Source organism: Hyperoodon ampullatus, assembly GCF_949752795.1.
Source record: "Hyperoodon ampullatus genome assembly, chromosome: 3".
Lineage (NCBI taxonomy): Eukaryota > Metazoa > Chordata > Mammalia > Artiodactyla > Ziphiidae > Hyperoodon > Hyperoodon ampullatus.
The window spans coordinates 25,707,343-25,851,521 of NC_136916.1; the positions used below are offsets into that span (position 1 = coordinate 25,707,343).

Sequence of the window (144,179 nt, forward strand, 5' to 3'; positions counted from 1 at the left end):
AAATATGTGGTTTGCAAATATTTTCTCCCAGTCTGGAGTGGACATTCCTGACCTTAGGGAAAAGCATTCAGTCTTTCACTGTTAGGTATAATGTTAGCTGTAGGCTTTTGCAGATGCTGTTGATCAAGTTGAAGAAGTTCTTCTCTACTCCTTTTTCTCTGATAGTTTTAAAATTATAAATGAGTGTTGAATTTTGTCAATTTTCTTTCTGTATCAATTAATATGATGTGAATTTTCTTCTTTTGCCTATTAATATGGTGAATTGCACCAATGAATTTTTTTAAAATTTAATTTAATTAATTATTTTATATGCACCAATGGATTTTGAACATTGAACCAGTCTTGTATTTCTGGAATAAACCCCACTTGGTAACAGTGTATAATTCTTTTTATATATTGTTGAATTCTATTTGCTGCTATTTTAAAATGGTTTTTTTTTTTTTTTGCATCTGTAGTCATTGAGGATATTGGTCTATAGTTTCCTCTTTTTTTGTACACTGCTTTTGGTGTTAGGGTAATGCTGGTTCCATAAAATGAATTGGGAAATGTTCCTTCTCTTATTTCCTGTAAGAGATTGTATAGATCTTCTGGATGTGGGGATTTATTTTTTGGGGAGTTTTAAAATTACAAATTCAATTTCTTTGATAGTTATAGGGCTATTCAATAGGGCTGTTCAAATTATCTATTTCATTTTGGGTAAGTTGTTGTAGTTTGTGTTTTTCAAGGAATTGGTCCATTTCCTCCAATTGTCAAATTTATGGGGGTAGAATTGTTTGTAGCATTCCATCAATATCTTTTTGATGTCTCTAGGATCTGTGGTGGTATTTTATTTTGTTCCTATTTGTAATTTGTGTCTTCTCTTTTTTTCTTTGTCAGTGGTCTTGCTAGAGGTTTGTCAATTTTATTGATCTTACCAAAAAACTAGCCCTTTGTTTTGTTGATTTTCTCTATTTTTCTGTTTTTAATTTAATTGATTTTGGCTTTTCTCTTTGTTATTTCCTATTTCTGCTTTCCTTGGATTTATGTTGCTCTTCTCTTTCTAGGTTCTTGAGGTGGGAGCTTAGGTTATTAATTTGAGTTTTTCCTCTTTTCTAATATATTCATTTAGTCCTACAAATTTTCCTTGCAGTGCTGCTTTAGCAGTGTCCCACAAATTTCAAAGTATTGTGTTTTCATTTTCATCCAGTTCAATGCATTTCTTTAAAATTTACTTTGAGACTTCCTTTTTGACCCATGGATTGTTTAGATGTGTATTTAGTGATCTGAGGTTTTCCTATTATCTTTTTGTTATTGATTTCTTTTTGTTATTTGATTCCATATGGTTGGATAACATATTCTGTAAGATTTTTCTGATTATGTTGAGATTTGTCTTCTGACACAGAATATGATCTATCTTGGTATCTATATCTTGGACTATAAGAAAATGCTCATGGATGTACTGTTACATAAAAAATATAAATTATAAAATGTATGCACAGTGTCATCCCAGTTTTATTTTTTAAATATACACATATTTACATGAGAAAAATCCTGGAAGGCTATACACCAAATGTTGACTGCTCTTTATTTTCTTCCTTATCTTCTTCTGAATTAAAGTTTAAAAAAATCTCACTTTTATGATCAGAAACTTTTTTTTTTTTTAATAAAAAGAGCAGTGGCTTGTGTGTAGGATATAGGTTCAAAAAACTGGGCTATCATTTACTTAACATAGCAGTCCAGCCATCTCAGTTATTCTTACTGAGCTACATTTTCAGCATCTATAAAATGGGAATAATAATATCCAAGTTGTATTAAATAAGCCAGAGCCAACATTTGTTAAAGCCCTTGGCAAATGCTAAGAACTGTGTACATGTTACAGTGATGTTCTTCTCCTCATGAGGGAGCTGGGCTTTTTAATCTCTTGGGTCACTACAATGATTTTCTTTTAAGCATCCGTAATTCTCTCACTGAAGAGCAAATAGAAGGACAATGGCGTTAAAAGGAGTTTGAAGTGTACTGTGCCCGTGGGTAAGGTTCTGCTAAAACTGCTCTTCTTCAGGTATTTCTGGAAGCTTTTGCATATAATTGGGATTATTAGGTAACTAATTTGGATTTTTTTGGAAAGTTCCAATTTGTTCTTTGAGTGTAAGAGTACTTACCGCACCATGTAATTTCATTTCCGGTGAGGAAGATATGGATATTAAATCCAAAGACTCACCCGAAGGGGGAAGACAAATCCCCAGATGTTGGGCTTCCCTGGTGGCTCAGTGGTTGAGAGTCTGCCTGCCGATGCAGGGGACACGGGTTCGTGCCCCGGTCCGAGAAGTTCCCACATGCCGCGGAGCGGCCGGGCCCGTGAGCCATGGCCGCTGAGCCTGCGTGTCCGGAGCCTGTGCTCCGCAACGGGAGGGGCCACAGCAGTGAGTGGACCGCGTACCGCAAAAAAAAAAAAAAAAAAAAAAAAAATCCCCGGATGTCTGCCATACACCTTCCTCGGGGATCTTCCCTTCCCTTTTGGGTCTGTAATCCCCAAAGCAGGTGGTTGTAATCAAAGTTCCCAAGAATCAGGATATCAGTTGGATTTTATAACCCAATTTCCTAGTGGCCGGAAGGGAGTGGAACCTGCAGGTGAGTCAGGGAGGCACCGAGAGCTCTGGTGGTGAATGGGTTCCCTCCACTATCACTTAATTTAAAGGTCCTTCTCCTCGCCTCTCTGTGACTCCCAATCCCCCACTGAGCTGGCTCCCAGGGGACCTGCTGCCCTGTCTCTCACTGTCTCCTTGGGAACCTCCAGTCCTGAGGCTTAGGCTGGGTTCTCCCCTCCCTGACCTGCACCCGTATGGTCAGCATTGTACATTTTATTACTTAGATGACTATTTATAGGTGATAGTTTCGTGTCCATAGACCCTGGACAGTACATTTCTTGAGGACCGGGACTTTGTTTTGCTCTTTATGGCTCATAGAGGGTGTTCTAGTAGAACCTGTTAGTGGAGTGATGAACAACATATAGGTATAGGTTTCCGTAGAAAGTCAGACAAAAACAGAATTAGAGGGAATTAGAGAAAAAACAGAGTTAAGAGGGATTGCCAACTAACTGACATGCTCTTCTCCATCATGTCTGAGACAGAGGACATCCCAAGAAACCCTTCCCTCTAGGGCAGTGCCTGCAAACACAGGGGAGAGGGGTCCTGGACCAGCTCCTGCAGTTCCTGGACTTGCTCCCATCCTGCAGCCTGAAGGGAAAGGCTGCTCAGGGCTTTCAGGCCACAGGAAGGAAAAACAGACTGCAATAAGGCTGTGTCCTGAGAGCAAGTTCTTAAACAACTACTGAATAGAGGGGAAAAATATGTCAGGATGAAGTGGAGGTTGGTTGTATTTGGAAAGAAGTGGAAGCTCCAGGGAAAGATGGGGGTGGGCGGGAGAGTCCAGAGTGGGATGTGAAGACCAGAGACAGAAGTAATTGAGGGAAAGCTTAGAGTAAAAGGAAGGAGGGATGGAGGGGGCAGATCTTAAAGTAGAGAGATGCTGGTGACAGCAGGGGAGAGGAGGAGAGAGAAAGAGATGGAGGAGAGAAGACAGGGCAATACAGGTCTAAAAGAGGGAAGAACGGAAAGAAAACGATGAGAAGGCTTCCAAAGAGAGTTAAACACATCGAGAATCAGAAACAGAAAACCGACAGCGGGAGAGGTCCGGCAGAGAGAAGCCCACACATCGGGGGATGGGGTGTGTGGGGGGGCATGGAGGGAGAAAGGAAGTTAGATCTAAAAAACAGGGCACAGGATTGGCATCACCACATCTTTCTTGGCATTTAGGAAGAGCCTGATTTAAATGTTTGCGACTCTTGGACACAGACCCGAGGTGACCTACGGGGCGGAGAATCTCGACCACCGAGATGACTTCTCGGAACATGTAGACATTCCCCCAGACCTGCACTGACCTTGGGGAAAAGTAGACTCAAGCTTCTGCTTCCGGACCCTCGTAGGGCGACTCCCTCCACAGCCCGGGAGTGTTCCTGCAAGGTGCTCCCGTGGCCGTGTGTTTGCAGACAATTTGTAGGTGCGGTCGGTCACAGCTGCCCTCATTTTCCTCCCTGATTTAGGCAGGCTGCAGTCACTCCGTGTACAGTCACGTTATCCACACACATTCTGGTAGAGAAACGGCCTCGGGGATGCTTCTCCCACCACCGGCCTGTGGTCTCAGTGCCACGCGAAGACCCAATGATACCAGGGCATGGGAGGACGGGGTAGAGAAGAGAAATGAGGCTCGACATTTATGGAGCTTGAGGCTGGGCTGGGGAAAATTCTTGCAATCATCAGATGTAACACAGTAAGGGATGGACTTGGTTCCTCTCAAGGCCTAATCAACACTGAGGCTTTCATGTGTTGGGAATACACATGATGATGTAGCTTGGGCAGTTGTGATGCACCCCACATCTCTTGGGTGACTCGGGATCTCCGGTCCTGGAGATGTTTCAGTTCTGCAACCCACCTGTTGGTGCTTTCACTAAACAGTAGCTACCTGAAGGCAGGTGTTTCTCATCTCCAGTAAACAGCCTAGTGCCTGGCAGGGAGCAGACAGTCAACAAATAATTGTAAGATTTATAAATGAATGAATGAAACTCACGTTGGAATCAGTATCTGATAGTTCCTTCTCCAAGCACCATGAATGAAGCTTTGTCTGCACAACAGCAGAGACCAGATGAAGATGTGATCCCAGATGAAGGAAATGTCCTTTTCCTCACCTACCACCTCCCTTCCAGCAGGTCAACGAAGGTTAGAATTGAGAATGTTGGTGGGGCCAGATTCCAGCATCCAATTTCCTTCGCCTTGTTGAAGTCCCCATGTTCTAGGTTAAAGAAATCTTGTTTTTAGCCAGTTCTTTGGAGTTTCCTGACGTCTCTGCATTTTTTTTTAAACAGAGCGCTTGCCTGTTGCAAAACCTCTTTGCCTGTTTTTGTTCCCTTTCAGTGGAAACCTCTCTTTGGCGCCAGAACTAAAGTTTCCTCACAGGTTTTGGGTTACAAAGAGTCCTCCTCCAGCCCCGGAGCATCTCCGCTGGGAACACTGTATTATTTTTTGAAATTGTGACTGTGCAGAATCTGAGACTTAGATGAGGCCACAAAGCCTCCGGATCCAAGAACTGAAAATTTACTTGCAAAATTACGTAGAGGACTTTGGACCCAGATTTTTGTTTGGAGAGCCTGGTTCTTGGAAATGCAGCTGGTATCCCTTGGGATATCTTAAAAAAGCTTTCCTGCATAACTTCAGGCGTTTACTTACCAACCACCTATGCAAAGCCTGCGATAGGGGCTTCGTGGAATACAGAGACTCCCCCCACGTAGCCCGTGCTCCTGCACAGGTAAATTTTCTCCTTTGGTGTTCTCTGTAGGCCTCTCAAGATCTGTGCCATTGCGAAACTCTTTTTCACCCCTGATCAGAATCTTCCCTGTGGATGTTTAAGACCATTTCCTGTGGCTCAGTTCTTCCTGGAGAAGAAGACTGTTTTTTGGCCACGCTGCACGGTTTGTGGGATATTACTTCCCCTACCGGAGATCGAACCCGGGCCTGCAGTGGAAGCGCAGAGTCCTAACCACTGGACCGCCAGGGAATTCCCAGAAGACCATCTCTTTACCAGCTTCTGCCTAATCCCTCTCTTTCTGAGCTGAAAGACCTTAATCCAGTCCCTCTGGAGTATTTTCTTTCCCTCCTTTAGTGGTGCCGATGGTGATGGGGGAGGGGTCCGTGGGGAGAATTTACAATCTCAGCCCAGGCTGACGACACACTCTGGGCTGTTAGCACCTGTTTTCCAACCAGATCTGTCACCTTGGCTGCGATGGCTCAGGGAGAAGTTCTGGGGCTTCCAGCCCGCTATGGAAGGGGTACTGAGGATGGGGCCTGAGCTGGCCCGGCTGGAGACCTCCCCTGCGGGGGCAAGGAAGTGGGGTCATTTGGGATCTGGGCCCTCTCCAGTCCACGGGGATTGATATCTTTAGGGTGGTCATTTCCCCCAGTCAGGGTGTAATCAGTACCAGCAGCGTTTTCTGGAGAAAGAAGCTCCCCCAAAAGAAAAATCCGAAGTTGTGTCAACGGGCTGGGTGGAAACAAACACCAGCCCCTCATCAGAGACCTTGCTTTGTCTTCAGTGTGGGAGGATGGAGGGGTCTGAGTGGAAAAAGAGTCTGGGAATAGCAGCCGCTCTGCTCGCTGGTGGGCATCGGCCTCAACTGGCAGGACCGCACGCCTGGGGGCAAATGCTCTGCCATCCTCACTGTGGTCCAGGGCAAAGAACCCAGGGACGCACCTCCCCTCTGAAACCCTCTCCTCTGCTTCCGCCACTCTGCTGGCTCCTGGCACCTCTTCCATCCGACCACGCTTCCGTCTCCGTGGGCACCTGGTCCCCCCATGTTGCAGCCCTGCCCTAGGAGTGAAGGATAGCGTGGAGAGCAGGACTGGACACGTGGTTCAGGGGGCCCAGTGCAAAATGAAAATGTGGCCCCTGATTCTTAATAATTGAAAAATCGGTAGGAATTTCTGAGAAGGGTGGCGACAGCATAGCATCGAACTAAGCTCGGGGCTCTTCTGAGTGTGGGCTCTGAGCGATGCCTTGAGAGCTTGGATTCTGTCTCCAGCCCGTTTCTCCCTGCACTCCATCCTCTCCCAGCTGCCTCGCTGATTCCTGCGGCTTCCTAGGGGGAACCGATGGCCCCCAGACCTTCCACCCAGCCTGGCCCCAAACTCATGCTTCTGGAATGAGTTTGGAAGGCCCATTACCTGAAAATCAACAAAACCGAAAAAACAAAGAAGAGTTCATTATCTTGTCCCTTCTCCCGTGTCCTCCAGCCGTCAAAATAAAACGGAAATCCTTGTCTCTCTCAGTTCTCACTTTCAGACAAGGATTATGCCATCAGCCCAGTTGCCCGAGTTCTTCTGGCCTCTTCCTTTCCTGAATCCCACCAAGCTCTGTCTAGTTATCTTCTTACCCCATTTCCCTCTTCCTGCCATTCACTCCCTGTGGCCACTGCCTTGTATCACACCCTGTCCTCTCTCGCTTGGGCTGTCACCCAGGTTTCATGACTTGCTTCTGTTTACTCCACCTCTAATCTTCATCTTCGAATGGCCGCCAGCATGTTTTCTCCCCCAAATCAATCCCCTGCATAAAAGTAACCCTTGCCTCCCCACTGCCTGCGGTGTGAAGACCACACCCCTGAGAAGGGTGGGAAGGTCTTCATCGCCTCACCATCCTGCCTCCCCACAGTGAGCTCCAGTGTCTCTGGTTGGGACACACTTGGTGTCCCCATCCATCCATCCATCCTTCCATTCATCCATCCTTCCATCCTTGCATCCATCCTTCCACCCATTCATCCATCCATCCTTGCACCCATCCATCCATCTATCCATCCATCCTTCCTTCCTTCCTTCCTTCCATCCATCCATCCATGCACTTGTTTTGAACAATGACCCTCTGCCAGTTCTCTGTGAGGCATTCAGAGATGAAGTTGATGAACTCAAAGAGGTGACAGCTCCGTGGGGAGATCACAGATCATGACAATATCACGGGGTAAGTGTGGAGGTCACAGGTCTGCAGCGAGTGTCACAGAGGACAGAGCGAAGGGATCTGACCCAACCTGGAGGGGTTGGAAAGTCAGCCTTCCTGGAGGATTGAACAGGATTAGAAGGATGGACAGGAGGTGGTCGCTCCTTTGTGCCTCTGTGCCTTCTCCCATGCTGTACACTCAGCCTGGGAAGAGCAAATCCAGGCCTGCCTACCCCCCCACCCCATCATACTGCCTGGCTGCTTTCAGGACTCAGCTGGCGAGTCATCTGTGTGTAGTCCTCCCCCACCCCTCCACTGGCTGGACAGCCGAGGCATTTCCTCCTCCACACATCCACTTTCTCCTCCACCCCCCGGCACTGTCTTGTAACCACTTCTTTACTGATCTTCCCTCCATTTGTGGTGAGGTCCTGAGTCTTAATCATCTTTGTGTCCCCCGAAGTCCAGCACGTACACACACGCACACACACGCTCAACAATATTTGTCGGATGAGCAGCATATGACTTGCGCGGAAGTCTGGTTTGACCACGAGCTTCATTCTTAGAGGTGCCGTATTCCGCACAGGGAGATGCGGCCCCACCGCCACTGGCATTGGTCACACCTGGCTAGGGCCCGGTGACACATCGACAAGAGAGACTTTGAAACGCTAAAGCATGTCAAGAGGTGAGGCGGCCTGAACGTGTGTCACATAAGAAACTCTGGAGGGAATTAGAGCTACTTTGCAGAGGAGAGAGTGTAGGGCAGGACCTGATGGTCTCTATAGTTGTTTGAAGAACTGACACAGAGAGAAGGCGTCCGTCATGTTTTCTGGGGCTGTGGAATCTACCCACGATGTAGGTAGAAGGAAGAAAGACACATTTCAGACCCACATAAGGAAACACTTTCTAAGGATAAGAATTATCCAACTGTTGGCCAATTGACCTTGAACTCTCTAATGGACACTTTCAAGGGATGCAAACCAGCCATCTCTCTGGGGCGCTGTCATATTTAGGCCTTTCATCCTGGGTAGGAAATCAGGCCAGATAACTCCTAAGGCGGTGTACAGACCAAGATTCTTCAAGTCTAAAATTTTATCTCTACCTCAGGCTCCGTGGTAAGAATGTCACATTGCATTCAGTGGGGGGGATGGAGAGAATGCGCCCTCAGGTTTTGAAGCACTGTGCATTGTCATGCCGACTCCAGTGACTGTTTTACTTCTCAGAGGCGCTGAGGTTGGGAGAGGTGAGTCTGCAGGACCAGAGTCTGGGAAGTGGCAACAGAGTGCATCAGAAGGTGTTTTTCCACGTGGCAAGATCTCCTTTCTCCTTGGATTCTCTCAGAGTCTAGTGTGTATGACTCATGAAATCAGAGCTGGACCAGGAGAAAACCAGTTCGGGGACTCAGACTAAGACAAGAATCTGTGAATACCCCTAACCCCGCCTTATACAGGGAGTATTATGCACTTGCTGGGCAGCTGTAACCAAGCACCACAAGCTGTGGGGCTTAAACAACAGAAATTATTCTCTCCCAGTCCTGGAGGCTGGAGGTCCAACATCAAGGAGTCAGCAGGGCTGGTTCCTCCTGAGGCTGCTCTCCTGGGTACGTAGACAGCCGTCTTCTCCCTGTGTCCTCACGTGATCATCCAACTGTGTCCAAATTTACCCATCTTGGGAATTCCCTGGTAGTCCAGTGGTCAGGACTCTGCACTCTCGCTGCCCTGGCCCGGGTTCAGTCCCTGGTCAGGGAACTGAGATCCCACAAGCCATGTGGCATGGTCAAAATAATAATAATAATGAAATAAATAAAAACTGAAAAAACCCTCCACAAATTTCCCCTTCTTAGAAGGACGTCAGTAATAGTGGGTTGGGACCCAACCTAATGGCCTCACTCTAACTTGACTGCCTCCATAATGACTCCATCCCCAAATGAGGTCACACCCTGAGGTTCTGGGGGTCAAGACTCCAACATATGAATTTTGGGGGACATAATTCAACCCACGAGGACATGAGTCTCTTATGATTGCCCATCATCACCCCACGATGTGAGTCTGGGGGGAGGCAGTGTTCTCTCACAACAGAAGCTTGAGGCCCAGACATTTCCAAGCTCCTCTCTCCAGTGACAAAGGCCTGGGCCCAGCTTCGGCCAGAGGGATGCCTGCTCAGCACTGCGAACTGATTGGCATCTACTGTCACAAAGACGTGGGAGGGCGGGGGGCCACGCGGTGAGGACCCCATGCAGGGCCCAGGGCTGTGGGAGGCTTGACAACACTCCCTCTGCAGCCATCCAGGCGCTGGCACAGCGGCTCTCATGGCTCCCTCAACACCGGCTGATGTCTGTCTTCTCTCTGCGTCCTGGCTGCCCACACCCTGCCCAGCAGCTGTTCCCACTTGCAGGCCTTTCCCATCGACGTGCCTTTTGCAGCTCTGCTGGAGCCTCAAGACTTCTGCAAGGTCAGGCTGCCGTCAGTCTCAGGCTGCTTGCTCCGAGAAGCTTCTCTGTGATGGTGGGAAGGATGATGGCTCTGGAGCTGGTCAAACCCAGGTTCAAACCCTGATTTACTAGATGCGTGATTTGGGGGAAGCTATTTAGACTCTTGAGGCCTCAATCTTCTCTAAAATGGGATCATTAAAGCAGCTGCCACACTTGCTTGTTTTGAGGATTTAAGGAGCTGAAAATGCAATGCCTGGTGAGCAGTTCACACGGTCCGGTCCCGGCATGGAAGCCTGCCCTCAGTGAGACCTGAACATCTATCCTGGGAGCCCTCCAAACCAGCCTGCAGGGCACATGATGGACGAGAGATGGGCCAGCTCTGTGTCCAGGGAGATGAGCTTTACCCACGGGCTGGCAGCGTTGCACGAAGTCCATTTCCCCATGGCGGGTGGGGGAGGGAGGGGCCCCTCCACCAATGCTCAGCTATCCCAGGCCCGCAGGGCAGCACCAGCTGACCAGCCAGGACAGCCTGGGCCCACCTGATGCTAGACTCCAGATGCCACCCCTCCTTCTGTACCGAGGGCCTGGCTCCTTCCCCTCCCTGGAGATTCTGAGGCCATTAGAAAGGTGGGAAGACTGGAGAAGGTGCTTAGGGGACAGTGTGAGATTTCTTCACTGACTGTCTCCACGGGTACTGTCTCCCCGGGCATGGAAACCCGCCATCCTTTCCAGGTCAATCCAAGCGCGTCTCCCAGGACTAGCCCCATGACGTTTCCATTCCCCACACTTGGCGGAAGGTGCCCCAGCCTGCCAGCCCCTGGCACCTGATCAGAGGGCCAGGGGAGGCCTTTAACCGGTTGCTTCCCCTCTGGGTGGGGGGACGGGGTGTCCAGGCACCTGTCTGAGAACCCGGTTGCTATAGAAACAACCACCCAAAAAGCAGGATGGTGGGGAGGTTGGCAGGTGAGTTGGGCCCAGACCGTTTTCAGAGACAGGTTTTTTTTTTGCTTTGTTTTTTGGTGGAGAAACACATCTTGTATTCCTCATTCATATTCATCGTGGGCAGTCTCCACCCAACACGTGAGTTTTAATTTTAAATTTCTCCAGGGGAACAACGGAGTCATTTTTAGCTGGCTGGCTCGGGGAGCCTTTGAGCGGCCCCTGGAATCCGCAGGAGCCTGCAGGGCTGAGCTGTGTTTGATTTAAAATTGGAAACAGGAGGCAGAAGAGTGGCTTTATATAGCCTGGGAGGTCCAGGAGCCCTGCACTGATTTATGACAGGCCTGCCGAAAGCACATGGAAGTCGAGGTAATATTTATAAATTCCTTCCCCAAGGATGGATGGAATGTTCTGAGCTGCAGTCAGAAAGCACCTTTTTGGGGGATGAAGGGAGGTTAATTCCAGTTATTCGCGGACTGAAAGGAAAAGGGAACTTGAACATGGAGGGGCTGCTCCAAGTCTGTTCCGGAAACGCGGGCTGCTCTGCAGGCCTGGACTCCTCGCTCAGGTCCTCAGGGCCCCTCTCCCATCCTCCTCCCTCCGCCCCGCCCCGTCCTACTCAATGAGGCCAAGGACCTACACCTGGCAATTGTGGTGACTGCACTTTACCAACAAAACGTCTATCTAGGTGTCTGGGGACAGCACAAGTCCTGGCGCTGAGGGGAGGGAGAAGGAAAAGAAGATGGAGCGGGGTGGGGGGGTAGAGAGAGAGGAGGCTGAAGACAGACGCGGGTGTGGCCCAGGAGCCCGAGTCCCTGGCCGAGGCCCCAGTGTGACGGGACACCCGGAGTGGGAGTGGCCGGTGCCTGGCATGGAGGTGGGCACTGTGAAGGGTTTGCCTGGCTGCCAGCCACCGTAAAGAACTTGCACCCACTGCAGTTTGGACACACCGACCAAGGCAGGGGACCCCCAGATTCAGAGAGCGCCACCCTCTGTGTGCCCCTTGGGCTGGCACCCCTGTCCCTAACCTAGCAGTTTGGGAGAGCGGCCAGCCATGTGGCCGAGCTGGCTGATGGCCTTGCTTGAATGAGAAAGGACAACAGAAAACATTAAAAAAAATTGTGTCAGGAAAGTAAAACCCAGGGGGTCACATTCAGCTCTGTGGTCCCCTCAGCCTTGACGCCCGATTCCCACCTGCACACAGAAGGGAGGCCCGTGTATCACTAACCTGTGTGTGCCAGACCCCCATGGGGTGCACTCGCCCCAGTGCTCAGGGTCACGAGAGCCAAGCTGGAAACAGCAGGCGGTGGTCTGAGGGGCTCTGCTGTCTCTGGGGACGGGGGAGAAACTGTCATCTTGGTTCCAGTCTGCCCAGACCCCTCATCCGCAGCCTGGTTTCTGGGTGTCACCGGCACACCCACGGGAGGGATACGAGGTCTTTCCAACACCAGCTGCGTTCCTGCCCTGGCCCCAGGGGTTCTCACGACAGGTTCTAAAGCCGGTTAAATGCAGGCAAGGTGGTTCCCATGTGATGCCAGGAGGCCGGACAGAGACGCAGGAAGACACCTCACCCCTTCCAGCTTAAGTGCTGGCAGGCACACAGGTCCCCATACTTCAGGGCACCCACCAGGACAGAGGGGATTGAGTGCCAGCTCCCCAGCCAGGCCCACACTGGCAACTGCAGACCCGTGGACACTGTGCAGGGAGACCTGGAACCCCCCCTTCCTTGCCTCTGCTTCTTTCCCTCCCGCAGCACTGAGCACACGTCCCATGAAAGACACAAGGTCCCTGGGGATGACGTTGGTGCTTCTTTTGGCAGATGGGACCAGGATGCACATCTGAGCCTCTGAGGTGACAACGGGCTTGGCTCTCTGCTCATGGCACCGGGGCAGCCACGTCCATGGCACCTAGACATTCCGTCCACTCTTACGGGCTTGCTCCCAAGCCTGCACCTGCAGGAGTTCAGCCACCCCTGACTGTTGAGCTATGGGAGGATGAGCCCAAAGGGGTGAGCCTGCAAGGCCCCGCGGTCAGAGCACCGGTTTGTCTTCCCACATGAAGGGGGCTCTGCAGCTGCCCCAAGGAGGCCGGTTTCCAAACGAGACCCTGGCTCTTCCCTTGGACTGTTCCAACGGGTGGAAATACAGAGTGTTGGTGCTGGAAGGATGATAGCCATAGTAGCTGTCATTTATTAAGCACCTACTGCATACCTGGCATGTTAAGATGATTTCTGATCCTCACAAGTGCTGGAGGAGGCGTGATTCTCATCATCAGGTCACGGTAGAGGCCACGGAGCTCTAGGGAGGCTGTGAGTGAGATCAGGGGCACAGACCTGCATCCAACTCCAGCTGTGGGACAGGCTGCTTTCTTAAGCTCTCGGTGTCTCCGCTTCCTCATCTGTAGACGGGGAAGCTGCAAAGGGTGGCCCCCCGTAGGGTGGTAGTGAGTCACTGCACAGGCAGTGTGCTCACAGCAGGGCCCGGCGCCCAGGAAGGGCTGCCAGAGTGTCAGCTGTCACCACGGGGAGGACGAGTGATTTGGGCCCAGTCGGCAGGGCAGCAATAACTACAATCCCAGTCTGTCCGGCCCCAGAGCCTGTGCTCTTCCCTTTACATATGAGGAAACGTGCATGGTGGGGAGGGTGTCAGGAAAGAGGACTTGTCAAGATGGGCCAGCCGCTCTGTGACTGTCCCAGGGCTGGCAGCCCTCTCTGATGACGCCAGGTGTAGTGTCCACCCCACGAAAACACTGAAATAATCTCCGACAAGCCCCTTCGGCCTTTGGGTTATCTGATGCCACCTCTGGGAGCCAGGGTTTAATGCGGGAAGCACTGTCTCTTGCTTTGGCACCACACGGGCCCTCTCCAGCCCTCACTCTCTTCAAACCGCACTTCCCAACAACTTGATCATGAATGTAAGAAATCCACGAACACAGACCAGTGTTCCTTCCCCACCATAATCGACTCAGATCTTAGAAGCTCTACGTGGAATTGTAACCACCCTTTGCTGCCAACTTCTCCATTTTCTTTGAAATAAATATTCAAGATTTACCTGGCCTAGACTCCTCTCTGTTCGCTACGCCCATCAATACAAGATTTCACCGCACTTCCAAAAAAGCACAAAAAGAGAGATTCCTGCCTCTTTTAAACCCTGGACTTCACAAGGATCATTTCCGTTGGAACCAGAGAAAAACAGATGCTTTCTTTATTCCCCTGTGGCCTCTTTCTCCCTTTCAAATTTCCCTCCAAGAGGCGAATACGAACGTGTTACAACTGACTCCCAGCTTTAAGAGACGAATCACCTCACCGCGGTTTGGCACAGAGACGGAAGGGAACAAGAGAGCGCGGGGAAGTGGGGGGCGGGGAAAGGAGGTGGTGTTTCTCAGGAGGCCAGACCCTGGCTGTCAGCCTCCAAGAGCACCCCTCGCCCCAGGGCCCTGGTCCACAGCGGATGGAGGTGCCGGGTGCGCTTTAGGGATCCCACGAGGAGGGCTCCCGGAGGGCACACTGCACCCTCCCTGGGGCATGAGCGGCCAGTGAGGCTGTGACCGTCCTCCTACCCTGGTCGGTGCACAGGGACGTCCCTGAGCTTCTGCTCCCGAGGGATGGAACATTTGGGGCTTGCTGGGCTTGGGGGCGGCCTGTGTCATCCTGCAAGGAGAAGGTGGGGAGGTAGGCAGGAACGAGGAGAGGAAAGGGGGACAGACAGCTGGATCAGGTCAACCGGCGGAGGAGCAGTGCCCGGAGGGGCCGGGGGAACGGAGGCAGGTCCTCCGGCGCCACGCGCGGAGCCCGGACACCCTGGGTGGGGGTGGGGGTGGGGCTGCGGCCGCCCTTGGAGACCAGCAAGCGCAGGAACTCCTCGTAGCGCACCAGCTCGTCCCTGTCCACGTCCGCCGCCCGGATCATCTCGTCCACTTCCTGGTCGCTCGGCTTCTCGCCCAGCCGGGTCCTCACGTGCCACAGCTCGGCCGCTCCCATCAGGCCGTTGCCGTCCTTGTCGAAGATGCAGAAGGCCTCCCGGATCTGGTCCTTGGCGTCCCTGCCCTTCACCTTCCGGGCCATTAGGCCCAGGAACTCGGGGAAGCCCACGGTGCTGCTGCCGTCGCGGTCCAGCTCGCCCACCAGGTCCCAGAGCTCGGCTTCAGTGGGGTTCTGGCCCGGAGACCACAGGACGGTGCCCAGCTCCCGCGTGCTGATGGCGCCATCCCCGCCCTCATCGAACGGGGAGAAGGCCTCCTTGAACTCGGCCACCTGCTCCTCGGTCAGCTGCTCGGCCCTGGCCGTTGCGGGGAGGCGGTCCTGCACACGGACGTGGCTGGGCGCCGGGAGGTGGCCGGGTGCGGGGCCGGCGGCTGGCGTTCTGGCCCCGGCTTGACTTGCTGGCGCTGAAGAAGGAGCCGGGATGTCCCTCACCGTGCACGCTCCCCGCCCTGCGGTTGCCTAAAGTCCGGGTCCTGTTGGAACAGGAGTCCAGGCCCAGGCAGCGGGCCGGCCGGCTAGTTGCACTGACGCCAGCAGCTCTAGGAAAGGCCGGGCCCTCCTCCCCACTGCCCAGAGCCCCCGGGATCAGTGGGGACACCTCCAGAGAGGCTGGTAGACAGCCTCTAGAGAGATGAGTTCTGGGTTTGCCTACCGAATCCCACCCCCGCAGTCTTCACACCCTCCACTCAGTAAAACCACTGGCTCTGAGCTCTTTCCTGCCTGCAGCTGAGGGTTTTGGCAGGAGAAAGAACAGACGCTGTCTTTGCCTGAAAGGAACTCCTTTTCCTTTTCTTTGGTTTCCAAAGTCTGAAAACCTTAGGGTTCCCAAGAGGGTTTTCAGAGGAGGAGAAAAGACAAATATTTTTTCTTCAGATAGAAGCAGGCTGTCCCCAGATCCTCCAGAGGCTCATATGTATTCCAACCACAACACAGCTAGTTAGCGAGGAAACTAACAGAAACAAGCAAGATAATGAGATACTTTCAATAAATGCTATCAAGGAGATAAAGGGTGGTGATGGAGAGCAGGTGGGGATGTTACTTCTGCAGCGATGGTTGTGGAAGTCTTCTCTGCAGAGGTGGCACCCAGGGGTGACCTGAGGGGGAGAAGGGGCCTTCCAGGCGGAGGCCCACAGGTTCCAGGTCCAAAGGTGGGAGAGGCTCGGTGTGGCCAAGGGACAGAAAAGAGGCCAGTGCAGCTGCAGCCCAGGGTGAAGGGGAGAAAGCAGGAGATGAAGGGAAGACGAGCGAGGTTTGTCAGAGGCGAGAGGAATTCACATTTATCCTCCAATCCAGGGGAACCCCTGCACATTTTAGCAAGGCCACGTCTGAAAGCCTGAGCTTCTGGTTTCGGGAATGGGAATGGACAGAGCTGAAGAAAGGGGTGTGTTTAAGAGGAGGTTCTCGAGCAGGTGAAGTGGGATGCCCACCAGGCACACATGCTCGGAGCTCGACTCCCAGGAAGCCTGGGGAAGGACCAGCCACAGAGTGAGAAGAGGTGGCTTTGCCGGTGGGAATCCATGCACATCCAAAGTGGTGAGACCCAGAGGAGCCAATGAAGGACTGAAGGAGAAGAACAAGGCCAGATGCTGCCCGACTTCGAAACTTACTGTCGAGCTGCAGTGATCCAGACAGTGGGGTGCTGGCTGGAGAGCAGACAAGTAGGTCAGTGTAACAGAATAGGGAACCTAGAGAGGAACCCTTATCAAGAGAGTCACCTGAGCTTTGACAATGGAGCAAAGACGGTCTCTTCAACAAATGGTGCTGGAACAACTGGATGTCCACCTGCAAAAAAAAAAAAAGGAATCTGGGCACAGACCTTACACCCATCACAGGTAACTAAATGGACCATAGACCTAAATGTAAACACAAAACTAGAAAACTCCTAAAAGATAACGTAGGGAAAAATCTGGATGACCTTGGGTTTGGTGATGATACAAACCCAAGGTTTGTAGTTTGAGTTTGGGTTGGGTTTAGATGATGATCTGTGAAAGAAAGAAATGACAAACTGAATGCTTTAGTCCGAATGTGTCTCCCCTCAAATTCATATGCTGGGGGTACATATTCATGAAATGCTGCAAGGGCAGGAGCAGGAGAACCACTGGACAAAGGCCTGCAGCTGACAGCGCCCTGGGGAACCAAGGGCCAGCATCACGATGAAACTTGTGCCTGACACTGTCCCGCTGATGGACTGCATCCTGCCTCACCTACGAAGGGTAAGTGGACAACAGGTATCTGCAAGTTTCTGGGTCATGGCCTGTGTTCTTCAAAAAGACACGTTGAAAGGGAGCTCAGTAAGGGTTTTAAACAGAGTTGCTCATGACTCACAAGGCACAGGGCTGTGACAACTAAATTGCTGCAACTCGCTGGTTAGGAAACTATGACAGAGGGAATGTTTTTAATTTGCTGGGCTTCTGTATTCTCCCCCTGCGGCCTCTCAGTGCACTGATTTCTTTCCCTACAGCATATACTTGTGGTCTTAGGACCCATTTAAACATTTCAAAATTACTGGGGATTCTAAAGAGCTTTTTAAAATGTCTGTCAATATTTACTGGGTTTGAAATTAAAACTAATAAAATTTAAAAATATTTAAATATATTTTTATGTATTTATAACTTTTAAAAAACAAAAAACCCATTACATGTCAACACAAATAACGTAGTTTTATAAAAAAATTAATTATACTGTATGAAAAATAAGAGTGGTACCTAAAAACATAATTTTGCAAATCTCTTTAACGCCTGGATTTATAAAAGCATGTCTGCTTCTGCACTTGAGCTGTGGGAAGATGTTTTGGTTTGAAGTGCATGATAATTCAGCTTCACACAGCTATGCACAGCTGGCAAAGGAGAGAGCATTTAATGACTCTTTCAGGTAACTGTGGTTATTCTTCTTTGATACCATATCAAAATTTGACAGGCGGTAGCTTCTTAAAGGTTGGTTATAGTGTGAACTCTGAAACCGTGCCAACGAACTTTTCATCCTGTTACATTAAAATCCATTGCTCACTCCTGTGCTTTGAATGGATCTTTTACCCATGCATGATTCTGTGATGCTATGCATTGGTCATTTGGAAAATACTGATTTACTAAGTTCTGCAGATCTTCTGAATGTTGAATCATTGTATGTATAATTTAAAAAAAAATCACATTCATTAATATTACCACCAATCCCATTAGAAAAGTCTTTAAGTATTGGGAAGTCTCAAGCTCACAGTGGCAAATACAAAATCTAGAAAGTTCTAATTTTCATTTGGATGCTGAAATTTTATTATTGCAACAAATACTGTCAGTTATTTTCCTTGAAGTGCCAGGCTCACTTCATCGCTTTTTGAGAAAATGCCAAATACCAAGTCTGAGTAACCAGTTTGTCTATCAGCTGTTTTTTCCCCAAAACTGGCATTCCATGAAAAAAGCTTACCTTGTGACTTAAGTATGCACACAAGTGCTTTTCTTACAACAAATCATACTAGACTACTCAGCAGAGTATTAAGGTTGTGCATGCAAGGGTTGAAATAATAATTTTACTACTTCTGCAAGAACGTTCTTAAATGAAGCTGGCTTTTTAAAAACTTGAGACCATGTGGTGGTGAAGACTATAATGACTGCTGGTTCAGGAGCCTTGATTCTTGCTAAGGGGCTCGTGATTTCACCCACCAGTGCTCTGAGCTCAGTGCAAAAAGCTGACACGGTGCAAGTGGCAAATCGTGTCTGGTATTACGAGAATAGTTGTGACCACCCAGGCTTCCTGAAAGGGTGTTGGGGACACCCTCCCCTCAAGTGGATCCATGGAACACACTTGGAGGACCACAGTGGTAGAGTTGAGAATCAGGAGTGAACCCGGTGTAGAATTGCCTGGGTTGGAGGTGAGAAGCACCGAGGATGCTGGGATCCTGGTGGGGACAGCAGGGTTGGCCTTAGAGAATATAGTGTTAATAAGGACCTCAACAGACCCACAACGAGGGGACGGCCTGCTGCAGCTATTTCCTTAGAAGAGCAGATGACCCTAGGTGTTGCCTTCCCCACTGAACTGGTGCTACCATAGCTTTTGTTAAACAGAATTTGTGCCTCTCCTGCTGGGTGCTATAGAGAAAGATATAGATTGGGATGCCTAGTCTTTCCAACCAGCTCCATTCCTGAGCCCTCCTAGAATGGGTGTGGCCGCGGGCCTCTCTCTCTCCTTCTCTCTCTCCCTCTTTTTCTCCCACCCCCCAGTTCCATACAGCCAGTCACCAGCCCTAACATTTACTTATCTACTTCCTTTCCCCCCAGTAAAATGCAAAAACCTTGTCTTAGTGTTATCAGGTTGCTATAACAACATGCCACCCCCTGCGGGGCTTGTTAACAACAGAAACTTATTGCTCACAGTCCTGGAGGCAGGAAGTCTGAGGCCCCGGGGGGGCAGCCTGGCGGTGGGGAGGGCCCTCTTCCAGGTTGCAGACTTCTTGTGTCCTCCATCACTGGATGGAAAGGACCTGGGCTCTCTCTGGACTCTCTTTAAGGTCACTAATCCCATTGATGGAGGATCCTCCCTCCAGAACTCATCACCTCCCAAAGGCCCCGCTGACTAATACCATCACCTGGGGGTTAGGATTTCCACATATGAATTTGGCGGGGGCACAAACACTCAGAGCATAGTACACCTTTCCAGTGGAATATTTATGGGTCAGCTGCCTGTTCATTGGGCAGTTACTCTGTGGCAAGCGTGTATCAGGCACTTTCATTCCTATTGTCTCGTGTCTCCACGTTACAGATGAAGGATGTGAGAACTAGCAAATGCGTGAAGGTCAGATGACCAGCAGGCTGAAAACTCAGGAACTAGACCTTCCAAATCCTACAGCTCCCCGCCTGTGGCTGTTTTCTTCGCAGTTCTCCCCAACTCAGTCTTAGACCTTCTTACTCGGCACCTGGAAAACCCACTCGGGAGGCGGGGGACTCACACGCAGTAGGTATCCTCCTTTGTGGGAAATGTTGGGACACGCCTGCTGGTGCAGAGCCCTCCTGCCAAGCTCCTTGGGGATCCAGCTGCCAACTGAGCCCCTGCATTTGATGTTTGGAAAGACCCTCAAAGTTAACATGACAAAGTGGAGCCGTTGGTCCTTATCTGAACCTCCTTCCCCTCAATCTCCCCATCTCTTAAAAAAAAACCCATCCGGTTGTTCAGAACCAACCCCAGAGCCACATCTAATTCCTCCCTTTCTCTCACACCTCATACCTCATCTTTCAGCTTCACCTCGATACATCCTCTGCGCCAGGCCGCATCATCTCCAGGCAGGACCACGGCCCCAGCCTCGTAATGGGTCTCCCTTTTTATGGTATTCTTCAGTGATGTCATTTTCTGCTGAAACACTATAATGGGCTTTCTTTGGGTTTCAGTAGAATCCAAACTCCCTACGGTGGCCCTCTTGGCCACATCACCACAACACTCTGCTCCAAGCACACTGGCCTACTTTCTGCTCCTTGAACGCTCCCATCCTGATTTCCACCTTGGTATCTTTGCACGAGCTGCTCCATCTGCCTGGACACTCTGTCCCCGACCTTCAAGTGGCCGCTCCTTCTTGTCACTTCAGTCAAAAGTCAAATACCGTTTCATTGCCAAGCCTTCCCCAACCACCCACTTCTAATTAACCACCCTCCTCCACCTCATCCCTCCTGTCTTATTCTTCTCCTTTATTTTCTTCAGAACTTTTACTTCTACATTGATCTTGTCTGTGGACCTGCTTCCTTTCAGTTTCTTCCCATGTAATTTTCACAAGAGGCAAGGCTGCTTCTGATTTCTTCCCCTGCCAAGCCCTCTGCGGTAGGATGGCCCCCGCGCCCAGGAGATATTTGCTGAATGAACAGAGTACAGGAGGGTCAGCCTTGCCTCTACCTGCAGGAGGATTGGACCCGTGTCTCTCTTCAAGCCCTTCCCTGTGGTTCAAACCCCATGGGGTGCCTCAAATGCTCTTGCCCGGGTGCCCACTTTATCCACCGTGTGGTCTGTCATCTCCCCTTACTGTTCGCAGGTTTGCCGAGTGGCTCTGTGGGGATGGGTGACCTCTGTGTTGACCCCTGGGAGCAGCTGCTGATGCTTTACCCTCTGTACCTCCACCTGTGGCTTCTCCCCAGTTTCACACCCCTGCACCGATGCTAGAAAGGTGCACCCCGCCCCCATGCACACAGTTGTGCTGTCTGGGCCTCAGGAGGATGGACTTACCTCCCAACTCCCTGTAAGCCGTCTGCTACCTGGCACTTTTGTCTGACTTGCTCTTTATTATGGGATGCCGGCCCGGCTCCTTAGAGAGGCCCGAGCACAGGCAGGGTGATGAGGCCTGGCAGATCCAGTGGAAAGCGGACTTCTCTCCTCAAAGCCGAATGTCCGACTGGAGTGAATCTAGAGGGACCAGGCGGAGGGAGGGCTCAGGACAGAGGTGGGAAAGGGCCCTGGGAAGCAGAGCGTGGCCCAAGGACCTGGGGTAGGGCCTCCACCTTCTCCCCTGTGGCTTTAGGGACAATCTGGAAACTCCCAATAGCTCCTTGGGGTCTCCCCGATTCCAACCCACTCTTCCCAGAGTGAGTGCAGGGCTATCCCTCGTCTCAGGCTGTCTTTGGGGTGTTTGGTCTCAGCAGCTAAAGTTCCTACCTCTGACTTTCCATCCCTAAATCTCCCAGAAATGATGAGACACGCCTGGGTTTGCAGAGAGCATGCAGCTTGCATTGCTGTTCTGGGATCTTTGCAGTTCACAGTCTAAGAAGCAACAAGACTGACAAAGACAAACACGGGACATGGTGATGAGACACCGACAGCCGAGTTCAGGCTCACGTGGGGACAGCGGTGGCCTCTGTACCGCGCACGTAGTCTTGACCAGCTCCTCTCCTGCTTCTTACTTTCCAAGGCCGGGAGGGGCTGGTGACGCTTTGCTCTACTTTCCGACTTAGATTGACCACGGGAAAAGCAACACTTTCTTAGTCACGCTCGTTGCCAGGAGAGGGTCTTCTCAGCTGGGGGGATGGGGGGGCTCTTTGTGTGGGAACCAGGGGTCCTGGGCCATTCTTTCTCACCTCCCACCGAAGGCCATTCCAGCCTCAGAGCCTGAGCCAGCTCTGGGAATGACGCTTGCTCACTCTTGGTCTTGTGTGAATCATCAAGATTCCTCCAGGCCTGTCCCGGGCTGGGCTGCAGTTTCAGTTCAGGGAGGAGACCATTGATCTGGATCGGAGCTGTGCATCATTGAACTGAAGTCTGACAAATAACCAGGTACGTCATCTTCCAGGGCACAGGCACTGCCTTGTGCCTCCTGCTCAGGGATCATACGCTGCCGGGTGGTTTGCGTTTATGATTCGAGGCCTCCCCTGCGGAATGAAGTCCACCAAGTGTGGAGGCAGCCAGAGGCCTGGATTGTTCTGAACGTTTCCTGGGCCTTCCTGGGTTGGCGGGTCCTCCTGGCAGGTCCTCCTGGCAGGTCCTGCTGCTTTCTCCAGGCGTCTGGTCTTCAAGTCAGCCTCCAGGGTACCCCCCAGGGCCCCACCTGCCTTTAATCCTTCCACCTGCACCCTCAGTGTCTCTGGGGGCCTCATCGTGCTTTCATGCCCAAGGCGGCACAGGGACATAAAGTGGCCTGTGTTTAACTGCTGAGAGCCACTTTGATTCACTCAGGATTAAACCATCACCCAAAACCAAAGCACATCAGTGCTAAATCTCACAGTAAAAGTAGCCGAACAAGTCAAAGTCTGCTTTCCTGGGAAAAGGACGATGTTTTGTGACTCCTGAGGGCTCAGTAATTTTTCCCAAGTAGCTCGTCCTACAGTCACTCACTGCCTGCCCTGTCCGTGGGCAGGGGAAGGGGTTCCGGCCTGGCCTTGGGGCAGAGGCCAGAGGAGAGCAGGCTGAAGGGGCCAGGGCTCACGTGTATGACCCACCCGCCTTTCAAACTTGTATCTGATGTTTTGAAAAAAATTGACAAACCAAAACTATTACAGGGACTGATGTTGCTGAGGCGCTAGAACTCCGTGCTGCAAATCTTTTGATATCAAGACGCACTTGGTAAGTGGTTAAGGAGGCCCATCTGTTCCTCTAAGTCCCCATCGCCACTGGGTGGGGTGGGTGGGTGGTGGTGGTGCTAATTACATTGAGGAGAACAAGCTGCTCTCCCCCGAGGGGTCTGGGACTCACTAAGAGGCCGGAGAGGTGTTGGTTCCAAGTTCCAAGCCTTTGAAGTTTACGGTGGTGATGAAAACTTCTGTGTTTAATACAGGAAGATGCGTGTGCGTGCGTGCGTGCGTGCGTGAGGACATGCACAAGGCTCAAGCCTTCGTGTGTGAACGTGTGTACCTAATGGTGAGCCCGTGAGGTGTGGAGGAGCAGGAGGCTTGGGGCGTGAGCTGGGCACCTGGACAAGCCATCAGAAGGAGCAAAGTGGCTTGGAAAAGCACAGTTCCAGCTCCCTTTGAGGTCATTCATCCAGTGGATTTGAACTTGGTCTTGGAGACCCTTGGACTCTGCAGAGGTCCTTCCAGAGACACCAAGGAAGCAGGAGAAGGTGAAGTGGAGCAACTCGATTTCCTTCCTTTCCCCACCGCCAAGCAGGAAAGTCTGCTTTTAACCGCTTCATCTGTGTTGGCCAAATTGCGGCTCTCTGGTTCATGGTCCTCACTTGTAAACTGGGCGCAGCGTGGCCCAGGGCACTGTGCATCAATGCATGGAAGGTTCAGGAGGGTAGCTGGAACAGTAAGAGCGCAATGAATATTAACGATTATCTGTCATACGAATAAGATTTCATTTGCAACGTGGCTCGACTGCTAATGAAATTCTGAAAGCTACCACCCAGTGCAACACCCTCATTTTCCAGACGTTGTAACCCATCAAATGTGAGCGGTTACCCAGGTCTGTACTACTGCTTAGTGAGGGACAAAAATGGGCCTTGCAGTAGGATCTCCTGGCTCCAAGACAGGTCCTCTTTGTGCTGCCCAGGACGGCTGTCCTTGGGGAATGGACCCGAGGGCATTTGCAGCTGCAGAGGGAATCTCTCTCCAGCCCCAGTCTCCCTGGAGGAAGGGAGAGTGTCTGGTCACTGCAGGCTCTCGAGGTCCAGCTTGGCTCCGGCACATCTGTTGAATGGATGACAAAGTCTCTGACCAAGGTCACACGCCTGGGTGGAGGCTGTGCTGGGATAGAACTCAGGTCTCCCGGGACGAGTGACCGACCGGAATTGGGTGAAGGTGGGGGTGCGGCGGCGGGCTTGGTGCCACACGTGGCCTGTGTGATGGGGAGGATGGGGCGAGAGGGCTTATGATGCTGTGTCATCAACTGTGTGGTCCCAGCATCCCAGGGAGAACCAAGGTCCAGTCCTGGCTCTGAGAGCCACCAACAGAAAGCCCTCCATACGCCCGCCTGGGGACGTTGAGACAGGAGGGGTGAGCTCAGTGCAGGGTCTGTCTGGGGACTTGACATCCCACCCCCAATACCCCCTCCATCCTCCATTTCCTCACCCAGACCCCAGGCTTTGTACCTGATCTGAGTTCTTGGGAGAGAAGGGACTAAAAGCTGGAATCGCTATTTTCGCTAGTGGGGCGCTAGCAGAACCAACATTTGTGTGGTCTCTGTAACCAATTGGATGCAGGAGAGACGGGCCTCCCGGCACCTGGGAAAGCTGGCTGCTCGGTGGTCAGCTCTGGAGAGCATCCCAGGGCCTGGGCAGCCCCTGACCCCTAGACCTGACGGGGTGAAAGCCAAGGCAGCCTTTTGGAGGGAAGCCTCGGGAGAGAAGACCCTGGGCGGGCACTGTTTTCATTCCAGAAAGGACATGGACGATGCATGATACGTGACGTGCTGGGGAAGGGGAGGGTGCTCTGGGTTGTGGGGGGAGCTCTTCATGGTGGCCAGTAAGAGAAAGGGCCCCCCAGGCTGCGCCCCAATCCACCCAACACCTTACTAAAAATGAAACAGGGGATTCCAAAACTGTGGCTTCTAGATACAAATAAAGTCCACTTGGAGGAAGGAATTGCGGATGCATCTCAGGGGAAAGTGGTGTAGCTTGAGGAAACAAACAAAAAACTGTGAACCCAATATTTAGAACTGGTTTAGAGCACTTTTCACTGTAAATGATAACAGCTTGGAATATACTCCAAGGGAAATGGGCCAGTATAAATGACAGGCTCTACTAACAAGAAAAAAAGAGAGAATCACATAACAGCACACACCTGCCTTTTCTGATCCTGCTGTGCTGTGGAATCAAGCAGGAGAGTCAAGCCAGGATCTGGGGGAGGGCGTGGAGAGCAGGACAAGAACTCCTGCCAGAACAGAACAGAAGGATGTTAAAATTATAATAAAACGGAGGATCAAGGAAGGAGAAAAAGCTCCACTCTCTTTTCAAGATGCCAGAAAGTGGTCAGGCATGCTTTTAAAAAGTGAAGAAAGCTCTTAAAGGAGAGTTAAAGGCTAGAGATCGTCAAAAAACCTGCATTGTTTCCACCTGTTCAGCAAGCACAGCCATTACTAACATGGATGAAGAAATTGGAATAAAATTAGGGGAAAAACCTCAAGTTCAAAGAAATCTGCGTAGCCAGAGACGAGGGTCTCAAGATAGAGAGGAGGTCAAGCTAGAATCAGAGGGCAGCTTGTCACACAATGTTCCGGAAGATAGGAGAACAATGGTAGACTTAATGAATACTGACGGCTGCCCGTGATGCTGAAAGGATATTGCAAAATGATGGCATTCTCGGTAAAACTGTTTCCAAGGACTTCACAGAGATGTCCTGAGAACCGCCTGTGTACCAAATCCACTGACCCAGTTAGCTAATTTAAAATGTAAAACTGACTCAAATCAGGTAACCAGCATCAGCTGGGCTGTGCCGCCCAGCCAGGTACTTGGTGAGAAGCAGAGAGCGGGGGTTGAAACACATCGCCTTCAGGCTCATCTGTGGTCCTACCATCCATCCACAGCCCCCGCCCTTCTGCCAGAGCAAAGCCAGGTCCCTGAGCAGAGCTGTGCCTGTGCTTTGCCACAGTTCATGCAGTCAGGTGTTGATGGAGTGGTCGAGCCTGGCTGCCAGCTCTCACCAGGGCTCCAAGGGCTGCAGGGGCAGGGCCTGGCTGTCCTCAGCGGCTGGCTGGCGTGTGAAGGTCGGTTATCAGAAGCTGAGCTGTGCTGTGATGCGGGACAGAAAGGGTTGGGCTCTGCAGTCGGGCGAACCCAGATGCAAATTCCCGGCTCGTCCATGAACCTGTTTTGTGACTTGTCTGAGCCTCAGTTGCTTCATCTGGAACATAGGAATAAACAGTGAGGACAAGATGAGATCACCCTTTAGAGCCCTTTGCATGACACCTGGCACACAGGAGCTCAGGTGTGAATATAAATGTCATCCTCTCCCCCAGATAAATGGGGCAGAGGCATGGGCGTGGCTCTACCGGGTTAGGCAATGAGGTGTTGACAGGCGGGGATGGATGTCCAAGGAAAGGGTAAAGCTGGTGGCAACTGACATCACTGAACACAGATGCAAAAGGTCCTCATCAACCCATCACCGAGGGTGGCAGGAGTACCAGGGGCCGTGTTGTATCGTGCACAGGGCTCTTCCTCACTGTCGACCAATTAAAGCTGATACGAGGCTCCAGAGCAGGAAAGAGCAATTTCCCAAAAGAAAGAAACAGTATGAGAAACACATTGTTTCTAGGAAACTTGGTTGGCTGGACAGGATTGTGGGAGGGAGACCACAGCTATGGTGGCACAGAAAGGGCTCCTAGGGTCTTATGATGAGGGAGGACGGAAAGGAGACACACCAGCTGTGGAGCTAAGACAAAAGCCTCAGGGCCAGCGGAAGACAAGCACTTCTTAGAATGTAAAAGAGTTACGAGAGGAGGTGGGTGTAGGAGCGAATCCCATCAGAGAAAAAAGAAGGGTGAGATTCGAGTTAGGGGTGAGAGGTAAAGGGCGTCTGGATTGGTGAGACCGTGAACCACAGCGGTTGGGAAAATTGCAATGATGGATAATCATTGCAAATATGTAGATGGTTTTAATAATTAAACATCTGTCCAAGAAGAGACCTGGAAATGTATCTGTGGCTTATATACAGGCTTTGGAAGCAAGATGCTCAAGGGACCCAGGACGGTGGTGCTCAGACGCAGGATAACAATAAGGGCGGGTGAGCCTGGGAACCATGAGACGGCTGGTGGGAAACAGGACCCGACATCTACCACAGGGGAGGCGAAGTTACCTGCCCCAGGCTTGTGGGGAGCCAGCCCTGTACCCACAGCTTCCCAGGTCCAAAGCCCGTGATCAACCACCTGCTTTGTGGCCTCGGTGGGAGCACTGTGTTCAGGGTGTGGGCCCAGCAGGGCTCCTGGGAGGGCAGCCCGATCACCCGCCGTCTCTACTGCCCCTGAAGAAGGGCGCGGAGCCAGGGGTGGTCTTGCGGGATGACAGCGACTCCCACGCGGTGCCCTCTCTCGCTTCCCGGGGTGGATCTCCCTGGACAAGGGCAGGGCAGGGCCGTCCCCAGGGAAACTGGCACAGGGGGAGGGACAGGCAGGTCCCTGCAAGTCGGGGGAGGCAGAGGAGCCTCCAAGATCTGTCCTGCTGTTTCCTCGGTGTTTCACCCACAAAACCCAAACAGCAGTGGACGTGCTGGCGTGTGTTCCCGGGTCAGGGCCCTGGGAAGCTGAAGCCACCCGCCCTCGCGCTGGCTCTAGAGGCCTGCACACACTCATGCACACACGTGACTCTCACACAGACACACGGCTACTGCGCATGAAGTCTCTCCCGCCCCAAGGGCTCACCCAGCCGCCTTGGAGGGTGTCACCCGTCCTGTCACAGCTGCAGGGGACTCAACATCCTCCAGGAAGGGGATGCCCCTCCTCCTGCAGGGTCCCCACGACCCGAGCTCTTGATCTAAACTCTGCTATGCAGAGCAGTGGGAAGAGATGAAACAGGTAAGACCGTGGGTCCAAGGAGTTTCCTAAACAGGTTTCTGTGCTTAGGGCTGACTTAGTAAACCCACGAGCCAGGCCAAGTTCACAGCTTCAGCCACCCGATTCTACATCCTCCTACCCCCTGGCATCTTCAGGGGCTGCCTACTCCAGCCCAGTGCTTTCCAGGCTTCCCGCAGCTCCCAGGCAGGACCCCTCTGGGATTGTAAATGAAGGGTCCCCTCCTTCCTGGTGTCTCTGTAGAGAACCCTGGTCTTAATAGAACGGAATCAGAGAAACTGGGGAGCTAGAGGAGGAGTATTCTGCAGGGACACAAAGCCTTCCCCTCAGCTCTGAAATCACACTTTGAACATTCAGTTAATAAACAAGTCTCAGCACCACCTGTGCACCAGGCTCTGCATGCAACCGGCTCCCCGCTTTCCCGAAGCTAAAAGGCAGGCAGCCGCATCCCCGCCTAAGGATCTGCCAGCCACGCCGGGCTGGAGAGTGATGACGCCCGCAGTGCCATTCTGGGAGAATCCCACTCAATTCTACCACCATCTGCCCTCCACCAGCCCCGCCCCATGGGATGAGAGCTGGCCAGCAGCCCCGAGAGAGGACAGGAACGCTGGACACAGCCCTCCCACTCCTCCAGGGCCTGCCACGTCCACTGAGGGAGGCTCCTCTCCCCTTCCCACCCCTGTCTCTACAACTGGGGAAGCCCTCTTGAGCCCCCCTCCCCAGCTTGGCCAGGGTCCCTGTAAGAGTCACATGGGCAAAAACCTCTGGGGTGCCGTGGCTGGCCATCGGGAGTGGGTGAGGCCAGGGTGCCTGCCACCTCTCCTGGGAAGACCGGCCCCTCCAGTTCCTGCATTTCTCATCTGTGGCCGGCTGTCCCTCCCTAGGAGGAGGATTTCACCCCAGGACGTGGGGTGGGGAGGGAGTCTTCCTGTTCCCTTTGCTCGGATTTTCAGAAAAGGACGGGGTTCCCATCCCATGGCAAGGCTGCCGCTGGAGCTCTGTCCTCAGACCGACACAGCCTCAGTCCCGCCGCTTGTCCCAGCTCCGACGTGAGCCCCTTGGGCGGGTTGGCAGCAAGCTCAGAAGGAAGCTCCGTAGAAGGTGCGAGAGACATGGCTGAGCAGCTGTCTAAAGAGCAGGTGGCCGAGTGCATGGAGGCCTTCGACAGATTCGACAAGGACAAAGACGGTGCCATCGACACCCAGGAGCTGAGCGCCGTAACGCAGGAGCTGGGCCTGGACCCGTCGGAGGCCGCGCTGAAGGGCTTCATCGCCAGGGTGGATGCGGACGGGGATGGTGCCATGTGCCCCCAGGAATTCCTGGCAGTGATAGCCAAGGGGGTTCAGGCCCGGGCCAGAGCGGATGACCTGAGAACAGCCTTCCACGCCTTCGACCTGGATGGCGATGGCCACATCAGCATCGATGAGCTCAAGCAGGCCATGACCCGGCTGGAGGTGTCCCAGGAGGAGCTGGACGTCCTGATGCAAGTAGCTGACGTGGACCAGGACGGGCAGGTGAGCTACGAGGAGTTCGTGTGCGTCCTCAGCCCGAAGTGAGGCCTCCCGACCGCCGCCCCCTCTTGCCTGACGCCGTGCCTGCTGCAGGGTCCGGCCCAGCTTCCGAGGCGGGGACGCTGAGGGACAGTCTAGGTGGTGGGTGGGAGGGGCCTCCCGTGGGGACCCCTGGCTTCTCCTAGGCCTGGGGTCTGCTCTCTGCCCGGCGAGACCTCGTGCACTCGTGCAATGGGGGTGCTCCCTACCTCGCAGGGCTGTGGTGAGGACCCCAAAGGGATGTGGTGATTGGAATAAAAGGGATCTGAGCTCCGAGGTGGTGACGCTGCGCTTGAACGGAGGGGGGGGCGGTGTCCAAGGGCCCCAGACGGTGGGGTTCTGTTGAGCCTCTCCCTCTTTCACTTGGCCCTAGTGGGGGACACGGCCAGTAGACCTCCCTCTGATGCCCGTGGACGAGGAGGCTGGCGAGCGCCACGGGGTGGGAGGGGGACGGAGGGGGACGGAGGGGGACAGAGGGGACCCGAGGGTCTTCCTGAGCTTCTGGTCAGGACCTGAGGCCAGAGCCTGGACCAAGGGCTGGGACATACCTGCACCACAAACGAAGTTTATCATTCTTTGCATGTAGCCAACTATTCTTCAGGCTCGAGTTGAAAGAAAAAAGTGCGTGCGTGTGTTGTGTGTGAGCACGTGCACGCACACGTGTGCTCGTCCTGCCTTTGAGACATGGGATCTTCTACAGTAAAGGTGGCAGCCCCGGAGGACCGGCCCTGCCCCAGCTGAAGGAGGGCAGGACAGTCGGGAATGGGAAGGACAGAGGTGCTGTGATGGGTAAAGGGCAGGGGCTGCACTGGGGGGCGTTTCCCAGTCAGATCTGAGGAGGACCCGGCTCAGGGGAAGGGGCCCCCCAGACCCCTTGGCTGCAGCCTCTCAGGGCCTTTCTGTGGTGGGGGGCTCTGAAGTGGCTCCCAGGCTGGGGAGCGCCCATAGAGGAGCTGGGGGGAGTCCAGACATGGAGATGGGAGACGAGGGTCTGCCTGCAGCACCCACCCCCACACGTCAAGCTGAGGTGCCATTTGAACTTGGGTTTCTGTGCTGTTGCTGTGTGTTTTTTAAAAACTATCTTAGCCGGGGAATTCCCTGGCAGTCCAGTGGTTAGGACTCTGCGCTTTCATTGCCCAGGGTGTGGGTTTGATACCTGGTCGGGGAACTAAGATCCTTCAAGCCATGCAGCACGGCCAAAAGAAAAACAACAACAACAAAACACAACCCCCCAAAAAAACAGCAACAAAAACTATCCTAGCCAGAGCCAAGGCAAAGGTTCTCAGCGCAGGGTGGGGAGAGGCAGAACCCGCTTACCTGAGGAGTTATTGCAAAGTACCTGCCCGGCCCTGTACCGCCCGCCTCATTCCGGCACGTGGGCGGGTGAGTGACAGCACTGTCCCAGTGCAGTGGGAGCGGGATCAGGCCACCCAGGTGCAGCTATGGTATCGATGAAGTTGTTCCATTTGGGGACATTTTCAGTGGGTCACTCAGTCTCCCGTGACCACACAGAGGGCTGCTGTGTCCATCCTAGCCCTGACTCAGGGTCTGGCTGAAGTCGTTTCCTCAGGCCTGGGTTGGAGGGTGGGAAGACAGAGAAGAAAGGCAGGAGGCTCCTGTCCCTGAGGGTTCCGAGGTGGGGGAGGGACTGTAGCATCTGGAGGAGATAAGATGGGAGACAAGAAGTGGGGCACAGAGCGGGGGAGGACGGCAGCAGCAGGCACCCATCCTGGATGGGGGTGGTTCCCCCGGGTGGTTCCCCGCCCCCAAGAAAGTCCCCATCCTCTTAGGGACGCAGGTCATAGAAGTTAGTTTCTAAATGAGAGGTTCCTAAATGCCAGGCTGGTCCAAGAGGAAGTGTTCCAGGCTCTGTGTGGAAACGAGAAAAATAAAGACGTTTTGACGAACCTAATGTATTCAGTTTTTTAAATTCTGAGAATATGCTCTTTCTATAGTTTCTGTGTTAAATGTCCTTTCTTTCATGAAGCGACTATGATGGTAGGTGATAATTTTGTGAGTTTTCTTTTTTCTTTTATGTACTTCCTCTGCAGTGTGGGAAATTCCACAAGTGCCCAACATTGAATTTTGACATCTTACTGTCCCATGAGGCCCAAAGTTCTGAGGACAATGGCTCAAGTCTGTGGAGTATAAAACTGGTTTTCTTTCCTTAAAAACACTATTCAGTAAACTCCAAGTTTAGGACTAGTGCTTCCACTGAAGGAGGAGGAGGAGGAGGGATCCGGGAGGCTCTCGATCAATGCCTCAAGGTTTTGTTTCCTAGGCTGCCTGGTTCTAGGATGCTAATACAGGGATGCTATTTTATTCTCCATATTCTCGTGTGTGTAAAATATGTTCTACTGAGAACAATGCAACCAGTTCATGGACGGTTAGAACTTAAAGAGGGAAGGAGAGAGGTAAAGCCACCAGCAGCCCAGAGAAGTGGGGGTCAGGCTGGGGTGAGAGGCGGGACCCCTGAGGCTCATCCCTGCCGAGCTGTTGCTGAAAAGGGTTCAATGGGGCCACAAGGCAGGAAGAAAGCAGCAGAAATACCTCTTCATCTATTGCCTGGGGAACAGAACGGGAATCTGGGGGTCTGGGAGAGAAAGTGACTTAATTTCAGGCCTCGGATGAGAGAAGGACCTTGATGGACCGCAGGGCTCCACCTGCACAGCTGCTTTCCAGGGGGCGTCCCGGTGGGCCCACCCTTGGAGGGAGGAGCCCTGGGGAGGGGTCTGGTGGGGACCAGGGCTTCACCGTCTTCTTAAATCTGCCGGCCTGTGTTTTAGTGACTTTCTCTTTACACCTGACACTGCAGGGGACAGAAAAAGAGCTTCACATTGGCTCCAGGTGGCCTGGATGACCTTGGTGGTGGTGGTAGGGGGGTGCCAGGTTACCCAGCCTCTAGTCCTGAAGCTTCCCTGCCGAGAGGATAAGGAGAGCAAACTAGAAGCCTCCCAGGAGCCAGTGCGGCTCGAGGCCACATCAGGAAACCGGGGGCTCTGAAAGCCACCTCTCTGAAAATCCATTTGCTGAGACTAGTTCTGCAAATGGTCCGCTTGCTGGTATTTCCCAATTTCCCAAAAAATTATTTCTAAAGACACTTCATAGGATTACAGAGATTCACATTGGATAAGATGTTCTTAGCCTTTGCTGAATATTTCTCTGAAGTTTTGATTAGTTTGATATTTTAGTTTTTAGTTGGATTGTGGCTTGGAAATTGTTTGAGTTGCTGTCAGTTCACCTAAACATTGAACGATAACCTGACAGAGATGAACAGTCTTTTTTTTTTTTTTTTTTTTTTTTGGTTGGGGGGAGGATCTGATTTTGGGGAAGGGGAACCAATTCATTTCAAGATGGAATAGTTAAACCCTTGGAATCAGAGATGTGTGTAAGGATTATAGATGGGGTGGGTTTCTCTCCTCTAATAGATTTTCAACACAGACTGCTGCTTTGTCACTTCTTTCAATTCACAGATTTGTTAACTGGCTCCATCAAAGGGATATTTTTTGCATGGGTTTTAAGTATTTGGTAAATATACCAAAGTGCCTGGAATGTGAATCACACACAAAACTGACATTTGGCTGAGCAGAACTGAACTGATACATTTACGGGAACTGGTTGGGGTGAAACCACTTTGGTGAAAACAAAACTAATCTCAACTAAAGCAAAAATTCCTCCAAATCCTTCCAGGCATTAATTTTAATGAATTATGCTACCTCCGGTCAAAACAGATGTTTCAAATTCTATATACTAAATAATACATTTTCTTCACTGAATTGCCCCTGTATCTTCTAAATCTTAATTTATATCTATTCCTGACAGGCCTTCTGAGGCCCATATCAAATGCCTCCTCCTCCAGGAAGCCCTCCCGAACAGGACCTAGCATGTTGTGGATCCTTAACATATACCCTTGGAGTGAATGACTAAACATCTCCCTCATAGTATGAGTCTCTCAAGGTGCATCTCGTATTGTAATTCCTTGTGAACAAGGCCAAGTCTCCTTCCTCAGGACCCCACATAACACAGTAAAACTCATCAACATTTACCCTACATTGTAAACCCATTGAGCTCAGGGTGTGTGGGTTTCTGGATTGGGGTTGGTTTAGCACAAACCCTCCCACCATCTGCACTAGATGCCAGGAGACCTGGCGGGCTCCCTCCCACATGAGGCATGACCTCTGCAGGGAGGAGGTGGCTCCCGTGCTGCCGATGGGGTGAAAAGAAATCTCTACAACTTCACACTCGACGGGAAGATGTGTGACTGGAGAGAGAGGGCACCTTATGCCCCGGCTTCTAAGAACCATGAAGACAGTCTGCATAGGATCATAACATCCCAGCTGTTCTGTATTTGGGTTCTCCAGAGAAACAGAGCCACAGAACTGGTAGGGTCTGTAGAGACACAAGGAGATTTGTTATAGGAATCAGCTCATGCATTACGGAGGAGGCGGAGAAGCCCCAGGACCTGCCTGCTGTGGGTGGAGACCCAGGAGACCTGGGGACGTAGTTCAGTCCAAACCAAAGCCTGAACCTCGGGAGCTGACAGGGTAAATCCTGATCTTAGTCTGAAGGCTCAAACCAGACCCATGTCCGAGGGCAGGAGAAGGTGGATGTCTCAGCTCAAACCAGGGAGTGAACTTGCCCTTCCTCTCCCTTTTTGTTCTGTTTGGGACCCTCAGTGGATTGGATGATGCCTACCCACAATGGGGAGAGAAATCTGCTGAAGCCGGTCACATGCTCACGGCTGCTGGACACACCCTCACACACACACCCATTAACACTGTTTCCCCAGCTCTCTGGGCATCCTTTAGCCCAGCGAAGATGACACATTAAAGTCAACCATCACAAAGTTCTTTCCCTCTCGGTGTAGGAGGGAAATAGATTCCAGGGCAGGTAACTGGTAGGACAGACAACGATTTAGATGTCAGGCCACTTGTACCAGTTGATAAGATTTCAGATCAATGCTTCTCTCTTCACAGTACCCCAAACCCCCCCAAAAAAGTTTTAAGAGTATGTTCTCAATAGATACAGGCTATGCCCTAGATTCTCAGGAACAATCTAGATAAATTATCCAGCCCCATTTTCTGTGAACCTGTTCGGGTTCTCAGTTCCGGGGTCATGAATACGGCTGCCCTACCCCTCCCCTTCACCAGGACTCTGCTGGGTGGTCACGCTCCAGAGGGAGCAGACCACGCCTGGGAAACCAGGGCCTGCCTCCCCGCCCCCCTGCCCCGGCATTGCCCAGCACAGGTGACCTCACCTGCCCCTCCTGTGCTCTGCTCTGGCATTACCACAACCTGGGAAAGGGCCCGAGTGCCTCTGCAAGTTCTGTCTTGCTCACCTGACACTGTTTGCTATCTCGGGCGCTTGGGTCTCTTTCCCACTCAGATGACCCCGCCCTAGCGCGCCGGCACGGGCTTCCTGCGTCACCTCTGCCGTTCCAGCCGGAGCCTTCGCTATAAGCTGTGATTCTCGCTCCTGGTTGCCAACTAAAGCACTGGAGAGCTTTTGAGAAAGGCCACGTGTGGGCCTCCCCCTCCATGTTGCTCTCACCCTCTCCTTGGTCCAGGGGTCCCAGGCTAAGCCACCTGCTTCATGCTCCCAGGTGCTTGTGTGGCCAAGGTTGAGAAGCCAAGAAGAGCACGAAGCCCTTAACCTGCCCCGAAGCCATGGTTCTGCCCAGTGCCCCAGGCCTGAGCCTCCTCTGGCCCGCTGGGCAGCGGGCGCAGTGCTGGGGGGCAGAGCGGGGCGGCAAGCACAGGCTCTGCAGCCCACACTGGGAGGCTGCTGTCACCCAAATCCAGTTTGAGTCACTCTGGGAACAGACGGTGCTCTGCTGGGTGACCCATGTCCCCCCCACCTGCTCTGCCCCCCAAGAGCCAACATGGAGCCCCCGCCTTTCTGACCTTTGGCTCAGACGGAAGTCAGTTCTCGGGGAGGGGGTGCCAGTGCTCTCGAGGAGTCTGGTTTTCCTGCATCCAGACCCGTGGGGTCACGACAGCGTGGTGGTGATGGCGGTGACATTCACTCACTCACTCATTCCTTCCACGGTGTTTCCTTGAGCCCCATGCCTCCCCGTGGGCCTGTGAGGATGGGGGGAAGGTCACAGCAGGCTCAGGGGGAGATGGGAGCTGCCCGAGTGTGCAAACAGGAGCCGACACTCTCCCCGAGAGCCGGGCTCTTGCTGGAGCTCAGGGATTCCTCTGTCCTTGCATCTTCCCTTCCTTCCCTCTTTTCTTCCTTCACCGTTATTTCCTGACACAGTGTCAGGCGCTGGTGATGCAAGAAAGCCTCTACTTTGAAAACTCCCTGTATCGGGGACCAACGCGGGCACAGATGATCACTGTTGGGGAGGGGGTGCCCTCTGGAGAGCTGGTACCCCCTGGGATGGGGACTCATCCTGCCGGGGGCAGAGGCAGCTGGACATGACGTCTCAGCCGGGTCTCTCAGTGTCCAGGGCTTTGAAGACCACATGGGTAGTGGGCATTTCAGGCCTGGGGAGAGTTCGGGGTTCACTGGAGCCGGGGCTGCAGAGCCTCCCTTTTAGGCACCCTCTGGGCCCACCTTTGGGCTCGTGGTTCATCCTGCTCAGAAGCAGCCTCATACCTTTGGGGAGGGCACCAAACACCCGGACCCCGTGCTTGTCCAGAGAAGTGTGGGCTGCTTATACTGCTACATAATCCTCTCTCCTTGAAGCCACTGAAATTCTGGAATCTCTGTCTTTAAGGAGGAGCCTCCTTCCCAGGGCGATGACCTTGGGTGGCCCCGCACTGGCTGAGCTGCCCCTGGGCTGGCCCTGCTTCAGAGGCACCTGAAGTCTGGAGAGAGAAAGGAACCGGTGGGGCCTTTAGGAAGGGGGTGCGCAGGAGGGGGGCTCTGCTACCTTAGGGACTTTGCCTGAGCTGCTATCCTTGTCATTGGATCTCAGCCCAGAGCGCCTGCCTCACTATTGACGGTCGTGCTTCCACTCCAGGGAGCAGGCTCTGCTCTGGCCCTTGCTTGTCCCTCTGCACCCACCATTCCTCCCCCCTGCCCCGCCCCCACCAGGTGGAACATGAGCGTCAGGACCGCTGGACTCCATGTGTCCTGCTCACTGCTGTTATCCCAGCGGTGGGGCTGATTTCATAGGATGGATGAACAGCATGGACACGGCCATCACTTTCATTTCTGGGCGCCTCACTTCTCGGTGAAGGGTAGAGACGGACTGGAAACTGCCCAGAGAAGGGTGACCAGGAAGACACTGCAGGGGGGCGTTCAGCCCGGAGCAGGAAGACCCGAACAGCGGCTGCTGCACAGCTGAAGAGCCGCCCCTGGAAAGGGATTTGGACCTGCTCCAAGCGGCCCCAGGGCCGGCATGTGTGCTGGGGGCAGGGGGTGGGGGGGGCGGGGAGCCGGACGGCCGCTCTGCAGGACGACGCTCCCGGACCGCAGGGCCACCCGAGGGGTCTGGGGCTGCCTCGGGAGACGGGGGACAGAGGCGTTCCCAAAGATGCTCGGGAAACATTTGGGAAGGACCGTGGAGGAGTCTCATCCATCCCGCGGGTCCTGGGCTGGATGGACGTTGATGTTCCTCCCGTTTCTGAAGTTCAACGGTTCTGTAGTTTGGGAATCGTTTACGAAGATCCTTGTTTTACTGGAAATACTGAGTGTTACGGGCTGCATTTTGTGTCCCCCCCAGATTTATGTGTTGAACTCTAACGATGTGTGAATTTTTCTCTGGGAAACAGACCCTGGACAGAGTGGGGAAGGCCAGGGATGGAAGGGTTGCTGCTACAAGCCAGGTGTGCCAAGGATGCTAACAGCCACCAGCACCCCGAGAGGCGAGGAGGAGACTCTCCCCAGAGCCTCATGCCAGGGACCAGCCCCGCCTGCCCACAGGCACCTGGCCTCCAGATCTGTGAGTACAGAGCCACCAGGCTTGTGGTCACTCGTTCCAGCAGCCACAAGAGACAAGTATAAGTGGGTAAAAAGTGTCCAGCACTTGCTCACAAATGCAGGTCAAGGAAGGAGCTCCCAGGCTCTCCAGGGCATCGCCCAGCAGAGCCAGCGAGGTTCTCCTGATGCTCGGGGACGTCTGAGCAGCTCCGCCCATCCTTGATCACATCTGGAAAACAAATGATGCAGCAACTGTGGTTTGTTTGGTAAAAACACAGTTTGGGGAATAACAGGGGTCCAGGGTGAGAGAAAAGTTGGGAGGCGTCGGATGCGAGATTCTTGAAGACGCTCCACTGTGAGGCCACTGCAGTGGGGAGGACAGAGGCCTCCCAGGCTGTGGGGCAGCCACACGCCAGGCCCTGGAAATGAGAGCCAGGGGTTTGAGAAGGGCTGGGGGCTGGGGGCTGGGGGCGGGGGTGGTCTTCACCCACCCCCCCCCACACCCGAGGCCGAGCCCCATTTGCCCCGGGCAGAGGGTTTGGGTGGCAGGTGGTCTTTGACGCGAGGACCCAACCCTGTAACTGGGGCCCAGCTGTTCCCTGGGGCTATGCCCCAGGCAAGGATGGGGGTCACGGTCCCTGAGGGGAGAGAAGGCAAGACAGGGCGCCCCATCACCAGGAGAGGAGGCCCAAGGAAGTCTGTGGGCATGGCGGGGCGGGCTGGGGGCACCAGGGCAGAGACCGACCCAGGCTCTCCCCCTGCAGCTGCTCAGAACCCACGAGTGGCCTCGGGGTCCTGGAAGGAAAGGCAATACATTTGGTGAGGACTTACTCATGCCCACTGTGGGTAGGGGAGCGAAGCTGACCTTGTTAGATCTCTGGCAGAGCTTTGGCCCTGGTTTTCTCGTTTACAAAATGGAGGTAGCAACAGCTCTTCCTCTGCAGGTTTTATCAAGTGGTAGTTGGACTCCAAACCAGCTCGGATCTGGTAAAACATGGTGCAGAGACAACCGCATGGGGCCTCGGTGGTGTGTGTGTCCTGTCGCAGGCTCCCGGGTCCCTGCAAGTATATGCAGAGCCCGTGGGCTTCCGGGCCCGAGAAGATGGTCTGGTTTCACTCCGACAACTTGGGGTGGAGCCTGAACAGTCCTCGGGGCTCCACTTCCTCCTCTGGGTTTTCCATGAGGCAGAGGGGATTTCCTGGCAGGAACCACCGCGGTATCTGTCAGGGCCAGTGGGCAGAGATATTGGAAACACAGCCTGTTATCGCTCCCCAGACAATGCTGGTGTCTTGCTCCGTGGCTGGTACTAGCAAAAAAAGAAAAAAAACAAAAACACTTTTTTGGCATACGCAGTTTTAGACCAGAGGATTGTGTTTGCATGTGTTATGATTATTATTGGGGGGGGGGGGTGCGGAAGAGAGGGGAGAAAGAAACAGAAAAGTAACTGGTAGATTTTTTCTTTTAATTTTTTGGCCACGCTGTGTGGCACGTGGAATCTTAGTTCCCTGACCAGGGATCGAACCCTCACCCCCTGCAGTGGAAGCGTGGAGTCTTAACCACGGGACTACCAGGGAAGTCCTAAACTGGTAGATCTGAAAGGGAATCTGTTGTTGACCAAAGTTTGGGGCCTGATGGTACCTGAGATGATTTTAGGACTTAACCTGGCAAAGAGTAACAAAGAAGAGAGGTGACCTCCTTTTCAAGGCAAGAGTGTCTCGGGCAGGACTTACCGTGTTGCTTTCAGGATGCTGATTGTTATTGTTTCCTTCTGGTTATAGCGAGGGAAGCTGGTTTTCCACTTATAATCACCATCTTTTAAATACATTTACTAAATGCGGAATGCGTCGATTAAAGAATAATGGGTAGAGAATGGTTAAAAAAAAAAGCAGAATTGTGACTGTGGCTCTAAATCACTGGGCCTTGGAGACACGGATGTGCTCCAAACCTTCCATTATACTGAGGATGGGCTGAGGCCACGGAAGGGGTGGGCTTGAGCCGAGCCCCAAGAGGGAAAGATGGGTGGGGGGGATGGTGTGTGAGTGCCTTGGAGAATGAGAGAGACAGAGGATAAGTGACAATGAGGGATGCAGGAGAGAACTTCACCTGCATAGACTCTTCCAGGGGGAGCTGGGGGCAGGGCAGGCACAGGTGGAGGCAGAGGAGCCCTGGGCCTCGAGCTCCTGCAGGTGCAGCCAGCCTGCCTACCTTGGCTCTCCCTCTGGGGAGGGGGCACAGCACAGGCACCTCCTGACCCTTTCTCAAGACCAGAGGGAGCTCAGGACTCAAGCCAGGGGCCAAAATCTGGCTGCAGCCGCGAGGGGACCTTTCTAAAGATTCAGCTTTCAAAACTTCTGATTCATTTCCAAAGCTTTGCAAAAACTCCCCGAGGTCTCAGAACTTGTTTTTGCTCATCAAGAAGAGCACCAGGAACCACTTCCTACCTCGGTGACCTGTAGGTTTCCATCCAACTCAAAGGGAGGCGGAGAAGCAGGGGCTGGGAGGGGGATGGGCACTGTTTGGCCTGAAGTGAGGAGAAGAGAGAGAGGGCTTGTTCTTCAGGTCCAGGGGAGGCGGAGAACGAAGGGCCGGTTCAGTAACTCCAGGAGGGAGTTCGGAAGGCATCCAGAAAATGTTCTCAATACGAATGAATAGGTGACAGCCGGCAGGTCATCTGGTAAACCTGCCCAAGCTCTGAAGCCAGGGACTCAGCCAAGTCACTGCTGGAAGCTTCTAGTGTACACAGAAGTCTGGATGGAAGTGTAGTGTGGAGGTACAGAGAGAGAGAGAGCCTTCCTGAGACTGCCCTGCAGGCTCTCCTCTGCATCTCATTCTCCTGCTGGGCCTCCCAGCACGATGGTGACATGGCTGCAGAGCCTGGGAGACAGCCCTGCTTCAGAGGAAAGGGTCTCTCCAGAGACTGAAGAAAGGACATCTCCAGGGACTGGGTGGCGAGGGTCCTGCCCGGGCCTGGGGGTGGGTGGGAAGCTGTGTAGCTGAGTTTAAGGGGTCCCTTGGGGAACACCAGGTAGAACCTGGGGGAGATTGCAGACACCGCCCAGGCTGGATGTTGAGTTACCTCCGCAATGAGGTGCAAGAGCCACCAGAAGCGTGAAGGACAGGCTGTTGGGGGAGTGACTACCGTCCTGTCCAGTAGGCAGGGGCAGGGGAGGCGGTCAGCCTTGAAGCCAGTCCGTGGGAAGTGCAGCCCGGAGCAGCTCGGCTGGAGTCAGAGGAACGGGGTGCAGCTCTCAACCCCGCGGACAAGTCAGTCCTCCGCTGTAAAGTCAAGAGATTGAGTAAGACCGGGGCTTTCAAGGTCAGCTTGTTTGCCTTGTCCAGTGGGATGTAGGATTCAGGGACAGAGGGCAGCAGGCCTTAGACCACAGCTACGTCTGGTTGATGTTTACGACCTACTCCCCTGTTTGGGGCCCCGGGAGACGAGCCTTGGTTTCTCTTCCTGAGGTTTGCACTAACTTGCTCTCTCTGGTTTGGCCCTAAACCCCAGGGCCTATGAGCCCCCTCGGACTGGGCTGTCCCCAAATCTCCCCATGACAGCTCCAACCTACTATCAGGGTCTGTACTTACCTATCACTACGATAAGAAATTCCGTAAAAACTGTTACTAAACCAGGCTCAGTTTGCGTAGCAGCCAGACACCGAGGCACTGAGGTTTGCAGCCGAGAAAGGGCAGAGACAGCCAGGCGAGGAGACTGGAGAAAAAAAGCTCAAATGTACCTCCCTGAAGGCGAGGGCCTGGGGTATTTATGGGGTAAGGAAGCAGCGTGGTCTGAGGCATGGGGCGTGGTGGAAAGGTGATTGGAAATAAGAAAAAGGTGAGTTTCATTGTTGTTCTGAGCAGGTGGTTAGCTGCAGGCTTTTCCACGGGAGCTGGTTCAGAAGATGGAGGAGTTAGCAGTTCTGAAGGTGGTGTTTTAGGCTCCTGATGACAAAAGGTTACCAAGCAGATACTTGTGCATGCCCAGTCGGAGGGTCAGTGGTCCTAAGCAGCCTTAAGTGGCTGGGGCTTGAACTAGACACAGCTGACTCCAAGTTCCTGGAAAACAGCTCGGGCAAACATCTTATTGTTTGGGCTCCATGACATGTGGAGGATGTTCAAGTCTTTCATGGCAGCAATGAAAGTGAGCTTCATAGGTGAGGGCAGGTACAGGTGCAATGGACTTAACTGGCCGTCACCCTCGGCTTCAAAACCTTCATCAACACACACAATCTCACAATTTCTCCAGGAGCAAATTAAAGAGTGGTTCTGGCCCAGCATCTTTGATGACGTTGCAGTCAAGAAGCCAGCAGCTGAGGCTGCATCATCCAAAGGCTTGGCTTGGGGTGCGGGGTCTGCCCCCCACCCCGTGTCTCGCTCACGCGGTGGGCAAGCTGGTGTTGGCTGTGGGCACGAGGCATCAGTTCCTCCGCCCGCGGGCCTCTCCACAGGCCAGCGTGAGTGTCCTCACAGCATAGTGTCTGGCTTCCTCCAGGACCGAGTAAGGCAGAAGTGGCTTTAAAGTCACATGCTGTCATGTCCATCTTATTCTGTTGGTCATGCAGACCAGCTCAGATGCATTGTGGGAAGGGGCTGGAGAAGGTCTGAATTCCAGGATGGGGGCTCACTGAGGCCTGGCTGCCACAGGACCCTCGCAGGGCTGGAAGTCTTCAACCAGGTCGTTTCCTGTAACACTGACTCTTGCTGAGTCAGAGCTGAGATAATTTAGCCTTCCTGGTTCATTTAGCAAACACGTCTGAGCACTTTCTCTACGCAGGAGAACTGGTGGGTAGGACACAAAGACCAGTAATCTTACAGACGAGTAGAGAAGGTGGTGCTCACACTGGAAAGTGTTAAATGTCTCAGGGGCAGCCACAGACCCCCGTGCCCTGGGGACGCAGCGGGGGGATGGGTCTACAGGGGTGTCAGAGGCGGCTGCCTGCAACAGGGGAGGCCTAGCTGGGTCTGAAGGATCAAAACCGAGGGTGATCATTAACTAACTCCATCGCACCAGCCTTTAGTAATCAAGGTTGTTTTAATTGTTGCTACAAAAAACTTGCTTGTTCTCCAGGCCGCATGGAGCCTAAACAATAAGATGTTTGCTCCAGTTTTTTTCCAGAAAGTTGGAGTCAGCTGCGTCTAGTTCAGCTGAGCAAGAGTCAGCTGTGTCCAGTTCGAACTGAGCTGGTTAAGACTGGGTGGGCCCACTGACCCTTCAACTGGGCAGATGCACGTGTCCACGTGGTGGGTGACCTTTTGAACGTGCAGAGGCCTGAGCTTAGTTACCCCTGCGCAGAACGACTATCATCACACCTTTTCCCAATCAGCTCTCTCCGCGCTCCCCATGCCTCAGCCCACCCTGCTTCTTTAGTCCTCATCCCTTAAATGCCCTGGCCGCTTGCCTTTGGGGAGCCGGATTTGAGATTTGTTTTCCTATCTCCTCGCCTGGCTGCCTTGCGAAAAATCCCTCTCTTTGCTGTAAACCTTGGCGTCTCAGCATTTTGGGTTGCTGTACACGGGGCAAAACAAGCCTGATTCAGGATGAGTAGGAGGTCACTAGACAGAGGGAAGGAGAGAGATGGGGAGGGAGGGGGGAACAGCTTCCCAGGTTGGGGAGCCAGCCTGGCTGCTGCAGAGGAGGGAGGCTCAAGGTGCCGGCATTGCCGGGTTAGGGTGTCACTTTTCACTGCTCTGATTTCAGCACCTTATTTTGCATCCCTTGGACCCATGCTGTTCAGCAGGCATATGCCAACAGCTGCACTTGTTTGTTACTGCAACAAAGAAACTCACTGGGAAGTTATCAGAGATCCAGCCCCGGAGGACCTAGACTGTAAGTTAGAGCAGCAGAGAATGACTGCAGAAATAGTTTCCTCTTGTGGAAAAGATTGTTTCATGCCCCTGCTGTGCAGGCAAACATCATTTCATGTTGCAGGGACTCTGCCCAGTTGCTCTCAGATGGGAGGTGCGGGAATGTGTATTTACTTGCCTGTGTGTCATTTTCCTTTGTTTTGGGCAAGCGCGCTGCCCGCTGGGATCAGGCACGCATAGGTCTGAGGGAACACACCTCACTCAGGCCTGCCGGCCCCCGGACCGCGTGAAGGCTGGGCTGGGTTTCCAGCCACCTCTGCTGCCCTGTAAGAGGCATGTACCTTTGACGCTGCAGAAACATCACCTGCTGGCTATTCGTCTATCCCTGTGGTTTGTGACGTTTGTCCCGTGTGGGTTTCATTGCTGGCTGTCTTGGGCCACACGTTCCTTTGGGGCAGAGACTCTGTGTGAAGGTGCCCCCCGCCCCTGTCCCTTGCCTGGGGGGCACTGAGTACAGGCCCTGGAAACAGGAGAGGAGCAGGAAGAAAGTGGGGGCGAGGGCTCCACCCTACACCTCACTTGCCTGTATCTGCAGCGTCGACCTCGGGGAATCGGCTGCCCTTCCCCCCCCTCCCCATCATCACAGCTTCCACGTGTTTTCTCTGACAATTGGGTGAAAAGCCGAGGGCTGAGCATCACACCTGGAGATGGCCCGAGATGAGCATCCAGGTGGGCCCGCGGGGGTGCCTGGTAGGGAGAAGGCGGACCAGCTTGAACTCGATGCTCGACGGTTGGCGAAGGTGCGCGATGTCAGATAACAGCCTTTTTCCAGTCCTGGGGCAGTTTCTAGGAGCGGAGGGGGGCCTGGTGCCAGCCTCTCAAGTCACGTTCAACGGGCAGCTATAGCCCGAGCAGCTGGAGGGGAGAGAATTACTTCAACCAGAGGGCTACAGCCTGCTCCTTCCTCATCCCGTGCCCCAGCGCTGCCGGGGAGGGGGCGATTGGCAGCCCTGGGCCTCTGTCCACGGGGCACGGAGGAGAGGTCCCACTCGGGCTCCAGGCAGAGAGACAGAAGAGGCAAGGGCCTCTGCCCGGGGCTGGTCCACCCCTGCTCAGCTGGAACAGAGGCGGCTCCAGCCCAGACTCAACAGGGGTGGACAAAGGGCAGTTTGGAGCCCCTCCCACCCAGACTGTGGGTGCCCCGGGGAACATGCTTGCCTTCGATCCTGACCCTTCAGGAGCTGGAGGTGCGGCTGCCCTGGGTGGGCGCAGCCTGCGAGTAGAGCCTGAGACCTGGCCTCTGGGTGCACAATGTCCCCGAGCAGCCGTGGGCTGAGAGTAAGGGCTCCTGGCCCGGTCACCCAGGCAGACGGGCCTGAATCACTGTGCTAGGTGCTCGCCGGCAATGTGTGCAGAACGTGTGCTCTGTCACTCCATAGACAGTCCTTGAAGGATGTGTGCTCCTAGTGGCACATTGGGTCTGGGTAATTTTTTTCTTTCTCTTAAAAAAAAAAAAGACTATTTTCTTAGAGCAGCTTTAGGTTCACGGTCAAATGAGGTGGAAAGTGTAGAGTTCCTGCATCCCTCGCCCCTCCTACCCACGGCCTCCCCCACCATCACCATCCCCACCAGACGGCACATTTGTTATAACTGATGAACCTGCATGGACACGTCATCCTCACCCAGAGTCTATTGTTGACGTTAGGGTTCACTCTTGTGTTGTCTATTCTGTGGGTTTGGACAAATGTATAATGACAAATGGATACACATTTGTATAATGTACAAATGTGTATCCATCATTACAGTATCATTCAGAGTAGTTTCACTGCCCTAAAAACCCTCAGTGCCTCACCTATTTTTCCCTCCCTCTCCATTAACCCCTCAAAATCAATGATCTTTTTACTGTTTGCATAGTTTTGCCTTTTCCATAACATCAGTATAGTTGGAATCATACAGCATGTAGCCTTTAAGTTTCCTCCATGTCTTTTTCATGGCTTGACAGCTCATTTATTTTTAGCGTTGAATAATATTCCACTGTCTGGATGCACTGTAGTTTATTTATCCATTCATCTACTGCAGCACATCTTGGTTGTTTCCAAGTTTTGGCAATCACGAATAAAGATGCTGTAAAAGCATCCATGTGCAAGTTTTTGTGTAGACGTAAGTTTTCAACTTCTTTGGGTAAATGCCGAAAAGCATGATTGCTAGATCACGTGGCAGGTTTTGTAGTTTGGTTAGACTGCCAAAACTGTCTTCCAAAGTGGCTGCACAATTTTGCCTTCCTGCCAGCAATGAATGAAGGGTTCCTGTTGCTCCACAGCCTTGTCAGCATTTGGTGTCAGTGTTTTGAACTTGGGCCATTATGATGTTGAATATCTTTTCATATGGTTGCCACCCGTGTATCTTCTTTGGTGAGGTGTCTACTCAAGTCTTTTTAAACTGGTTTGTTCATTTTCTTATTGCTGAGTTTTAAGAGGTTCTTTTTAAGAGGTTTTTTTTTTTGTTGTTGTTGTTGTTTGTTTTTTTGGTATATTTTTGGGTAATAGTCCTTTATCAGATGTGTCTTTTACAAATACTTTCTTCCAGTCTGTGGAGCCTGTGGGGTCTGAGATGAGGGTCTTCTCATTCTCTAGAGGCAATTTCTTTTTTATACTTTCCTGAGTTATCAAAATTTTCCATGATGAAAATGTATGATTTTATTTATTTATTTAGTTTGGGCTGCGTTGGTTGTTCATTGCTGTGCTCGGGCTTTCTCTAGTTGCGGTGAGCGGGGGCTGCTCTTCGTTGCGGTGCACAGGCTTCTCATTGCGGTGGCTTCTCTTGTTGCAGAGCATGGGCTCTAGGCATGTGGGCTTCAGTAGTTGTGGCTCATGGGCTCCAGAGGGCAGGTTCAGTAGTTGTGGCGCATGGGCTTAGTTGCTCTGTGGCATGTGGGATCTTCCCGGACCAGGGCTCGAACCTGTGTCCCCTGCACTGGCAGGCGGATTCTTAACCACTGCACCACCAGGGAAGTCCGAAAATGTATGATTTTTAACAACAGAAAAAATTATTTTTAGAGCTCTAACATTTTGCTTTGAGATAAATATATATATTAAAAATATATATAAAATATATATATATAAATATATATTAAAAATATTAAAAAATATAAAAAAAATATATAATATATATATAAATATATAAAAAATATATATATTTTTTGAAGAGCAAATATCAATTCTCAGAGGAAATAGTTAAATCTTCTGGATTGAAATAAGGACTATGCCACTTGAAACTAAATGTGAAAACAAGAGCAAGGAGTTAAAAAAAAAGAGGATGTTTGTGCCTTACAAATAAAAACCACCCAGACAGGAACGAACAGGAGAGCAAATATAAGGACTAGGATATACAGCTGGCATAGACTATCACTGACCTACTTAAGGAAGACTATTATTGTTATCTAGGGTAGAAACATGACCTTTAAATTTATTATAAGACTTAGAAGAGAGCCTTATGTAGGAAATATACAGTTCAGCCCACCTCCAATTTTCCTTTCTTCAGGTACCATTCTAGCAAGTTGCCAAGATGTTTTGAAGGTGCGTTTTAAAGGTTTCCCTTAAAGACTTAGTGTTTAGGATAATGGCCTTGTTGTTTTCATGAAGTGGAGTACATAAAACCAAGAGATTTGATAACTTATCATGATCTGATTCTTTAGAAAGATCATTCTGGTTGCTGTATGGAAGGTGGATTGAGAGTGGCAAGGAGTGGAATGTAGGGACCAGAGCTTACTGCAGCTCACCCTGGGTGGGATTCTGAACGTGATGTGAAGTCAAGGTGACGCGGCTCAGAGAGTGAGTGGTCATGGCGTGAGTGAATTAGAGGAATCAAGGGTGGATGGACGGTGGTGTCATCTACTGAGATGGGGGAAGGTTCAGGGTGGCGGGGGAGATCAGGGGTGGACAAGCAGTGGTCCCCTTGGGTCACGTCAAATGTGAGATCTTAGATTTCCAGGTGGGCACATGGGAGAGGCTGCCATGCCAGGTGGTGAGTCTGGAGCTCACGGGAGGGGTGAGGGCTGGAGGTGTCCTTTGGGAATTGTCAGGCACTGGTGACAGTAAAGTCATGGGAATGGATCAGGTTTCCCAGGAGCATAGAAGAGGTCTGGGGACCGAGCCCTGTGGCTCTCTGCCATTTCAGGTCTGGAAGAGAAGGGCCCAGAGGAGAGAAGATGTGAGGGAGGAGGACTAGGGGAATGTGCTGGCACGGCGGCTGGAGGATGAGGGCCTTCAGGAAGGAAGGTGGCGCCTGCTCCCAGGGACCGAATCTGGAGAATTAACCCAGAGGGCGAGGCCTACCGGGGATGGGAGGGATGGTGGGTTTAAGTCGGCTCTTCTTAGAGGAAGCTGCGGGGTAAGGTACATGCTGCTCAGGGCCACGTGGGCCGCAGTGCGAGCTCCAGGTGCTCAGGGCCAGCGTGAGGGGCAGACGAGGCCTCCCGGAGGGGACCCCGGACAGTGGGAGCTGTGGGGACAGACGCATATGGTCCTCGAGCTGTTCCCGCTGGTCTGCCGGGGGCGTGGGGCTGATTTTGCAGAGTGCTCGGAGCACAGCAAGAACGAAGACTCTCAGGTCCCGTGTTTGGGATTTGGCAGAGTGTGCGGGGGGAGGCACTGGAGACACCCTCCACCAGGAGCGGCTTGTGTCCTGGAGGGAGCGGGCTGGGGGGAAGGCAGGCTGGGCAGGGGTGGGCGGGCACCAGGCAGCAAGTTGGGCCTGTATTCAGAGGGATGAGGGAGCCACCTGATCACATAGGTTGTGGGTAACACAGCGTATGACACCAGGCGCTGGTCAAACCTGAGGGTGCAGGTCTCTAAACGCGCAGAGAAGCCAGTGTTTGAGGGGAAAGAAAGGGAGACGCAATGTCCAGTTAAGCCTCTGCTTCCTAGTTTAGGGGGGGCAGCACCCTGGTTGGAGGGCTGGGACCAACAGGCCTTGAGGCCTCGGCACAAGCAGAGAGCTCAGAGGCCAGGGCCGTGGAGCCCAGGTCAACCCACCCCCCATTTTCTAAACCAGAGAAACGGGGTCACATCTTTTCTTCCCCTTCACTCCCAACACTTCTGCCAGCCCTGCGCCACCCTCTTCCCTTTCAAGCTGAAAGAGCACCTGCGGCCACCTGGGTGGGGGGACACCGACAGGCCACCCTCTGCCACCCCTTCTCCACACCCCAGCTTTAACATCCCCCCACCCCCAGACCTCCTGGGACGGGAAGTTGTGAACACAGTGAGTGGAGTAAACAGCACCAGCAGTCCGAGCCCAGTTTCCAGCTCCATCTTTGTCACCTGCCAGCTATGAGGCCCTGGGTGATGCTTTGACTCTGAGCCTGCACCTGCATAACAAGGAAGGTGGCACTCAGTCTGAGAAGTATAAGGCATCAAGGCTGGAGAGAGCTCTGGTTTTTGGTTTCTGATTTGAGAACAGTGTCAGCTCCTGGGAATAGAATGAAACCAGTTTCTGCAGAGCTGTGTGAAGAGGTGAACTGACCAGGGTCGTACCTGCTGCCTATTCGAACCAGACACGAACCTCTGCTGTGGTCACTACTCATGACACACTCGTTTCCAAGGTCTGCAGAAGTCCTCCAAGGCGGGTCCTCTGAGCCTCCGTGGGCTGGCAGCAGAGGCGGCATCTTCAGGGAACACACACAGGCTGGCACAGGCCTTTAACCTCAGCTCTGCCACACACCCGCCGGGTGATCCTGGGAGAGTCATGTGATGTTTCCAGATCTCAGATGCCTCAGCCGGTGAAGAGGGGATCAGACTAAACTCTGTGAGGTTCCAGGCCTAACTTTATTGATTTGTCTCTCCTGGCCCTGCCCAGAGAAGGAGGGAAGCAAGACCCCCACCCCTGCCCCCAGCAGCAGCTACAGAGAAATCTGAATTCCGTGGAAGGTTAGCTGAATTCTTCAAAGGTAGCGGATTTTGTCTCACCTTCTGGGCTACTCAGCAGCACAAACATTACCAGAGACTGTAATGCTGTCTCCTCTCTTAAGGGTCAGGGATGTAGTTAACCAGCTGGCCCTTGCTGGAAATTCTCAGGGTCAGGCCGCATGGAGTGGCTTCACTGGGGACCTGGGAACATCTTTCTCACTGCCTCAGCTCAGGGTGGAAAACACGTTCGTGTGCCTGGGAAAGAGGGCAGGTGAAGGAAGCAGATGATGGTAGAGGGAGGAAAAGGCTGTGTGGATTAAACCAGAATCCAGATTAGTCCGATCCTGTTGCCAAACTGTAACAGAGGACACATATGTTGAATTTAGGCAAAAGGTTTGTGTATCTGTGAGAGGGTAGAGAGCAAATCATCTACATTTGATAAACATTCTGCCTTTATTTTGAAAAGTGAAGACTGGGGGTTCAGAGTGGGTTAAGAGATTGAGAAGTTGGAAACATTAGGATCCTGGAATTTCATTAAGTTGTTTTTCTTTTTAACTTATGCTTTTTTAGTGAAAAATTTCACTTATCTTCAAAAAGATACGCAAAGAATATAATGAATTCTCATGATCTCTCATCCTGTTTAAGCAATTCTCAACTGCTGGCCAATCTGGTTTCATTTTTATCCCTAACCATGCTCCTGCCCTGTAATTTTGAAGGAAATCTCAGACCTCATACAATTTTATCGGCGCAGTGCCCACGCAGGAGACATGGGTTCGAGCCCTCGTCCGGGAAGATCCCACGTGCCGCGGAGCAACTAAGGCTGTGTGCCACAACTACTGAGCCTGCGTTCTAGAGCCCACGAGCCACAACTACTGAGCCCACGCGCCTAGAGCCTGTGCTCCGCGATAAGAGAAGCCCCTGCTTGCCGCAACTAGAGAAAGCCCACGTGCAGCAATGAAGACCCAACACAGCCAAATATAAATTTATATAAACCCCCTCCCATATCTAGGGGACTTTAAATATCCAGTATATCCTGGATATTTCAGATTGTCTCATTTAAAAACAATTTGATTTAGGATCCAAGTAAGTCCATACATTGCAATGGTTTGACATGTCTCTTAAGTCATAGATACCTCCATCTTTCTCTTTCAGTTTTATTTTGTTGAAGAAACTGTCATTTGTCTTAATTTCCTGCAGATGCAACTCAGGCTGATTTTCTTGGCAAGACTACTTAGGTGCTAGGGGGCACCACTGTCAGGAGGTACGCCGTGTCTGGTGGTCTTTATTAATGGCTGAAATCTAGATCCATCAATCCACCAGGGCTTACAAAATGGTGATATTCTATCATGCCTTCTTCACTGATTAGCTGGGCTACTGCTATAAAGAAAATCTTCCCTTCCTCAGCTGTTCAGTTACCCTGAGATACGGTTTGTAGAGGAAAGGGCAGAATAAATGCTTGATTTTTTTTTTTTATCAGTTCTCAACGGAGTAAGTTGGTTTCATGAGATACTCCAAAGGCGATTTAAAAGGTTGTGCTTTTTCTTACAGAATCATTTTGAAGCTATGAATTTAAACATTTATTTGTTACCCTAGTGGATGCTCCCATTGTCTCAAAGCGCGCATGCTAAATAAGATTACGTACCACCAGACCTGAGGAAACCACCATATCTGGTAAGTTCCTCAGACTTGCAGTTGGTTCTGGAGTTGCTCAAATATGCAAGCAAAACCCCAAACTCCTCTGATCTAGGAAGTTCTAGACTCTAGGACTGAGGGAGATTTTCTTTGCTAGGATATTCCTCTCACGGGTATTAGCTTCAATGGACAAAGGAATGCGATTCTTTCAAGGGTGTTCGCTAATGCTGATTAAGAAAAGCCCAAGTTTGCAGGCTGAGGTATCACCTACTTTGAATCCCAGGATTTCTAACCCTCACAGACAATACTACCCACCAGTTTCCCCTTTAGGGACAGGCAGGAGTTCTAATAAGGAAGAGAACTGGAGAGATGCCCACTTTGGTCTGTATCTCAGTCATCAAGACTGACAGATGGTAGCCTTAGCCAGGCATTTGCAGATGGCTGTAAAATGAATTCAGTAACATTAGCGTTAGCCATACATATACTGTAGAAAACCAAGTACTGTGCTGGGTCTGCACGTTTACTCCAGCACTAAACATAAAGTAGAGCTAAGCCAGCACAAGAGTGGCGAGTCGCCTCCTGGATCAGCTGAGGAAATGCCAGTCTTAATAGATTCAAGGGTGATTTAGTGACACTGGTGTCCCACTGGCTGACAGTTAATCCAGATACCCGAGCTTCCCCTCCCACCTGTGTGCACACATCCTAGGTTGAGCCCTCAGTTTAGAGAGACTACCCCTTGCTCAAAATATACAAACACACTCATGGAAAGAAGTTAAAAGAAAAACTGTACTTACTTCAACTCAGACTCTGAAGAGTTTGAAGGCAAACTGAGAAGCTAATAGATATATGTCAGTACTTACTATATAGCATTTACATAATGGCTACTGGCTAGACCAGTGATTACTAAGTGCTGACCCAAGGAATTCACTGTATCAGAATCACTAGGGGGGAGTGTTTACAAATATCAATTATCAGCCCTCTACTCCCACCCCCCCAGATACTGACTCAGTGAAACAGGTGTGGGAACTGGGGGAGGGGAGCTAGGGGGTGAGGCCCAGTTACCTTTATTTTTTTCAAAGTACCCCTTGCGACTCTGATGCCCAAACAGGCTTGAGAACTACTAGGCTAAATCATCAGATGTTCTCAAATATAGATGCAACTTATGAAGAGTGTTCATTCTACACAATTATTCAGTTTCTGGGTCTTATTTTTTCCCTTGAGTGAACCCAAGGAAGCTAGGGTTTTCAGTAAAACATCATTTCATTAACAATATTAGAACTACTATTGTTTCTACAACTTGAGGCTGATCAAGGTAATTCTGGAAGAGACTGTATCTTATAGCATCTCTAGAAATGATTAGAAATCTTGCTGATTTTTCCGATCACAACCACTGGTATAATCTACACTACTGACTTTGAATTTCCAGAGTTAGAAACCTGAGATACCTAAGTTAAAATCTGAAATTAATCAAATTAATGAGGATGCTTTGCTAATAGCTTTATTATTGTATCCAGAAAGTGGCCAGATGTTCAGCTGTCTTCAATTTAACTGCTATTTCTGATTATAATGTGTTCTAAATGGTTTAATAAGATTCAAAAAACTTGACCTAATTGAATCTTTCTCTTACTTTTCAATGAATTTCAAAGGTGTAAGTATTTATGACTTTTTAAAGAACTTTGTGAGGCTTGCCATCACCTCCTTTGCTATACCAACGCATCCTGGCAAAGGTCCCCCAAACATCCACCAGCCAAGAAACCTTTAGGGGTGATTATGTGTGTGACTTTCATTTTTTAATTGTATAATTCATTTATACAGAGAAATCATTTGGATGTAACTATTTACAGTCTTTTTCAATTTTCATTTCCACTGGCCAAATATAGTTCACATAATAGTCAACATTTACTTGAGCTGATCACCATTACAAATCTGCCATGACACAGGGCTTTTAGCATCCCCGCCTTAAAGACTACGATCTCATTTGAACAGAAACATTTCATAGTAAAAGATTCACCAGTCTCTTATGAATACATCTGCCAAAACTGATCTCACATGGTCAAATTTTCAACACATTTTCTTTTCAAACCCATTATTTGCAAGTATTGTAAATCAAGGCAAATACAGTTCACTTCCCTCAAGCCTTCTACAACTTACTACACACTCTCAAGTTTAGCTTTTACTATCTTTCATAAATGTCTGACACAACCAGACATTTTTTACTTTAAGACAAAACTACACTCTTTTTCCCTTTTTGTTTTTTTTAGTACTTATTACCAGCCAACTTCCTTCCCTCTTGCTTTTCAGACAATATTAACTTTCCATGAAATCCTTAAGGTGGTTTTCTTTCAGTAGTCCAGAATATACCAAGTCATTTCATGTATGTTCTAACCCTGAAATACTGCACTTTAAAAACTGCAATTTTCTTAACTGGCTCAAAAACAGTATGGCTTGATTTCACTTGGTAAAGTTAATATGATTTAAAAATACACACACACACACACACACACACACACACACACACACACACATTTTTAATCAAGGAAGAAAAACACTTTAAAGACATGCCAATTTGAAAAGGCATCAAAGTAAAAAAATAAAAGCAAATACTAAAAACTACTTTACAATGAAAAAATTAAATAATTGGCAGGTTAAATCAATGAAAAATGAGGAATGTGCAGTGAAAAACAAACTAATAAAAAGCATTCCAGTTGGTAAAATGGAAAACCTATTAAGTTTTGTTTTTCCAAGGAACTTATGTTTCAACATAAATTCTGAAATATTACAAACATATATTCCAAGTAGATCTTAGATGCCAATGTTAAAATTTCAAATTCTGCATGCAAAGTTTATCAAATAAACACTGGTAAAATCCTGGTATTTGCAAAATTTTAAGCTTTGGCCAATATTATAAATATCACAATTGGTATTAAAAAGTCATGATGAAGGCAGAATGAAGAGAAAACCCATTTCATAAGTATTTCATTTGATTAAAAATACCAGACTTACATGTTCTAGATGATCTGAGGAAAAAAAAAAAGACTGCAGTTTAACAGTAATCTGTATATATATCTTTAGCTGCCATTAAAAAAAATTAAAAAAATAAAAAACAACCACCAAAACCCAACCAAAAACACAGAAAATGTGAAGACTGGTATTAAGTAACCCTGCAACGCTCCCATACTCACATTACAAGAAAGAACAACTGTACACAGTTATAGAGTCTCTCCCCTGGTTACCACAGAGCTTCTTTTATACCAGTGTCTCTTTCCGCTTGCCACCGACCTGGGCTTTGTCCCTGGCTTTTCGGAGGCCAGCCTGGGCTCGGGGCGCTTTTGTGCCCTTAGCATCATCTGCTGTGTGCACCAGGGTGCCACTTTCGGAAGCGTCTCCATCAACTTCCACCTGAGTCACGCTGGATGCTGTGGACGCCCGTCTCTGGGCCCTGGCATTGCTGGCAGGGGGGCAGTTCTCTCCGTACTCCTCGTGGGGATCCGGCAAGCCCTGCAGCTCGGAGGGGCTGGTGGCCTGCCGGGAAGGGGCCATGGCAGCTCGGATACAATTGAACCACTGCTGCTTGTGGAACACATCATTAGCTTGTAGAGTATGGGACTGGCCTGGAGAGGGGTCTTGGAAGCGAACTCGAAAGATATTTTTAGCTAGATAAAGAAAAATTAAAAAATAGAAATCAGACTTAAAAAGTTTATTCTAGATAAAGTGAATATGGGTGCTGGTATTTATACAGCATGCACATCTGTTAGATACATTCCATAGTGCCTAGATGTTACTTATTAGGTACAAGTGCTGGTGTCAGAGCAGCACAGCACCTGCCAACTCAAGGAGTGTTAATAGGTATAGGATGATGGAACCCATTTCAGTTTTAGTTTTTTGTGTGGGGACAGAATTCTTAAAGATTAAAACTGAGTTTATGATTATTGAAACTATTTTAAAGCGTGTATTTTTACCTTTATCTGAATTGCTGAAAGCCCCTCGAAAGGACCCTCCCATCCTCACATCTCCATCCTGCAGGTCTTCCAAGACCAGCTCCTGGATTGGGATTGGCTGCCGGTAAACCTGGTAAGAGTGACGCTCGTTTCGTGTAACAGGCCGAGTCAAAACCAAGATGTCTTGAAACAGGAAAATGTAGAGTTTCTGGAGAAATGAGAAAAAAAAATGCTTCCTAAATATGGAACTTTGTGACTTTAAGTGACTGAAATCCATTGTAAAAACAACTTGATTTGATCTTACTAATTTCATCAAATTGATTTACTAAGATCCCCCTTACAAATGACTTCATAACGATGGTGATTTAAAGCTATGCATGTTCTCCTTGGAGAGCTTTTGTCATCATAGACTATATGCAACTTTTTTATCCGTGTGTAACATTAGATTCAGCAGCAGCTGAGCAAACGCTATGCACCACAAAGACCTGACTGTCGGCGGTAACGTGACTGGAAACACCAGGACTATACACCACAGTCTTCTAACAGGGTGAGAATTTAAAAATGTAAGCTGGTAAAAATGTTAATTGTTCTGTTTTGTCCCACATAAATTTAAGCTTTTATAGAACAATGAGGCCTCATGATAGAAATCAGAGATGAAAGATTAACTCTTTTCCAAAAAAGAACCTCAGCTTACAAATTGGGCTTCTGAAAAGCACATAATGAAATAAAAATACCATCCCATGCTTATACTTAGTTCTAGCAGGTACCTTTGTAATTAAGATTTAAAAAACAAGTTTGCTCTCATCCAATCTGCTGCAAAAATTTGTTTAGTAGTGCTAAAAACTACTTCTTTTACTATAAACTCTTCAAAATTTTTTTTGAAGGATATGCTTTTTTATTAAACATCATAAAACTAATAATTTAGAAAGGAACCCCAAGCCAAACAAGTTGATTTATGCTTCAAAACTAAAAAATAAATGATTACTGATTCTCTACCAAGACATTTAACTTATTCGGTAATGACAGAAACCAAATGTTTCCTTTACCAAAGCTGATAACATAAAATCCAGTTACCTTCTTTCAGTATGTGATGAGTTTATTTTACAAACCTGCTTCATAATCAATGTGGAAAAAAATTAAACAGTGGGAAAAGGGCAGTAACTGCTCACTTTATATGTTAGTGTCCAAATGCACTTACATGTCCATTTTTATTTTTCAGTTCCCCATGGCAAAGCAATACTTTGCTTGCTTCAATTCTAGGGTCCTTCTGCTTTTCATCCAGATACTCCAGCTTGTCAATGTAATACTGGCATTCCGATTCACCTTTCTTCAAGTTGATATCAGAGAGAACTCCTTGTATTATCAATATCTAAAAATAATCAAAAAAAATCAATGTAGCATTTTCAGCATATTTGTTTATCCTGTTTCCCTACAGGACTAAAATGTCACATTAAAATGATAAAATGTTAAAGCTTGAAGGGACTCTAGAAATCGGGTAATTCAGCCATCCCTTCCTTTTACAGCCTCAGCCAAATGGGTGATTTGCCCAAAGTCACATAGCTAGCTGATGGAAGAGATCAGATTAGAATCCAGTCTTCTAACGAAAATATAAATATAAAATGTGTTATGTGTTACACATCTCTTTATTAGTGCACAGTGCAGTAACATATGAGAACTTAAAACGACTACAGAAAACTTCACTGTGCTGATTCAACATGCAGACAGTGTGAGAGTATCACTGTATATCTTTCTCAGGCAAGCTAATATGTAAACTTGAAAAACCTAAGAATCACTTATTGGACTACTTACAGCTTCCTCCAGAAGCTGAACATCAGAGTGGTCTTTTGGAGTGTGTCTAAGAATTTCTTTCAACAGTAAAGGGTATTTAACGAGGCGGCTTCGAGGAATATCTAGGAAGCTCCAAAGATCTAGTTTTCGACTGAAGGGAGACTCAAGACATCGCTGGAGGAAGTCTTGGACTCTTGGATCCTGTTTCTTTTGATCAAGAAGAGCTTTGGCTGCCAGCTGGTTACTGCAGTAGCCTTTGTAGGCATTCAAGCCTGGCAACTGAAGAGTAATAAGAGAAAACAAAGTATAATGAGTTCCTGTTACAATTTAGTCCATTAGTAAGACTGTGCATACAAAACAAAACTTATAGCTATTCTTTTTTTTTGTTTTAATCAAAAGCTTATTATATGATCCTTTGAGGTTTATCACAGTAGTTCAGAATCAGTTTAACATTTGAAAAACCAACATAATTTACCAAAGAATACTTATAGCTATTCTTGAAAGTTTTAACAAGCTGTAAAAATTCTCCTACAGGTGATAATGGGGGTTGGATAGTATTTCGGGCCAATCTGAGAATGCCCTTTTTCAATTTCCCTAATATGGCTAAATCCAAACAAAGACTCATGCCTCCTACTTCCCCCAGCCTCAGTTACATGCCGGTCTCCTGTATTCCCAGGACACCTGAGTCCTCCTCTCTCACATTCTTCACCAGCCTTGAGACTGGTTATTTACTGACTGCTCTCTCACTTGACAATAAATGTAGAGACCATTTTTTATCACTGAATCTCTAGTCACCCCTCCTAGAACAGTGGTTGGCATCTGGTAAGCACTCAAATGTTAACTGAGAGAATAAAACAGATAATTGATGGTATATCATGTGGGAATTCTGTCTAAGGAGGAACATATTCTTAAAACAAATGAAACTGCATCATTCATGAAATATTTTTTAAACAGAGACTGTAACTTCTACAGCTATGTAAATTTGTTCAGTTTTAATGCCTTATTTATCTGATTTTAGAATCCAGTAACTGGATCAAATCAATGTGATATTGATCACAAATGACAAGTCTGGCACATCTGTATAAACCTATCTGAAGGCAACAACTTGCTACATACCCAGTTCACAAGAATGTGACCAATCTGCTCTACTGTTCCACCAGGCTTGGTTGCTTCTCCTATTCTTGCCAACAAATCTGAAGTGTAAAGAAGCAGAAATGCCAATAATAGGTTTATTTAAAAAATACTTCAGGGAGGAGCAAGATAGGGGCAGGGGATTAAGAGGTACAAACTACTGTGTATAATATAAATAAGCTACAAGGATATATTGTACAGCACAGGGAATATAGCCAATATTTTATAGTAACTTTAAATGGAGTATAATCTATAAAAAATCTTAATCACTATGCTGTACACCTGAAACTAATATAATATTGTAAATCAACTGTACTTCAATAAAAATTTTAAAAATATTCAGCACTAAGTTAGAAGTTTAGATTTAAAATTACTTGTTACTGCTGTTCAGAATCCTATGAAAATTAGGTAGCATATCATACCTTCATGCAGGGGTATATAAGCGTCCAAATCACCAAATATCTGTGTGAGTTCCTCTTCTGACATAATAGACAACTTTAACATGGGGTCATGGTAGGCCTGTCAGAGGGGAGAAATGTGTCACACAAAGAGATCAAGCAAATAAAACATGATGAGAGATCTGTACTTGAATGCAAGCATGACTAACTATGTAAAACTAGTGTGGATTCTATTTTATACATAAAAGAAATTAAAGTATATGTTAAGCCCAAAATAGACTTACTGATATTCATATTTGAAGAGATGCATCTAATAAACCTCATCTAAAAGAAGTATTCACCAGTAGATATTCTCTACTTTTCAACTTCTAAAGGTAAGAAAATCATCCTTTAGAATTTGTGAAATGTAATTTTTAAGAACTATGGCGCATGACAGAAAGTTATTTACTGACCTTTCTTGCAAGCTTGAGATCCTCAATTAAATCCTGTTCACCTCGGGACATTTCATATATTGCCTAAAAAAAAAATCCAGCAAACATCACAGATCACTCCTCCCTTTGAGAAACAAAAATTATACACAACTGATATTTACCATTTAACTGACGTTTTGAACGGCACTTTTTAAAGTGACTCAGTCTGAAAACTGTAATTCAGAATGGAATCTCAAATTAGAGGATGCAGTAGGTTTCATAATTCTACCCCATCTGAGTTGTTAAACTGGATGTTAAACTGACCACCCCCCCATCACAGGTGCCGCTCAGCATGTGTTATGAACGGCATTCAAGTACAAAAATGCAAGTTTATCTTGCCATAGGCATTAGTTTGCTATTCCTCTGGCAAAACTTATGTTTAACAATAAGGGTCTATTTTTTTTTAGTTTAAGCCAGTACACATGGTCTTGCTACTGAGCATGGCACACCTCCTGACGTTTGATCTCTCTGGAGGTTAAAGACTGCTTCATGCTGATGTCTAACATCTCTGACCACAGGGTACTGCTTCTCCTTTTGGTGGGCGCTGGGACTGTCGATCTGCTGGATAACTTCTGGGCAGAAGCGGGGGATCTGTTGTCACCACGAAGGGTAAATGACTGAAAAGAAAAGAAAGAGGTGAACGAGAAGAAGGTTTGGAGGATACAGGAATTATTTTTTTTCTTAAAAAAAAATAGAAAGACAAATTAAAAGCAAGGTTCTGAGAATTTCTCTATGCATAAAACAATCATTTATCCAAGCTTCTATCTAGCAGTATTCTAAAATATTTATCAGTCAAAATTCTCTCTGGGAATAAAAACTATCCAAGATCTTGCTTTGATATAAGATACAAACTAATATAATGAGGTTATATAAATATTGTTCCGGCAACAATATGCCTTACCAGCATATTCCAAAAAAGGAAAGTTATGTTTAAGTATAATAGTACAAACCTGTTTGTATAACTCAAAGAAAATGCAAATTTTAGGCTTCTATAAAAAGTCCCCTCACTACATTACTTGTCCCTACCTGTATGGTTTGACCAAATCGTCTGACAGCTCCATTTCTTACAGGAGAGATTAAATTTGCCAAGGATGTGACCCGAGCTAGAGGTCGAACTCTTTTATTGCTTGGCTCCTGTGAAAACAAAAACAAGTTATACTAAGTGTGTGTTTAGGTGTAATGATTTCAAACAAGTTTGGACAAAGTTAAGCCCTCTCAAAAACCAGATATTTGTACAGTATAAAATGCAGAAACATGGAACTCTGAAAATGAATGTTGTTTTTCATTGTTGAAATACAAAGAACACTAATGAATAACAGTAATTTATTAAATAATAAATGGTATAAGAAAGGCCAGTCAAATATCTGAACATCACTCTGAGAACATAACATACTATCATTAAACAGAAAAAAAACCAAAATTAAAACAATCAATTAGATTCTAAAATCCTTTAGAACCTTTTAGCTTAATATAGAGAGTAACTTTTAAAAAACACTTCCTTATTTAGAAAAATTTCAAACATACACAAAAGGGGAGAATAGCATAATGGACCTCATGTACTTATCACTCAGCTTCAACGGTTTTTAGTATAACAATTTGTTTCATCTCTGCCTCTACTGAAATATTTTAAAGCAAATGCCAGACATTCTATCATTATACTCCTGAATACTTCAGTTAGAGAATAGCTTTTAAATGAACGCATCTGACATTGGAATGGGTCATCTCTAAAGGCAGTGAGGTAGGTCCCTGTTGTGGAGGTATTCTAGCACAGTTAGGACAGTGGTTAAGAGGACACTCAGCCTCTGGAATCACACTGACTGGGCCCAAATCCTGGTTTGGATACTTGATAGGAAATATCCTGGGTCCCAGTTTTCTCATCTGTAAAATGGGGTTAATATTAGAATTTCTCTTATAAAGGTGTTATGAAGATTAAGGTATGTTTAAAGGGCTCAGAACAGTTCTTGGAGCATACTAAGTTTTAGCTATTACTAACATTCTTTCTTAGGAATATTTCCACTTACTATGTAAACGTTGGTATTTATAAATAATTAGATCCTCTTTCATACATTTAATTAACTTCAAGGAAAAATATATACAAATTCAGAAGACATTATTTTACATGTATTGTTTTTAAAATAATAATATAGCAAACATCATTTATCATTCAAAGATCTCAAAAGTTTACAAATTGCATTACTCTAATTTTACTGCTAGGAAAATGGAGGCATACCATTAGGTGACTCACACAGCTATTGAGGTAAAGAAGGCCAGATCATAAAACAGGCCTATCCTTTATGATGTATATGGAGCATAATTATTTGTTTGTATTTGGTGCCTTTGACAATTGTGGCATACTTGACAAAATAATTTTAATGAGACTTCAGAAGGATATACGATAAAAAAATATATAAAAATTACCACTTAAAAATAACAGATAAAAAATTTTTTCTCCTAAGAATTCTTTGATATGACCAATCAAAGAATTGATTGGTCATAAAAAAGAGACGAGGAAAGTGAGTAAAAATAATTCCCTAAGAATAATTTAAAAGTAAAGTGGCAGAAAGGGTTAAAGTCCTCTGGAAAGAAACTTAAATGATTTGAATATTCAAAGAAGCAGTTGGACTTATTAAAGCTCCTAAAGGTATATACACATATGAGGAGGGAATGTGACCCACTAAGGTAAGGAGACTTTGTGGACAACCAACAGAGTTCAAGGCCCCTGAGTCCTTAAGAGGTGGTGCTGTAGACCAACCCTCCACCGCCAAAATAATTAACTCCAAAGTAAAACTGTGACTATAAAGCCACTAATGTGCCAATGTTAAATGAACCGAAAAAGAAGCCTCCGGGATATGTAGTAAAATGACACACTGTGTGGCCAAGGCCATGTGTGGATGCCTTTACCAGACCCATCTGTGCGAGACTGAAGCGACACATGCATGGGCAGAAGGCGGCAGAAGGCATTCCTTTCTCTTGAGTAAAGACAGGACAAAGACGCTTCTGTTTGAATGGGGATATAATTACCTCACAAAGTAAGATATGCCAACGCCAACTAGAAACAAAGCAGTTGTCAGAAAGTTCTGTTCTATAGTTTGGAAAGAGGTTAATTCCTCTTCCTTGTTTAGAGCATAACCAATTTGACTTCCTAGTAAATCATAAAATATTTAATTTCAATTTAAAAGTCTTTGGAAAGGTGCTCTTCCCAGTGAATTTGAAAGGAAACGTTAGTTTAGCTGGAAGGAAAAGAAATTTTGATATCTAATTTAATACATAAAATCAAAAAATTCTTATCTTTGGATCAGTACAACTATTAATTTCCTGGTAACTTAAAACTGTGATATTTAAAATTAAAACTACAGAATTTAGATTTAGATAATTAAATGTAAATATATCTAAAGCATCTTTCTGAAACTAAAACTCCGAAATGTGGATTCTGTCTCTCTGGGGTGGCAGGATATAATGCTAAGCAGTATTTTGTTATTAAATATGTTCCACAGTCCTTTAGAAACCCACCTATAATCTCACTTCTTCACAAAGGAGATGTTAGTCTCAGGACTGTATCTAATCTAAAACGTCTGGTAAGAGCGCCTGGCTAGCTCAGTCAGTACAGCATGATACTCTTAAATCTCTCTGTACCAAAGTAGTGCTGAATCAGGAAGTACATGGGGGAGGAGGTGGGGTGGGAGGACACCTTGTACTTTTCACACAGGCTTTTAAGATCCAAGAGTAACTTTCCTGCCTTACTAAAAGTTCATATGTGATGAATGTTTGGCAGACGCAACACAAACTTTTAGCATATATATTTATTTCAAAAGTATGAAGAATTTTAATGAATAAAATAACTCAAAAAGTATGACTGAAATGTAAAGGCATAATACTGAATATGGCTCACGAATTTCAGGATAAATACATTATTTGAAAAAAATCATACAACTTTTGTGGAAAAGTGTTATGAACTATGCATTCATAGGTCACCTATAGGGTAGGGACAAAAAAATTGTCTCTTTATAGGTTAGAATTTGGTCCATGTGAGCTACAACCAAAAGCAGTTTTTCTTTAGAGGTCTAGATGAGCCACTTTATCTTGGTTTGGTGTTTTGAGAGCTGGGATTCTGCCCACCTCTGCCCCTTTGCAGACACAATGCAGGTACAGGGTTTGGAGGTAAAGAAGGAAGAGAGGAGTAGGACTCTACCTATCTTACCATCACCCAGAATAAGGCTTTCATAATGGTTTTGCTGCTGTGGTTGTTTATTTTTGTTTTGGAGCATTGTTAACAGCATTATGGTAAATACAAGAAGCTTAAAGAACGAGTACAGATACTGAAACTACACACCCTCCTCAAAAGACAATCTGAAAACCTCCGGGAATAGATAAAGAACACCAACAAGTTTTACATGCTCAAGGAACTTTCTACTGTAGGCAACCTTTCACCAGGGCTAGAGTTCACTTTACGAACTGTAATATTCATTTATGTTGTTTACTTAGGTTACCTTTTAACCACACTATCTAGTTTAGCCAGGCAATCACATGCATTGTTACAGGGAATCTGACTTGAGGTCGAGTTTTTAATCAATCTATTTATTTTACTAATCCAGTTGTAGTCAGATTTTATGCCTTAAAATATTTCTGGATATCTATAAACAGAAAATTGTTAATATCAATTTCAAGTCTTTTACTGGAATGTACCTTGCACATAAAAACAACAACATGGAAAAATTCTGTTGTGAACCCAGTTTTTTTGTAAAACCGTTTTTTTCTCCTAATGATGTCACATAAGAGAATATATTCCAGGAGGGTCTCTTCTAGAGTCAACCAAATCAAGACACACAAAAAAACATGTGTCTGGGTTTACTTATTTGGGTTACTAGATAAATAATTTTCTCCTCTACCTGGCGAGAACTTTAAGAATGAAAAGAAAAAGTTATTTATAAAAAGATAAAGATGAGTTATCTCACAGGATGTCTTCCCTTTCCTTTTAGTAATAGAAATAGTCAAATTTAGTTATTTATTTAAGGCTGTGTTGCTAAAAACCTGACCACATTCCTGGTGTTTTTAATCTTTGGAATAAAGGTATGCCAGAACATGGCCAGTGTCTGATACCAAACAAAAAGACAAGTTCAAAAGACTAGTTCAGTTTTAGTATTTACACTGATGACCACTTTTGAGAAAACAGAAACATATAAACAAAAGCCAAAACCAAACAAATAGAAAAACAAAAACAAAGCCAAATCACACCAAATAAAAGCAAACCTTTGAAAGACGGCAGCTATTCTAACTACCAAAAGGTGTGCGTATGTATGATACACAGCTATACTGAGATATACAATACATTGCACATATTTAAAATGTATAATTAGATAATTTTGATATATGTATACAGCCACAAAGCCATCACCCCAGTGAAGATAAGAAGTATAATAATATAGTATAACCATGGAGTGTATATATATTGTGGTGTGCTATATAAATAGAATGCCCACACAGTATTAAGTCAACTATCAAAATTAAATAAAATGGCATAAAAATCACTTATTTTGATAAATGTTCATAAAGACTTTAAAAAAGTACAACGACTTAGGTAATTAAAGCAAGGAGGGCAGAAGCACCTAAATAATGGTTTGTTGGCTTAAATACTTTAACACATTTTGCTTTCTTAAGAACAGAAGTCACACATAATGAACTTATTAGACGTGGAAAGAAAAATGAACACTAGGTCAGATGGCATTTTGTTCACTAGCACTAACTTGCAAGGAAGGGATTCTTATTTTCCTCTTACTCCACAAAGCAGTTCTTAAGACTTACTAGGTAATATAAATAAATGCAGGTCAAAACCCCCCCAAAACCAAAAAACCCCAACCAAACAAAAAACTGTATTAAGCATCAGAAATGTGACCAATTTAACCAAACTGAACAGCATATACATTTAAAATGTTTTTCTTTTGTATAAAAGTTTGTGTACACTCAAGCTATGCTATGCATAAATAGTTCCTAAATACATTTCAAACCTGCATGTAAATCAAAGTCATACATTTTAATACTCAGTGAGATCAAAAGTTAAGTTTAACAATATACTGTTAATAAACTGTTAAACATCGTAAAAGTTCCGTGGAGTTAGAAACCTTCCTTTGGCTTTTCAAGTCTCACCTCCTGCTCTCTGAAGGACTGGTTGTTCACATCGAGGACTCGTATAGTCCTTTTAATAGGTAGGAGACCTCCGACCTCATCGTGTGCCACCATGCTTTCCGAGTACCCTCACGCCCCCAGCCCGAGTCCTCCCGGAGTCGGCCGCCTGCAGGGAAGTTCCCGGCTCGGCCTGGCTCGGCTCGGCTGGGCGCTCAGTTGCCCCGCGCAGCCATCACCCAGTGTCTCCGGCGTAGCGTCGGCTTCTGCGAGCGCTAGAAACGCCGGCAGCACTCCAGGCTCTGTGGGCAGGGCCGGCTGGGCCGGGTCTAGTGGGCGGGCACCCGAGGGACACGTGACCGCCCTTAACTGACAGCGGGGCACACCTAGGCCTCTCTGCTTTCTCTGCCAGAGAAAGCTCTTTATCAAGAGGTTTGGAATTTCTATAGTGAGACCAGAGGGGAAAAGGAAACCGGGTTACTGTAAGGCTTTTCCTGATTTAAAAAGCATTCCCAAAGACAAATGAACTGCATATCTGGGTTACCTTTCTTAGTACTTAGCTGCACACAGGGATACTTTTTCTGTAAAACCCTATTTCCTAGAAAATAATTTAGAACGGACAACTTGACAACTTTAAGAAAGTTGTAAGTCAGAGTTAAATAATGTATATACTAAAGGAAAGCCTAATTATCCAGGGGCCTTGCTTTTATATTATGTAAGTGCAATTTCTAGTCCAAAGCCTTGCTTCTATGAAGCAACCCTACTTCTGTTGGTTTGGTAGGCCTGCAAAAAAGCAGATTTTCTTCTTTAACAGTAAGTACTTTATTCTATTTCGAAAAGTAGGATTTCCTCTTAACCATATGCTACTATGAATGATACGATGCTGATAATTTGCAAAAACATTTCTATTCTTAGGATTTATTAGGGTCAGAGAAACCTGAGAAATCTATGTAGAAGGCACTATTCTAGATGCTATGGGTGATAGAAAAAAATAGGTTTCATATACACTCCTAAAGCGCTAACAGACCATTGTGTAAAGCTAGGCCACACGAAGAGATAAGTAATGCAAGACAGCTTTTGACAAGTCCAAAATAAGCTGTACAGCTAGCAAGGAGTTCAGAAGAAACCACTTCTGGGAGATGAGATGAGGGTGGCAAAGACACTAGGGAAGAGGCTGTAACATGTTGTTTCAGTGCCTTGAAGGCCATGTTATGTTTTTCAAAGGTCTGAGCAAGGGAAAAGTGCAAGGCTTTCCCAAAGGAGCACGAAAAGCAAACTCACAGCCTGAGGTCACAGGCTGTGGATAAAGACAGACGAGCAGAGGGTTTTACTGAGCACATGAGAGAGATAATGAGAGGTATGTTGTAAGGTGGTGTTCAAGATGGCTTAAAAGATGGCTGGAACCATAATGCAAAAATCACAGTCAGGGATCAAGAACTTTGCCTAAGGTAGGGCCAGCGGGAAAGGAAAAGGATATATGCAAGAGACAACATATGCAAGAAGTCAAAGATGCCAACGACTGTAAACTTAGGAAGGGTAACTGTTAATGCAAATAAAGAAACACAGAGGAATAAGCTTTGAAAGAAAATTCTGGGTTTCATTTTAGATATACTGAGTCTTCGGTGGTGGAATAACATGCAAATAAAGCTACTGAGCTAGAACCTGGAAATGTTGGACAAGGACTTAAAGAGGTCAGAGGGTGGATTTAGACTGGGGAGTCAGAGACACAGGGATCAGACGTGAAGCTTTGGAAGTGAATGAGATGCCTGGGGGAGAAAATCTGGACAAAAAGAAAAGAGGCCCAAGGATCTAACTTTGGAGAGATGCCAAGGGAAGGTGTTAGTTACAGCAAAAAGATTAAGACGGGTAAGAAAAGATTCATGGATTTAGTGATTACAAGTTTAATGAAGACCTCAAGTGTGCTAGTTCAGCAGAATAAAGACAAAAGAGAAGCCACAAAGGTTTGAAGAGTGAATAGAGCAGAGTAACAGTGGGCATAGACTATAATGACAATCTATAAAAAACAATTTACTAAGGTTCACAGGACAGTGTTACTTCTTGCAGGAAGGAAGAACGCTGCCCTTACATAAAAACCAATGTGTTTTGCATTTGGGATGATGTTCTTAATTTGTCTTTCTGCTTTTAGACTTTTGAAAAAAGTAATGGTGATTGGTTATATTTCATCAACTATTCTTTATTACCAGGTCACACCTGGGCAACATGTGTGATGCAGTTGGCCTTAAGAGGCTGTTTGTGGTAGGTAGTTCTATGCTATACAGCATTGAAGTGGAAGAACGTTAGAGATCACGGAATCCAGTTCCGTAATTTTACAGGTAAGAACACTGATCTGCTTAAGCCCTCAGAGCTAATAAGAACCCAGTAGTCTGGTTCAGTTAGTTTCATCAGTTAAAAAATGGTTGCAAGTAAGGCCAATACTTTATGGCTACTCACTTTCATAAGGGAATAAAGGACTTATGCAGAGTGGGAGTGAGGAAAGAAGTTGCTAGGGCATTCTCATGGTCTCTTACCTGATGTCTTTCTCCAAACTATGTTTTTCTATTTAGTTCTGATAGAGGTAAGGCCAAGGTAACCAGGGGAAAGGATATCTCTCATTTCTCTCCTTCAGTAAGGATCCGAAGGGTAAAGGTAGAAGTCTTAAATGCAGAAATAGCCTGCAAAAGCCAAGTAGGGTCTAATAGTGATAGTCCCAGTAGAAAAATCCCAGCTCACCAAACCTAAAATCTTAGTTTCATTTTGGATGTTCAGGTTTGTGGTCTAAATATAATTTAGACAACTGTAGACAGCATCTATAAAAGCAACAATGGACAAGGGATGTTCAGTTAGCACTCTGAGCCATGAGCCTGAGAGAATCTTGACTCTAACAATGCTCTATAAAATACGAGGGCTGAAAAGGTCCTTTGTGATCATTAATTCATCCTCCTCAGTTTTCTTAGGAGGAAACTGGACAGTGAGGAAAAAGAAAAAGGAAATGTGAGTCCTTACTCTGTGCCAGGAGCTTTATGCATATTATCTTATTCAACCAACTTTATGAAGTATGTATTATTACCTTCATTTTACAGATGGAGGAAACTCAGAAAGTTTAAGAAACTTGTCCCAAGTTGCATGGGTCATCAGTGGCTGGACAGGTTTGAATCTGGTCTGCTCAACTGTGGCTGCAACGTCTTTTCCCCGGGAGACAATCCGTGTGCCACCTTCAGCACCGGTCTGTACAGCTCAGTGCTCAGGCACTGCTAGTTGTCATTCTATGAGTTAGGAGCAGAGCTGGGTTTAAAGCCCAATCTCCTAGTCCCAGGCTAGTTTTGCTAAATAACTGCCAACCGCTTAGAGAGAAGGAAAGCATAAAACCACAGTAGAGAGATTACTTGTATTACAGGCAGGTAAATAAAATGATAGTAACAAAATAGTTCCAGCTGCTTAAGTTTTAGAAGAGATCCTATTTCAATCAATGGTTTACTTTACTGATTACGTTATTAATAGCAATTATTTATATGACTTTCTACAATTGAAACACAGATTGGTTGAGTGTCTTTGTGTAGAAAATCTAGAGTTTATAAACTTAAAAACATAACTGTGTTATCTAAAAATAATAATGCAGCTTTGTTTAAGAAATCAAGTTTTTGATAAAATTACTGTTCTCCAAAAACCAGGTTTAGTTATAGCCTCTGTTCTTCTGTTTGTATGGAGCCTTCAATGCTTCCTTTCCTAAAATTTGAATAAGGTAAAGAGAAAGATGTTTCCCTTCTCTACAGAAAAAGGACTATTACCCTACTTACCTTTTTTCTCCTTTTAATGTGAAATTAGAATTCTAGAATTTATAAATAAATTAAAGCTGAAGAATAATCATTACTTTTTTGGTATAGATATTTGTTTTTATTTACTTTTGTCTGGAACAATAACAAGCAATTGGAACTTAGGCTAGGAAAGCCTTATTATGGGTAAAGAAAAAACAAAAATCTAAGCTCTCTGCTGCCCTCTACAAGGGATATTGTGAAGTGCAATTGCCAACCTACTTTTTTCCACTTTATGTTTGTAAGGACCTTATATTGACAGTAAAATTTTTATCTTTAGCCCTGTGTAGCTCTCATGTTTTATATTGCTAAATTAAACATATATTTTAAAATCGTACAAGTGTATAAAAAGATTCCACAGTTCACAAGAAATATTTTAAGGACTTTTTCTAAATATAAAAAAACGATGTTCCACTTTAAAACTCTAGAGTTCAAGATTACAAATGACTACTATGTATCTCACTAAAAATAGGTTAGTTAAAAATAGAATTTCAAATCTTACTAAAAAAGGAAACACTGATTGAAATGTTAACAAGATGGAACTTCTGAGGAATGAGAGTTCCAAAATATCTAGTAATGAGTTTAAAAACAACACCAAAACAGGCAGTTACATTTGGATGAGATGAGTATGAAAGAAGTTAGTAATGAAGTTATATGTGGATTTGAGTTCTTAAAAGTCATTTGGATTAAAATTTGAGTATGTCCAAGCTTTACTAAGAATTTACTTTGGGAAAAGATCAACTCAGATCAGTTAATACTATTAGAAAGACTATAAAAAGAATAGCTGACAGGCTAAGAAGCTTGGTGTTATCAAAACCATGGTTCTTTTTGCAATGATAATACAAGCAGCAAAGGAAATTGGGGATTGGTGCTGTTAGTGGTGACTTTTTATTTCAAGTACACAGGGATCTTCCAGTATCATGTAAAGATCGCTTACACTTATGTAACAAAATGTTGAGTGGGATTTTCTGCCTTTTTCCCCTGAAACTCAGCTAAGGTCAAAGCCTGAAGACCAACAACACTGTCTCGCCCCCGGCCTCCAGTTTTCTCAGCCCTTTTCTTACTCCAGTTGTTGCTGCAGCAACCAGCTCCACCTCCAACAGCTCCTGGCCTCAGCTGCGCCCCTCTTGCTTTCCACCCTGGGATTCTCGTAAGCCGAGTGTGGCATTTACACGTGTAGCCTGGAAGTGTGAGGAATTAACACCCCATGGGACAGCCATTAACTAATGGAGCACAGGAGCTAGTGGATAAAAACCCCTCTTCAGACCCTTGAGAAGACAATTGTGTGGTGTATTTTACATGGCTCTTTAGAAGGTCCCATAATTAGACATTTCCATGAGCTGCCCCCTTGTTCCCTGGCACCACACCTGAAAATAGACTACCTGTCAATTATCTCGCGTCTCAGGCTCTGATTTCTGGAGGGAACATCGGCTAAGACACTGACACTGAGACTGGCCCTAGAGATTAGACACACCGGATGGGATTCTGGAGCTGGTCACTCATTGATAAAATGGTGATAAGGACCAAGATATGAATTGGGTACGGATGGAGCAGTGAAGCAATGACATATGTAGCAGTGGTGACAAATGAACAACATGGGGGCAACAGTAATTTTAAGGATTGCAGAACTGGCTGGCTTTTGTTAATTGCTTTAAAAGTCTGAAAAAGCAGGTGGTAACCTTCAAGTTCTCAGAGTCATTACAGAGGGAAAGGCCAAGTGGGAGCCTCCGAAATTTCACCCCCTACACCTGGGCCAAGGTAATAAACCGAAGCAATAGAGCACACCGAGAGAAAACGCAGAGATGGCCATCAGAATTACAGCAGGTAGGAGTGGTAGTCTCTACTGTATCTCCATTCAGTTGATCTGTGTGCCTCCTACAGCGAAATGGACTGTGATGGCTAACAGTGGACCACTGAAAACTTAAGTGGTAGCTTTAATCTCAGCTGTTGTGCAAGATGTAGAACCTTTACTGGGACAGATCAACACATCTCTAGTATTTGGTATACAGCTATTAATCTAGCCTGTGTGTTCTTTTCAATAACCATTAGTAAGGAGCAAAAGTAGTTATCTTTTACGTGGTAAAGACAGCACTCTACATTTCATGTCCTGAGGCTGTTAACATTTTTGTTCTCTGTCACAGAGTCCACAAGGACCTTGACATCCCATAGAGCATCATGTTAGTCTAGAATATTGATGACATCATACTAACAGGATGTGGTGAATGGGAAATGGCAAGTATTCTGGACAGTCTAGGAAGTCAAATGCATGCCAAGAAAATTCAAGGGCTGCCATATTAGAAAAAATTTAATAGGTCCAATGGCCTGAGGCTTTCTGGGATCTCCCCTCCTAGGTAAAGGTCAAATTGTTGCACCTTGCATCCCAGCACTAAGAAAGAGGCACGGCACTAGGTTGGAGAGAGCAGATACTGCACTTGGAAATTCTGCTCTGACCCATTAATGAGGTAATCTGAAACGCTCACAGTTTTGAGTAGGATCCAGAGCAAGAGAGGCCACTGTAGCAGGTCCAGGCTGGGTGTCAGGTGCCCTGCAGGCCATGTGAGCCAGTGTATCTGATCAAGCTTGAGATGTCTATGGTAGACAAAGATGCTGTGTGACGTCTTTGGCAAGGCCAGGAAGAGAAATTCAATGCAGATTCCTAGGGTTCTGAAGCTAGGTATGCTTTCCATGGCAGGAAACCACTTGCTGTTTGAACAGCAGCTCCTGGTGTGCTAGCAGCCTTAGTAAAGACTGAGGACCTGCCCATGTTACATCATGTGACTAATGCAATTAGAGCTGCCCCAAATGAACAGGGCCAAGTATACCAACCGAGTCACAGGATTGGCCAGGTACCATGGAAATGGTCTATTTGGAATCAGGCCTGAGCCAGTCCAAAGGGCATAAGTAAATTACTGAACAGATTGCCATGTTACCCGGTACATTACACTGAAATTTCCCCTTCAACTCCTCATCTGTTGGTGGGGGTGGGGTGGGGTTCTCAATAATCAACTAACAGAGGAGAAAAACTTGGCCCTAGTTCACAGGTGGATTAGCTTCATCTGTTGTTTTGAGCACCATTACGGACCCATTTAGGGATAGTCCTGAAGGGGCATGGTAAAGGGAAATACCTCCAGTGGGTAGAGCTGTAAGCAGCACACGTGGCTGTTCACTTTATACAGAGGGAGAAAGGGCATGAAGTACTGATCCATACAGGCCCCTGAGAAGTGGTGAATGGTCTGGCTGATTGGTCAGGGACTTGGAAGGAGCAAAATCAGAAAGATTGAGACAAAATATTTTGGAGAAGAGGCATGCAGATGGACCTTTGGAGTGTGCACAAAGTGGGAGAATCCCTGTCTCATGTTAATGCTTATCAAGAGTATAGAGGTGCTAGTATCCTGGAGGCACTAAGTAAACAGGATGATTTATCTCGTGCATATCAGCAGGTCTCTCCCTGGGACTATCCCAGCAAAATAAGAAAAGGCCTGAGAAGTAAAGCTGTTTGTTGGTCTTTGGAGGCCTGCACTTTTCATGGAAAGAGATTATTCTCTCTTCTCCTCAAGCCCTCCTTCCTTTAGGGACTCTCAAGAGCAGAGAGGGCCAATATGGCACTGACTCCACATGAGTTTCTGGTTCTACCAGCATGAGGAACAGAGAAGAGACTGGGGAGATGGTCTTACTGGCATGGTTGCATCAGGGTAGGCAGACGCTACCCTGGGATGGTAGCATGCACTGGAAGGGCTGTTGGTATGCTGCTTGCTAAGGTCATCAAAAAGATGTGGCTAAATCTTGCAAGAGACTACCAATACCTAGGGGAGTTTCACAGAATGGATTCCTTATTAGCCATCACTCATTCTCATTGATCCCACAGAGGGAAATATAGAACAGAAGTTACAGCCAGCAATGAAAGGGATTGTAATCTCATCCAGTAAGGTAAAGAGACTATCTTATTTCCAGTCCTTTCTCCCTGCCTAACATCCTGGAGGGGACTGGGTCTTAAGGAGGTGAGGAGAGGTATTCAAACAGTAGAATACATGTCTCCCCCACAAACTTGTAGAGTCACAGACAGCTATAATCTATGCCCCCAGTAGGATGTAAGCTTCATGAGGGCAAAGACTGTTTTGCTCTCTGTGTCTGGCACATAGTAGGAGCTCCAAAATATATTGATAGAAATGAATGAGTGAATGAATGAATGAAGACCGAATATGCTGGGGAGTGGAGAAGAGCTACGAATCAAGTTTGAGATTAAAATTTTATCTTTAAGTACAGATAACAGAGGCTTAGAATGGCTATATAAGTTATAGTCAAACAACTAGTAACACACAACTGGTAAGTCCAAAAGTTAGAGTTCATAATTTCTAAACAAGCTTCACTGGCTGTAGCATAATTTCATTTGATTTATGGCTTATTTTATATTAGTTAGTAGAGCAAATAGAAGATGTTAAAAGAAATATAATTAATATCCCCAGAAAACTAATAGAGAAAATATATTAATAAAAAAAAGACTATTATGAGAAAACAAAACAAAGAACTAGAGATTGTGGAAATTAAAAAGAAATTGTCAAAATAAAAATGTCAATAGTTAGGCTAAATAGCAGAACAGACACTAATAAGAAATTAGCAAATTAAGGAATTCTCCCAGAAAATAGCACAAAAAACTAAGAGATGGAAGAATTAAAAAAAAGAAAAGAAAAAATGGAAGAATAAAAGAGAGTAATAAACATATAAAGTAATTCAAGATGTTCCAGATATTCAAAAATCTTCTGAATAGGAGTTTTAGAAGCAGAGACCAGAGAATAAAAGGATGAAAATAAACTAAAAAACAAGAAAATTTCACAATGCTGAATTAAATATTAATCTTTAGATTAGGTAGGTTGGTAGGTTGTGTGTTTCTAGAAATTTGTCCACTTCATCTAGGTTATCCATTCTACTAGTGTACAATTGTTCACAGTACTCTTGTAATCCTTTTTACTCCTGTAAATTGGTAGTAATATCTCCACTTTCATTTCTAGATTTTAGTAATTTGAGTCTTCTTTTTTTTCCTTAGTCAATTTACCTAAAGGTTTGTCAATTCTGATCTTTTCAAAGAAACACATTTTAGTTTCATCGATTTTTCTCAATTTCTCTCTTGACTGTTCTATTCCCTATTTTATTTAAGTCTACTCTAATCTTTATTATTTCCTTCCTTCTGCTAGCTTTGAGTTTAGCTTGTTTGTTTTTTTCTGGTTCTTTAAGTGTGAGGTTATGTTGTTGATTTGAGATCTTTCTTTTTTTTTAATGTGAGCATTCATAGCTATATATTTCTCTCTTAGCACTGCTTTTGCTACATCCCATTGGTTTTGGCATATTTTGCTTTCATTTTCATTTGTCTCAAGGTCTTTTCTAATTTCCCTTGTGATTTCATCTCTGACCCATCAGCTGTTTACTAGTATGTTGTTTAATTTTTACTTACTTGTGATTTTTCCAGTTTTCCTTCTGTTACTGATTTCTAGTTTCATTCCACTGTGATTGGAATAGTACTTTGTATAATTTCTATCTTTTCAAATTTATTAAGACTTGTTTTGTGGCCTAAAATATGGTCTATCCTGGAGAATGCTCTATGTGCACCTGAGAAAAATATATATTCCGCTGTTTTGAGGGAAGATGTTCTGTATTTGTCTGTTAGGTCCAATTGGTTTATGGTGGTGTTCAAGTTCTCTATTTCCTTATTAATTTTCTGTCTGGTTGTCTATCACAACAATTGGAAAAAGATTTTAAATATTAATAAAATCCAGGGCTAACAAGAGTATAGGGATATGTTTATTATCACAGACTGATGGAGAAGTGAAAATCTATCAAATTTTTCTGGAAGGCAAATGAACAGTATTATCAAACTGAAATTTGCAACCCAGCAATTCCACTTCTGGGTAACTGTATTAGAGACATAAGCATGGTCCCTCCTTTGTGCACAGGAAGAGGTACATTAAGCATTATTTTTAATGTGGAAAAAAAAAGAAAAAATATACTAAAGGGCCATTCTTAAAGGACTGGTTAAGTAGACTATGGTACTTTAATACTATGGAATGCTATTAAAAAAAAAAAAAGCACGAGGTAGCCCTATATGTATTGATAAGATATAAATAGCAAAAGCAAGCTATAGCATAAGTACAGGATAATCATATATATGTCACCATTATACACACTGTGTGAAAGTAGGTAAATAAACAGAAAAGGACCTGGAACACATAAAATAATAACTGGTTAATTCAGAGGATGGAGGTGGTAAGAGGGGACTTGAAAAAGTTGTTTTACTTTTGTACAAGGACAATGCATTTGTGTGTTACTTTTACAATTAAAAAGCACACAGAAGTATTTAGATGCACATAGCAGTCTAGGAATGATTCATAGCTATCTAGGAATGGTTAAGTTTAAGGATAAACAGCTCTGGATTAATGGCTTTTTAGAGCATTATCAGGAATAATTGTTTTGTATTTAATTTTTATATTTTAGGTTAAGAGGAAACATTTTGATATACCTTTGGTTTCTCTTAACTTTTATCACCTGTACCAGCAGTTGGCTTTATTTTCTGGACTTTTGTCACAGAGAAACAATGTTTTATTATTTTACAGGGCAACCAGTAGAGGTCACAAGTTATATCAAAATGCAAAGTGAAGGGTGGTAAGGTAGCCTTATTCATAAGTTAAGTCACCAGCTTTTGTGTGCCAGCTAGCTTCAAACTTTTCAAATCTGTGCCCCAGGAAAATAACCCAATTACCTGTCACAGTTATTAAGGAATAAAATACATAATTTAGTATCATATTTAATCTAAAATTGCAGAGTACAGCAATACTCAAAATATAACACTTCAATAGGCTATTTAACTTTTAAGAAAATGAGATCCCCAAGTCTGAACGTTGAGAAAACAAACAAACCATTCATATATTTTAAAAGATTTCTTCTGAAGTGTTTTGGTTTGTTTTATCAGAGTTAAAGAACTTCAGTCATAAAAATATGACTCAGTATTACTCATCCCAGTATTATTTCACATTAATAAAGTAAACAGTCACTTTTGACTCTTCCTATCAGAAGAAAAAGGCAAGGTTATGGCTGCTAAGAAACAGAGCTGAGAAACACCTTTGGAAAACAAATACTGTGTTCTTTTTAAAATGAATAAACTTATACATACCGCAGTAGTAAAACAACCTGATAAAAGATAGTGCTGAAATTTTACTTAGAGACAAATTTGATAAGCAATCACAGCTTCATAGCCAATGATGCATCACATGATAATTCAATTAACATTAATATTAAATTCTTCATATAAGATATCCTAAGTCAAAATACATAACACAATGCTGTTACATCCTTACCCAAATCCAAGGTCTTATTTCATTTATTTGACCAATATTACTTATCTTTCACTCATCAAACAGATGGCTATGAAATATAGAGGTCAATAAAGTGAATGATTTTCAGCAACAGGCATTAAATGATCATACGAACTGATTACATTTAGCTTATTACATACTAACTATTGTACTTAGATGAAAGCCCATGCAAAAAACAGGGGTTGGGGAGTTGACAGAGTATCTATTTTTGGGGGAAAGATAAGTTTAAGAATGCCATACTCTAACTCAGTATAAGTAAGAATCACCTGGACATCTTAAAAACAAACAAACAAAAAACCAAACAAATTCCCTCCTCCCCAGATGTTCCTAGGTCCCAGTGTCACCCACCCTCATTCCTTACCCCATCACCCCACTTTCACATAGGCTGGGATAAGGCCCAGCAGCACATTTCTGCCCCTAAAAGCTCCCAGGTGACTCTGACCTGCCGCCAGGGTTGCGCACCTCTGTTTTAGCCGGTCATTATTTTCAAGGTATAAATACAGCTTAATGCTACTGTGAACTTCATTGCTAACTTCTTTCCTCCTCATGGAATCCTAACTTGCTTCTTCCCCATTCAATTATCCCTACCAAGGGGCATATAGGAGAAGTAGCCACCCTAGGCGGGTGGGGGCATGAAATACACAAAGAGGGGTAAGACTCTGGGAAGGGCTCCTGGAGATAATGCCTGAATAGCAGATAAAGAGGCATAAGCCAGGTAAAGAAAGGGAATGAGGATGCGCAAAGGAAAGGGAATAGGAAGTATGATACGAAAAATTCTGGAGTAGGGAAGCTCATCATAAAGGGGTTTATATGTTAAGTGAAAGGTTTGATTTTTATCTTTAAAGCAATAAACAGCTTCTGAAAGAACTCAAGCAAGGTACTGAAAAGACCAAGTTGTGGAGAAAGATCAATATGGCACCATAAAGAGGCTATAGGCAGGGAGGCCAGTTACAAACCCCTAGAAGCAACTGGATAAAAAGTTCTGAACATCAGGACTGTGATCTGGCTTAAGGATTCAGACTAGGAGTCATCAGTTTTAGACAGCAGCATCTATTGAGTGAATGAGTTCTCTGAGAAGGATTAACTAAGAAGAAAAGATTGATAAAGATGGAACCTTAGGAATGCTGTTTTCATTTCCACAGCCATTACTCCAATTCAAGGCCTCTAGACTATACCAGACCATTACTAACCTATACCAGACCATTACTAACCTATACTTTCTATACAGATGGAAAGACTATACTTCAGAAAATCATTTCAAGAATCCAGAACGTTCTTTCTGTTGATTTTCTTGGGAGATCAATAAATTCTTCAGCCTATCATTTATAGCCTTCAACTAAGTGGCCAATTAACCTTCTGTACTTCATTTCTTAGTTCTCCTATATTTCTTTGACTCTTTCCACATCATTTGTTCATCATTATGTTAACATAACTGATTTTAATTCTTGGTATTTGTAGATGCCCCTTCTCTATCTGGGCTGGTCTTCCCAAGTTTACGTTTGCTTCCATAAAAACCCAACTCCAAACCAAGACCTCTAAAATATCTTCTATTACTCTCATTCCTCCTTCTAATACCAACTGGTACTTCTGCACAGTCTACTGTAATCTATGCAGGTATGATTTTGTCAGAGGTTCTTGTTTTCTGTTTGTATATAATCTTATCTCTAAGGTCCAGTATGGTGCTTGGAACATTGTGGGTGCTCCATGAATGTTTGTGGAATTAAAAAAAAAAAGAGGGCTTCCCTGGTGGTGCAGTGGTTAAGAATCCGCCTGCCAATGCAGGGGACACGGGTTCAAGCCCTGGTCTGGGAAGATCCCACAGGCCACGGAGCAACTAAGCCCATGCGCCACAACTACTGAGCCTGCACTCTAGAGCCTGTGAGCCACAACTACTGAGCCTGCATGCTGCAACTACTGAAGCCCACGTGCCTAACTAAAGCCTGTGCTCCGCAACAAGAGAAGACACTGCAATAAGAAGCCCGCATACCGCAATGAAGAGTTGCCCCTGCTCACCGCAACTAGAGAAAGCCCATGCACAGCAACAAAGACCTAGTGCAGCCAAAAATAAATAAATAAAAATAAATTTATAAAAATAAAATAAATAAAATTAAATTTAAAAAAGGAATAAAAGAAAGAATTTAGACCGACCCCAGTGAAATTTTGAGTATACAAAGATGATACTCAGTAAATAATTATTTCAAATTCATTCTTTCCTTATTGTAGTCGTACATGAATCCTTAGCTTTGGAAAAAACAGAGGCTGCATATCACTGCATCATTCTCTTTGCAGATGGGCATGTGTTTAATGTAACCAAAATTTTATAAGGATTTCTTTCTTGAATATAATTACTCAATTTAAGGAAGTTAACAATAGTACGTGCAAAGGTACAACGACTGCCCTAAAGTGTACTAAACTTTGAAGGACAACAGAAGCCTATCTTTGCCTAGTTGATGAGTATTAGTTCATAATATAATATCTACCCTAAAAATTATAGTAATTCAAATAATTCCAGTAAATTCAATGTCAATAAAATCTGCTAAAATTACATTAGGTTTAGAAGAATGCTGAATTTGCCTTTCACCACACTGGGAACAAAATAACATGAGGCAGAATTCTGGGAATAAGGCGGTGGCAGTGGCATAGTTTTACAACTTTTCCAAATCCTTCCATAAAGACATGTAGAACAAGGACAGCAAAACCAAAACCCAAAGTCAATATGCACAGCACTCTGTAACAAGATACACATCTCCATGAATCCAAAAATACATGTTAACATGGATAAACTAACAACAACTCTAAGACCTATATGGTATTGGATGAGAAAGCAGAGAAAAATAACAAAGCATCTGTCAGATCTGAGTAGAGAAGAATCCCCAAAACTATTAACAGCTCCTCACTGCAGAGAGAGGCAAGCCATTCTGAGAATAGCAACTGAAACTGGAAAGGGTTTTATATACTCAAGGGTGACAGTAAGGAGCTTGTGACTAGAACACCTGAGCGTAATGGACTTCCAAAGCTCATTCCAGGACAAAGCCCTACACCATGGAGCAAGTTCTGGGAAGAGGTTTCAAATACAAACACAGTAGAGAAGAGCTGACAGATACAGGAAAGAAAAAGTTCAGATAAAAGATGAGGAGAAAAACAGATCCTGGAGAACTCAGAAAGTATATCTATATATTTATCATTTCTTTCTTTTTTTTGGCCACACTGTGCAGCTTGTGGGATCTCAGTTCCCCAACCAGGGATTGAACCTGGGCCCTGGGCAGTGAAAGTGCAGAGCCCTAACAGAAGAGGAATTTTTAGAGTCATGAAGCTCTCCTGACTCATTCCTTCTTTCTAAAACTATTTTCACATAACAATGACCAAGAAAAAGAATCATAGTCAAATCCAATACAAAGTTTTTATATTAAAAAAAGATATAGGGGAAAAAACATCCCTACAAAAAATAAAGGCATTGGGGCTTCCCTGGTGGCGCAGTGGTTAAGAATCCAACTACCAATGCAGGGGACACAGGTTCGAGCCCTGGGCCAGGAAGATCCCACATGCTGCAGAGCAACTAAGCCAGTGTGCCACAATTACTGAGCCTGTGCTCTAGAGCCCGTGAGCCACAACTACTGAAGCCCGCGTGCCACAACTACTGAAGCCTGCGCACCTAGACCCTGTGCTCCGCAACAAGAGAAGCCACCGCAGTGAGAAGCCTACATGTTGCAACAAGGAGTGGCCCCTGCTCACTGCAACTAGAGAAAGCCCGCGCACAGCAACGAAGACCCAACGCAGCCAAAATAAATAAATAAATAAATAAAATAAATAAAGGCATGGTAGAAAAACATACTCACAAAAACTATAATATTCCAAAACTAACTATGAAGGAACATAACTATGAAAGGCAATAAAATTAAGGAAAGAATGAGGCAGAAAATACCAAAACTTGAAACCAGACAAAAAGGATGCCCGAATGCTTTTTCATTAGATTATCTCATTTTCTAGGGCTGTGTACCTTTTGCTTGATTCACTATTTGCTATTAAGTTTTTTTTGTTATAACTCTGTAAGGGTAGATGTTAACTCTGTAGGGACTGATAGCAATGTAAATATATTTGGTAGGCAGACATGTAGATGAGGCTATTAATCTATTTTGTATCAAATTTAGCGATTGTACTCCACCATTCCTTCTTTCAGTGATTAGAATACTTCAGTGTTTCCTATAGTCCTTTGACCAGCTTTACCATTCTGTTGGCTTACTCATCAATACATTAATTCACTAATCTTTGACAGGTCTTCACTCTTTAAAGAAAAAGAAAAGTCAGATAGAGTGACTACCATAGCAAAACAGAAAACCCAATATACACCAAAAATGAGAGTGCTTCCCCCCACACCTTTTGTTGGTCAGATGGAGGCAAACTGAACAGCTTTGAGACCCACATGGTTTCAGCATTTGTGCACAGAGAAGCAAAGGGAAGGCAACTGGACTTGTCTGATGGCCCCGAGAATAGGGGAACCCCCACAGTGGTGCACTGAGAACAGTGGTCTAAACTGGGAAGGATTCCAAGGATCAAAGCCTCATGCCACGGGCAAGAGCACTTCCAAGTAACAAGGTTTATTGGTGCTGGAGCGGTCCGGGCCACAGAAACTCCTGAAACTAACACTGCACTGAGAAAAACTTCTAGGAGTAGGATCCAAATTGAGCAGAACAGGGTAACAGAAGCAAAGACAAGAAACAGTCCAGATAAAAGAGAAAGGGAGCAGAAATGAAAGATTTCAGAAAACATGAGGCCATACTTTTTTAAAAAATAGATCTTTATGGGAGTATAGTTGCTTCACAATACTGTGTTAGTTTCTGTTGCACAACAAAGCAAATCAGCCATATGTATACACGTCCCCGTATCCCCTCTCTCTTGAGCCTCCCTCCCATCCTCGCTATCCCACCCCTCTACGTCATTGCAAAGCACGGAGCCAATCTCCCTGTGCTAATGCTGCTGCTTCCCACCAGCCAACTATTTTACATTCGGTAGTGTATATATGTCCATGCTACTCTCACTTCGTCCCAGCTTCGCCCCCCCACCCCATGTCCTCAAGTCCATTCTCTATGTCTACCTCTTTATTCCTGCCCTGCAACTAGGTTCATCAGTACCATTTTTTTTTTTTTAGATTCCATATATATGCATTAGCATATGGTATTTGTTTTTCTCTTTCTGATTTACTTCACTCTGTTTGACAGACTCTAGTCCATCCACCTCACTACAAATAACTCAATTTCGTTTCTTTTTATGGCTGAGTAATATTCCACTGTATATATGTGCCACATCTTCTTTGTCCATTTATCTGTCGATGGACATTTCAGTTGGTTCCATGTCCTGGCTATTGTAAATAGTGCTGCAATGAACATTGTGGTACATGTCTCTTTTTGAATTATGGTTTTCTCAGGGTATATGCCCAGTAGTGGTATTGCTGGTCATATGGTAGTTCTATTTTTAGTTTTCTAAGGACAAAGGAGGCAAGAACATACAATGGAGAAAAGACAGCCTCTTCAATAAGTGGTGCTGGGAAAACTGGGCAGCTACATGTAAAAGAATGAAATTAGAACACTACCTAACACCATACACAAAAATAAACTCCAAATGGATTAAAGACTTAAATGTAAGACCAGAAACTGTAAAACTCTTAGAGGAAAAACACGCTTTGACATAAACCACAGCAAGATCTTTTCTGACCCACCTCCTAGAGTAACGGAAATAAAAAGAAAAACAAACAAATGGGACTTAATTAAACTTAAAAGCTTTTGCACAGCAAAGGAAACCATAAACAAGACAAAGAGGCCATACTTTTAAAAATCACTTTGTGAAAACAACACAAGAGGGGCTCAAGAGTCATGAAGCTGAAAACAGGCTACCATGGCTCACTCCTCTCACCTAAAAATACAGGAAAAGAAAACTTAATGTATTTCATAAAAGAATCATGAAACCCATTTAAAACTACTATAAGAAAACAAAATGTGGAGTAGAATAATGTCTTTATAGCCTAAAATAAATGAAAATTATAGAAGCTATGAAAGAACATAAAGTTCAGAAATTAGGTAAGTGGAGAAAGGAGGATTTGAAATGAGGTGATAGAAGGAAAGAATTAAAAATAAAATTGTTTCAGAATAAAAAAAAACCAATGACTAATGCATTAAGGGAAAAATAAGGTAAAAAAGGAAGATGAATTTAAAAATAAAAAAAGACAAAAAATGTTTTGAAAGAAAGTGATAAAAAGATACAAAAAGAAGACCCAACCTAAGTATAAAGGGCAGGGAGGAGAGGCAAAAACAATAGAATAGAAAAAATACCAAAAACTATAATTCAAAAAAAAAATGCTCCTAAAACAAAAGATGACTTGAAACTATACACTTATTATAACTTTTCAACAGTGGCACTTTATACCAGAAAACAATGGAGTAAAATATTTAATATATTCAAGGAAAAAAAATATGAGCCTTAGATTTCATATTCATCCAAACTAACCTTCAAGTATAAAGGCTGCAAACAAACTGATATGAACATTCAATAACTCAGGGAATACTGCTCCCATGAACACTTCCTCTGAATTTACTCAACTCTAGAGCAGGGTCAGCAAACTTTTTCTGTAAAAAAAAAAAAAAACAGTAAATATTTTAGCCTTTGCAGGTCACATGGTCTCTGTCACAACTACTCAACTTCTGCCACTGTAGTGTTTTTAAAAGCAGCCATAAACAATATGTAAATAAATGGGCAGGTCAGATATGGCTTGTGGGCCACAGTTTGCTGACCCTTGTGCTAAAGAATGAGCTTCAGAAAACCAAAAACCTAAAAAGGTATAGATATAAGGACTGGTGCTGATCATTAAATATATATTTACCTGTAGAACTAAGTCTAAATGGTGGTTATCAGGGTACACAGCATAGTTTATAATGGCTCAATGTGCTGACCCTGGAGATACAGCAAAACTATTTTTTAAAAAATGGAGAATGATAAGTGTACATGAAAAGTAAAATAAACACTTATTACTTTAAATATATTAACTTAGAATAAAGAAAGATCACTTCAGTCAGAGGGGAGGAGAGGAGGGAGAAGAGGTGCTAGTTAATTAAAACAATGCTCACAGGAATGAACAAATCTACAATAGACAAAAAGAGGGAAGTGAAGGCATCATAGAAAGATAACCAATAGAACAAATACATGGATCTTCCTAAATACTGAAAGATATAACAAAGCTAAAACATACAAGTAAAACAAAAAGGAGAGAATAAAACAGAACACATAAGGAAAGATAACATGCTATTGTTTACCCAAGAAAGTGGGATATACAAACATATGCAATTACTTATAATTTTAAAAAGTGGAAGTATAAACCATGAAATTAATAAAAGGAAAAAAAAAACATTTTGTATAGAAGAAAGAAGTAGGGTAGAAGAGCCAGGGATAGAAATAAGAATCTTGTAGAACTGACTTTGAAATTCTACACAATTTTGTTACATGGTTATAAGAAAAATTAAATTTAAAAAGCAGTAATTCTTAAAAATTGCAAATAAAGTGAGTTGGCATAGAACTAGTTCAATAATTTTAAAACATAAAATTTATATATCATCACTATAACTTATATATAAAAAACAAAAAATGTGAAACAAAATTTTTTCAGTAATTTTATCATTTGTAGTAATGTGGTAGTAATTTGTAATAATGTAGATTTGTCTTTGAACCAAGGGTAAATCAAGTGAGTAATTATGTCAGTGTCCCACAGAAACCAGATTTTCAGTGCAGTTGAAAGAGATCTAGACAGTAAGATTAATGAGATTAAGTAAAAGATCCTTTAGAGTTGAATTTAAAATATCAGTATAAACTCATAATTTATTTTATCTTAAAAATTATATATATATTTTTAGCTCTGTCCATTAAGAAGGCCTAAAAACAATGATCAACTGCTAGCAACAAGTGTTCAAAATGCCCAGATTTTAGCCTCTAAAATCAGGGCATTTAGAAATGACTGATTCCAGGTATGGAGCAGGAAAAAAAGAAATGTACAAGCTGGCTTGGAATAACCTGTCATCCAGGAAGAAAAGGAGGCCATTTAGCCTCTAGATATAAGGTGAGGGTCATGTCAAAAGGACATAGGGAATCAAAACGTTGTACACCATAAATTTATACAATGTTATATGTCAATTATATCTTAATAAAGCGGGGGGAAAAGGACATAGGAGCCCTCCTGAGGCAGCACCCAGAGGCCAAAGATGGGAAAATTTGAGCATAGTAAGAGTAATAACTAAAATGGATCAAAACACAAAAAATGTGTTCATATCCATGAGTTCATAATAATATTAAAAAGAAAAATCATTAGTTACTTTTAGAGCATTTTAATGAATAAAACTCATTACTCTTGAAAACTGATAAACAAAAAAGGAATCAAGCACTTGTCCTACCTTTATTATAAATCAGTACCTTTGAGTAACTAAGGCTGATGAGGGGAATTTTCTCTTTACAGAAGTATTCTAGTTAATAAACAAAGGACTGACAAAGGCACAATATACCCACTTTGCAACCTCCAATGAATAAATGGATCTAGGCAATGATAATTAATGTTGGGAACATCACAAAAAGACATTACATACCTTCTGAGGGAAGTACATAATAGCCCCAAACACTCTCTAGATCTAACTACCAATTTATCAGAAATACAGAGAAAAAAGGAACACAGGAAATGATACCATGGGGATGCAGTCACAACTCTTCAGGCTGTGGAAAGCTCCCCAGGAAAAAAGACATGGTTCCCTCAACAACAACAAAAATTTGCAAGAAAACAAAGAGCTAAAGAGGAAACCTATTATTAAAAGGTACTAAAGAGATATAATCAATCTCACTGTATGGACCTTATATGAATTACAATTCAAACAGACAAAATGAACAAAAACAAAACAAAACATGTTTAAGACCATCAAGGAAAGTGAGAACAATGAATCTGATGATACAGATGAAATGATACAATGTCTAGGATTTGCTTCAAAATAATCCAGGGGAGGGTAGGTGAGTGGATAGATGATTTGAGACTGATCTGATGGTATATTAATTATTGCTGAAGCTGGGGTGAAAAAAAGGAGGATTGTCTTTAAGTAGATCTGACCATGGATTTTACTGTAGCAAACTCTTATTTCTGCGTATGATTTCATTTGAAGCATACCTAAAAATACTCAGGGTTGCCATTCACACCTTTTTCTTTCTTTGAAAACAAGATTTTAAAAGTGTAACTAAAACTGTTTTGCAAAAAGCCTAACACTTAAAACACGTAATTCTTCTGTAAAGACATGTACACATACCCACAAAATCTGGATTGCCAGATTTGCTAAAATGTTGATGGGCAGACCTATAAAATTTTAATTTTTAGAAAACACCTTGTCTTTAAAAAGAAGCAGGGACTTCCCTGGTGGTGCAGTGGATAAGAATCTGCCTGCCAATGTAGGTGACCCAGGTTGGATCCCTGGTCTGGGAAGATCCCACATGCCATGGAGCAACTAAGCCTGTGCGCCAAAACTACTGAGCCTGCGCTCTAGAGCCCATGAGCCACAACTACTGAGCCCGCGTGCCCATGACTATTGAAGCCCGTGAGCCTAGAACCTGTGCTCCGCGACAAGAGAAGCCACCGCAAGGAGAAGCCTGCACAACACAATGAAGAGTAGCCCCCGGCTCACCGCAACTAGAGAAAGCCTGCGTGCAGCAACGAAAACCCAACACAGCCAAAAATAAATAAAAAATTAAATCTTAAAAAAAAAAAAAATTTCCAACCCTTTAAAAAAGAAAATAAAAATAAAAAGCAGCAGCTGCCATCATTAAACATGATGTCAAACATTTTTTTAAAATCTTACTTTAAAAATGTATAACTTTTCCATAACAATCTTTTTAAAAAGGTTCCTTAAAACCAAGATGGTTCTGTAAAACTTGCCTACTGACAAAAATAAAATAAGTAATTTCAAAGATACCAGAGTTTTGGACTTAACTACAATTTTACAGAAGAGGATTATTTTTTTTTGGGGGGGGGCAGTTTTTAAAAATTATTATTACATTTTTCTTATTCTTTTAAAAAATTTTATTTGAGTATAATTGATTTACAATACATTATTAAATATAATTATTTACATAATTAAATAATTAAAAATAATTATTACAATTATTAAAAATAATTATTTTTAAGTTTGCACTGGGTTTTAGTTTATCATAGATCACACATTGGAAACCCCTGGGCTACATTTGGCTCGTAGACAAGTTGTTTGGCTTGCATGGTTTTTTAGAAAAAATTTGATCCAACATTTAAAAGTTAGGAGATTTCACACAAAACCCCAGATTTGGGGGCTAGAGCACAGGAGCAGCTACCTCTCTTGAGGAGAGGCATGGTGCCCTTCTGTTCACCACAGTCCCCCACCTACTCCTTTCTCTGCGTAGACTACAGGCCTGGTCTCCTTAGGCATGTGAGTCTGTGTTCACTATTATTTTGAGGGAGGTTTTCTACTTGTTCTTAACAAAGAAGTAGAACAGAAAAAGGAGGATCTGTAACAGCCAATACTATTCAGTTTTGCACTTAAAAAATGCAAAATGCAAAAACCCCAGCATTCATTATTTTTACAGCACAGAAATAAAATGCTATCTGCATACTCTTAAATGCTTTTCCTTGCCAGAGCAGTAAGGCTTACCTTCAGATCAAGGCTGCTAAGGCTTATGACATCATCATCTTTTGCTCTTCGTTTTCTTTTCTATAAAAAAGAAAAAATTTTATTCTTATATAGAAGGCATGCATGTTACTCCATTAAACAAAGACCACATACAACTAGAAAAATCAGTTTTAAAAAGTGAAGTCTTGGGCTTCCCTGGTGGCGCAGTGGTTGAGGGTCTGCCTGCCGATGCAGGGGACGCGGGTTTGTGCCCTGGTCTGGGAGGGTCGCGTGCCACGGAGTGGCTGGGCCTGTGGGCCGTGGCCGCTGGGCCTGCACGTCCGGAGCCTGTGCTCCGCAATGGGAGAGGCCACAGTGGTGAGAGGCCCGCGTACCGCAAAAAAAAAAAAAAAAGTGAAGTCTTAGGCTGTATTCATAAGAAAATTATTTTTATGAGGGATGCCCATAAATTATCACTAGCACATACTATATACTTTCTAAAAAGTCCCCTATGACTAAATCATCCCTTGCTGTGAAGTGATTCCACCCTATTAAAAAACTTACTTATCTAAAGTTTTTCAGAACAGAACTCTTATGTAAGTCAAGTCTATACTTGTTAGAGAAAAAGTAAAATATGTTTTATATATAAAGATAATAAATTTCTTAAAAAAGGAACACATATTATTTATCCTATGGGGGGGGGGTTGATTTCACTAGGAAAAAAATATCCTTTTCTCATGGCCCAAGTAATTAAGATTTGTTGCCTGAAGCAGGATTTATCAGGTGGAAAATGAACATGCATGTACCGGGAGTACCTTCCTGTTATCATTCATCACCTTCATTCAGCCCTACTGGTGCCAGTAGTGACAAAACTGTGTATATAGCTTTAAGTTCTGGTCCTTAATCAATACTGAAAAAGAATCCTTAAGTAACGTTTCTTCTCTTAAGCCTCAAAATAACTTTGCAGATTACTTGTGATACAGCCTAGCTCTTGTAAACTCTCAAAACTGACAAGCCAGGGCTCCCTTCCAGGACCTGGCCCCACCCTGAGGAGAAACTGTTGAGAGCAGAATGGGGGCAACTGAGAAAAGGAAAGATAAAGTCCAGATAGAAGTGGGGGAAATATACGGAGCCTGGAAGTCTCAGAAGCAAGCCCCATGAAAACAACGAAAGAGTGAACTCTATGAAGTTAGAAAAGCTATCTGCACCAAGCCTCTTTGTAAAAGTTCAGGAAAAAAATGAACAGAAAATTCCCCAAGTCAAATTCTACACAAAATAACTGTAAGAAAAAAGAGAGAGTAAGGGGCAGAATATCATCCCTACAGGGAATGAAGTCACCTCAAAAGGAAATGCTCAAAGAAGCAGAGCAAACCTATAAAATACTATTTCGAATTTAGCTAAAAAGACATTAAGAAAATGATACAAGACATGGAAGAACAATATAAATCAGGACTGGGAAAAAATTAAAAATGAGGTGACAGAACTCAAGAAATCTCTACTGATTCTAAGGTTATATCCAGAAGATGCAGCAAAGTATGAATAATATGATCCTAATTTTGAAAAGCAAACTAAACAAAAATCCTGCTTATGTGTATCTTATCTGTGAGGCTGCATATTTGTAAATAATTCTATGAGCAAAATATAGAGGGATACATACAGTGTTGTTGACATGGGTTAGTGTGGAACTGGGGGAATGGAAGGACTTACATGGGGAGAAGAGAGGAAAGGGGGAGGAAACTGCCAAGCAAAAAGAAGATTGTACTGAGGGAAAAAAAGCATAATGTACAGGATCATACTTATGTATTTATATAAAATCTATACATGTGTGGGCATATGTATAAAGAAATTTAACAGATTTTAAAACATTCTACTGTATTTTCTTTTAACTATTTTAAAGTTTCATTTTTCATATTTGTATATTCAACCCATCTAGAATTTATTTTTGTATGTATGTGGTATAAGGTAATTTGGCCAACTGTCCTCACCCCAACATCATTTGCTGAGAGCACCATTCTTTCATAACGCCTATGATACAATAAGTTCTCACAAGTCGGTTTCTGGGTTCTCTATTTCATTCCAACGGTCTATTTATCTACACTTGCACCCATATTATGCTGTGTAATTTCTGTACCTTTGGAGTGAGTCTTAATAGCTTATACGCTCAGTCATAATGCTCCCTGATGGGTACACTACTTTCCCTGTCCTGGGCCTTCTATTTCTCTGCGTGAATTGGGATCTATTACATTCTAATGAGATTTCTATCAGAACAGCATTGCCTTTATGAATTAATTTGGGAAGAATGTACATTTTTATGCTATTGAGCCTTTCCTTGCATGAAACGGTATATCTGTCCATTTCATTAGGTGTCCTATGTTCTTTATTAATGCTTTCCAGTTTTTCCCATAAAACTGTCACACATCTTTTCATAGATTTATTCCTAGTCTAAAATTTTTTTATTTCAATAAAAGCATCTTTAAAAATTACATTGGTTGGGCTTCACTGGTGGTGCAGTGGTTGAGAATCTGCCTGCCAATGCAGGGGACATGGGTTCGAGCCCTGGTCTGGGAAGATCCCACATGCCGCGGAGCAACTAGGCCCATGAGCCACAACTGAGCCTGCGCGTCTGGAGCCTGTGCTCCGCAACAAGAGAGGCCGCGACAGTGAGAGACTCGCGCACCGCGATGAAGAGTGGCCCCCGCTTGCCACTACTAGAGAAAGCCCTCGCACAGAAACGAAGACCCAACGCAGCCAAAAATAAATAAATAAATAAATTTTAAAAATTACATTTGTTTATTACTAATATACATACATGTTGTTGATTTCTTTTTATAACTTTTATAGCCTTGCTCAAACTCTTATTAGTCCTAATAGTTGCTATTAATATTCTCTTGGATATTTTATGTAGACAATCATATTGTCTCTCAGTAATGAAATCAGACTGTCTTTTCCCCTCTAATTTGTGTACCACTTGTTTTCCTGTCCTACTGTGTTGGCTAAGAGCGCTAGTACAATGCTGAATAAATATTATGACAGCATGCTTTTTTCTAAATTTAAAGGGACTGCCGCTCTCATTTTATCATTATGTATGTTGTTTGTGGTAGGTCTCAGGCTAAGGAAGTTCTATTCTATCCCTGGTTCGCCAAGAATTTTATCATGATTGGGTGTTGATTTTATTTTTTCCACTCTTACTTGTCCTCCTCTTTTCTTGATTTACTCTATTGTTCTTTTTCTCACCTCTTGAATGCTTAATTTTTATTCTTTTCCCTTCTTAAACTATGTATTTAAAAAGTTATAAATCTCCCTCTAAGTATTCCTTAATCACATTCCAAAAGTTTTAATACATGAACCATTAGATATTTCTTTTGTCACGGAGACCCGTACAAAAGTGTTTTCCCAAGTGAGATGCATCTATCCCAGACGATATGCATGGTATCTTTCCTGGAGTACAGGAGGAAAATGTTAGAACTTCATTTTTATGTATTTCTTAATCCTTAAAAAATAAGCTTTACTAAAATTTAATACACAGATGATGAGCTCATCATCAACCACATTTAAAAATGTGAGTTAAAGATAATGGCAATCTTATCAAATCCATTTTAGAAGTCAGCCCCAAACTGAAATTATCCCAACTATTTGAAATATACATTTATGTCCACTATCATTAATCTTACCCTAAGTGAGTACTGAGCTTTGAGATATTAGCTAATAAAGTTGCTACATACCTAAAAATTATAAATAAATATATCAGGGGTAATGCTCAAAATATTTTTGCTGATAGGCTTGCAAAATCAAATTTGGAGACACTTCTCTACTAGTTTTTCTGTTTAAGTTTAGCTTCTTCAACTAGTAAGGGAACAGGACCAAGATGAAAAAAGTTTGAAAGGAAAATGTGGAACTGCATTAAAAACAGGAGACTCTTACCATGAATGCTTTACTGACCACTTAATGTATGTAAATGCTATTATTCACAAAAATCTCGAACAGGAGTCCCCAACAGAAAAACAAATTAAATACAAATGAAATGGCACATCATCAATACATGCACACATAGGTAAAGTTTGGCAAACTAGAGGCAGAATCGTTTTTGCTATTTCCCCCAAATAAGAAGAGCATAAGAATCATGTTCTATTTGTACGTACTTTATTTATATGAGTATTGTGAAGTAATGAGTATTTAATTATAAAACCCCCCAATTTTCTGGTGTCACTTTGCACAAGATTAGATGCCTCTGTAAAGTTTCATTCTAAAAATAATGGAGTCCCTCTATACTAAGATGACTAATAAAAGAAATGATTCATTCATTATATATATTATCTACAAGCATTTTTATATTTTTCAACCAAGAAAAAAGCTGTTAGAGTGTGTGCATAAAAATAGCCTCACGTTTCATTAATATAGTCTCTTAATTTTAACACGGGTAGGGATGAGAGAAAGAATTGCATAGAGTTAAAAATGAATAGATCTGATACTTTTCAAAATATATTTTATATTTAATTGAAATAAAAATTTCTTTCAGTTTGTTAGCAGAAAAGAATTAAATTAGGCTGCCAAAGATGGTGATAGAAACTCTGTACTTCAAGGTTTTCAGAGAGGTACAGACAACTGAGCTGTACACCAGACTGAAACACAACCCAGGAATTAACTAATGTCTTGAAATAAAAAACCTAGGTGTCTACTCACCAAAGTGAAGTCCCAATGGGGGCCAGGTGTTAAAAATGTGAAGGAGCTACCTCTCTGAAGGGAATATCTGTTAACAGAAAATTCAAACAATAAATACACTGAGAGTAACTTCAGTAAAATAAAGCACTAGACAGATAAAAAGCTATCTTCTTCATAGTTTCAAAACTGTTCAAAGTAGCCTTATTAGTCATTCAATTGTAGAAATAAGAGGAAGGATATGTAAAAAAAAAACCCACAAAAAGTAAAAAATCAGGGTATAGGTTCTGGTCACTTTCAGAAACTTTACAAAAATGAAAGGACCTATATAAAATTAGTGAACAGATTAAGAGTACTTAAAGAAAATAATTCAAAACAAGTAGAGTTTATTCTAGGAACATACACATGGCTCAATAATATGAAATATATTTATACAATATACTGCACTAATAGGTTAAATAAAAAACAGTAAATGATGCAAAAAATTACTTGATAAAATTCAGCATTCATGCTTACTATTTTAAAAATAAGAATAAAAGAATACTCTTAACATAATAAAACCTAAATGCATTTATTTTATATTTCATGTTTAAATCTCTTCCATGTACTGATTTTAAAAAAATTATGATTTAATAAACCAAATAAAAAGCTTTGAATAACTATATCTGAGACAAAGGTCTCAAGTAAGATTAAAATTTGACTAGGATTTTGTTCTTTACTACTAAGTTACACATTTTTATTCTGTGTCATCTTGTCATTCAATGTAAAGAAACAAAAGAATCCTTATGACAAAAATCTGTCTTCACTTTTATAAAATATAAACTTTTATGTTTATAAAACATGTAGAAAATCACAAAACATAGCTAGCATAGGAAATAAATTTTATAAACTATACTTATGAGAAAAGCAAAGGCTATTTATTCAGAGCTTGCTACGGCAAGGGAGATGGCCACCATCACTTGCGTAAGGCAGGCTGAGTAATGAGAAAGCTTTACAGTGGAAAACAGGGAAGGCTTCAGGTGTACCCTGACTGGCAGGGGGAAGCTGTAGGCAGGCTAACTAGGACTAGGGCATCCTATGTGATTTACTGGGTGCAGATTTGATTTGCTCTAGTTGGTTTTAAGTTGGAAGCAAGGACAAAATTTAGGGAAGCTGGCAGTTACTGATCAAGTCCTGGCCATCTGGGGCCGATTATTACAGAAGTTACTGCGCTTAGCTTCCTGCACTGTCAGGCCACTGTCCACTTGTATATTCTGTCTCTCACCCTTGACCCTCATAAGGGGTCTATAAGTTACAGAAAACCACAGATGGCTGTTATTTCTACAAATAGTTAGAAGCTTAAATCAAACACAGGGGCTTTTATAGTTTTCTAAGCTAAATATAAAGCAGAAGTTTATTTGACAAGGAACACAAGTGAAAATGGCTACAAGGAGAAAGAGGATAGCAAAATGGCTTCAAAGAAGAATTAATATTAACTAATACTAAAGCTGAATCAAAGAGAAATAGCAATTAGCAAAGCATACAAGAGGGCTTTCCTGGTGGCACAGTGGTTGAGAGTCCGCCTGCTGATGCAGGGCACGCGGGTTCGTGCCCCGGTAGGGGAAGATCCCATATGCCGCAGAGCGGCTGGGCCCGTGAGCCATGGCCGCTGAGCCTGCGCGTCTGGAGGCTGTGCTCCGCAACGGGAGAGGCCACGAGAGTTAGAGGCCCACGTACTGCAAAAAAAAAAAAAAAAAAAAAGCAAGCATACAAGAGCCAGGAAGGCTCTGTGGGGAAAAGGAATAGTACAGGTTAAGGGGGAGTGAACTGAATTATATTCAGGAAACTGCAAGTAGTTCCTTATGTTTGAGTATCAAAAGAAATAAAAAAGGGCTAGATCATGATAAAAGGCCTCACATACAATCCTTAAAGGGTATGGACTTGATCTTCAATATGTACGGCAACTGTCAGCAATTGAGTTCTAAGAAACAAGAAGGCTGGATTGGAGGAAGGCCACACTGGTCAGGTAGACAAGTTAAGAGGCAGTTCCAATATTGCTTACAACAGATGGTAAGGGGCAGAGGGACAGCAGCAAGGTTAGAGAGGAAAAGCAGACCAGAGAGAGGGCTCAATGGCATCACTGGATGGAGAATTCTCCTTTTCCTCCATAGGCCTGTTCAGTTACTATTAAGGTTCCTGACATAGCGAAATAGGATGACACTAATAATAATTAGAAACAGATGTACAAAGATCTTAAGATATTTAAAGCAAACATTTCCTAAATAATTACTTGGAGCTCAAATAAATTTTTGAGGGCCTCTTTAGTGGAGCAGAATAACCTAAGGAACTGATGATTTCTTGCCGCTGCAGAAAAGTCAAGCAACAATGAAGAAAATAGCATGATTTTTGATAAAACACTAAGACATCAGCAATAAATTATAATTCATATGACTAAAGAATACACGGGGGGCTTCCCTGGTGGCACAGTGGTTGAGAATCTGCCTGCCAGTGCAGGGGACACGGGTTCGAGCCCTGGTCTGGGAAGATACCACATGCTGCAGAGCAACTAAGCCCGTGTGCCACAACTACTGAACCTGCGCTCTAGAGCCCGCGTGCCACAACTATTGAAGCTTGCGTGCCTAGAGCCTGTGCTCTGCAACAAGAGAAGCCACCGCAATGAGAAGCCCCCCCACTACAACGAAGAGTAGCCCCAGCTCGCCACAACTCGAGAAGAGCCCGCACACAGCAACGAAGACCCAATGCAGCCAAAAATAAAAATAAATAAATAAATCAGAAAAAAAGAATACATGGATATAGTATTATAGTATACATAGATAATATCAATAATATTATAGGCAAATGCCAAAAGATTACAGGGAAAACAGGACCTTCATACCTTATGAGTCCGTAGAGCACACTTTTTAAAAAACACTGCTCTAGGTAAGTGCTATCACATACTACACAGTTAAAAAGAGCCACCAGTAGGGACTGGGTTGAGAAGCAACAATTATGATTTTTCAGATTATTTTTAATGTAATAAAATATTCATTACAAAGTAGTAATCATAGTGGCACTTAAAATAGTCAATAAACACTTCCTTTCAGGTATAAGACAAGTATTAAGGAGAACACAAAACCAAAGCTATTCATTTCTTTATTCCCTAGAATTGTCCATACTGACCTCAGAATGAATTTGATGTTTGAAAGCTGGAAAGAATTAGCTGTTCGGAATTTTAAACAGGTCAACAAACTGGAAAAATATTTCCAATCAGATGGCAAGATTCTTTCCAGCACCAGTTGTAATCAGCTTTACAGTAATGCTATTTTTTCCTATTTCAATACAAGTACCTATTTATTTTGAAAACTCATGTAAAACAGGAACCCAAAAAACAAATTGTGCCCTGAAAGCATGTGAGTCAGTGCCAGCTTTCAAAAATCTCGGAAAGATATATAGTCATTTTTTTCACAGGGGTCAGACTCAAAATGTAACACAGCTATTTTAAATCCTTGTGGGAAAAATTTTTGATTTCATAAAACATTAAAAATGGCCTTTCTAGAAGGTACCCAGTACAGTCCATTTAAAAGGGAGCTCAAAGGCTGAAATAAGAAGTGACACTTCTTCATCTTTTCAAGAATTTTTGTCCAATCCCCTTTCTTCATATATCCAAATAATTATAACATTTAAAGCATAAAGTAAACTAATACCTAAAGGAACTAGCTTGGTATATTAATTGTGTTTCCTATTAACCCCACTGTGATTATTCCTTGGCCTCTAACACATTTCCTTTTGTATCATTTGCTGTGTTTTCAAACTCTTATTTTTACACTAAACTAAATTTAGTCTAAACAAAGCGTAATTAAAATGGCAAAGTTGATGTTCAAAAGAAAATCATCCTGTTATTTCATTCTTAAACCAAATTGTATTTTCAGAGATTATGACTTGTGTCACTACCCTCCTCTATCATGGCAGGTAATTAAGAGCTGAATTGGATTTATAATGGCAGATTTATAAATGGCAACATTTTCATAAAGTGGACCAGACAATATAAGTGACTATTCTAATTAAAAAGGAAAATAAACCACAAAAATATAAAGATACTGGCTTATATTAAGATAGGTATTTAAGGTTTTACAATGAAAATAACCAAAATGAGTAAGCAAAGTAATATTTTTTAAAAAGCAAGCAAAATAGAAGGGCTAATGATAGGAGTATAGCAGAGTAGGTCATTGAAATTAGCAAAAAAGAAGACTTGAGGCATAGGGGCATTTGAAATATGACAAAGTATAATTGAAAAGTTTTTGGGATGCCTCCAGATCTGTTAAGAAAAATTACTTCCTATGTGAAGACAAGAAAGAACACAGTAGTACTGATATGCAGCTGTTGGGTGCAACTCAAACACATTTCTCAGCCTGATTACAAACAACTATACGTAACTCACAGATAGCTAAATTAAAAATGTAATCTGTAAATGCCAAGGGTACCATGAATGCATCAATCTTATAGAATGAATGGTGTAACTATTCTTTATAGATAACATTTGTTGGTATTTGGGGTGCTGAACTACTCAGGGTCTCAAGTGCTTTGCAAATTAGACAAACAATGACAAAATTCACTTATTTGGGTCTAATATCTGAGGAAGCTGACATCTCCTACTGTTTTGACTGCTTAGCATCTTAAGGGATTGTCTCCTCTCCACTTCAGAAAGAGCCTGGTGGAGCTGATAATCATGTAGACTATCTCCTCTACCACACTGGGGTTTTCTCACCTGTATCTGAGAGTCCCAAATAACAGATACATCTTGGAACATCCCTAGTCCAGAACACAGCTGAGCATCTAGAAACCAGCATGCACACACACATTCCAGACATCACAACGTCCTACACTAAAGCTCAAGACTATCATTCAACGCCTTTGCGTTACGAATTTCTAATATACTTATCAGGTTGCCTTGCCCACAGCATCAGATTCAGGAGAGAGGGTACAGGGGATAATGCCAGCAGCAAGTAATAGTGAGGGAAGAGAAAAATATCTAAAAGCTACTTTGTTAAAAATCTAGTAGCCTTTGGAAAACAGTTTGGCAATTCCTTAAAAAGTTAAACATAAGCCTACCATATGACTCAGCAATTCCAGTTCTAGGAATCTACCCAAGAGAAATGAAAACGTATGTCCACACAAAGACTTGTATGTAAATGTTCACAGCAGCATTATCCATAATAGTGAAAACTGGAAACAATTCAAATCTCCAGCAACTGGTAAATGGAGTAACAAAATGTGGAATATCCATTTCATATTATGGAATACTATTTAGCAGTAAAATGGAATGAAATACTGATACATGTCATAATATGGACAAACTGCAAAACATGCAAATGCAAAAGGTTATATATTGTAAAATTCTATTTATATGAGATGTCCAGAAATAGACATTTATAGACATGGAAAGCAGATTAGTGGCTGCCTAGGTCTGGGGGTAGGAGCAAGGACAAACTGCAAACAAACCTGAGGGAGTATTCGGGATGATGAATGTTCTAACAGTGAACTGTGTCTATAAATTTACTAATCATCAATGAATTGCACACTTACAATGGGTGAATGTCATGATACGCAAATTATATCTCAATAAAACTGTTAAAAAGTACAGTCATTTCAATGTGGGAGGAAATAGCCTTAGGAGCTAGTGGGGGCATCCTTTTATTTTCAGCAACTCTTAATATAAATAGTAATAATAATGACAATCCGGGATTATCAAGGATTGGCTCAATTTGTGTTTATATGCTCTAATTTAGTTTTTTTAATGTTTTGAAAAATAGTCCACCCAAGAAGTTAAATTCCCTTAAAGGCAACAGGAGGGCTTCCCTGGTGGTGCAGTGGTTGAGTCTGCCTGCCAATGCAGGGGACACGGGTTCGAGCCCTGGTCTGGGAAGATCCCACATGCCGCGGAGCAGCTGGGCCCGTGAGCCACAACTACTGAGCCTGCGCGTCTGGAGCCTGTGTTCCGCAACGAGAGGCCGCGACAGTGAGAGGCCCGCGCAGCGCGATGACGAGTGGCCCCCGCTTGCCACAACTAGAGAAAGCCCTCGCACAGAAATGAAGACCCAACACAGCCTACAATAAATAAATAAATAAATAAATTTATTAAAAAAAAAAAATAAATTCCCTTAAAGGCAACAGGAGGGCTTCCCTGGTGGTGCAGTGGTTGAGTCTGCCTGCCGATGCAGGGGACATGGGTTCGTGCCCCGGTCCGGGAAGATCCCACGTGCTGTGGAGCGGCTAGGCCCGTGAGTCATGGCCACTGAGCCTGCGCTCCGCAACGGGAGATGCCACAACAGAGAGAGGCCCGCGTACCGCAAAAAAAAAAAAGGCAACAGGAATCCTCAGCTCTAAGTTAACAGAACAGCTAGCTTGGCTTAAGAATATACCTTTAACCCTGGATGTCCATTCTACAAATTCATCAGTTTCACTAGGACAACAAAAGTCAAAGATCTAGCATTGGGGGCTTCCCTGGTGGCGCAGTGGTTGAGAGTCCGCCTGCTGATGCAGGGGACACGGGTTTGTGCCCCGGTCCGGGAAGATCCCACATGCCGCGGAGCGGCTGGGCCCGTGAGCCATGGCCGCTGAGCCTGTGCGTCCGGAGCCTGTGCTCCGCAACAGGAGAGGCCACAACAGTGAGAGGCCCGCGTACCGCAGAAAAAAAAAAAAAAAAAAGATCTAGCATTGTACTGTTACCAACTATACTGTACCACCTCTACAAAAACTGACAACAGAGCTAATTGCTAAATATTCCTTGATAGAGGGTAAGTAAGTTATAGCTCTAGTGCTTCCTGCAGAAAACGAAAATAATGACACTTAAGAATTCTGGAGTATTTGCTGTGTCTAGGTACTATCCTAATATTTTACTTGAATCATCTACCATAATTTTCACAACCTTATGAGACAGATAACTATATGAAGTGAGATTTAAAGAAATTAATCACAGCCTTATGAGATAGATACTACTAATGAGCTAGACACTATGAAGTGAGACTTAACAGAGATTAAGTCCTCAAGAGCAAGAGTTTGAACCCAAGGAGTCTGACTGTAAAGCCTAAACTCTTTAAACACTAATGTTTTATTTGGCTGTGAGTCACAGTCTCAAAGAGTGTACATTCCCAGAGAAAATAATTAGCTGAGTCAAAGCTGGGGCTAGAACAAACTCAGTGTCAGGAAAACTGGGCCAGAAAAGCAAGCCGCCTTCTGAGCTATGGGACGCGTGGTGGGGCTTAGGGCTGCCTGAGGACAAGACCCTGGTCTATTACTACCCAGAACAAAAAGAGAGGGACGGTGGCGCAGGGGTTAAGACTCCATGCTCCCAATGCAGGGGGCCTGGGTTCGATCCCTGGTCAGGGAACTAGATCCCACATGAATGCCACAACTAAGGAGCCCACCTGCCGCAACAAAGACCCAGTACAAATTAATTAATTAATTAAATGAAATAAAATAATAACTAAATAAAAATTTTAAAAAACAAAAAGAGAGGGACAGAAGAGGAAAAAGGAGCAAGAGGCCTGCCATGTAAGAGGCAGCCGCACAGAAAGCTTACACCCCAGTGGATTCCAGATGTCTCCACTATTTTCTCCCTAATTATCTTGCCCCTGCCATATCCTATAGTAGTCATCACACACATTATGTTCAAAAAAATTTTTTTACCTCAGTGTGAAGCAATCCCCCGTATCAATATTTAGCAGAGGCAAATCAGCTTAATAATCCGTTATTTAACTTAGTACAGATTTAAAACAGTAAGCCATCTCTCCTAGGCTCTGCACATCCTAGCCATTTCTACTCCCTGCTCATTCTCTAGGCTAGCCAGTTTCTTGCCTGGATGGCTGGGATTAATAATTAGCAACGGATGTGGCTGGAAATGAGCTCCAACCACGTGGGTAGGTTGACTAAAGGGCAGGCCCTGTAAACAGTAATATGCATGCAAATGTGTGCACACACACACACACACACACACACACACACACGCTGCCTAGTTTCACTTTGAATTCCTGACCACAAATTTCAAGTGATCCTCAGTTCTGCTCAGCAATGCTATTAGACTTCCCTTGTCATTTCCTCACCTACCCTCTGAAATAACTATTTCAAACCTTTCTCTCTTTACTCTTCCAATACTCCTTCCCCACCCCCACCTCACTAACAGCTTTGACTCTGCACCTTATTATATTATATCCCACATATTTACACTGTCCAGTCTACCAACCATAGACCTTTTCTTCTCTCTTGTTATAGTGGATAAGCTCTATTATTTAAGGCCAAGCCCTCCACTTGTACACTGGGTCATATATCCTTGGTTCTCTACTCTTAAAAGCAGCCAGAGACAAAGAATAAGAATTAGATATTAAATATAAATGAATCAAGTGTAACAATACAAATTCCAGGGGAATATCCCTTCTGAATAAGGGAAAATGGCCAGTGTAATAAGGTTGTCTTGAGGAAAAGCAATTGTGTGATCAATCAGGTTGTAAACCAAATTAGCTTTGCAGAGAACAATATTTTTACTTCAGAGAATGACTAACAGATAAACTGTCATTCGGACTTGAGTATTTTGCGGACATTTATCTATAATGAAGTATTGCTGCTGCCAATGATAAAAATTTGAGCTTTCAAATGAAAATTAGAATTGTTTGAAAACTGTACCCATCACTATGAGTCTGGCATCCTCCCAATACTTAAAAGCTTTCACATGAGATTGGTGGTACTAATAATTGTGATTTTCTGATAGCATGTAACAGTATGTATCAACCTTCAGAAGATCTGCTTAACTCCCTGTGCCAATATTTTCCAAATGAAAAATGCATAATGTCACAAAATCAAGGATGGGTAAAATAGATCTATTCAAAGTTTTAACAGACCAATGGATTTTAATGTAACAGAGAATGAAAAGTTCATTGCTATGGCTTCAGATTCTAAATTGCAGCCACCTGTTAAGAAACTACCACTTTTCAAGCTCTGGTGTATTATCAAAGAATATCCTCAATTATCTGAAAAGCCTCTTAAAGTACCCATGCCTTACTGAACTGAAAATCTATGTCAGGGCAGATTTCCTTTATCTACTAATATACTTCATTCTTTATATACTTCAACTTTATACACTGCAACACATTATATACAAGGTGATATAAGAATCCAGCCCTCCTCTGTTAAGCTAGATTATCAGTGATGTCAAACTTATAGAACTGCTACCCTAGAGGAAACCTGCACAGATACACAGAGGAAATGTACCAAAAACAACAACAAAAAAGAAACTAAAAACCAAATATACTGTATACAATATACCAAATAAACTCCATCTGAATTATGAAGAGATTTTAAAAACTATTATAGCTAATGATATTTCATTGTATAAAAGTATAATGTATTTAATTTTCTCATTTTTTCTAAACTTTTTACTATAAAAATGTGTTGTGATATACTTCCTTGTACATACATCTACATATGCTATGCAACTGCTTTCTTAAGCTCAATCCCTATAATTGCTTGGTTTAAATATACACTTTATTAAAATGTTGTTTTATCTACCAGATTTCGCTCCAATATACATGCAGTGAGAGTACCAGAAGGAAAGGAGAGAAAGGAGCAGAGAAAAATATTTGAAGAAATAATGGAGCAGCGGAGCGGTGCGAGGAGGAGGCAGAGGAGGGAGCCCTCGAGGGAGCGTCTGCCTGGCACCGATCCCCTCGCCACAATGCCCGAGCTGCCATCATGGCTGCCACTGGAGGAGGAGCAGAACATGGCTCTACATTCAATACTTTGCAATAAACAATAATGGAAAAGAATCTGAAAAAGAATATATATGTATATATGTATAACTGAATCATTTTGCTGTATACCAGAAACTAACACAACTTGTAAATCAACTATACTTCAATTAAAAAAAAAAAGACAACCCACAGAATAGGAGAACGTATCTACCTGCAAACAATGTATCTGGTAAGGGACTTGTATCCAGAATAAAGAGTTCTTATATCTTAATAATAAAAAAATATAAATAACCCAATTTTAAAAATGGGCAAAGGATGGCTCACTAAAATTGGCCACATGATTCTATTCATGTGAAATGTCCAGAAGAGGGAAATTCACAGAGATAAAGTAGATTAGAGGTTGGGGTAAAGCAAGAAAGGAGTGTTGGGGAGGGGGATGAATAACTAAAGGGTACGGGTTTTCATTCTGAGGTGAAGAAAATGTTCTACAATTGCCTGGTGATGGTTGCACACGTCTGTGAATCTATAGGACAACAATGAATTATACACCTCAAATGGGTGAAACTACAGTATGTGAACACTGTTTTTAAAAAAGGTGATATTTTCCTTTTCCTGTATGTTTTTTGTCTTTCAAATTAGTGTACAGTGAGTTTGTCTAGAAAAAGTTTTAATATTTACCTTGTCATATACATCAATCTTTTTCCTTATGATTTCTGGATCTGATGTTATGCTTAAACAGTTGTGTCTTGCCCCACTATTAATTCACACTATCTTGTCACACTTCACATGTTCTTGTAGATGATCTTACATCCTCTCCCTCCAAGGTTCTTCTAACTTCATTACTCTCCTCATGCTGCCTTTGCCACCACCCTTTTCTCAGCTGACACCATTTCCAACCTCACACAAAAAACAGAACCCTGGTGGGAAAGCCCTCAAATTCCTGCTTACAACATACCCCATCCCCCAAACTTACCTAGCTCTTAACCAGGCTAGATTCTCTACCCTTAATTTGGATTCCACCCTTTTCTGCCTTGCTGGTCACTTGTTTCATCATCTCTTCTCTCTTGTCTCTTCAACCTCTCCCTGTACTTGCTTATTCCCCGCCGCCCCCACCCCATATCAAGTTTACCCCTTCTTAAGATTCTACCCCACAAGCTTGCGTTGCCTCCATTATTCTTTCTTGCTCTCCAGTTGCAGAGAGAGTTCTTGAAAGTGGAACCCACACTGAGCATGTCAAGTTCTCCTATCTCATTGCCAGCCATCAGATTCAAACACTCATCTAGGCTACTGCAGATAGAGTACCCACCAATTCATCATCTTCACTTGGGGATTTTTAACTTGGTATCCATAGTTGGGCTGCAAGGGTCCACAAATCTGAAATTTTATGTATATGAGCACTTTTTAGGGAATAGTCTTCCCAAGATTTCCTGTCATGGCATACAAGGTCCCTTCATGATGTGACTCTTCTTCAGTATAATCTCTCATCACTACCTCCTCTGGGTCTGAGTCCTCTCTCCTACACAACTAGCGTCAAGCCACAGTGAACTAGTTATGATATCTAGAACTCATCATGCTCATTTGCTTAAGGGCCTTTTAACATTTAACATCCTTCCCCCATATGACGTCACCCATTTACACCTATGTTCTAAACTGGTCCTCCAAGACTCGGGGATTACTACAGGGAATCATTTCCTGTCCTCTCCAGTCAGGGTAAGTTCTCCTTTTATTTGCATCTATGGCATCATATATATACAGCTATAGTAACTGTTGTCATACACTATTATAATTATTAACTTTCTTCCCTATACCGTTATAAGTTCTTCCAGAGTAAGGACAGTATTTTCCATCTCCATACTCCTAGTGTCTAACGCTCACATATTTCCAGAACAAATCACACCTCAGTCTCTTCTCAATCCACTACAAATATTCTAAATTCAATATTTTAACTGTTTCATGGAAACTATCCAAGGTTAATGGTCTTTTCATTCCTTATCTAACTAAACTTTCCAGTCCTTCCTTATAAGTCACATTTGACATAGTTTACCATGTCCTCTCTCAAAATCCTTTCTTCCATTTGGTGTCCTGGATCCTGAGCTCACTTGGCTCTTTCTTACCTCACCAGCTGCTCCTCTGAGCATCATCATTACCCCGACCTTTAAATGTGGGAGTGTCTCATGGTTAAGTCCCCAATCTCTTCATTTTTTAAAATAAATTTATTTATTAATTTATTTATTTTTGGCCACGTTGGGTCTTCATTGCTGCACGTGGGCTTTCTCTAGTTGCGGGGAGCAGGGGCTACTCTACCTTGCAGTGCGTAGGCTTCTCATTGTGGTGGCTTCTCTTGTTGTGGAGCATGGGCTCTAGGCGCGTGGGCTTCAGAAGTTGTGGCATGCTGGCTCTAGAGCGCTGGCTTAGTAATTGTGGCACACAGGCTTAGCTGCTCCACAGCATGTGGGGATCTTCCCAGACGAGGGCTCGAACCCGTGTCCCCTGCATTGGCAGGTGGATTCTTTTTTTTTTTTTTTTTTTTTTTGCGATACACGGGCCTCTCACCGTTGTGGCCTCTCCCGTTGCGGAGCACAGGCTCCGGACGCGCAGGCTCAGCGGCCATGGCTCACGGGCCCAGCCGCTCCGCGGCACGTGGGATCCTCCCGGACCGGGGCACGAACCCGCGTCCCCTGCATCAGCAGGCGGACTCTCAACCACTGCGCCACCAGGGAAGCCCCGGCAGGTGGATTCTTAACCACTGTGCCACCAGGGAGGCCCCCCAATCTCTTCTTTATTCAGACTCACTATATAGATGACTTCGCAATGCTGTGATTTCAAGTCTGCTTGCTGACAACCCCCCAATTTATACCTGGTTACACAGATGCATTCACTTTATGAAATTTCACTGAGCAAAAAACACTTATGATTCATGTCCTCTTTCATTCGGCTGTTATACTTCAATAAAGCATTTTTTTAAATTTTTATTTTTTATTTATTTATTTTTTTTGCGGTACGCGGGCCTCACACTGTTGTGGCCTCTCCCGTTGCGGAGCACAGGCTCCGGACGCGTAGGCTTAGCGGCCATGGCTCACGGGCCCAGCTGCTCCGCGGCATGTGGGATCTTCCCAGACCGGGGCATGAACCCGTGTCCCCTGCATCGGCAGGCGGACTCTCAACCACTGCGCCACCAGGGAAGCCCCAGCATTTTTTTTTTTAAAGAGAAAAAAGCAGAAAAAAGAGAAAAGAAAAAGGAAAAAAGAAACTGGTGTGATGAACTCCTTAATAAGAGTCTTATAACATATCCCAAGGCAAACTTCTCCCTAGGTCTTTCCTTTGTAGGAACATGGAAACCCATTCTTCCGGTGCTCAGACCAAAAACCTTGGAATCATTCTTCATTCCTCTATTTCTCTTAACTCCACATTTAATCCATCTGCAAACCCTGTCAGCTCTCCTTTAAAAATACATCCCAAATATGAATATTTTCCACCACATCTACCACTCAGATGTCTCAACTGCAACAGCCTTAGCTGGTCTCCCGGATTCTATCCTTGCCACATAACAAAGCGATCCTTTTAAAAGACAGATCACATAATTTCCTACTGCTTCCCAACCACGGATTCAAATTTAAAGTCCTTTTGGCAGTCAACCATATACTATCCGATCTGGCCCCAGCCATCTCTCCGACCTCATTGTCTACCTTTCTGCCCTTTGTTTCACTCCACTCTAGTGACCCTGGCTTCTCTGCAGTCCTTGAACATACCATATAGGATTCTACTTGCACTTACTGCCTTTCTCCCCAAATATTCACATGGCTTTGTTCCTTAATTTCTTCAGATCTCTGCTTAAATATCATCGCTATCGTCAGAGAGGCTTTTCCTTGTGATGTTTTAAAAACAGCAACATGACCCTCTCCTTATCTCTATCCCCCTTAGTATGCCTCTTCACAGCATGACCACCTGATATTTTATTATTTATTTCATTATTGTCTTTCCTCCCCAAGCAGACTTTAAGCTTCAGGAGAGCAGGGAGTTCATCTGTTCACCAGAATTCCCAGTATCTAAAACAATGTCTGGCACTAGGCAGGTGCAATGAATTTAACACTGCCCCACTTGATGTTTTTGAAATTCTATGTTCATTTTCCCTTAACTAGGCTTTCCCGATTCTTTCCCGATTCTCCTATTTCTCAGTCTCAGAGATGATGACATTTCTCTCTCTGCTCTTTCACTTCTTAAAATAGGCTGTAATCAGTATAAAAGTTTCAGGCAAGGGTTATCGTAAACTTCAAAATAAAAATCAATATCTAATGAAAAAGATACTGTTCTCTCTGCATGATAACTTACAATAAGTTTATAAATGCCTTGTCCATGAAAGTAAGGTGTTTTCCTTTCTCTCAAAAAGGGATTGGCGGACCTCCCCGGTGGTTCAGTGGTTAGGAATCTGCCTGCCAGTGCAGGGGACACAGGTTCGATCCCTGGTCCGGGAAGATTCCACATGCCGCGGAGCAACTAAGCCTGTGTGCCACAACTACTGAGCCTGCACTCTAGGGCCTCTGAGCCACAACTACTGAGCCCACGCACTGCAACTAATGAAGGCTATGCGCTCTAGGGCCCATGCTCCGCAAGAAGAGAAGCCACCGCAGTGAGAGGTCCGTGCACCTCAATGAAGAGTAACCCCTGCTCGCTGCAACTAGAGAAAGCCTGCACGCAGCAACCAAGACGCAGCCAAAAATAATTTAAAAAAAAAAGGGGGATTGGCACATCCAGGCATGACTGTAATGTAAATTATGTAAGGAACTGTAGTTTATCTCAAGTAATAATGTGAAGTGGTCCACATTGCTTCTGAAAAGATGGAGATGTGGAATTATAGATAAAAATCGACAAATAACAGTTAACATTTGTTGAGAGCTCTCTGTGTACAGGGTTACACACATGAGCTCACTGAATTTCACAACTTACAGGAAGTGGGTACTATTACAATCCCATTTGACGGATGACCACTTCAGGGATGTAAAGTCCAATCGCCAGTCACTGGAAACCCACTCCCTGCAAAACCGTGAGGGGAAAGCCACACCTTTAGCACTTTTTCACCCTCTCCTCTTGCAGACACAGCCTCTGAAACCCTCGGCTACTGTCCTTCCTTTGCAGACACACGGGACAGAATGTGAAATGTGTCAACAGCTAAAAAGTCGGCGACCATCCTCTTCGCTCTCTTTACCCAGGAGGCTGGGGCCGTGAGCTGCGCTGAGCCCCGACTTGGCCAAGGCTCCAAAGGAGGGACTCTGACCTCGGCAAAACTTTTCATATTAATGCTCGTTTTTAGGTTAAAAGTTTGCTGTCTGGTATAAGTCCTCTGGCTCCAGGGACGATTCCTGTCCTCCGACCCAGCAGTTCCCCGCGGGCATTTAGGAACCTTCCCAATTCCAGCCCGAAACCTGCCGGAAGTTTAGAGGATCTCCAAGGCCCACTGAGGGAGGTGGGGGAGGGGGAGGGGAGGAGACTGGAGGGAGGGGGCAGGGGAGAGGTAGGAAGGAGTGGGAAAAGGAAATAAAGGACGAGGGAGAAGATGATAGAAAGAGGGGTAGGAGGGTGAGAGGAGGGGGAAGAGGAGGAGGAAGGAAAAGAAGGGGGAGGAGAAGGAAAAAGAGGGGGGAGAAGGGGGAGGGGGGAGAAGAGGGAGGGGGAGAAGGGGGAGGAGAGTAGGCAGCCCGGCCCTCCCCTCCCCTGCCCCTCCCCTCCTCCCACCCCCTCCCCAGCCTCGGACCCGATGCTAGGGGTCCCCAGGCGCCGCCGCCCCCAGCGCTCACCTGCCGTCTGGCCCCGGCCCGGGGGTGTCGGCCGAAGGCTCTGCGGCGCCGCCCGCGCTGAGTCCCGAAGCCCGGCGGCTTCGCCTCCGCGGCCGGCTCTGCTCCTGGGCCGCCAGCTCGGGCTCCATGGCGTGAAGGGGGCGGCACGGTGGCCGGGTGCCCGGGAGGCCCGTTGGGAGCCGCACGGCGCCCGACCGCTTCGGCCCGGTGAAGGGTTCCTGTCAGGAGGGCGCCGCCACCGCCGCCTCCGCCGCAGCCATCGCCATCTTCCGGGGTTTGAAAATGGCGGCCGCGCGGCGACCAGCCAATCAGGAGACGGCGCTCGGTTGCTAGGAAACGTGGAGTCCCGCCCCTCTCCTCCTACCTCCAGGCGCTTAACTTCATAGAAGCTGGAAGGGGAGGGTAGTCGAGGGGGTCGCCCTGCTGAAAACGCGTGACCTGGGATTTAGTTTTGACTTCATTCCTAAATCCCCAAAGCCCGATTAGTAGTTCACAGTTCATTAGGACTTTCACCACAAGCCAAGGCAAATTGGAAGCATTTTAGATCTTTCTTAGCATGTGGGGAGAGGTTGAAAGTAAAATGAGGTTTGCACACGCTGAATTATTCATGTGAGATAAATCCCTGGTCACCTAAGGTATTGGAAAAATGTGTTCTCAGGGCTGTCTCTAGGAAACCAGTAAATCTGATTATGAGACCTCCTGTCTCCAGAGCAGAAGAGAGTCCAAGTGCCTTCATCCTCTAATTATAAGAAGGCACTACAGCAAGTAAAGGACCTTCTCAAATAAAAAGGAAAATTGTTAAATAGCACATTCTTTGGTTTAAAATACTGCTTTCTTTATGTCAAAGGCTTTAAAAATCACCCCCCCTTTCACACTCTGATTCCCTTTCTGGGAATCTATCCTAAGAAATAAAATTGTATATACATTGAAGGGTGGCAATATATGCCACCCCCAAACATGCCGCTTTGGCAGGAGGATTATTTTTAGCTGCAGGCACTTGAAGAACACCAGGCGCAAGAAGGGCCTTCTGACCTCTCCCTTTCTCCATGAAAGCAGGAGATAAATCTCCCCTGTGATAGCGGCCCTCCCCATATCAGGAGGATGGGGGGAGTCAGGGACAGAGAATTCTCTACAAACAGAACTTGTTTAAGTAACTCTTATCTTCCTTTGGTCTCCCCGTGTATTTTACTTACTCTTCCACAATTCCCTCTCATTGTCCAACCTCTTACATAAGCACTAAGGTTTTGCTCCTTCTTTGGGTTTTTATTTTCCTATGGAGGCTCCTCTGTACATGTAAAAATCTGTTTGCTTTTCTCCTGTTAATTCAAATTCTGTCTTTTTTTTTTTTTTTTTTTGCGGTACGCGGGCCTCTCACTGTTGTGGCCTCTCCCGTTGCGGAGCACAGGCTCCGGACATGCAGGCTCAGCGGCCATGACTCACGGGCCCAGCAGCTCCGCGGCATGTGGGATCTTCCCGGACCGGGGCACGAACCCGTGTCCCCTGCATCGGCAGGCGGACTCTCAACCACTGTGCCACCAGGGAAGCCGAAGCTTGACCTAACTTTTTTTTTTTTTTTTTTTTTTTTTTTTGGTGGTACGCGGGCCTCTCACTGTTGTGGCCTCTCCCGTTGTGGAGCACAGGCTCCAGACGCGCAGGCTCAACGGCCATGGCTCATGGGCCCAGCCGCTCTGCGGCATGTGGGATCTTCCTGGCCCGGGGCACGAACCCGTGTCCCCTGCATCAGCAGGCGGACTCTCAACCACTGCGCCACCAGGGAAGCCCTCTTGACCTAACTTTTAAGATCAAATCCACAAATGGCAGAGAAACGTGCCCAAAGCCAGGTGCTACAGGAAAGAATATTAACTCAGTTTTCAGAGCCATTTTGATTGAACTTCCATTTTTTCCATGTGTTCTCTGTTGGTCACTTAAACCGTAAGAGACACTCTTTATGCTTTACAGACAGGTACTTTTCAAGTTACCTTCTTAGATGTTGCTTTAGATTTCTTTGTGGAATAGCCCCCTCTTCTTTCTCTTAATATTCTAATCATCTTGAATGTTTAACTAGAGCATGGGCATTGCTCAGCAAAAAATGAAACTCTCCATTTATTTAGTGCTCCTCGTTTTGTACACTTGTTTTCGGTGGTTAAATGGAAGCGCATTGTGTGGGAAGAGACAATGTCAAATGATTTCTCAATAAAATTCTCATTATCTCCTTAATTATAGAGCAGGAAACTTGTGCTTTCTTGAGAGTATAACTGAGGTCATTTATTATGAAGTCATGAAAGATTCAGGATTTACTGTGGTTTTCCATTAACTTCTCTTTTGATATGCTTTTCCTTCTGCCAACTGTAGAATTATTACTTTTCTAACATATGGCTATTTGGAGAGTGCTGACATAAAAAGGAAGCATTTTAAACCATAAATAGTTTTAGAAATTACAGTATAAAAGTACAAAATAAGTCATTTCTGACTTGTTCCTCCTTGTTTATTTTAAATAAAATCAGGCACACTAAGAACAGATGGCAAAAACTGATAAGTGGTAGCCTGAACATGTTTAAAGAGGGGAGAAAGTGCCTGGACTCTCCAAAACTAGAGCATCCTGGGGCAGAATTTCTAATCCTTTGTGTGTTTTAAAAGTGGTCACCTGGGGCTCCCCTGGTGGCACAGTGGTTGAGAGTCCGCCTGCCAATGCAGGGGACACGGGTTCGTGCCCCGGTCCGGGAAGATCCCACATGCCGCGGAGCGGCTGGGCCCGTGAGCCATGGCCGTTGAGCCTGTGCGTCCGGAGCCTGTGCTCCGCAACGGGAGAGGCCACAGCAGTGAGAGGCCCGCGTACTGCAAAAAAAAAAAAAAAAAAAAAAAGTGGTCACCTGGATCCTACTACAGACCTATTGAAACAAGGTCCAGTGGCCTCGAGACATATATATTGAAACAGCTCCTCAAGTGGTTTTGTTGCCCCCTGAAAACTGAGGGAGAATCAGCGTCCAGAGCCATTTAATGTTAGTCAAATGCACTTCAGTGAACAGAGCACAACAAATAACACAATTTTTTGGCTTAGAGTCATCTCAGATTACGTGTGGCGTATTTTGTTTAAAACTAGGAAACTTATGCTCTATGACCCCTTAGAGAAGAGGTGAGCAGACTTGGGCCAAAGGGCCCCTCAGGCACTACCTGTTGTCTCTGTACGTCACTGCGCTGGCACAGGTGGGCGGCTGTGACTGAGGTCTGGCCCTTCACAGAAAAAATGTGCCAACCCTATTTATAGTATTTTGAATTTAAAAATTTTGATGCCTAAAGAAGAAACACTGGAGGTGTGTGGATCCCCAGGATCCTAGATAATTAAGATTTTACCCTGTGGTTTAACAAGTAGTTATTTCTGGCCAATTATAGTTTGAGAAATTGTGTGTGTGTGTGAGTGTGTGTTTAGGAGGGTGGTAGAAAGAACGGCAGTATGAAGCAGCGACTCACACTCTACATTTCCTCACAAATTCCAGGCCAGCCATATTGGGTTTCTTCTCTATATGAACCATTTTAAAGGTATTAACTAAATTACCTATAATTCAACATATATGTTGTCACTGTTTCTCAAGTGTTTTAATTTCATCCACTATAAGAAATATGTTTTAGGGATGTCCCTGGCAGTACAGTGGTTACAACTCCACACTTCCACTGCACAGGGCATGGGTTTGATCCCTGGTCAGGGAACAAGACACCACGTGCCACACAGCATGGCCAAAAAATGAACAACAACAACGATGTGATTAAACCAGCCAAGATGACTAAATATAATACCACAAAAACTCAAAAAAAAAAGAAAAGAGATATGTTGTATATTGTAGTCCAGTACACACAAATTCATACATACTGAAACAGAAATTTCAGAAAACATTTACCCTAATTATGTGTAATACAATCTGATATCTTCTGTTTCATTTAATAAAGAATTCTGGTTGCAGCCCATTAAGTTTATTTTATAATACACCCATGGATTATTGCATGCAGCTTGAGAAACATATCATTGAGTGATGCAAATAAGCAGGGCAATCCCTGCAGCATCACCTGTTTCGTGTTTCTCCTTTTCCTCACAGGACCTAGGTTGTGAGAGATGTTCCCCTCCTGCCCGTGCAGACCTTACGCTTCCCCTAGTCTTCATCATCTCATCTTATTTTCTTTCTCTTCTTAATTTAGTCTTAACAATTTTCCTGCTTGACTTATTTTGCCTTTTTTTATGCTAAAAATTTTAGAAATTGTAACTGGTATAAAATCAGAAGTCTTACTCTAAAAACAAATAAAACTGCTGCTTTATTGCCTTTAATAGTTCAGTAGGGAAGAAAATAATTAGACCCAGGGAAATGTACAACATTAAGAGAGTCTAAAAGCTTTTTTAAAAAACCATTTAGTTTTCTGACCTTCAAAAGAATAAAATGAAATTGGTCTCTTTTCTACATTTCACTAATAACCATCACATTCTGAAAGTGTTTAATATGTTTCCTGTTCTCCATCAATTAGAAATAGTATTTTCCATATAATGTGATTTTAAAATATTTGCAAACATTCACATGTGTGATTGTTTTATATAGTCAATGGGGAAAACGTTTTCACAGGGAACATTTATTAACATTTTTTTTAACTCTTAAAGGATTGAAACACTTTCTGCGTGTGATACAAGCAGGTGGTTAATAGTTTTTTCTCCTCATGTGCCTCCACCTTTAGTTCTTTCCTTCCTTCCCTGTGAGAAGTAAAGCTGAGCATTTTGTAAGAGAAATGAGCAATTATAATAGATTTATAGGAAGTTAAATCAGAAGAGGACTTTCTTCAATGTACCTTCCTCTGTCTTAAGAGATGATTTTTCAGGCAGTGTTAAAGCTTTGATATTTAGGTGTAGTGAAGGAAAATATGTAAGTTGGCTCTTTGTGAACCTGCAGTCTCTTCTCTACAGTGTGATCATGGTTTTAACCACATGGCTTTATGGGAGCTGTGTCGCTTTTGTGTAAATTGAATTATCTGTCACCCTGTGCTGTGAGCTAACATGTTCAGCCTTACCTGCCACATCAGTCAGCAAAGATTATGGAATCTTTTTAAAAAATTAAGTCATGCCTTGTTTTTATAAAGTTATTACTCTGATATTTTTCTCCTAATCCTAATTAGGGATATAGACCAACACTTAGCAAACTCAAAAGTCTTTTAATGAAATACCCCAAATTTTATATTTTATTCCCCCTTATTAAAGTTACCCCCCCAAAACAAATCAAAGGAAAGCTATGCTGATAAACATGTGAGCCCCTTACCCCTTAAGAAACGGTGTCTTTTCTGCAGGAGGTGCTGAAGTGCTGATTGCACAGTTTGGACAGACAACCAAATTGGATAGGAAAAACCAAGAAGCTCCTATTTCTAAAGATGTTCCAGTGTCAACGAATGCTAAAAGGGCAAGGAAACGAGAGACATCTTCAGTCAAAACTGTTCCAAGGGCTGAGCCACCTGTGAAGAAATCTCCACAAAAACAGAGGGTTAATATAGTAAAAGGCAATCAGAATCCCAGAATCAGAAAGCAGCCACAACCTGGTAAGAAATTTCTCTTCCTATAAATTTCAACACCGTAATACAGACTAATTGAGATTTTAAGATAGCATATTGAAACAGTATAAGATCAGTTGAAATCTGTCACGTTCTTATGGTCTTCTTTAGGTCAGACACTGACAGGACAAGTAACTTGGTTTCCCATTGTGAATAAATTAGAAAGTGCAAAGATTCATACCTTCACAAAATAGACCCTACTTTTCATCTTGCAGAAAGCCTGAACATGAACTGTTTAGCAGAGTTAAAGTATAAATGGCCTTTTTTATGACTAAATTCACAAGCAAGTAGCATCTGGCAGTATTTTTCTGGACCATAATCAGTTATAAAAAGGAGATTATAAGTTTGTCCAGAGGGAACTGTAAAGACATGGTTCAAAGCAGTCAGTAATCCCGAATCCTGTATTTCGTTTGTTTTTTTGTTTTTTGGGGTTTTTTTGTGGTATGCGGGCCTCTCACTGCTGTGGCCTCTCCGGTTGCGGAGCACAGGCTCCGGACGCGCAGGCTCAGCGGCCATGGCTCACGGGCCCAGCCGCTCGGCAGCATGTGAGATCTTCCTGGACCGGGGCACGAACCTGCGTCCCCTGCATCGGCAGGCGGACTCTCAACCACTGCGCCACCAGGGAAGCCCCAAATTCTGTCATTTTAACTCTCATGCCCAACTGGATACCCTAAGAGGGTAGAAGTAAAGTTTTGTTACCCTTAAAACATGAAGATATTAATGGCATTGTTGTTTATAATATCAGATAAAACAAAGACATCTAAATAAACAATAATAGGAAAATGATTAATTATGGTTGATCCACTGGAAAGAATATTTCAGCCAATAAAAGTTAACTATGAAGTGTGTAATAGAATAGTATGTTGTAACTTTAAAAGAAAAACATGGAATATTGAGGTATATTCAGTTAGGAATTATAGAGATTTAACAGAGGAAAAAGATGAAATTAATGTATTAAAATTTCTCTAGGTGGTCAGATTTTGGGTATTAAATTTCTTTTTTAAACTTTCCTGTGTTTTATAATTTTTTTAAATCATGAGGTACTGAACTTGCACTACAGTTATGATACAAGGAAAAAAGTTATAGTTTTTTTAAATTGAAATATAGTTGATTTACAATATCATGTTAGTTTCAGGTATACAGCACAGTGATTCAGTTTTATATATATATATATATATATAATATATATTATATATACATTACTTTTCAGATTCTTTTCCCTTATAGGTTATTACAAACATTGAAAAAAGTTTTAGCTTTAAAAAGGGTAAGAAGTTAGAGAGCAAGATGCCCATGGCTAAGAATCACTTCTATTCTATCTCTCCCCCAAAATTAAGGAAGACAGTATTGCTTTGTAGCAGTTAGAGTAAAACAGTACAGAAATGTCATCTAAGGAGTTGGTCTCCACCAGACAGAGCTTCATAGGATGCAAGGATTTAGATTGTACCATATGAAATTGCTGATATTTGACCTTTTTACTCACAGAAAGAACAATTTCATCCTTTCGACCTAGTACTTAGTTGAGATCATCCGAAGTTAGAATCTGTCCTCAGCTCTTCGATGGTATAAAAGATGATCAGTCCTTTGGGAACTTGTGATAATCAATTCCCACAGTGATAGGTAATCCAGAATGTTGATGTGGGGATTCTCAGTGGGGAGGGATTTCTTATCAGTGACTAGAATACTGTTGTTTTAGGCAGAGCATCCCTTTCCAATTTTCAGACACTTGTGAACTTACTACTTTGTTCAATTACTCACAAGTATTGTATTTACTGAATTCCTATTATAAGGTGCCCTGGCCTATACACTAGGAAAGCAATGAATAGAAGACAAATTTTAATCAGAAAATTGCTGGGTACCATAGAAACAGAGCAAAGGGTAGTGGATTATTCTGAGGGTTGGCTATTCAAGACATGAAAAGTCTGGTGAACTGCCTTGATCCTACAAGAGATCAACATTCTAGTGTCTGAATGCCCCTGTCCCCAAATGCAATGTCTTACCCTGCCTAGGAATACATGACAAATGTTCCCTGTCATATTAACGTATGAACAGGACAGGGTTTGAGGAAACTGTTTAACATATTCTTCAGGACAGAGTTTGAGGAAACTGATTAAATTTCAGTCCCTATCTATCTATCTGAAATCAGACTCTAGATTTCCCTCCCTGAGAAGATATTCCTGTTATCCTTTTTTTTAAAATAAAAAAATATATATTTATTTACTTATTTGGCTGCGCCGGGTCTTAGTTGCTGTGCTCGGGATCTTCGTTGTGGCATGTGGGATCTTTAGTTGCAGCATGCGGGGTCTAGTTGTCTGACCAGGGATCAAACCCGCTCCCCTGCATCAGAAGCACGGAGTCTTAACCGCTGGACCACCAGGGAAGTCCCTCCTGTTATCTTAATTGGACCTAAAGGTTACCCAAATTTCTTTAACCATAGATTTACAACCATAGATTTAGAAGTATTCTTAGGGGGGGATTTCCTCAAAGATTATTTCCAAAATCTTCAGCAGTTTGCAATGACACCGATCACTATGCAGGTTGATATTACATATATTCAAGAACTAGTATACAAATATAAATTAATATGTAAATCAAGCATTCTAAGATCCATTCCCTTATATTATCTAAATAAATCAAACTCTGTTTTTGTAAAACTGCTTATCAAGCAATACATATGCTGGTTTTCATACATTCTTAATACAAGAGGAGGATTCTTTCTTAAAGTCATTTGTTATTTTCAACCTAGGTATACGTCACAAGCAGATTTGGATAAGCTTTAGAGAATTCATCCGTACTTGTGCACAGACTTTATCACAGGGTGTTCAGGCAGGCCCATCACAGCTCCTCTGACACCAGAGAATTGAAAAACTGAAAAGAGGCTGTGCTGCTTTAAGTGTCTCAGCCCTCAGGTGGAGTCACTTCCTGCCCTTTGATAAAGCTCACCTGGGCGGCTCCTCCTGTCAGTACCACTGGGCAGTGGGGCACCTGCAGATCAGCATGGTAAGTGGCTTCTATGTTGCTGACAGTGTTGCTGTCAACAGTTGTAGCAAATTTTTTTCATCGTGTGTGTCTCTCTTTTCTCCCACCAAACAATTCTTCATAGATTCCTGACACAAGAGAAGAAGTTTTTAAAGAGGCATTTGTTTCTTTAAATATCTGTGTTTGGGTCAGATTTGAATCTGCTCTGAATCTCATCTATTCATCTATAATTCTGCTGCTTTTAGGACAAGCTTTGTTGATTTGTAGTGGTTCACTGCCTTTACATTTGCTTTAGACTGAGTGTGCTGGTTTTTCTGTAGAAATCAGTGGCTTCGTTTTTAGTTATGCTTTCAGAGTTTCTGGGGACTTCAGACCCAGGTCACCATTGCTGAGCTCATAAATGTGAGGCTGGGTGAAGGGCAGGGAACTCTGTGTTGTCCTCTCTTGAGTCTAGTTCTTTGGGGACAATAATTAATACAGTTACTTACAATAATTCTGTTTGGGGACCACCTCTTATGACCCACTTTCCTTTCACTCTCTTGGTTTTTTATTTCTTTTGTTAATTGACTTAGAGTTGCTATACAATATATGTTACAGGTGTGCTATATAGTGATTCACAATTTTCAAAGGTCATACTCCATTTGTAATGACTATAAAATATTGGCTCTATTCCCCATGTTGTACAATGTATCCTTGTCACTTATTCTATACCTAATAGTTTGTACCATTTAGTCCCCTACCCCTAAATTGCCCTCCCGCCTTCACTCTACCCTCTGCTAACCACTAGTTTTTCTCTATATCTGTGAGTCTGCTTCTTTTTGTTATATTCACTAGTTTCTTGTATTTTTTTAGATTCCACATATAAGTGATATCATACATGTTTGTCTCTGTCTAACTTATTTCAATTTTCCAAGTCCATCCATGTTGCTGCAAATGGCAAAAATTTGTTCTGTTTTAATGGCTGAGTAATATTCCATTGTGTGTGTGTGTGTGTGTGTGTGTGTGTGTGTGTGTATACCACTTCTTTATCCATTCATCTGTTGATGGACACTCAGGTGGCTTCCATGTCTTGGCAATTGTAAATAATGCTGTTATGAACACTGGGGTTCATGTATCTTTTCAAAGTAGTGTTTTTGTTTTTCTCAAATATATACCCAGGAGTGGAACTGCTGTGTCATATGGTAGTTCTCTTTTTAGTTTTTTGAGAAACCTTCAAACTGTTTTCCACAGTGGCTGCACCAATTTATGTTCCCACCAACAGTGTTATTATCTCTTATGTTCCAGTCACAGTAATTTTTAGTCTTAGAATTTTTAATTCTTAAATGGAAGCAAGCATTCCGGAAACAAAATTGCTTTTTCATCTTTGATCTTCTCACCCCATTGGACTCTCTCTCCAACATTTTAAGGATGTTTATTTTATATTGTGTTGCTCTTAAAAATTATGCCTTCCTACATCAGGGATCCTTGGAGTAATGGAAATGCTCTGTCTTGACTGTATCAGTTTTGATATTCTGGGTGTGATCTTGCAAGATATTTCCACTGGAGGAATACAGGTAAGGGATCCATGAGCTATTTCTGCATTATTTCTTATAACCACACATGAATCTACAATTCATATTTATCTCAAAATAAAAAGGTAATTAAAAAATTGTGCTGTCCTAGTAATTCCCAATAAGCTTTAAAGCAGCATTTATTAATGTGCTGTGACATCACTACTGATATTCAGTGGGCATTTTACAGTCTTTTTTTTTTTAAATATAGTGTGACTAATATTTTAACAGATAGTTTGGAAAGGAGGAAAAGGCTAAGAATAAGGTGGAGATAGCCTTCTGTCCCCGGGACACAGTTATGAGATAAACTCAGCTGCTTCTCAAACCAGGATGGGCAAGATAGGTCCTTCTTGGGTCAAGTATTCCTGCCAAGTTCAAAAAGCTCAGTTTCCCTCCTATGTCTGTATCACTTGGGAGAACAGTCCCCATGAAGAGCAGCAATTGTTTTTCATGTTGGTGATTATTTTTACTGTGAATATTAAGAGCAAGTACCCTGTGTGCATGCCCTGTTGGACTGGGTGGGAAACAGCCGTGGAAGGATGTTGTGAGAGAAATCTACACGCAAGTGGTTTTAATGACGCAGAAGCAAGGAATTCGCCGCCCCCCTCCGCCCCCCCTCCACCCCCACCCCTCTGCCACTTTTAAGTTTGTACCTAAATCTAGGAATTGGGGTAAGTTTGGATCTGATTACAGTAGCTAATGTACTGAGATCATCTTAAGTCCTTTGGGAGGAGAGAGGATGGAAGCTGTGCTTTGCAGACTCAGGTGTTAGAAGGCTGTTGATGATGGAATATGTTGTTTTGATTTTTCTGTGCCAGATAGAGGTTGGAAAAATTGGTACTAAGTGAAGTGCTTTGTAAACTGAGTTCACTGCCTTTGTCATGAGAGATATGGTTGCATACAAAAGAAATCAGAGGGAAGTTCTACTCAGGTAATTAATTCCTCATAAAGCACAGAGCGCTGTGTTATGCCCGTGACTCAAGGAGACAAAGTACAGGGTTTGTACGGCTGAACACAAGCAGAGTGAGCAGAGTCCGGGTCAGATGGCAGGGCTGTGACTGGCCACGGAGACCTCCCTCCCCTCCTCCAATCGGTGGTCTTTTTGTGGTTGAATCTCTGACCTTGGGAAAGTGCAGCCACGGACAGACAGAGGAGGGCGGGGTTGCCTATCAGCATACCAGGCAGACAGCCTGAAGGGTCCTGATGATGCAGTAAACAGACTTCTCACCCTGTAAGACCCTCTGCACAGACTTGTTCCATGACCACTGGCAATCAAAACACAATGATATTAAAGCCAGCAATTGCTGTCCCTTTAGATTTTTAGGATTTAACTTTTTCTCCCCTCTCTTAGATGAGTAGATATTTAAATTACAAAAAAAAAGTTGTTTGCCTTAAAAAAAATAAAAGTGAACGGTAATTTAAAAGTGGGAGAGGAGAGGGGAGGCTAGTGAGGGTGAAGAAAATAGGTAAGTTTAAACAGGAAAAAAAATTCTACCCAGATGTAACTAGAGTTAATATTTTGATGCATTTTAAAGACTTTTTTCTCTGCTTATTTTTACTTTTATTTTATTTTATTTGTTTATTTTTATTGATGTATAGTTGATTTACAAAGTTGAGTTAGTTTCTTGTGTACAGCAAAGTGATTCAGTTATACATATATATATTCTTTTCTTTCTTTTTTTTTTTTTTTTTTTGCGGTACGCGGGCCTCTCACTGTTGTGGCCTCTCCCATTGCGGAGCACAGGCTCCGGACGTGCAGGCCCATCGGCCATGGCTCATGGGCCTAGCCGCTCCGCGGCATGTGGAATCTTCCCGGACCGGGGCATGAGCCCGTGTCCCCTGCATCGGCAGGCGGACTCTCAACCACTGCACCACCAGGGAAGCCCTCATATTCTTTTCTATTATGGTTTATTACAGAATGTTGAATACAGTTCCCTGTGTCATACAGTAGGACCTTGTTGTTTATCTATTTTATATGTAGTAGTTTGTATCTGTTAAACCCAAACTCCTAATTTATTTCTCCCCTCTTCCCCTTTGGTAACCATAAGTTTGTTTTTTATGTCTGTGGGTCTGTTTCTGTTTTGTAAAGAAGTTCATTTGTATCATTTTTTAGATTCCACATATAAGTGATATCATATGATATTTGTCCTTCTCTGACTTACTTCACTTAGTATGATAATCTCTAGGCCCATCCATGTTGCTGCAAATGGCATTACTTCATTCTTTTTTATGGCTGAGTAAGCTTATTTTTAAATGTATTTGACATCATACTTTATATACAATTATATAACATACACTTTCCCGTAACATTTTAACATAAGCATTTCCCATGTCATATAATTTTTTGGTAACTAGTGAAGGTTTTCATAGCATGCCATTGTATCGATGTACTTTCCTTTAAATGCCCAACAATAGGTAAATGGTTAAGTAGATTGGTTCTTGGTTTTTACTCTTATAAATAATGATACTGTGAATGCCATTGTGCCTAAATCTTTGCGTTTTAGATCATTTCTTTCTTTTGTAATTCATTTGTTTATGTCATTTTCCTGTTTATCTAATAGATGTCTCAAGTATTTTTAATTGATGTATATAAAATTGCCTTATGTATAGCTCATATATGAAGGGCTATACATAAATCCTTTTTTATATACATCAGTATTTTTGTTTGTTTATTATAGTATGGAGTTTTTACATTTTGGGGTTATTAAATCTATAGCATGTTTCCTTGGTAAATTTTGCACTACTTTTAAGCTTAGAACATCCTTCCTTATTTAGAGCACATATGAACAGTAAATGTAAAATCTCAAGATATGAGATTTACTGCAGTGGGTTTTAACATATAACAGGCTGTACATTGATTTTGGTTTTATTCCTTTCCAATAACTAATTTTTTTTCCGGGTGAGAGAGCTTGATTTTATTCATATATGATATGTCTTAACTCATTCTTAGCCCGTTACACAATAGGTGCTTAATTTATGTTGTTTGAACTGGAGTCCTTGGTTTAATTGTTCCTGAAGCTTACCTGTACCGTGGTTTTTGGTTTCCATGAGACAGTTTGCATTAGCTTTATCACAAAGTTCTCTTGCTGGCATACGCTAGCCTGCTTTCTCTCAGCCCTGAGCGGAACTGCTGAGTGATGGAGCTCGTGTTATCGTGTTAGGAAGATGCACAGCTGTAACTTAAACACTACGGCTCATTTCAGAGGGAGTGCCTGTCTGTCCACATCGGCCAAGCTGGCGTCCAGATTGGGGATGCCTGTTGGGAGCTCTACTGCCTGGAACATGGAATCCAGCCAGATGGCGTTGTTCTCGACGGCAGGCAGGATCTGCAGGCACGTGCCAAAACGGAGCCTATGGGTGCATCTTTCGATTCCTTCTTTTGTGAGACCAGAGCTGGGAAGCACGTGCCCAGAGCACTCTTCATGGACCTGGAGCCAACTATTGTAGGTAATGTACATTTTACGTTCTAGTGTACTTAACCGGGTCCACAACCCAAACAAGCAAGTATCAGTGGGTCAGATCATCAGATTATATGAATCTATCTGAACGGGATCATATGGCCCTTTTCCAAATTTAGAGCATCTCTCAGTGGACACTTAGGGTGATCAGCATGACAAACAAACCCAAAGGGAAGACTAGCTTAGCCTTCTTTTTCTGTGTGATGAAAAGAATGAAAACCTTGTTAGTTTTTCCACACAATCTACTGTAACAGAACATTAAATCTTTTCCTGGGTTTGAAAGCCAGTTGCTAGAAGCTTCTGACAAAGAATCTGAAATTTGGCATTACCTGCTTTTAGAGAATAGAATAGTTGAACATGATTCCAAAGAAGGAAGGAGCTAAATAACTCATCTAATTGTGGGGAAATGATGATTAATGATTATAAGATGATTACTTATGATTATTAACAGCAGATGTTGTAGTATCTCGTGCAAAAACACTTGAAATGGAGCTGGCGAAATGCTGGGGAGAGAAAGGGTCTTGCTGACTTCAGAGAAAACTACAGAGGAGGGTGGGTTTGGGTTTGGTACTCTGTATCAATTATTTTCTGCTGTGTAATAAATTGCCTCCAAACTTAGCAGTTTAAAACACCGACGACCATTACTTTGTCCATGAATCTGCAGTTTGGACAGGGCTCAGAGGACAGCTCCTCTCTGGTCCATATGGTCTCAGGAAGGTAGACTCAAGTGGGAGCCGGAAGATTCACTTTGAAAGTGGCTCACTCACTTGGCTGGAGATTTGGTGCTGGCTGTTGGCTGAGAGCTAAGCCAGGGCTGTGGGGTCTCTGTGGGCTGCTCGGGCGTACTTGTGGCATGGCAGCTGGGTTCCAAGAACAAGCATCCCACGAGAACAAGGCAGAAGTCCATGGCATTTTTATAACCTGGCCTCAGAAGTCACATTGTGTCACTTCAGCTGTCCTCCATGTGTTGAAGCGGTTACAAAGATCCATCCCGGGAAGGGATATAGACCTCACCTCTTGATACAGAAGTAGTGAGGTTCTAGAAGCACAAGTGAGATAGGAAATATCATTACAGTCATCTTTGGAAAATACATTCTGGATTGGAGTTCATTTCCTCATCAGAACGAAGTCAGAATCAAGTAACAAACTGATGGAGAAAGTACGTTGATGTCAATGTGAGGGAAATAATAGAAAGGTTTTTTTAAATTAATAAGTGGAAGTTAAGAAATGACAAGGCCAAGATGTATACTGATTCAGTATTACTCTGCTAAATGTTGTGAAAGAATTAAAAATAAGGAGCTACTGATGGCTTCAAGAACAGGCAAGACTAGTATGGAGCCTGAGAGAGGCAATCACGTCATATTCTGACTTGAGTTATAAGTGCCCTAAGAGAATATCTGAATTTTTGTTTCAAACAAATGGGAGTTTGCAACTGTGAGCTTTAGTTGGAGTCTGGTGTGCCATGATCCTGGGCAGGGTGGAATACGTCCCCAGAGGACCTTGGTAAATGTAGCTGAAGGAGCAACGTGAGAGGCCACATCCCAGCATTATGAATATTGTAGCAGATATTTTAACTTGTGCTAATCCAAAGACCTAGGCAAATAGGAAAACCCAGGATCAGAAGCTAAGCAAGCTGGAGGAGAGACAGTCGGCAGGCAAAGACCAGAAGAAATTTCCCAATCCTCTAGAGCTCAGCCTGGAGGGAGGGCAATTTTGAGGATCTTGAGCTGGTCCAAACAAAGCACCATAAGCTCCAGGGTTTAGAGAGGAGACACTGATTTTCCTTGTTTTATTCAACAAATAAAAGTGCCTCATATGGCTAGACACTATCTTGACATTGGAGAGATATATAGTATGTCTTCCTGGAGCTTACATTCTAGTGGGGTGCAGACCTATAAAAGCCAAATAGTGTGTCTGGTGGTGATCGGAGCATGGGGAAAAACAAAGCAGGGCCATAGGGGAAGGGAATATTGCATGTGGGCTGAGGGGGCTGTCTTTCAAAAGGCACGTCAAGGAAAGCTTTACTGAGGAGGTGGTGTGTAGGGATCTGAAGGAAGTGAGGCCTGAGCTTTACCTCTATGGAAAAGATCAGAAAAGACCTTATGGACCAAGTGATAGTTCCTCTGAGTCTGGAAGACTGGGCAGGAGGATTTTAATAGTTCACAGGTGAGAAAGAATGGAAACCATGAGCAAAGACACATCCAGACACCTGTGAGTGTTGTTTCAGCTTTAAAATGAGGAGGACGTTGATATAGGGGAGTCCTAGAAGGCTTAACCTGGAATGGAGGTAAGGAAGCCAAGGAACCATCAAATAATAATCATGTTTAAAAACCACCAAAGTCCCTGTGGATGCTGGTTAAGGATGCTGGGCCAGGTACCTGGTCTCTGAGCAGGGTGGAAACATGGCAGAAATTTGTGTACTTGTGAATGGTGGTGCTGTATCACTTATCTCCCAGAAAGTGGATTTTACTGAAAGAATTTATGGAACTAACCACCCTCAAGAACTCAATTGGACATTGTCTTGAAGAAGCAGGCTTCCATAGATTCCTTACTTAAACTGAACTCAGCCTTATTGCTTCAGGTGAGGAGCAAGTAGTCTACCTGGAATTATATGCCCACTTGTTTGTAAATATATCTTTAAAACATCCCAACTTTGGTGGTTGTTTTTTGGTGTGCATATGTTAGTTAAAAGTAATTTCAACTTAGTTTTATTAAATTTAAACATGTAGGGGTGTACCAAATTGTGGTCATATACATGGTCATACAAAGGAGAACAAGGTGTACTGAGGGAACCACCTTGCTCTTAGAAAATGAGTGCTTTTCCTCTTAGGCAGGAGCTTCTAGGTATCTGATGCCAAGGCCATTGGGGTACATCTGCATAAATACATGACATGAAGCCATTATCATTATTATTTATAATTGTTATATGGGCCATGCGTCATGCTTTGTGGTCTTTAATCCTCATGATAACTCACTGGGGTAAGTCTTGCTATCATCCTCATTTGTGAGAGGATATAACTGGGGCTTAGAGACACTAAGTAACTGCTCTATAGCTAAGTGAGGAAGGCCAGCCATGCACCCAGGAAATTGATTCTTGAGCACATGCTCTGAACTGCTATGCAATGCGTATCCTGCCCCCTGTAACCAGGGCAACATTCTCAGAGCCTCCCTAGCCCTCAAATGCCGCTGCATCGATCTTCAGGAATCACGCTGTTTGGATAATTCTAAGGTAGGAGATTGTGACCTGGGCCTTGGACATACTGTGGTTTGATGCTTTCTTGTTTTAAAAGGGAATGAAACCAGCAAGGGTTGTGCTTGGTTGTATAGAATACTGACATCTTCACACTATTTCACTGCTTCAGGCATTTGTGTTAACTGCACCGAGTGGTGTGGGCATTTGAGTTTGCATGCTTCTTTGTGAAAGCCTCTCTCTTTTTTTTTTTTAACATCTTTATTGGAGTATAATTGCTTTACAATGGTGTGTTAGTTTCTGCTTTATAAAAAAGTGAATCAGCTATACATATACATATATCGCCATATCTCCTCCCTCTTGCGTCTCCCTCCCACCCTCCCTATCCCACCCCTCTAGGTGGTCACAAAGCACCGAGCTGATCTCCCTGTGCTATGAGTCTGCTTCTCACTAGCTATCTATTTTACATTTGGTAGTGTATATATGTCCATGCCACTCTCTTTGTCCCAGCTTACCCTTCCCCCTCCCCATGTCAAGTCCATTCTCTACATCTGCATCTTTATTCCTATCCTGCTCCTAGGTTCTTCAGAACCATGTTTTTTTTTTCTGTTTTTTGTTTTATTTTTTAGATTCTGTATATATGTGTTAGTATACGGTATTTGTTTTTCTCTTTCTGACTTACTTCACTCTGTATGACAGACTCTAGGTCCATCCACCTCACTACAAATAACTCAATTTTGTTTCTTTTTATGGCTGAGTAATATTCCATTGTATATATGTGCCACATCTTCTTTATCCATTCATCTGTCAATGCACACTTAGGTTGTTTCCATGTCCTGGCTATTGAAAATAGAGCTGCAATGAACATTGTGGTACATGACTCTTTTTGAATTATGGTTTTCTCAGGGTATATGACCAGTACTGGGATTGCTGGGTCATATGGTAGTTCTATTTTAGTTTTTTAAGGAACCTCCATACTGTTCTCCATAGTGGCTGTATCAATTTACATTCCCACCAACAGTGCAAGAGACTTCCCTTTTCTCCACACCCTCTCCAGCATTTATTGTTTGTAGATTTTTTGATGATGGCCATTCTGACTGGTGTGAGGTGATACTTCATTGTAGTTTTGATTTGCATTTCTCTAATGATTAGTGATGTTGAGCATCCTTTCGTATGTTTGTTGGCAATCTGTATATCTTCTTGGGAGAAATGTCTATTTAGGTCTTCTGCCCATTTTTGGGTTGGGTTGTTTGTTTTTTTGATATTGAGCTGCATGAGCTGCTTGTAAATTTTGGAGATTAATCCTTTGTCAATTGCTTCATTTGCAAATATTTTCTCCCATTCCGAGGGTTGTCTTTTCATCTTGTTTATGTTTTCCTTTGCTGTGCAAAAGCTTTTAAGTTTCATTAGGTCCCATTTGTTTATTTTTGTTTTTATTTCCATTTCTCTAGGAGGTGGGTCCAAAAGGATCTTGCTGTAATTTATGTCATAGAGTGTTCTTCCTATGTTTTCCTCTAAGAGTTTTTTAGGGTCTGGCCTTACATTTAGGTCTTTAATCCATTTTGAGTTTATTTTTGTGTATGGTGTTAGGGAGTATTCTAATTTCATTCTTTTACATGTAGCAGTCCAGTTTTCCCAGCACCACTTATTGAAGAGGCTGTCTTTTCTCCATTGTATATTCTTGCCACCTTTATCAAAAATAAGGTGACCAAATGTGTGTGGGTTTATCTCTGGGCTTTCTATCCTGTTCCATTGATCTATATTTCTGTTTTTGTGCGAGTACCATAACATCTTGATTACTGTAGCTTTGTAGTATAGTCTGAAGTCCAGGAACCTGATTCCTCCAGCTCCGTTTTTCTTGTGAAAGCCTCTTTTGAAGCATATAACTAATCATTTAGATTGGTATGCTTTTCTAGCACACAGCTGGCTCTTTATCTTAAAATGCAAAAGTACCATGCATGAGTGGTGGGTTGAATGTTGTCCCCCCAAAACTCTGCATCCACCTAGAACCCTAGAATATGAGTTTATTTGGAACTGGGGTCTTTGCAGATGTACATAGTTAAGATGAGGTCATACCGGATTAGGGAGGCCCTATGTCCAATGATCTGGTTGGATATATGGATGATATATGGCCCATATAACAATTATAAATAATAATGATAAAATTGGCTTGATGACATGTATTTATGCAGATGTACCCCAATGGCCTTGGCATCAGATACCTAGAAGCTCCTGCCTAAGAGGGAAAGCACTCATTTTCTAAGAGCAGGGTGGTCCCCTCAGTACACCTTATGAGAAGAGAGAACACACGGACAGGAAAAGGGGGCATTGTGATGGTGGCAGAGATGATGTGATGTAGCTGCCAGCCAAGAACTCCAAGAACTGTATGCAGTCACCAGAAGCTGGGAGAGAGGCATGCGGCAGTTTCTCCTCCAAAGCCTCCAGAAGGAACCAACCCTGCCGACATCTGGACGTTGAACTTATGGCCTCCTGAACTATGAGGCAATAAATCTCCCTTGTTTTAAGCCACCAAGTTTGTTGTACTTTGTTACAGTAGCCCTGAGAAACTAATAAAGGGTGTATGATGGAAAAGCGTGCTTTCAATTTATATGGGGATAATTATACCTTCTCCTCGATTAAGAAAGGCCAGTTGGGCAGTTTAAATCCATTTCTTTATAGGACATTAGCAGATAGAAAGCGGGTCAGGGTACAGGGCTGTGCAAGAGTTAGGGGTGGGATGGAGTGGACTGCACTGACCTCCTTTCCTCTTGGCAGACGAGATCCGTGCAGGCAGGTACCGCTCACTCTTCCACCCGGAGCAGCTCGTCAGCGGAAAGGAGGATGCTGCAAGTAACTACGCCCGTGGTCGCTACTCTGTGGGGCCGGAGATCCTCGATCTGGTGCTGGAGAGGCTCCGAAAGCTGGCAAGTGGCTCCTCTCTCCTTCCACAGGCAGTGCCTGTGTGCCTGTGACCCTGCGGGACCCGCCCAAGCAGCACTTTCTACCTACGCCTCCATCACCACCCAACCTCTCCCCTGGGAGCCTCCTGTGCATGCTCAAAGCTGGGCTCGTCCTGATGTGGGCACTGACTGCCTTCCTTACTAGGCAGGGGAAAGAAGCCTTTGCACTTACTATACAGCCCCCGTCGACTATTTTGTTTTTCTTTTTATATTTATGAGGAAATGTTTTATTTTATTTCCCCCCATTTTATTGAGGTATAATTGACCTATAACACTGTGTAAAGTTAAGGTGTACGTCATGGTGATTTGACACAGGAATATATTGCCAAATGACCACCACCATCAGGTTAGTTAATACATCCATCCCTCACATAATTACCTTTTGTGTGTGTGGAGACAACAACATTTAAGATCTGTTCTCTTAGCAGCTTTCAAGTTTACAACACAGTGCTGTTAACTACAGTCACCATGCTGTACATTAGATCCCAATAACTTAATCATCTTATAACTGGAAGTTTATACGCTTTGAGCGGCATCTCCCCCCCGACCCCAGTTCCTCACAACTACTATTCTACTCTCTGTTTCTATGAGTTTGGCTTTTTTCGACTCCACATATAAGTGAGATGATGCAGTACTTTTCTTTCTCTGTCTGACTTATTGCACTTTGCTTAATTGCCCACAAGGTCCATCCACGTTGTCACAAACAGCAGGATTTCCTTCTTGTTAATGACTAGCCCCCATCTACTCTTGCTTCTGCTGACTCATGGCATATCTTTTTATCAGAGACTTCCAAAGAACTCTAAAACTTGTCATTTTCCAATAGTTACTAAGATCTGTAAAGTTAACAGGAGGCACATCCCACCTGGAGATCAGTTACTCTTTACTGACAGTTAATTCTTCCCTAAGGACCTGTGTCTGGAGAATCCTTTGTCTAGTAAAAATTTTGATGTTTGACCTAATCATTAGGGAATACAGTACCTTTTACAGCAGCACAGTAGACTGGGTATAAAAATGAAAGGTACTTCATCTACTGGGGGAGGGGGATTACATGACTTCAATATTTTGCTTGTCATTTTCTTTCTTATTGATAAAGACCTTACTTCAGATCACATACAGATAAATTCATCAAGTGTAGCAAAAGACAGTTGAATATTTATGTTTTGCTTACAGTAAAACTCTAAGCACTTCTCCTACTCCAGAAGTAACTTCTCAAGTATGTTTCAAAGTAAATATGTTTGTGATGAGTTAATGATGGTAAACCAGTTCTTTCTGAAAGTTTCTGTTTGTTTTGGGGTACTAGTTGTGTCCCACGGTTACCACTGCTTTTGGGTTTATTTGGCTGAATTCTTACGTCCCATTTACTTTCCCCAGGCGGAACAGTGCAGTGATCTTCAGGGATTTTTGATTTTCCGAAGCTTTGGAGGAGGCACTGGATCAGGATTTACGTCTCTCTTAATGGAGCAGCTCTCCATAGACTACAGCACGAAGGCTAAACTGGAGTTCTCTGTCTACCCAGCCCCCCAGATCTCCACGGCTATAGTGGAGCCTTACAACACCATCCTCACCACCCATTCCACTATAGAGCATGTGGACTGTACCTTCCTGGTGGACAACGAGGCCATCCATGACATATGCCATCGCAAACTTGACGTTGAACACCCCTCTTATGCCAGCATCAACAGGCTGCTGAGTCAGGCAGTATCTTCCATCACCACTTCCCTCCGGTTTGAGGGGGCCCTGAACGTGGACCTGATTGAATTCCAGACCAACCTCGTACCTTACCCTAGAATACACTTCCCCATGACCAGCTTTGCCCCCATCATCTCTGTTGACAACGCCCATCACGAGGAGCCCTCTGTGTCAGACATCACAGCTGCTTGCTTCGAGCCCTCCAACCAGCTGGTCAAGTGTGATTCTCGCCTGGGGAAGTACGTGGCCTGCTGCCTGCTCTACAGAGGGGATGTGGTCCCCAAGGACGTGAACACGGCAATTGCAGCCATGAAGACAAGGAACTCTGTCCAGTTTGTAGATTGGTGTCCAACTGGATTCAAGGTGGGCATCAGTGGTCATCCCCCCCGGGCAGTGCCGGGAGGGGACCTGGCCGAGGTCCAGCGGGCTGTCTGTATGCTGAGCAACAGCACGGCGGTCGTGGAGGCCTGGGCCCGCCTGGAACACAAGTTCGACCTCATGTATGCCAAGAAGGCGTTTCTGCACTGGTACATTAGGGAAGGCATGGAGGAAGGCGAGTTTGTAGAAGCCAGGGAAGACTTGGCAGTCTTGGAGAAGGATTACGAGGAAGTGGGGCGAAGTTTCTGATGCAGATCTGACTGGTGACAATGAATGCTAAGCTGAAGTGTCACGCTTTACACTTAAAGGCTAGAGTTCCCTTGATGAGCAGAAAAAGGAAATTAAGTCAAGCGAGACCCTGAGTTCCAATCAAATGGGTCAATATTAATAAATGAGCCCACATTTCCTTGTCTGTTAGTGTCACTCAGCACTGCTCCCTGTGAAACTTCTAAGATTTGGAGTCCTTTGAATTTCTGGGGCTCATCTTTTTTTTTTTTTTTTTGGTCAGAATGGAAACCTGACTTTATTCTTTGCTTTTTCAACCAAGTGACTGTGAAACCCTAAAGTGAATGCTTTCCCTTTCCTGCTCCTGAGGTGGAAAATAGCATGTAATGATTATTAATGTTATTTCCCCACATATATATTTTGTACATTGATTAAATAATGAATATTTTCAATATGAGTCTTTTCCTTCTTCCAAGGCCTTAAGGTCTCAGTTTGCTTTTTATATAGACAAACAAATAAACAAACAACAAGAATATTCTTGGGGTTTTCAGAAGTTTGAATCTGTGTGTCCTGCAGCTCAGAAGGTGAAAGATATTTCTTTCAGCTCCTCTGTCCTTGAGGACGTGTTCTGGAAGCATGGCCAGCAGAACCCTGCATGGGAGCCATTTAAGACGTTGAGAAAAATTGCAGATTCTTGAGCTTCATTATGGACTTGCTAAATGAGAAGCCCTGGGAATTGGAGGGAGGGTCATCTGAGGATTAAGTTCAAAAACCACTTCATGGAATTAACTTTGGGTATTAAACTGACTCATGTTCAAACAGGTGATAATTTAAAATGGACAAAACAGCTATAAATGCACTAAAACGACTAGCTAGATTCTAAAGATCCATGATGTTTAGTCTACTAGTTGGAAGTAAGATAAGACACTGCACAGGTGCTCGCTTGGGCTTAGGTGTTGCTCTCGAGCTGATTGTAGGTAGGTTTCACGTGCCTCATTCATCTACAGGGCTGACCTTTCAGCCTGGGCCCTCCAGTTATGCTCTCTTGGTCTCCACGTGGTCAGTGCTTTTGGTCCGGCTGGACAACTGAAGGTAACAGGCTCTAAAGCTTTGGCTGGAGGCCTAACGTTGTGGTTCTTATTGTGAGATTTATCAAAGTGCAATGCTACCACCTTCTTTTTGCGTGTGCCACCGGGACCCGAGAACTGCCGCTCCATCTTTAACACTTTCCTGGTAGATGCTTTTACGAACCAAAATCACTGCGCTGAGATGTGGCCTTTAAGAGATTCATTCCAACAATGTACCACTTTGCTTATTTTCAACTCACACTGCTGTCACCACGGAGGCTAATGACTGCAGTTTGGTGGAAGTATTGTTTAGACACTCTTCACCGTGTTCGCACGCATTCCGTTCAAGCTAGACGGCTCACCCCTTCCCAGCACGTTTTTTTTTTCTTTTTTTCCTCTCTCCTCTGCCTCTGCTCCTTCTCACTACTTTCTCTCTTCTTTCCTTCTGTGACCGTTGGCTGTAATTCCGACTTCAAACCCAGATCAGACGTCACCTGTTGCCTGTGGCCTCTTGGGAATATAGGGAGAGTGGAGATACACTATGAGGTTTCTCACTATATTGAAAATACTGTAGTAAATTCTCATTGATGAAATATATTTTTTCATGTGAATATCCTACATAGTAGTCTGAACGTTTAGTAGGCTTTTACTAAGAAAAAATGTTTTTATGTACATGTGTTATTCCTCTATTTGGACACTGGAGGGCGCCAGTGAAATGCTTAAATAATTGCTGTTCGTATTTATTTTTTTAAGTGTTCTGGAGGGCATTTGAGTGTGTGTGGGGGGGGGGCGTGCGCACATGTGTGAAAAGACATTTAGAAAATTCAGAAAAGAACATTTAGAAGTTTCCTTTTGTTTTTAAAAATTAATAAACTACTAAAATTAAGATTAAAATCCTAAACATTTCTTACATTTTTAAGTTCAGCTTGTAAATCTTATTATTTCTAAGTTTAGCAAAGTTAAATAATCACTTTTAAAGGGAACATGTTTGAATTTTTGGTGCCCTTTGCAATCTTAGATAAATGCTCAAATATTTTAGGTTGTATTTACAAATTTATTTTATTTTAAGACTTTTAATTGTCTGACAAACTTTCCCAAGTACTCTAATTCTTTTAGAATTTGAAAAAGAATAGATACATGTATATGTATAACTGAATCACTTTGCTGTACACCTGAAACTATCACAACATTGTTAATCAACTATACTCCAGTATAAAATAAAAAGTTAAAAAAATCTAATTCTTTTAAAATCGAACAAAGGAAACTATAAATATGGTGATTCGTATTCCTATATGTTCCAGACTGTCTATAAACTAGTAAGATTTTTATTTAAGATCACAGGTGTAAATTATTTACTCAATTGACATATTTAAAATTGGAATTATAAGGCTGACTATGATTCTTTTAGGCCACATACTCTTAAATATTATACATACTGCACTTTAAATGCTAATTATGCACAGATTCCTTGTCACAAGAACTTTAATCATCCTTATTTAATTAACTCATTCACCAGTTATTTACTGAGTGCCTGTCATGTGTTCCTCATTATTCTGACCACCGGGGATAAACATTAAGCCCTCCCGCCCCTCCCCCCAAAAAATCCCTGCCCTCATGGTTTATATGGTAGTGAAGGTGGGGTGAAAGATAATAAACATGATAAATAAGTAAGTTATATTGCATGTTAAAGGTGATGGGTACAATAGTGCACAAAGAAAATAATAGAGCCTGGTAAGGGGAAAGGAGGTTGCAGTTTGAAATAGGGTGGTTACTAAAGGCCTCAGCGAGAAAGACGCATTTGACAAGGAGTTGGAGGAAGTGACACAGGGAGAATGCAGATGCCTGGAGGAAGAACATACCTGGCAAACGGATAGGGAGGATGTATGAGAGGTTTGAGGAAAGAAGAGGAGGGAGAGAGTCTAGGACAGTAGGCATGTGAATGGTGTAGAGAGACGTGGCCTAATTGCTGAACAACTTTAAGAGCCCATTTGAGGCTTCTTGTCAGGATTTTAAAGTGAGATCAATCAGTGTGTGTGTGTGTGTGTGTGTGTGTGTTAAGCTGTGTTCAGCTTCAAGGTGCAGGGGCGGTATGGTGGAGTGTTTGAATTTCTCAGGGTTTAATGAATTAGGCAAAGCAAAAGTGGAACAAGACAATGACAGGTGTCTACAAAAAACAATGATAATGATTGACCACGGCGTTTAAACTGGTAAAGAGTGAAGAGATGTTATGAGCAGAGGGTGAGGGACAGTGAAAAGGTGGCAGGATCAACGGATTACTGGTTTCAGTGGGGCTGAAAGATCATTGGACTTGGTGTCCTAGAGAAAGCGAGCTGGAGAGACAGGAGGGGCCGGTCCGACAGTTTATGATCTGTGAGGATGAAGTCTGGGGTGTGGCCATGGGATCGAGTGGCCGAGAGATGGTGTTGGACGGGGTCAGGGAGTAAACCTGAGACCTGGGATGTGGGGCAGGTCATCTTATGCATGTCAAAATCACCAATCGTCAGGGCAGGAGTGGTGTCAGAGAGGTTGGTAAGCTAAAATGATCAGGAACTGAGGCAGGCTGAGCCAGGTGCTGGTAAAGAACAGTGCCAACAGGATGGTTAGGCTGATTTGATCCTAAGACATGAGGTTCAAGCTGGGGGATGATGATTAAGGGAGGAAGGAGACAGGACTGTCTCCTGGGGCTAAAGATGCTCGCCCCTTAAGAAAACACCATGTCATCCCATAGGCTTGGGGTTACCTTCCCAAGATAACTTTTTTGTCTTTTGCCTTCCCAGCTTGCCGAGGCTTCTAAGTGATGCTGACCAGGCTGTGACAGGATCTTTGCAGCTCTCATGGATGTGCTGAACCCTAGGCAACAGTCTATAACAGAAACTTCTTAATTAAAGGACGAGATGGGATCATTGCGTCCTATGCCTGAAACTAATATGACGGTGTATGTTGATTACACCTCAATAAAAATACGTTTAAAAAAGAACGAAGTGTCCCATAGCACACGCTTAGATTTGAGTCTAACTGACCTAACTAAGGTTAGTTTTCAAGTCTGATTCCATCTGTGGTTCTTACTAAGGTAGCTAGCTACACCATTTGATTAGGTTTTGTCTTTCTCTGGCTCTTAATATATAATCAATGTGTTTTAGTTTAATACTACATACTTTGTAGCTCATGTACCTCCCATTTCTTGGAATTACTTAAAATATCTGATTGAATTCTGGGTATCACTCGGCTTTCCCTGATTATTTGATTACAGCTTCCAAAATTATTCCACTGCCATGAAGCAGGCACCGTTGTCAGCTGTTGGTATTTGTTTGCGGGGTTTCTTGTTGGGTAGAACATTTGGAGATCCTGTCATCCATGCACTTGTCTTCTTGGAGAAGGTTCACTTGGCGTTTGAGCCTCACTTTATTTTAAAAAGAGCTTAAACCCGTTTTTTCAAGGGAGCTCAATACAGTTCTCCCCCTTTCCCCCACCCCTGCAAATGATTTTACAAAGTGAATCTTGGTTTTACAAGGTGAACTCAAGGGTGGCAGATGGCAGCGGTGGTGATCTCTGGATGTGGACTTCTCCTTTCCCACATGTCGATGTGACTATGATGGGGTCCATTCTGGGGACTGGAGCTCGGACAGCAGAATGCTGGGCTCAGCAGGAGCCTCCGGCAGGAAACCTGTGCTTTCCCACTGTTCTTGGTGGGTCCAGCTTTGGCAAATTCTCCTTAGTTTATTAAGCAGATGCTTCTGCTCACATTTAAATCACCTTTAAGGCTCTGAGGGCATTCTAAACACCAGACCCACCTGCTGAAGACATAATAAGTCCTAGTATCTGTGTGGGGCTTTCCTAGCTGCTTCCACGTTTGTGGTTCACTGGGGCTCGTGCTAGCCCTGTAAAGCAACAACATGGCTCATGTTTTTCTGCCCTTTGTGTATGTGAAGGGCCAGCTCTGCATGGAGGGATGAGCAGAGGCTCTGTGGCCAGAGAGATCTGGCTGTCACTTACCAGCCGGGAGACCTTGGACAGTTCCCTCACTTCTCTGGGCTCCAATCTCTTGTTTCAGGTGCAAAGCTGAATCCTCTAGTATTCTGTTACAAATATGCCATTCCCCTTCCCCTGCCAGTAAACCTCACCACCTTAGATATATTTTAGCTTATACATGATGGTGTATTTGCAAAAAGAGCAAGAGAAAATCTGGCATTTGCAATGATCTGTGCCTTCTTTTATTTTTATCACCCTTTTGATTGGATCTTTTGTGATGCAGGTACCGTGATCCAAAACAAAACTTTTTAAAGCCGCTTATCAAAGGCCGCTAGAGGCTGCTGTTATCAAGGCTTTGCTCACCTAGCCAAAGGTCCTGAGGAGACAGCTGTGAACTTGGGCATGCTTGGGGGTACCAGCTGCAACCTTTAAGTTCTCCTAGTTTTCGGTTGTTCATGGAAATGGCACACCTGCTTGATTTTTTCCTTAGCCAAGCTAATCTCCTGCTTCGTGTCCTTTGCACCTCTGGCGTGAACAGAATATGCACTATTAAAACAAAAATAAATATTAAATGCAAATCTTAAGAAATCTTCAAAATGGAAAAAAATAATAGTTACCTTAAAATATACTCATGAGAACTCCGTGAGGTCACATTCATAAAGAGATTTCCTGGAACATCAGCACTGAGGCAAGTTAAAGGATTTGCTCAGAGGCACATAAGAAAAGGAACCCAGACTCAACGTAGGTATTCTGAGTCTCAGGCAGGATTTTTTCTGCTCTATCACGAAGTTTTTTCCCAGGATGGAAACAATGGTTGCATTTCGGTTTTTTGAACATTGGTTCTGTTAAGAGATGGGGTATTTTTCATTTCAAGTTTAGCTTAACATTTCAAAAAATGCACAGTTTCGCTTTTGCCAATAATGTCCACCAGAAGCAGGATTGTTGAGTTAAAGGTAAAGTGAACTTGTGATTTTAATAAGTATTTCCAAACTGCCTCTCAGAGTTTATATTCCCACCAGCCAGCAGTGGAGGAGGGTGGCTTTTCACCTCATCAATCACCGTGTGGGCCAATTGTCAAACAGGGACATTTGCCTATTTGATGGGTGACAAATTCTATATGAGTGCAGGTTTAATTTGTTTTCTTAGCAATGAAGTTTAGCATCTTTTCATACATTTAAGGATCATTTGTATTTGTGTGTGTGTGTGTGTGTGTGTGTATGATCTATTCATCATGTCCTTGCTTATTTTTGGGGGGGGATTGTTCTTTTCAGTTTTTAGTAGCTCTTTATATATTTGATCAGTAAGCCATTTGTGTTTTACATGAGTGGCAAACATTTTTCAAATCTGTCATTCATTTGTCTCTTGACTTTCTGTTTGGTGGTTGTGGGCTTAGTTGCTGGTGTGTGTGTATGTGGTTTATTTTACCATGCGGAAGTTTCTTTTATGTATTCATGACTTGTCACCATGCAGAAGGCTTTGCTGCCAGAGGCCATCAGAGTTCTTGCCGATGTCCATTTCTAGTGAACTTTTACTCTATTAAAACTTCTCATCTTGCTCTGAATTCCTCATGTTTTTTTTACACTAATTGCTATCATGTTGCCGTTCATCACTTATATACTCCCCGGTAGTATCTGCTTCTTTTCAAATTTTGCTTTTGTCTGTTCACTTAGACTGTTGAGTCATGGAGAGCAGAGGCCTTGCCTCCCACATCAATATCCTCCGTTGGGTCCAGCACTGGGCTGGACAGTGACCATGGGTTCAAGAAGCACCTATTAAAGATTGATGGCCCAATCCCTAGCAAGCATGGAGGAGCTGGGGATGTCTCCCATTAAACCCAGGGGCCCACTCAGTAGCAGATCCCAGGCTGTGTCCCTGAGTGGGACCAGGCCATGTAGATGGCTCTTGATCGAATGACAGCCGGCACAGTCCTGCCATTTGGCCTTTCCCAAACTCTTCTTCAGCCCCCCTAAAACCTCCAGGAACCATTCCTGTCCTGGGAGAGTTGGAAATGGACTCACATGTAACCTCCCTCACTAGCTGTCCCCTTTCCAAGTCCGGAGGCCTGAAAGCAGCCGGCTGAAGGAAGAGGAATTGAAACCAGCCAGGGGTTCAAGAAGCCATCGGTTTTAATGGGGGTGAGAGGGGAGGGAAGGGAATGCTGAGTGCCCTCATCTTCTGGCCTTGTCTGGGGAAGGTGGGTGTGTGGAGGGGAGAGGGGCTCTGCACGCCCTCTTCTCGGGCATTGGGTCATGAGGGAGCAGCATGGAGGGCAGGAGTGCATGACCTTTGCCTCTCATCGTGGGGAAGAGAGAGGAGATGCAGAATGTAGGTGGAGACATCAACGGCCTGGTATCTGTGAAGTGGGGACTATACTGCATTGGTGTGTGCATGTACAGAGGAGCAGGGAGCTGGGCCAGAGGCAGGAAGAAGCAGAGAGGTTGAGCAGTGAAGCAGCCTGGAAAACAGGGCAGATTCTTCCAATACGAACCAACCCTCCCCTCCACCCTGACCTCTGTCCTTGTCCCAGATGGGCCGCCCTCCTGCTGGCCTCTGCTTCTACTTCTTCCGCCCAATCTGGGCCATCAGGTGGGCGTTGGCAGCTGCCTTGGCTTGTAGGTTCTTGGCCTTGGCGATGTTGAAGAGGATGTTCATGATGTTAGTGGGGACATCGAGGGACAGCGTGAACTTGGTGCGTCGGTCACTCTTGGCCTTGTCCTGGTACGGCCTCCGCCGGAGCTGCGCCTGGGACAGGTATTTGTGCCGGGTACTTGTAACCCCACCGCTGCCCCCAGAGCCAGGGAAGGTCCTTTTCCCCTTGTCTTCCTCCTCCTCCTTCTCCTGGTCTTCTCCTGAGAGTGAGTCTTGGCTGGGCAGGGAGGGGAAGCTTCTCTTGCTCGGCAGGGGCGCATCCTCCAGCTGGCTCTTCTTGGCCTCAGACAGGGCTGTGTTGAGGCAGCTGAAGATGGGCTCGGCTTTGTACAGCTTTTGGGAGAGGCCTGTCCTGGGGGCCCCTAGGAGCAGCAGCAGTAGCAGCAGGAAGTGGGCTGGTATCAGCATCTCTCCCTGTAGCACAAAAGAGCAATGTGGGAAGAGGGTGTGAGAGGGGGCTTAGGGCTCAGGAGGAAATGGATCAAATCCAGTAGGGCTTTGTTCATGTTCAACTTCACTGGTTGTCAAAGTGTGGTCTCTGGACCAGCAGCATCATGTGGAAATTTGTTAGAAATGCAAAGAATTCTCAGGTCTTGCTCCAGAGCTAGTCAATCAAAAACTCTGGGGCCAGCAATCTGCACTTTCACAAGCCTTATGATGACTGATCCTTGCTTTAAATAATCCAAATGTATGAACTAGCTGCGTAGCACGCAGGGAAAGCAACACAGGCTCTGCAATTAGTCAGGCGTAGGCTCAACTTCCAACTTGGTCCTCATTTGCCTGAGGGCGGAGGGCAGATTGGTTAACCTCTGAGAACGTCAATTTCCTCATCTGAAAATCGGGGATAATAACAACTACCTCATAAAGGTTAAGTGAAAGATTAAATTAAAATGGAAAAGCTCCTGGTCTAACCAAATACTTAATGAAGACGGTTGGTTCATAACTGCTTATATATAAATCATCTACAGGTCCTATTAGGATAAGATTCAGTACACACACAGCCATCTCAGAAGTGATCTGTCTATATCTATATATCTATAAATATACTATAAATTATATAAATAATATAATATAAACATAAATTATATCAATTATATCAATATAATATAAATATAGATATACAAATATGCCAGGTAATTGGATCCTGCAGACCAGTATCTTTGTTGTGTTGTGTTTCTGGCTTTTCCTTTTTGTCTATACACCATTTGCTCCATCCTAACCCAGACAGGCTCTCCTTGCCTTGAACTTATTCTAAGTGAGCGGTTCTCAAGCTTCAGAGTGTTAGAATCATGTGAATGGATTGTTCAAACACCAGCTGCTGGGCCCCATCCCAAGCATTTCTGAATCAGTAGGTTTGGGGTGAGGCCTGAGAGTCTGCATTTCTAACACATCCCTAGACGATGCTGATGCTGTGGGTTCATGGACCACACTTTGAGATCCACTTTCTCAGTGTTCCAATCCATCTCTGAGCTCCTTAGAATTGTGTGTCCAATTCCCTGAGAACATTTTACAGGGGTGTGTGTTGACTGTGGAAAAGTGGACTTTTTTTTTCTGTCAATATTGTATCAATAACCAGACTTCCTGCTTTATCATTTACCGAGGAGCTCCTTAGCTGTTTTGCATAAAAGTAGCATGAATTGTGGCTTAGCTTAGAATTAGCTGCCTCACACCTTGGAGGCCTCTTAAAGCCTGGAAGAACTTTCAAAGGGCTTGTTAAGGCTGAAAAGATTTAAAAAACCAAAAACTAATTGACAAAGAAAGGGTTAACACGGGTGGAGACGTTGTCTTCTCTGTCACTCTATCCCTTTGTACCCTGCTCCTTTCATGGACCAGACTCAGCCCTGGCCTCCCACTAACTTGCTCAGCAATTAAATGCTCTGGGTGCCAGTATTTCCATCTGTGAGATCAGGGGATTGAGTTCCAGGCTCTTCCCTCTCTCTCTATCTCCTTGTTCAGTTTTGTTTAGCATTTGCAGCATAAAAGAACAGAAATGTCCTTTTCTCCTCACTAAAGTCTGATTCCTAAGCAAGTTTCTCATCTTATGTTCTTTGGATTCTTTTGCCGTTACCCTAGTGCAACAACACAAAGGTTTAAGATTTCCCTCCTACCTGCTCTGAAAACAAGAGGTCCCCACCTAGTTAGATTTAAGAGGTAAAGTTCTACATTTTTATTTTTCTCATTTGGATACCTGAAACTGAACCATTCTTTGGGGTTATTATAAGCAGTGCTTCTCTGAAGATACACGCTTACTTCTGAGAGCTGTGACAGCCACGTCACGCCCTAGGATGAGAGGCACTGAGGAACCTGGGCTGGCCTGAAATTCAGAGCACCTGCAGAGGAGAGAGTGCTCGAAGGAAAAAAGTGAAGCGAGAAGGCAAATGCACGACTCTGTGGCTTTGCCCAGTGCCAGCCCCGTTTTCTAGCAGTGAGGAAGGCGGAGATAGTCCCCATGTTACCCAGCTCGTCTGCAAACACTGATAAGACGTTGAATTAGAAAGCACTTTATAAAACGTAACTGCTGAACCTAGGGGGCATTAAAGCATTTCAAAAAGTATTATAATAATGAGCTGTGGACTCGTGGAAGCGCTTATGTGTCACATACACACACACAGACTTCCAAGCAGTTCACCCTCACGTGAGCAGAGAGGGTTCACTCATGAAAGACCCTTCCCCCCAAGAGGGAAGAGCAGCCGGGAGAAAGTTGACACATTACAGATAACACTTGTCATTGGCAGCATTCGCATTCATGTTCTTACTTCATTCATTCTCAGAAGAGGGGTGTGCGTGTGTGTGCGTGTGCGTGTGTGTGTGTGTATGGGTGTGTGTTTGCTGGATTGCTATGTTAGAGGAGAACATTGCAGACAGGATTTCTCAGAAGACTTGGACATCAGATGGAGACAGCAAACATCCATCTTTAGGGTCCCCCCTTCACAGGTGGCACCTAATCATTACAGACATCTGTCCCCTCCCTCCAGTGTCCCCAGTATAGCCAGGGGAAAAGGGCTCTAGGCTTTGAGGGCAGAAGACCTGGGCTGGGAAGCTCCCCTACCCTCAAATGCCTTCCATCAACCACTTAACCTCTCAGTTGTCGCATCCTAAAAAGGAGACATTACCTGCCTCACAGGTGCATCAAGAGAATGAAAGGAGATGCCCTTGGTAACCAATAAATGCAAGCATCCTCCGGCTCGGGCAGGCAGCGGGGCATTGTACCCTGACGTTTCTACCCCACACCTTCCCCCATCCACCCCATCTGTAAACACGATTTTCATATTCACAACTAGACTCTGTTCAGAAAAATACATTTGTAAGAACACATTCTGCCTCCAGTCTATTACCTTTTGCAAAGCAGGTCTCTCTACCAACGAAGGGAGGATCATTTTGCCCCCCCTGAGAAACTTCCCTATGGTCCCTTTAGAGCCAACTTCTTATTTAAAACACAGACCTTGGCGTTCAGCATGGTGCCCCCAGGGGCTTTTGCAACTCTCATCTCTTACCCCGTCCAGTCCCCAGCACCTCCTGCCTAATTTAGGGCAAATCAATTTATCCTTCATAAAGAAGTCCCCAACAAAAGCCTTACCTGTGAGTGGACTTCCCTCCGGAGTGGAAAAGCACAGTGAGATGTGCAACAGCTTCAGGGCCGAGAGGTCTGCCCCAGGACCATTCCCCCGAACTTCTGTCTACGCTGGGGTCGCTGGCTCCTTTTCTTGTATTGTTCGTAAGTGGGCTGTGATATTTCCTCTCTATGGAAACCACTCCACTCCCTCGTGTGTGTGTGTATATAAAAGTGACGGATCACGGGGTGGATCATAAATCCAGACGCAGTGTCTACACTGGGATGCGATTCCGTTTAAAATACAACCAAAGCAGCTGTCCGCATCATGGAGATGACAGGCTGCTGGCAGCCTCAACCCCTCCTATCTACCTTCCCTCCCAGCCCTCCCATCACTTCCCCCTGCCCTTCCTGCCCTAGCAACTTGATTCACTGATAAAAAGGAAAAACACTCTGTTGAACTGAGAGGCAGCTTCTTTGAAGAGTTTTATTACTCACCTTAGTTCTCATTAACTTCAGCTTTCCCGCATCCCTGTCTCTCTACCCCTCCTCTTGGAAACCTGGCACCAAGACCTGCTTGAAAGTAGAGAAGAAAGGTCCTCTGCTGTCCTGTGATTCTTGTGGGTTCTGACTTGCAGGGTTCTCTCTGGCTGCTTACAAGGCTCTAGATGTTTGCGTTCATCAAAGGGCACGCAGAGGGGGTAGACACCTACCTAGAGCTTTTGGTGGGAAATCACTGGAACTTTACCCATTTTTATTTATCTATTCATCCAATATCTTTAGAGCACCTGCTGTGTGCCAGGTCTTGCCAGGACCCTCAGGAATTCAAAGTGAATTAAGACCCCTGTTCTTATAAGGTATCAGCAGTTTAGAAAGATATGTAAAAGCAGGATAATTTCTGTGTGGCAAATGCCCTAGCACGGAAGGGAGCATCCCTGTCCTGGAGACTCGAGACAGGTAATGTACCAGAGCAGAGCAGAGGGACTGCAGACAGAAAGGAAGTCTGGGATGGAGAACGCAATGCAGAGAGCGACCTGCAGGAGGCAGGTGGGCAGGAGGTAGGGGGACTGCATGCGGCAGAGGCCAGGCTCACACTGGGAGGTACTATGAGTTGAATTTTACTCTAAATGTAATGGTGTAGGTGTAAGGGGATTTAAGCAGGTGACCCCCTTATTTCACAGCTCAGACTGTGAGAGAAGTGACTTGTGGGGACTACACAGGTGCTTGGTGACTGAGAATCCAGGTCTCAGGTGGGCCCAGGTCTCTTTTCACAACCACCTTGAACCTCGGGCTTAACCATCATGAAGGGCCGTGCAAGACCACCTTCTCTCCAGGCCTCCAGGCCAGAACATGGCTCCCATCCTGGATGGGCACTTTTAGATCTTGAAATTCCTCTATGATGATGAAGAGGTGAGTGGACTTCTGGAATTATCAAAACTCTTCAATGTTCACAGGTATCTGTGTGAAACACACGGAAAGCCCTTATCCGGAAGGACCCCAAGCTCTGGCAGCTTCAGCCTTCATTGTGGCTACGTGGGGATTGGACCTCACTCCCGCTCCTTCTTTTGGAGCTGCCTGTCTCTCTGGCTGGCCTCCTCCTGAGATTAGTGGCAGCATGAAACTAGGAGATCTAAATTCATTTGTTCGTATATTCTGGTCTTTGGGAGAAGGTTATTGTTTTTGTTTGTTTGTTTTTTCCATTTCAGATCCTGAGGCAGTAATGGAATTTGTGTGGGCTGAGGGGTAGAGAGATGGAAATTTGAGTTTCACTCCTTCTTCTGCCTTTCTGAGCTCTGACATGCCAGGAGGGCAGTCTTGTGAGGATACCAGACGTTGCTCCCCTAGAGCGGGGATCCTCAGCCTTGGCCCTCCTGACGTTTGGGGCCAGGTGATGTGGAGGGGCTGTCCTGATGCTTGGCAGCTTCCCTCTAGCTACTTGATGAAGTATCAGCCCTCCCCTGCCCAGCTGTGATGACCAGAAATGCCTCCAGATATGTCCCCTGGGGGCAAAATTGCTCCCTGCCCCTCTCTCACGCCATGAGAACCACTGCCCTAAGGTATGGGGTTTAGAAGGAGAGACAGTGGACGTTGGCTTCTCTTTTTGTGATCTGCCCTGACTCCTCTCAACTTCCTAGAAAACCTCCCCACTTGACGCTGGAGCTCCATGGCACCAAACCATCTTTGTGTCAGGGGCTGGTGGCTGTCTGCTGAGCCCGCTGGCCTGTGTCCAGACAGAGATGGGCTCCTGCGTTCCCACTGGCCCATCCCAGGTCACCTTTGGGATTGGCTGCTGGCTCCCAGGAGCTCTGAGGGTGTGAGCAGGCAGGCTCCAGATGGGATGCTCACAGACCTGGGCAGTGGGGGAGGGTCCTAAAGGTACTTTTCTTAGAGAAGAAAACTTCAAGAAGCAGTCTGTTTGCTTTATAGCTTGAAAAGTGCTTCTGGCTGCATCTGAGGGAGGATTGGAGACAGTCTTGGAAAGAAAGAGGACGATTAGTGAGCAAAAATCGCCAGCGTTTTGCTTCATATAAATGATGATTTTCCTTCCCACCCTTCTCTGAAGTGCACATGAAGCATTCTGCTATGCTGGCCCATTTCTCTGGCCTTGGTGAGCCATTGGTATTGAAGCTGAATCCAGCCTCCGTACCCTGACACCGAATTAATTCTCAGAGCAGAGTTTTGCGTGAAGAAAAGAATAGCTTTATTGTTTTGCCAGGCAAAGGGGACCACAGCAGGCTGATGCCCTCAAAACTGTGTGTCCCAACCTGGAGGGGGTAGTGAGGAGTTTTATAGTAATGGTTCAAAGAGGGCATGATCAGCTTGTGGACATTCTTCTGATTGGTTCGTGGTGAGGTAAGTGGGAGTCAGCATCATCGACCTTCTGGTTCCAACCGGTCTGGGGTCTACGTGCTTGTGGGCAGCACACAGTTAACTTCTCTCACCTGGTGGGGGCTTCAGTGTCTGCAAAACAGCTCAAAGGTATTGTTATGTGTATCCCTTGAGGGGGAACCAGGACCCTGCCCCAAGGCTGCACTATTGTTTCTTGACTGCTCCTCCCCTGTCTCCCGGTCCCCTCCCTTCCCAGATTAGCATCTGTTTGAACCTACCCGTTGGAACTCAGGGAAGGTCATGGAGGCTGAATGAAGCCTATTTCCTGTTATCAAGAAATGGGGGACACAGAAAGGCTTTTGTGCCTAGGAGCCCCACAGGGCCCTGCTCTGTATCGGTATCTTCCATGAATTCATCTCTATGAATGAGGGATGTAAATACTCGGTAGAGAGTATGTGGAGGGCCCAGGTGGGGAGAAAATCTGATCAGCTTCATATATAGATAGAAATGGCTCTTACTTATAAAGCTCATTTCACCAAAGTGCCCAAAGCACTTACACATAATAACATAATTATTTTCTTAACATCTGAGCTAGGCAGTAAAAGAAAAAGGTAAGAAAAAGGAATTAGGGAATTGGAAGGACGCTTGATTTATAGGAGAGAGGCTTTACCTTAGTGTCAGGAGAAAGGGTTTTCACTTCTGCCTCAGTTTCTAGCTTGGTGACTGGATTGGGATGGTCACTTACATTCTCTGCTCCTGTTTCATAAAATGTAGATGAGTGTATCTTCCTATTTTTCTAAGGTCAGTGTCAAGATAGTATTTGTAAGAACTTGATAAAGTTTTACGTGGACACAGAGTATTAGTCATCCTTATTTTTCAATTCTCCCCTTATTTCCCTTTTACTGATTTTTAGTTTACTTGACTCCTCAGTTTTCGGAGGGTGTGTGTTAATCTCCCATTGTATTTATGGGTTTGTCGATTTCTTTTTGTAAGTCTGTCCATTTTTGCTTTATATGTTTGGAGTGTTGGGTACATACAGATGGCCCCTTTTATCATTTTACTATAAACACTTTCATGCCAAATAAGGGTTGCCTTAGAGTCTGCTTTGTCTGATATCAAAATTGCTATTGCAGTTTTCTGTTGGTTAACATTTGCTTGGTGCATTTTTTCCAGTTTTTTTTCTGTGTCAAAATTCTTTTGTAGATGGCATATACTGAAATTTTAAAAATCCAATCTAGAGGGCCTCCCTGGTGGCGCAGTGGTTGAGAGTCCGCCTGCCGATGCAGGGGATACGGGTTCGTGCCCCGGTCTGGGAGGATCCCATATGCCGCGGAGCGGCTGGGCCCGTGAGCCATGGCTGCTGAGCCTGCGCATCCGGAGCCTGTGCTCCGCAACGGGAGAGGCCACAACAGTGAGAGGCCCGCGTACCACAAAAAAAAAAAAAAAAAAAAAAAAATCCAATCTAGCAATCTCTGTATTAACAAGGCATTTGACACATTTGTACTAATAGTGATCACTGATGTGACACATTTGTACTAATAATGATTACTGATGTATTTGGATTATTTTCTGCTATTTTACAGTGTGCTTTCTATTTGCACTGTTTTTTTTCCTTTGCTTTATTCCTGTTTTTCCTTTTCTGTATTCTTCTAGATTGATTAATTCTTCATTTCATCTTTCCCTCTATTATTTTATAATACAAGCATTTAAAGCTACAATTTTTCCTCTAAGCACTGTTTCACTATATCCCACAACAAATGAACAGG

At 44.4% G+C, this 144,179-nt stretch overlaps 5 protein-coding genes across 6 annotated transcripts; 2 read left to right on the top strand and 3 right to left on the bottom strand.

Annotated features, from left to right (window-relative positions):
- Positions 1-14,059: 14,059 nt before the first annotated feature.
- LOC307049481 (calmodulin-like) lies at positions 14,060-20,192 on the bottom strand (the record flags this gene model as incomplete). Its single annotated transcript, XM_079699057.1, has 3 exons — positions 14,060-15,265; positions 15,901-15,955; positions 20,073-20,192. The coding sequence occupies 3 exons, from the start codon at positions 20,190-20,192 to the stop codon at positions 14,592-14,594; spliced, it is 849 nt and encodes a 282-aa protein (XP_079555183.1). The 3' UTR covers positions 14,060-14,591.
- An 8,544-nt stretch (positions 20,193-28,736) lies between these two features.
- Positions 28,737-29,584, top strand: LOC307049797 (calmodulin-like; the record flags this gene model as incomplete). Its single annotated transcript, XM_079699405.1, is given in 2 exon segments — positions 28,737-28,794; positions 28,797-29,584. Coding segments are annotated over 2 exon segments (579 nt in total). The 3' UTR covers positions 29,318-29,584.
- A 23,953-nt stretch (positions 29,585-53,537) lies between these two features.
- Positions 53,538-106,604, bottom strand: NET1 (neuroepithelial cell transforming 1; the record flags this gene model as incomplete). 2 transcript variants are annotated; one of them, XM_079699661.1, is made up of 12 exons in its annotated part: positions 53,538-54,174; positions 54,481-54,667; positions 55,658-55,828; positions 56,269-56,526; positions 57,364-57,440; positions 57,801-57,897; positions 58,229-58,291; positions 58,696-58,863; positions 59,273-59,380; positions 86,222-86,281; positions 90,860-90,926; positions 106,347-106,604. In XM_079699661.1, the coding sequence occupies 12 exons, from the start codon at positions 106,472-106,474 to the stop codon at positions 53,768-53,770; spliced, it is 1,791 nt and encodes a 596-aa protein (XP_079555787.1). In that variant the 3' UTR covers positions 53,538-53,767. The 2 variants fall into 2 exon arrangements, with proteins under 2 accessions (XP_079555787.1, XP_079555788.1); XM_079699662.1 differs by lacking the exons at positions 86,222-86,281; positions 90,860-90,926; positions 106,347-106,604 and adding an exon at positions 64,388-64,480.
- Positions 106,605-127,512: 20,908 nt separating this feature from the next.
- Positions 127,513-128,373, top strand: TUBAL3 (tubulin alpha like 3; the record flags this gene model as incomplete). Its single annotated transcript, XM_079699608.1, has 1 exon — positions 127,513-128,373. One exon carries the CDS (start codon positions 127,513-127,515, stop codon positions 128,371-128,373), a length of 861 nt encoding a protein of 286 aa, XP_079555734.1.
- A 7,568-nt stretch (positions 128,374-135,941) lies between these two features.
- On the bottom strand, positions 135,942-136,442 carry UCN3 (urocortin 3; the record flags this gene model as incomplete). Its single annotated transcript, XM_079700136.1, has 1 exon — positions 135,942-136,442. One exon carries the CDS (start codon positions 136,440-136,442, stop codon positions 135,942-135,944), a length of 501 nt encoding a protein of 166 aa, XP_079556262.1.
- Between the last annotated feature and the right edge of the window lie 7,737 nt (positions 136,443-144,179).